Here is a 144,179-nt window from a genome sequence, read left to right on the forward strand (position 1 = left end):
GGGGGAAAAGGAGACATAGGCATACTTACAACAATAAAGAATTTAAACATAAATATAACATGTGTTTGGAGACTCCAACCAAAGGTATAAATTTGAAAATTATGAGCACAAAGATGTTATTTAGTGCCATAAGAATGGCTGAGACCACCAAAGAATGATGTTTGGTACTGAAGAAATCTAAGGACTGAGTTCTGAGTCTCCAAAGTTAATAGATCGGGAAAATGAGCCATTAGTAAGGAAAATAGAGATACAGTGGCCAGTTAGATACAAAGAAGACAAAGGATAGGGGTGTCCTAGGGGCACCTTGAAGAAAGTGTTTCAAGGAGGAAAGAGTGAGCGGTCCATCTGATCCAGTGTGTCCTTTAGAGTCACTGTTTCCTTGTTAATTTGAGAATCTATCCATTGAAGTCACCAGGGTGTTAAAGTTCCCGACTCTGACTGTATCATTTTTTATCTCTCTTGAAATCCTCTAGAAGTGGTTTTATATATTTAGGTGTTCCTAAATAGGTGCATATATGTTTACCAGAGTTATATCATTTTGTTGAATCGATCCCTTCAGTGACCTTATGTAGGTCTGTTTGTGATGGCCTTCATTTTTAAGTCTATTTTGTCATATATGAATATTGCTACCAAGCTTATTTTTCTCTTCCACTTGCATGGAAATTTTTTCCATCCCTCATGCTCAAACTGTGTGAGTCTTGTTTTGAGGTGGGTCTCTTGTAGACAGCATATAGTTGGGTCACATTTTTGTATCCATAGCTACCCTATGTCTTTTGACGGGAGCATTTAATACATTTACATTTAACGTTATTATTGATAGGTAGTTAGATATTGCCATTTTTATGTTGTATGCCCAGGTTTCTCTGACTATTTCTTCTTCTCATTATAGCAATCTCATTAGCATTTCTTGTCATGCTGGCTTGGTGGTGATGACCTCTTCTAGTTTTTTTGTTTTGTTTTGTTTTGTTTTGTTTTTTTGTCCAGGAACCACTTTATTTCATTGTCTATTTTGAACATTAGCCTTGCTGGATATAGTAATCTTGGTGTCAGATCCTTGCTTTCTAATATCTCAGTACTTCATGCCATTCCCTTCTGATCTATAGAGTTTCTGATAAGAAATCAGATGACAGTCTTATGGGAACTCCTTTATAGGTAACAGTTTTCTCTTGCTGCCTTTAAGATTCTCTCTTTGTCTTTAATTTTTGGCACTTTAATTATGATGTGTCTGGGTGTGGGACTATTGGGTTCTTCTTGCTTGGGACTCTCTGTGCCTCCTGAACTTGTATGACTTTTTTCCTTCACCAGGTTAGGGAAGTTTTCTGCCATTATTCCTTCAAACATGCCCTCTATCCCTTGCTCACTTTCTGCCTCTTCTGGCACACCTACTATGCAAATATTGTTACATTTCACAATATTTAAGCTGTCCTCCTGGTTTTTGTTTTTTTCTTTTTCTTTTTGGTTCTCTGGTTGGTGGATTTTTTTCTACCGTGCCTTCTAATTCACTGATCTGATCCTCAGCTTTCCCTAATCTGCTGTGTATTCCTTCCAATGTGGTCTTTATTTGTGCTATGTTATTCTTTAGTTCTGTTTTCATAGTTACTATATCTTTCTCATGCTGTTGAGCGTCTTTACCACCACTATTCTGAAATCTTTATCAGATAAATTTCATATCTCCATTTATTTTATCTCTTTTTCTGGAAAATTCTCTTTTCCTTTCATTTGTAGGTTGTTTCTTTTTAAATATATACATATATATATATATATATATATATATATATATATATATATTGATTTCAGAGAGGAAGGGAAAGGGAGAAAGAAAGATAGAAATATCAATGATGAGAGAGAATCATAGATGGCCACCTTCTGCTTACCCCTCCCCCCCCTCCAGGGATTGAGCCTGCAACCCAGACATGTGTCCTTGATTAGAATTGAACCTGGGACTCTTTAGTCTGCAGGCTGACACTTTATCTATTAAGTCAAACTGGGTAGGGCCAGAATAAATTCTTAATGAGCAAATGCTTTGATAGACAAGTAAGTTGACATTGCATTCACAAGGACTAGTGATTGGTTGGTGAATTTCACATTGGGAGTAGCATCTTATTATTTACACTAGGGGCCCAGTGCATGAATGTGTGCTCCTTGAAAGGAACTGTGGGCCACGAGGCTGTGGTGGGCACAGGGGCGGATCTAGGCCCATCCTCCATGCCCCCGCCTGGCCCCTCCCACCATACTCCTGGTTCCCTGTCTGCCAGCAGCCCCGCTCTCGCAGCTGCCATTCCCATGCACTGACAGCAACAGCCTCACACGCACCCACTGATGGAGCAGAGCTATTGGGGCCAGCACCCTCGGTGGGTGCGAGCCATGACTGCTGCTTTGATTACCCCTCAGAAGCAGGGGGAGGTGGAGAAACCATCAGGGGCAATCGGGGCTTGCTGAAGCTGCCGAGCAATTGAGTCTGGAACCAAGCGCCAGCAGCAGGTGCAAGTGAGATTGTCGCCAGCAGCCCATTTGAAGGCTGGGTGGAACCACAGCACGCAGGAGCAAAAAACTTTCCGTAACTACCAGAGGCTCGCCCCAATGACAGCGACTGGAGCCCTGCTTTGGTATGGTGCCCTGGCTCACCTGCTCCACCATCCCACCAAGGCCGACACCAACCTTGTTTCCCACGTGCCCCCTGGTGATCAGTACATGTCATAGCAACTGGTTGTTCGGTTGTTTGGTTGTTCCACCATTCGGCCTATTTGCATATTAGCCTGTTATTATATAGGATAATTCCATTTAACAGAATTTGGTCAAACCATGTATACTAACTCTAGAATAAAATCCAGATTAAAAGATCTTTAAAATCATATTGCTATTACTAATAAATATTAATTTTTTATCTGTTTCTTTCCTTTCATTCCCAAGTCACCTCTGAGCTCCAGATACATGCTGCTTCATGTTGATAACATTGCTATAATCTTTGAACTTCTCTACCCCCATTGTTAATACTGTGTTCTGATCTATTTCACATACTGCTGCCAAGTTAATCTTTCTAAAGAGCACTGTGACAATCATTCCCTGGCTCCGAAAGCTGCTGAGGCATCTCCATGACTAACAAAGTCTTTCAAGTGGCCCTAATCCACTTCAACTCTACTGATTCTTCTCCTTCCATCATGCCACACCAACACCACTGAGCCTTTGTGCTTGTCACCAATCCTGCCTGTAAAATTGCTCTACATCAGAGATAGGCAAAGCTTTTGTGTTAAAAGTCAGCTAAGTAGTTTAGGCTTTACAAGCCTTACGGTCTTGGTCACAACTACTTGACTCTGCCCTGTTGAGCTGAAACAGCCAACAGTAAATAAATGAGCATGCATGTGTTCCAATGAAATTTGAATTTCCTATAGCTTTCATGTTACCAAATATTATTCTTTTAATTTTTATTCAACATATTAAAACCATTCTTAGCTCGAGGTGCTATACAAAAACAGATGTTGGACAGGCCCTGACTCTTGGACAATATTTAGTTTGCCAGCCTCTGTTATACATGAGTCTAAGTCTTGCTCTTTACTTATAGTTCAATCTACTCCGCAAATGCTTCCAGTTTGTTAGTACTAATTGTGCTTTTTTCCTTATTAAATTTTCTTCTGTTTATATAAAAATATTGACCATACTCTACATCTCTGTATAATCCTAATGCCACATAAAAAATAAACACCTGTTATTTAAGAAACTGTTGTTTGTAGCTTATTTCATCAATCTTAAGATACTTCCTCATCCCCCCCGCCCCCTCTCCTGCCAACACACACACATTTTACATTGATGACATTGGATTTTTTTTTTCTTTATATATCTACTTGGGGCCCAGGGCATGAATTTGTGCACCTTGAAAGGAACTGTGAGCCATGAGGCTGTGGTGGGCACAGGGGTGGGTCTTGACCCATCCTCCATGCCCCTGCCCAGCCCCTCCCACCACAGGCCCCAAACAGCTGCTGGCAGTCCCTCTCCCACCACCACCACTCCCATGCACTGACAGCACTGGCCCCGCTCACAATGGCTGACAGTGCAGAGCGATTGGGGCCAGCGCCAGCGGCAGGTGCAAGCAGGCTGCCACTGTCAGTAGGCGCTAGAGGTGGCTGCTGCCCCAATCGCCCCTCAGGTCTAAGGGGAGGTGGAGAAGCCCACATGGGTGATCAGGGCCGGCAGTCGCCACTTGCACCCACTGATGATGATGCCCAGCAATTGGGAGTGGCACTCAGCAGCAGGTGTGAGCAAGGCTAAGGATTGCAGTGGGTGTGAGCAGGACCATCGCTGGTAGCAGGTGCAAGAGACAGCTGCCAGCCCTGATCACCCTTCAGGAGCAGGAGAAGGTGGAGAAGTCCTGAGGGGTGATGGAGGCTGGTAGCCACCCTTTACACCCACTGATGACACTGAGCAATTGGGGCTGGTGCCAGACGCTGGCAGTGGGTGCGAGTGGGGCCAGTGTCAGCAGCAAGTGTGAGCACTTGTCAGGACTGTGGTGTGCGGGAGCAAAGAATTTTCAGTAACCACCAGACGCTCGCCCTGATGACAATGACTGGCACCCTGACTTGGTCTGGAGCCCCTGCTCACCTGCTCCATCATCCCACCATAGTTGATGCCTCCCCTCCCCCATGTTCTGCAGTCTGCTATCTGCTGCTGATGCCCACCATATTCAGCGAGTGCCCCCTGACGGAGCACGTCATAGCAACCAGTTGTTCAGCTGTTCGGTTGTTCCACCATTTGGTCTATTTGCATATTAGCCTTTTATTATATAGGATTGAGCATAATGATAATTTTTAGCACCAAAAATAATTGAATTAATTATGTAGCTTATAATCAATGAAATTTTGCAATAAAGCAAATCAGAATACTTTATTTCTAATCAGAAAAAAAAAAACTAAACAAATTCAACTTTCTTTTGTTTTGATTTCTGGCTTATGCTATAATGACAACAGTTTCTAAGATCTTGGAATATCATTTTGATTTGAAATGTTCTATAAACTATTGACTTTGTCCTAATTTTACTTTCAGAAAATATTGCTATATATCTAAAGCTGAGTGAAAATAATTTTCTTCCTAAACATTATCTATCTGAGATAATGAACAGAAAGTAAAGTTAAATAATATAAAATCCTGCTTTTCAAATTTGTTTGCTTGCTTATCCCCTGAAAGAACATTTATAAATTTTACCCCCTCACAGATTTTGAGTTGACATCTGAAATATTTCATTACATTACTAGGTAGTTGAAAAAGAGTCATTCCATCTTTTAAAATAAAGTGTTAAATAACTCTTTAAAACATATCAATCTTCACTGAATTCTATTTAAATATTTATAAATAAACTCCTTTTATAGTTATAAATTTTACTTGCAATCCTTCAATTTCTACCTTTATTCCAGTTGTCCCAAAGAATTTTATCCCGTGATATATTTTATGCTTAAAATACTTATAGATTACAATTCTATGCAAGAAAATTTTCATAATTTAAAAATATTCACTACAATGTGCTAAAATTATAACTGGATTGAATTATAATTTTTAGTATTATATAATTTATCAAAACAACAAAACTAGTTCACACATTTTACTGGAAATCTTAATTTAATTTGATAGGTTTATTGCTTGTAAGAGTTCATCATCAATTCTATTCATTTTTTTATATATAAGCATGAGATATCATGCTTACATTAATAAGTAGAGAAAACTAAAATTATAACAACACCCAATATTTTAAACATATACCTAGGTAAGATTTTCATAGTGTATATAAATTTTACATCAAAAGGAAAATAAAATCAGATTTATTTTTAGTGAGTGATCTACCAAATAAAATGTAATTTGCTTTTTCTTTAATTTGTGGAAACTGAATCATTTTAAAGAAAGTTTAGCAGCCACCTGACTTGAAAAACTTTTGTTGAACAGTACTACAGTGATTCCCTTTCACTACACCAACCCAATCACTCAAAATTCTCTGTGTTTAGCACTCAAGAAGTTTTGCCATCACCAGGCATTGCACTACAGTTAGGTTCAGAAGGGGCGAGATTATCTCTTTTGTAAAGTGGGAAAATAGTAACTATAAAAGGAAGGTTAAAAAAATTTTAAGTGTGCTAGACCACAGGCATAGTCAAATTTGTTTAGGAAGAGGAAATGAGATTGGGGATAAGGAAATTGCCGTATGTCTTTATACCAGCTTAAATTTTCATCAGTCTTTAAGTACCCCTACAAGTACAAGTTTTCCAGCTGAAAGTCCACTATATTACAAAGCCAATCGCTGACACGGTTATAAAATACTCAGAGAAAAGTCTTGGCCACCAGATGTCACTAAAATTCCACATTCTGCTTTAAGATGCAAGCTTCTTTCCTTCAAAATAATCAGCTGCAAGCAGCATTTGGGTTCCAACAAGAGGAGGATAGTCTCCTTGATTCCTTCCTAATTTTAAAGTTTTAAAGAAAATGTGATAGGCAAGGTGGTTTTGCAATAGTATGTCAAGCTATTTGGGCCTTCACAAATGTTTCTAGCAATGTGTAGTCCAATAAACATGTTTAAATGAATTAAAATTTAATGTTTTAAAGTAGGCATTCTAAAATGGAACTTGTAAAAGTGTACTTGTTTATTCATGCATTCCCTAAAAGATTTTGTAATTCAAGTTCACTTAGTCTTGAAAAATTAACTATTGCTGTTATTCAAGTGTGGTGAAAATTTATATTATTCACTATACTTTACATACCTTGAGAACTTGTTTATTGGCATGCAACTTTTACTATGGGTAATAAAAGTCTAGCAATAGGGCCAGAAGTATTTTTTTAAAATATATTTTTATTGACTTCAGAGAGGGAGGGAGAAATAGAAACATCAATGATAAGAGTCATCAATGGGCTGCCTCCTGGATGCCCCCTACAGGGAATGAGCCTACAACTTAGGTTTGCACCCTGTGAATCCAACCAAATCAAACTGTTGACCTCTTGGTTCATGGGTTGATGCTCAACCACTGAGCAATACCAGCCAGGCTGGGCGAGATTTTTTTTTTTTTTTTTTTAATATTTTTATTCATTGATTGGCTGCCTCCTGTACACCCCCTCCTAGGGATGGAGCCCGCAACCTAGGCATATGCCATTGACCAGAATCGAACCTGGGACCCTTCAGTCCACAGGCTAGTGCTCAATCCACTGAGCCAAACCAGCTAGGGCCAGATGTATTTTAAAGGTACTTGTGACCAACACTGAGATTTTGCCTAATGTGCCAGTCCAAGAGCTTCAAAAGTGCCAGGCTTACCATGACCAGCCTATGAAAGGAAGGAAGATCATAGTCAGCCAACTGGATATAAGTAAAGAAATATGACATATTTGTGTATTTACTAATTATGATAATGAACAGAAGCTTTCTTTTGGTTAGGAAATGAAAAAGAATATAAAAATTATTTTATGAGACTCCAATACATTGTACAAAACAGGCCCTTGCTCTACATACTTCTAAAAGAAAGACTGTCTACTGATAAGTGACATGTACTTCGTCATGGTAATTCATAGAGTGTGAACAAAGGAAACGCTTTTTAAAAAGTATTTTTCAATCTACTACTGAAAAATGTTTCAAATGAAGCCTTATTTGGGTGGGAGTAAAAGGACAGAGAGAAGTGATCTCTGACGAATTGCCAAAATACGGCATTATAAAAGGACAGAAAATAAGGGCATTGAATGCTTGCTAAATAATGCTGGTGTCGTGGTTCAGTGAAATTGCGTATGTAAAAAGATGATTACTACCAGTACTTTAAGAAAAAAAAAGTCAGGTCAGCATAGGCTTTTAGTGTTCAACTTGTTAAACCTCTCTAAGAATGATATATAAGCAGTTAGTTCCCAACCCCCCTCCGCCCCAGCTCTGTTCAATATTAACATTTTCATATAGAAAGAGGAAGCTTGTCACTGGTATTCTAAAAATAGGCATGCACTTTCACAATAATCTTACCCCCTATCACCAGAAGAAAAATCTACCTGCAGATGGTGTTAAGTGGATCCCCAATCTGTCCTTTGCTTTCAGGTTAGGAAAGTATTCTTTTGTAGTATGTTGCAGTGTTTGGACCTGGTTTTAAATAACTTCCCAAATACAATATATTCATTGTATTTCTGCAGCAAGCCAAGAAAATGAGATTGGGGAGGAACTGGGGAGCGAAGCTCTGGGGAACTGAGCCATTTACACAAGAGTTGTGTAATCTTAAAATTATCTATCTCCTTGACATTACAATTCACATTATGGACCTGGTGGGATGTCTCTTTAAGACTACTTGATATGCCATGTGAGCAAAGCCTCTTACTGACATTAACATCACAAAGAAATATTTTTTAATCTATGCTTTTATCTCAAGATTTCATAGGAACACCTTTCCTCTAAACAGGCAGTATCGGAGAATCAAAACAGCTTTGTAAGTTCCTGCCGAGTTTTTCATACAGCATTGTAAAAATATGGACATAATCTTTAAGACAAAAGATGTTAAGCCCTAACCGGTTTGGCTCAGTGGATAGAGTATCAGCCTGCGGACTCAAGGGTCCCAGGTTTGATTCGGTCAAGGGCATGTACCTTGGTTGCAGGCACATCCCCAGTAGGGAGTGTGCAGAAGGCAGCTGATCGATGTTTCTAATTCTCTATCCCTCTCCCTTCCTCTCTGTAAAAAATCATTAAAATGTTTTTTGTTTTTTTTAAAGACAAGAGATGTTAAAACATCTTAGCGTCCATGTAACTGATCTAAGAGACTGATGTGAAGTGAGGTGGCTCCCTGCCATAAAGTGCTAAGTGTGTGTGCCAAATGTCTGGCCAGAAACTGATGTTTCATATGTGGTTTATTTTAAGGAATGCAACTCTGTATATTTGTAATTTTGGATTCTTCTCCACCTTGTATAACAGATTTTAAATTGAGATATGTTCTGACCAGTGGTAGATTGTAAGCCAAAAAGAATTTCAGATATTTATCACTGTCCTTCCTTATATGGTTTATCTGATGTTTTGAAAATACCACTCAGAATCTCTTGCACAGTGCAAACACCTTCTAATTCTGCATTCACACTGAAGTGCTTTCTACTATTTACATTATGGCATTGAATTAATGGCATATTTATTACTATTTTCATCATTTTTCAGTGAGTCATTTTTGTGATTGGGAATAAAAATGAGTTATCAACCATAAAATGCAAATCTAACCAACATTAAAATTAATAGGAAAATCCATTACTGAAGATGAATACCATGTTACCTTCATGTTGGCTGAGGTAAACTTAGTCCATGACTGCTTAGTCCTTGTCATGTGCATGTGCACCTAATGATTATCTAATGATTATAAAGAACATACTATTGTTAATGAGTTTTTATAAAAATCGTCCTACAAAGTTGCAAGATGTGAATTATGTGCATAGAATTGGCAAAATGTATGTTTTATGTGAAGAAAAAAGTTTCAGTGCATTTATTCCCTCAGAAAGGGCCAAACTATTTATCAAAGATCACCATTCTTTTGGCAGCATTGCTCTAATCCAAAGGTTAGAATTTCACCTATAATTTAAATACCAAAAGATGACAATAGTTAAAATAGTAATAAGGGCATCAATGAGAGATCACAGAGAAGCACTTTTTAATAAAATAAACTCTTTATTAAAAAGTAAGCATTACTTTATATAAGTTAAATGAAGTGAGAAATGCTTAAGAAACTAGAAGATAATGTACCAAATATCTATTAAAATACCAGGTACACGGTAAGTGCTCAATAAATGTTTATCAAATAGAAAGAACATTTAAAACACTGATACATTATTTAAAACCAACTTTTTTACAGTCCTAAACTCTTTTTGCTGCTTAAGGTTGATTTTAGAATTCAGATTATGGCTCATTCTGCAGTTTCTCTTAATTCCTAGTAGTCCATCAAATTTGTCCTAATGATTTTGTGATTGTTCCACTAGTTCCAGCATTAAAGCCCTTGACATGCTTAACAGTTCTATTGCTATCTTGTTTCTGCACTCTAAGCTAATTCTATCATAATCAATCATAATTCTATCAGTATTAATCATAAAGCTGTATTATTCCAGTAAGTGCAGTCAGTACAGCAAAACCTCCTCGCTTGGCTAAATGTTTTGTTAAAATTCCTAGAATTAACTCAATGACCTTATGAGCAGCACCCAGCCAGTGGCATCTTCCTACAAAAAATCCTGTCCAAACCTATCATCTGTCTCCAATATCAGTCTTACATATCTGCAAACTTTATTCTCTCTGAAGAAATCATCTATATTTGATTATTTTAGTAACATCTTTATTTTTACTAGATTACTGTCAGTCTATAATTTAGCCTTCTGTTAACCACTTTGCACTTTTCTTCATTAAAACATGAACATACATTTTGAAGATATGCAACCAAGCAAAAAGGTTTTATAGAACAGTAGTTTCAAACAACTTCAGGATTTCTAGTGATTAGAAAACAGGAAAATATTTTTAAGTTTTATAATTTTTATCCTTTTTTATTCTAGGTTTTCCCTTCCTATATATAGAAGTATACACATTACACACATACATTTAAAATGAATACTTATTAGAAAAAAACAAAAAATGAAGTGTTTTTCAAAGAGTATGATTTATGAGGGATCAAAATAAAAAATTTTCTCAACAAAAATTAACCAAAATTCCTTTAAAAGTAATATCCTTGGATTGCTTAGAAGACATATAATCACAAAACCATGTAACTTCAAAATCAGACTTTAAAAATAATCTTATCTAATTGGTTCATTATGTGTGAAGAAATTGAGGATTAAATTTAAATACTTTCAAAATAAGGTAGTTGTAGTACTCAGACTAAAAATAAAGAGCGAGAAAAAACACAGGCTTTGTAGTTAAAAAATAAAACAAACAAACCAAAAACCCAGGGGAAAATTTCCAAAACAAAATTATGTAAACTTCAGCACAGTAGTTAATTTTGGGGGTGGGCTCAGTTTCTTCACTTTTTACAAAAGTATAAAACTTTAATAATTCTACCCACTAAATTGATTATATTAGAGCTCATGTATCAGTATTCAGGAAGATAATTCTGGCTTTATTGCATCTAATACATATGCTAAGCATTGTCTTTAGGAATACTGGTAAAAAGTAGCATTTGTTCCCTTATTTGTATCTTTAATAAATATTGAATACCTAGTCTCTGTGCAAAGCAGTGGAAACAATGAAAGTGAAACAGTTCCAGTTCTTTCTCTCGGTTTAAAATCTGGTGATTAATAAATCAGTAAATTGGCAGTATTTAAGTGGTAAGACAAACAAACAAGGTGCTCTGGTAAATATTAACAAGAAGGTCCACTTGGTTGGTCTAAGAGGAAACATTTAACCAAACCCTCATAATGAAAATAAAGTAGCCATACAAAAAGCTGGAGAAAGATTATTCCAGATAGATGATGTATCATACACAGAATTCCTAAACAGAAAAAAGCTACTTATTGGCATTTCCAATTGTTAAACTCCATTTTAATCATAATTCTTTTTTCTACAATATATATCAGACTGCAACCACAAAATAAAACTACAATTTTGTTTACTTTCCAATATAACAGGATAAGTGTAATGACTGCACACATTAGATGTTAGATCAAGCAATGTGTGAAAATGAATGGAATCAAACCTAGATAGAGATGAAAACCAAATTACAAAATCTGGTCTTTATTTTGAAGGTAATAAACCATCACTGAAAGTTCTAAGCATGAAAGACATGATAAAAGCTGTACTTAAGGAAATTTTAATGTCACAAACGTAGGAGGCAAAAGTAACTTACATCTGTTTGAGACAATTAAGTGTTGATATTACCCATTAGTATAGAAGATGGGAGATGAAAAAGATTAATGCAAACTTCTGCAACTAAATAGTTCCAGAAAAATGGCTTTCCTAAGTAGATATTTTTTTGTTCAGAAAACATCAGATTAATACAGTTGGCAGTGTGCAGCAGGTCACTGCCTCAGTCCTTAATTCAATTCAAACTTAATTTCACATGAGACTGAGGTTATCTAAAAACTGAAAATGAAAACTGCTAACCAAAGAATCCTCACTTAATGACTCACTAGAAAGGTATATTGACAGTACTGGGAACAGAAGTTAGGAGGTACTAAGTTTTATAAGTAATTCTGGATTTTTTTTAGGTACATTATAACTCACAGCAAATATTACATTCAATTTTAACACTTTTTATTGAAAAACTAGTGGAAAGGTTCACACTAAGAAAAAAATAAGCCTAACAGGATTCAGTGCACTCTGACACAATTCTAAAATAAAAGTGGTCTGTCAGAGTGGTCTATACTCTATATTGATAAAACCTGTATGACTTAGCTAGAAAACTATATAGCTGTTCAAATTTTAAGTTAAAATGTTTTCTGTTGTTCTGACCACAGAAAAGGTTAACACTGAACCCTTTTGCAAAGGGCTTACAATAGTTCCCACTTTAAGACACCTCAACCCAGGGATTGTGATTTGAATTAAACATAAATCTAGGTAAATAACCTAGTACTAAAGTATTTTATCTTTCACTTGATTCAGTGACTTACAAATTGTAGATGTTCAATAAGTAAATGCCAAATAAATGTAGAGAACCCACAACCAGAAAATCCTGTTTCCAGCATTGCAGCTGTGCTATCTGCAAAAATGACTATCTACAAGGCTTATAAATAGGGTTAGGGGAGAGGAAGTGGTGAAAAAATAGATCACATATTTAGACCCTTCAGAAGAAATGTTCATATTTTTTTAAATCCTTCATCAGAATTAGCAATACACAATAATTTTTAAATAAACATCTTAGGATATTTTTTATAAAGGTCTTGAAAAAATATATTTAGAAATATATTTTTCCTTTTCATTTTTATCACTTTCTCCAAAGCATGTTATTGTACATTAAATTTCTATTAAATGAATTCTGATTTTTGTTTTACTTGACAGTATTTCAGTAGGTTTTGCCTTATATCTCACATATTTTGAAAGACAAAATTTACAAGTTTAACAATCATTAACAGACTTCCTAGAGTTCATTTATAAAATTTAGTACTCTAGCTTTGGGACGTGGAAGGGCACAAATTTTCTAAAAATAATTTTAATGTTTAATATAGTAGAAGAGTAGTCTGGGGGGTGAGGAATAAAGCTATAATGGCAGGATTCACAGATGTGCTTTAAGGAAATCCAAGAACTCTGAAATATGCAAAAATTGTAATATTAGGTGCAAATATATTTTTTCTGGGGAGAGGGAACATAGCTTTCATTTTTGCAAAAGGTCGATGACTACCATCCATAACCCAAATTAAAAACCAGTGAAAATGGCATTTAAATGTGTGAAAATAGATAAGAAAAATGTTGAAGTATCATTTTCATTCATTTTTATGATCTACTTAGCCACAAGAGCCATTTTGTTAAAACACAATATTTCAGATTAGCCACTTTAAAAATTAAACCACTATTCTTTAAATCCTTTTCTGGTGTTATCACAATTTCTTACTGGGACCAAGTAACTAGTCTTCCTTCAGGATAAAAATGTTACTTTTCTAAAACTCTGGAACATTTTCTTGACTTGTGTTTGCTATTTGCAGTGGCTTTTTTTCTTTTTTTTTTTTTTTCCTCCTATTTGGTATTGTTAATGAGACACATGAAATACGTGGGCGTTTTTTTGTAAAAATATCCTGATATAACTATTATTTTAGGATTTTTTTATTTTCACCAAAAAAAAGAGTATTTAATGTATACCCTGTTATTAAGTTTCGGCAAATCAGCCTACAATAAATAAAACCCATAAGTTCCCCTGGTTTGATCACTCAGTTACTATAAATTAAGTGTAGAACATTTTATTCTTTATCACTTGCCTCCACAGACTTTCCAAATACCTGCTAAATGTAATAAAGCAAGAGACATATGCTAGGTGGGGGTCTGTCATTCGCTAACAGAGCAATGCGTGGCAGTAATTTACTAGTAATCTGCACTGTGCTTCTAAACCTTCTTACAGGCCAGACCAAGTTTTAAACTTACTGAATAAGTTTCAATTTCTCCCAGTCTTCCTCCTCCAACTGGGAAGTATCCACTTCCCCTCTAACAGTTTCTACGTAGTTTTAGGGCCCTCTTAGTATATCCCACTCTGACCTGGGGCTTCTGAAATTCATCAAATTTAAATGAAAGTTAAAATATTCCCCAAAGCTGAGTTAGTTTGAGGCCTAAGAGTTTCTGTGTATCCACATATACAACTCAAAGAGACAATATGATCACAAAGCTACCACTAATAAAAATCACCAACGATAAGTCTAAACACAGAAGCTTCTTCTGGTCACCCTTTCACCCTTCAGTTCAGCATTAGGTCCTAGGGATGTGCCCAGCTGTGGATTCACAGGAAATATAGCTCTAATCCTCAAGAGATTTGGTCTATCAGGAAGATTTTGAACTTTTAAGGGTGATTAAAACAAACATGCAGAGACTGAAGTTTTACTGGAGCATTATACAAAATCAAAAATATTAAAGATAGAAGCAGTTTCTGTCTATCTTAAGCATCTATAGTTATACTTTTTACAGTATTTTACATCAACAGCACAAAGAAAATGATGAGAATAGTTTTTAATTTATCCTTTACTTAGGATATTTATCGATTACACATTATAATGATACTTCCAACTTATAGAAAAATAAAATTAGCTTTAAATCTAAATAACACACTGTTCTAATAATAGACAAAAGAGATTTCCCTCCTTTTTTAAGTTTTTATTTTAGGACATATCAATTTATACTCCTCCTAAGAGGCATGGCATTAAAAAAACAAGTTTTTCCTCCTGCTTCCAAAATTCTTTTCAGTCACCCTAGATGATCATGAGCAGAGTTAAAGGTAAAAAGTTAACATGTACAATACAACATCACAGCACTTCCCAGTTGACTTTTTCCCCAAATGGCATTTGAAAATTAAAATTACAAATTAAATCCAGTATCAGTAAGTAGCTGCTGGGTGATGAGAAATTTAAATTTTAAAGCAATTATGTAATTAATTTTGCAATTTAACCCAAATAACTCAATCCTAGTAAAACAAGTTACAGGTGGGAAAAAAAATCCTAATAATTTTAATTTGTGATGAGGGAGTATATGCTTACATTATAATTTTTATTTTTTTGATCGCCTCAACCAAGATCAAGCAAGAGGAAAAACAGTAATTTCAATTAAAAGTTAGAAACTGGGCACACCTTCCAAAAATTTCAACAGGATGTTTCCTTAATATGGTGTTACAATCAATGCCCCATAACACTGTTACAGCTTAGATAGTAAAGTCTGATTTGACGACAGCACTTATCATTGCCCAAAATAGTTCAGAAAATGTTGCAGGTTATAAGATATCTAACTTGGACTATAGTAGATAACTTTGAAATTGGTTCCTCAGAATTTAAAAAGGCGAAGTAAATTTTTCCAGGCCTGCTAAATTATTAAACTTGTTGCATATGAATGTCATTGATGCTTTCTAAAAAAAGAACTTTGATTTTACATTAGACATCTCTAAAAGATGCAATTTTTTTAAAGTGCATATTTTTAAAGTATTATAAAATTATCCAGATTGTTTTTAAGAAACTTGAAAAAAGGAAGCCTTGAAAATCATCACTCCTTTTCCACAGGAAATGTATACACATCATCAGAACATTTATACTCAGTAAACTGAAAATATTACCTGGTTTCTAGGGCACAACATTTATAACATCTAAAGTGGGATTTATTTGATGAACTGCATTAAGCCCTCAGAACGTTTGCTGCAGCTCAGGTAGAAAGAGGCAAGTACTCACATATGTTAGTCTGTAGTCAAAAAAGATATTTCAACTAAAATATATCAATGCAGTGTCTGGAATAGTTTTCATACACACAGTGCTCAGTGCTTTAGAGGATTACTTAAACTCAGTTATCTTTTGTTCAACAATGCCTCATTTCCACTGCACAAACCTTGGTCTCCAGTTCCACTACCCGTCTGCCTTACATTACGTTGTACTTCACTGACACCACATAAGATAATTACATTATAAAAGGCCTCTAGATCACTCGGTTCAAATTTAATAGCTGGTTTCATTAAAGCTCCAGGAGCAAGGGAAGCCTCTCCAATAATCCTCAGGTTGACAAATTTGATTTTCCAAGTATTCTCCACAAAAGGGCAGCGGATGAGTCCAAAAATTTGTTCAAAAATGCCCAAACAAGAGTTCTCTCGGTGGACAGTCCCAGCAACTCCAACCATAATCAGACCATGGGGAGAAGAAGCACATTTCAATCCATGGGAATCAAGGTTGGGACTAAGAAAAAGATATTCTTCTTTCACAAGTGACAGCAGACGAAGGCTCACTATTTCTGCTCCGTGGTAGTCTATCACATTTTGTTCAGATGTGTTGTAATAAAACCTAAGCTTGACATCATGCCAGAAGTGCTGTGGCCCCCATTCATCTTTAGGTGGTCCAAAAAAAGGATTCTGAGAATTAAGAAGTTCAAAGAACCAGTGACAGAATGCTTCTCCTAACTGACGGAAATCAACTTTTTCAGTTCTTTCTTCTTTCTCCTGCAGATCAGATAAATACAAATAAAACCAAGGTTAATACTTGTACCTATTTTTCTATCTAGCCTGTTTCAGAGCTAGTTTTTAATACAGTATTAATTATAGCACCAGGGGAACGAACTATATGCAAACTCACTGAACCTATCGTGCATAGTAAATTCTTCCTGCAAAAAGGGGAAAAACCATTTTAGAATTTCCCAGCTCAAACATCCAAAAACCCAGCTAAAAAATTAAGGTTTCACCAAGCCTCTTAAAATATCATCATGGATAATCAATAATAATGATTTAAATAAGCATTTTCTCTTGATTGTGCCAGTGGTTTCACGGGTTATGAAAAAAAAGTATCTCATTTACATGTTATGAAATCTTGTATATACTGAATATGTTGGGCACTGTGGTATGTGCTATTTCCTTTTATCTTCACAAGTCTTATGACATAGATATTATCCTTATGCCCATTTTGTAGATAAAGAAAATAAGGCTCAAAAAGGTAAAGTTATTTGCACAAGTTCACACCTAGTATATGGCAGACCCTAATATGAAATCACATTAGTTATGAATTAAAAGTCCAGGTTCTTTCAGTACATTAAGAAAGACCTTATAAGATCCTTTCCTAATGTGAAAGTAAATAGCTCTCACTGTAAAAGGTCATTAATTCAGTTTGTGGTATGCAGTTTAAAAATCTGCAAATGACATAGAGGTTCATTCAATCAACATTTAAATGTTCACACAATATCTACAATGTACAGTAGAGATATAAAGTAATAGAAACAGCCAATGTCAGCCAGTGGAATTTGCAACAATTTTTTTTCTAGATTAAAAATCAAATGTAAAAAGTAAGTTTCTTTCATGGAATTTCTGAAATTTAATAACCAGAAACCATTTTTAAAATGAGAAAGAGCTTACAATAGCATTCTTTTAAAGTAGAAATGAAGAAAAGCTAAAATTATATTATTATTTTTTTAAATATATTTTATCGATTTTTTTAGAAAGAGGGAGAGGGATAGCTGGGAACATTAAATGAGAGAGAAACATCAATCAGCTGCCTCCTGCACACCCTCCATTGGGGATGTGCCCGCAACCAAGGCACATGCCCTTGACCAGAATCGAACCTGGGACCCTTCAGTCCGCAGGCTGATGCTCTATCCACTGAGCCAAACCGGTTAGGGCATAGAATTATTTTAAAAATCAAAATATTATTAACATTTTACGCCAGATCTAGGTTATCTAAAGAGTTAGAAATAGAATTATGGTTCAGGTTATAACTATAAGATTAATTTTACCTTTTGAAAGTTTCTAATGTCCTGAGAGGTCTTAACTGGCTCTGGTGTTTCCTTCAATTTCAGATGTAATTGCTTTTTCCAGTGATCCTTTGCATGCTGAATAAGATTGTGTTTTTCAGTAGCTGGAGGTATAACAACCCCCTGTGATGCCAAGTACTTAAATATGATATCTCGGTGGACTTTTTTACGCCTCAGAAGTTCTTCTACACTTTGACTGTACACTAAAATTGCACGAATTGCATCTAGAAGGAAATTGTAAATGTTAATAGAAAATCATGAGTCACTTGTAAATTTGTCCAGGATCAGCAGAAACTCCCAAATATCTATATTCTGTCATGACATTTTTGCTTCTGCATGAGATGGTTATCATTTTTAAAAACCAGGAAGTAGGTTGTCAGGTTTGGGACTTTAAAAACAATTTCTTTATGCTTTCAACCTGTCTACCTAAAATTCCCTCTTCCTTTCATTTCTCATTAATATAATAAAATTTAGCATTTCTTAAAAAAAAAAAAAAAAAAGAGCCCTAGCCAGTTTGGCTCGGTGGATAGTCAGTCAGTCTGCAGATGGAAGGGTCCCAGGTCAAGGGCATGTACCTCTATTGCAGGCTCCTCCTTGGCCCAGGCCCTCGACAGGAGGATATTTCTCTATGTCTTTCCCTCCCTCTTCCAAAAAATCAATGGAAAAATATCCTCAAGTGAGGATAAAACAAACAAACAAACAAAAAACAAAACAAAACAAAAAACTAGTGTTATAAGAAAAAATTTAAGCCAAAAAAAAAGTTTTCTAATAAGGTAATGGACCTAAGTTCAGTTATAATTGCTAAAAATGGGCAAAATTGCAGTATTTTAGATGTACAAAAACTTCTAGTTCAATCTTTTCATTCTACATATAATGAAACTTGAGGATATATAAGATATCAATAATTATGCTTCTAAGAATTGGCAGAACCCAGACTTATACTTTTTTAATTTTAAAAATTATATTAAATAACAGACCGAAGATTATTTTTAACATGTGTGAGGTATACAGAATAGCAATAAAATGAACTCCTATGTACATACATGCAATTTGAGACAGGAAATTACTAATACCTTTGAAGCCATAATTTTACCCCTCCCTCCTTAATGCCATTCCCTCTCTCTACCCATCTATCTTACAGGTAGCTACTATCCTAAATGTTTATTATTCCCTTGATTCTTATCCCTAAACAATATAATTTGCTATTTTTTGAATATTCTGTAAATTCAACCCATCAATAGACATCTTCTTAATCAGCTTAATGAGATTAATCTATTAGCAGATTCGTAGCTTTATTTAGTTGAACCTTAGTTAATTATATTACATCACAAAGTAATTTATTTTTGTTTATAGGGTTTTATTGTGTGTGTCCAATGACCAACACTTTCTTTCATACATGTCTCCTAGAGCAGGGGGAAAAGATGAGTGAGCATCACTTAGGAGTTTGCTAAAATGTGGACTTCCTGGGCCCACCCCAAGCTACTGAACCAGAATCTGCATTTTAACAAGATCCCTGAGATTCAAAGGCAAATTCAAGTTTGAGAAACTCAGGTCTAGAAACGTGTGCCTCTGAGTAAGCAAATCTTCCATTTCAGAAGATAATGTCAAACTTTTTTCCCTGAAGTGGTAGCTCCAAAAGTTGTTTCACGTGATCACCAACGTTTTAAGTTTATACATTTAGCTTTTGCCAATTTGGTATATGTGGGGAAAAGATTGTGTGTTTTGGTTTTCATTTCACTTTCTAAAGAGGTTGCCTTTTCATATGTTTAGTGATTACTTTTTCCTCTTTGAGAAACATTTCTTCAAGTCATTTAACATTTTTGTACTGGGAACCAATTAAATCCAGCATTTTTGATGTATGACAATTTTAAATTCACTCACTATGACTTTAGAGGTGATTATGTAAAACACATAAATGCTGAAACCATTAAGTCTAAAACCATTCTCTTTGGAATTTCTTCTTTCAATGTTCACCGTTCAAAGTTTCAAATGACAGATTTTCTCAAGTAATGAAAATATAAATCCAACTTAAGTAGAAAAATACAGTTAAAAAGCAGTCTTTTATAAATAAGTCATTTACTTATTTAAATATTCACACTATATCTACAATGTACAGAGTATTTTATAACTAAGTCATCTCCATATAGGGGGCTGGGATTTTGACATTTTAAAGTAAAATCCAGAAAGTTTAGAATAAAACTGGCCTGGTTTTTAAGCTACTCATTACATTTTTATACACGGACTCGTTACAGTCAGGCTTATGTTTAATAACCCTTGAAGCAAGGTGTTTCTACACAGAATCTCAGAAAAAAATTTGTATCCAAGAACAGACATGAACCCAAACCACCTGCCTTTATTGCAGTAATTTGTTTTACTAGGAAATTGGACAAAATGCCTGATCTCCTCCAAGCTGGAAAATGCCTGAGCGGCTAACAGTTGACTCTCAGTTGATGGAAACAAAATGGCTCTTTGTTATTTATTTTTTTTTTTAAGGACTATTCACGTCCTCTAACGCATTTGCCTGTATTATTCACGGGCCGCAGGCTCCGTGCCTCCGCCTCCCGGGGAACGGTGCGGCGAGGCCGCCGGGGTCCGGGCCGCGGGGCCGGGCACCCCTCCGCCCCCGCCGCCGGGCCGGGGCCGGGAAGGCCGGGGAGAGCCCCGGGCCCCGCTGTGGGGACGGGGTCCAGCCTCACCTTGGCGGTTTTCAGGCTGCACCAGGCGGTTGGTGACGGTGTCGCACAGGGCCATGATATCGTCGGTATCCAGCAGGCCGAGCAGGTGACGGCAGCCCTCTCTCTCCGGGCAGCTGAGCCCCGACATCTCGACCCCCGGGAAAGGGGGAAGAGGGCGACGCCAATGACGTCGCTCCTTTAGGCCCAAGGGGCCGGCGCCTTGGCAACAGGCACCGGAAGTGCCTTCCTGGGTGTTCGCCGCTTAGGCGCCTCGGGTATTCCAAACCCTGGGGCGGAAGTGGCCCCGCCAAGGAGGTCGACCAGGAAGCGGGGCTCCAACTTTTCGTTCCGGGCTGGCCAGGACCGAGCGAGTCCCCTGAATCTCATTTTAGGAAAGCACCGCATTTACACTGGGAACATCGGCCTTCCGTAAGGCAGCTGGCTGCGGAAAGTGATGCCCTGAAAGCCTTAGGAGGCCCTTCTCCAAAAGAGCGCCAGGGAGGGCTGCGCAGCGCAGGTGCGTGAAAGCGGGCGCCGGCCCCGGCGTCGGGCGCACTCCCGTGATGCCCCGGGGCCGGCCAATGGCGGCGCCTCCCCCGCCCGCCGCCCGCCCCCGGCGCGGTTGAAAGTTTGCGGCGGCCACTTCCGAGTTGGGCGCGCCTGCGGTTTTATGTTCTTAAATTGCATGGTACTGTGTTAAGATAATTGGGTTTTAACATCATACTATGGAAAGTTTTTCGGGTGTTTTTTTAAACCACCTGTCACCTGCCACGCCTGCCCGCTGACCTTCCTCCCTGGCGGCTGCGCCGTGGCTCCCTCTCCGGGTCCGATTGGGTCTAGGAGGCGCGGGAGCGCGTGGCAGTGAGGTTAGGGCTGGGAGCCGGAGGCCACGGTGGCCGTGGGCCAGCTCTTTAGACACGTTTGTCCCTCAGCCCACCTCGAAAGGGGTCCAGTTGAGATGCGAACTGCAGGCTTGCTGACGGGGGGGGGGGAGATAAGGAAGAGCAGTGCTGCTCTCAGTTCCACAGCTGTGAGCGCCATCGATACTGTTACACCACAGCAGCCCACGTTCACCCGCAGCAAGTCCCATTAGGAATCATTTAAAACACTTGCCTCTGTTTCTTCCATTGTTAAGTCGTGTTTTAGATTCGTTAACATTTAATTGGTGTATTGCCATTTAGTAGCCGAAATGTATACACATATGCAGATCCCGTGTGCAAATTTAATACTTAAAAAATACACAGCTAAATATCAGTCATAAAATGTACTATAAATACAGTCTTAAGGAGTTCAAATCATCGTTAATCTAATTTGGTGGATGCTATTTGAGTATTATTTTCCTAAAAAGATACAAATTCATTTTTCATTAAGCATTATTGAGTGCCTAGTATGCTAGGTATTGAAGATACAGAAAAATGATACAGACCTTCCTTTGAGGACCTTTTGGGAGTTTGGCAAATAAAGCACGACAAGTTAAGTGCTCATAAAGCTGGCGCGGAACCACATGGATGGCATACCCAACTTTTTCATACTGTTCTGTATGCTTGAAAGAAATGCAAGTCATTTGTGGCTTGCATTCTAGTGAAAGGAAGCTAACAATAAACATACAAGAAATTGTGTATTGTCAGGAATAGTATGGATTAAAAAAACATAAGGTGGGTGATGGAGAGGATGTTGCTATTTTATACAGGCTGTCAAGAAAGGCTTCTCTAGTCACACTGAAGGAAAGACCTGAAGAAAATGAGAGTGTGAACCACAGAGGAGTGCAGGAGGCTGGAGCAGCTTGAGGAAGAAGGCAGTAAGTGAAGTATGGATAGGAGTTGTCGTCACGATTGATCTAGAGCAGGATTTCTCAATTCTGGAGTTTGTGGGTAGGATAATTCTTTATTGTAGATGCTATCATGTGTGTTATAGGATGCTAACAGCATCTCTGGCTTCTACCCACTAGACGCCAGTAGCATCTTCTCCAGTTATGGATACCAAAAATGCCTCCAACTTGCCAAGTTTCCTGGGAGACAAAAAAACATCCTTAGTTGAGGATCACTGATATAGAACCATCTGTCCTGTCCAAAGTGCTTTCTAAGATGATGTGAATGTTCTAGACTGTTTTGTCCAATACAGTAACTATCAGCCACATGTGACTGTTGAACTCCTGTAATGTGGCTAATAGAACCGAGGAACTCAATTTTATGTTTTATTTGAATTTTAATTATATTTTCATAGCCACTTGTGGCTAGTGGCTATTGTATTAGAGCTTTTGCCTGCCATTATAAACTCTGACTTTTATATTTTACCTTTGTTTTCATTTCCAGTTATTCTCACTCTAGTCTCATCACAGTAGTTCCCTTGCTGTTTTAAGATTTTTTAAAAAATTGATCGTGAGGGAAAAACTTTGTTATCAAAGCATAACATCAATTAAGCCTAATTCCTTTTGAAGCGTTGTGTTTCTCTCTGAAATCAATAAAAATATATTTAAAAATAAACCAGCTTAAAAAAATGAACACTTCATTACCAATAAGAACAATGTTTTATTGAACAAATCTATGTACAGTACAAAAACCTTCTTGAAATGAGACACTATTGTTGATTTATTGCAGTTCAATGGCTCAGTTTTAATTTGTACTCTTATAAAATGCAAAGTAAAATAATTTAATGTTCAACAAGGAAGCACAAAATCCTTTCTTGCTGAATCTGTAATATCTTTCACATATTAACAATTCCAAAATGCATATGCAGCATTTAGTCATTCTGAAAAGGTGTTTTACAGTACCAAATAAATTAAAAAATAAACACTATCATCCCTTTTAGGTTTTTCATCCATACAACAGTTTAAACCAAACACAAAAGGAGTACGGCTGAACCTTCAAGTGTGATTTCAGAAGAATCACAAGTTCAATGTTATAAATTATCTACTCACTATATAATTGGTGGTTTTAAAAAAACAAATATGGCTAAAAGCCCAAAGTACCAGTGTCCTTGTCCACGGAGATTCTTTTTTTACCTCTCCCATAATATCTGAGCAGCAAAAATTCAGATTTGCTATTTTCTTGACCTTACTGAAACATAGTAAAAAGTTAGTATTTAATGTTTTGAAGGCATTTTTTAATTTAAAAACATAGAATTGAAACTTGGTCCATGTAAGATAAACTCGTCCTCAAAACAGGAGTAAAAAAGAAAGAGAATAAACTGAGAAAAAAGAAAGCTGCTTCTGGATCCCAAATTAGAATTATTGGAAGTTTATGCATCCTCCAGAAGCAAAATGATTTAAGTTTGTGTTTTATAAAACATACATAAAATGTACACATTCTTTCAATAAGTTATTTGAGAAGTATATAAAGAGTTAGAACAGTGTGTTCAAAAAGAATTTTATAAGACATCCCTTGATTTATGTATAAACCAATTTGATCTGTCTTCAAAAGTTTTCCCTTAGCAACGTAATAGAAATAAAACCTCAAAGACATAAAATAACATATGTAATATATTTAAAAACATCTTGGTATGAATTGAAAAACGAATGAAAATAATTTGTAGACATGATAGTTTCAACTTATAAAAAAATAATTAAAAATGTTAAGTATAATTTTAAACTTCCAGAAAATGAAGCAGAAATTGTATTTCAAAAGTAACTTTATTGTCCAAATGAACTAGTTTCCAAACAGTCTTTTAATTACATGATTATTTTAGACTAAACTGAAATAGATCTCAAGTATTATATTTTTAGTGTCAGGGAATATGGAAAACATTTTAAGTTGACCTTAAAGAATTAAAAAATCTTACTTATTTGTGTTTACTTATGCAATTTAAATGTAAATTCCACAGCCTAATATAGGCTACAATAAAAATAAAAAAACCAAGAAATCTAAATTTTATTGGAATGGACTGTCAATTGTATAGTAGTGAATGCACATGATAACTAAGCTAATAAAATTGGGAAATTTTTTAGATATCAGACCTACCATGATCTATTGTGACTTGGAAATCTTAATTCAATAGTCTGGATGATGCCCTGCAAGAAATGTCCCACTTGCTTGGTAACTTCATTTAAGAAACTTTAATATGCCAAAGTTTAATATTCAAAATATATGGATATAGTAGGCTCTGATCAGGTTATCTGCTTTGAACAAAAATGTGTCAGTTGGAATACTTACTGGACACTGGTACCTTACTAGCCCAGTTTTTGAAGAATTTGCCTTTGCATTTTTGTTCATTTCATCCCTACTATAGATTAACACATTATTAGGTAAAAGGTCTTTAACCTTCCTCTTAGAGAATGTACAAGTAGAACACATCTGAGAGGGTATTTTTAAAAACATTTTTTGTCTTAACAACTTAAGTTAAAATTTTCCTTAGGAAAATTACTGGTCATTAAGGAAAATAAATGCATCAGTATATCTTACTGTGTTCTTGCTGTGCAAATTCTTATGTAAATATTTCCTTTCATATATATATATATATATATATATATATATATATAAAAATTATTTATCAGACCAAATCTATCACTAATAAATAAGAAAGCATGAGTAGTATGGCTTATTTTATAACTAACTCTTCTAAATGAATAAAACCAATGAATTCTTGACCTGATTCTTAGCTTACTTTTTTTTTTTTTTACAGTCAGTTTTTATAGGACTGTACTTAGATAACTCACATTAATGTCTAAAGGACCTTACTATGAATCATCAAGCAATGTCCTAACACTACTCTATATACAAATAAAAATATCCCAGTGTGCTTATACCATTATTCACATTGAGGAATTTGCAATTCAGTGTTTTCCATCAACTAGATAGCCTTTGATGGTCTTAAGATTTCTCCCATCTATCCCCAAAGTTATCTATGGTACTTTTTCGATTGACACTACTGTTTTTATAATTCACTGGTATTACAAAAATGGAAAGTGGAAGGTTCCAACAAAGCACTGTTTTGCCTTTTGTTTTTCTAATTTTAAATACTGGCATGCCATACATTGAACTTTGACCTGTTTATTCAATCATCTGGAAACAGTTATAATCTTTTATGGATAGAATAGTGATAAATCAAGTTATATTTTCATGTATCAGTTTCTAAATTATAATAAACCTAGTAGTGATTCCTTAAGCCATGTTTGATCAGAAGGGAGGTCAAAATCTGATTATATATGACAAGAAAACCATCCCATTTGTAGAATACTTTAAGTTGTTTATTGTAACCCAACCCCTCCCCCTTTTTAAATGGGTTAACTCCCTTTCTGTAAGGCCATAGCTGGTTTCTTTTTCTGACTAGTTGCTTGAACAAGTTTCTCACTTAAGCGAAATTGAACATGCTGCTATTAATCTCAAACTTTTTTTTTTTTAAATGTGGTTTTCTGGAAAACTGGTACTTTGGGAGTTTTGTAATAACCCTTTTGGAATCTGAACTAGCACATCTCTGTGAGTTCATTCTAGACAATGTGCTTTGTCTTTAATCTGAGACCACTCTAAAATTAAGGCCGTCAGGGAAATAGCAAACTGATGATGCATTTTCTTGTAGTGTTTTGTTCACACTACTGCTTGATCGACAGATCTTTCTGAAACATTTTTATCAGGCACCTGTAAAACAAAACGTATCTATTAATTCAAGTTTTATAAATGTTCAACTGGAAATCTAAGTCAGATTCCTGTTTGTTTACACCCTTACACATTCAAAGAATATTGATAGCAGTAAAAAGACAGGCAAGTTCTACTCATTTTTGTTTTTCATTTATTTTCTGATTCTTTCAAATTGTTTTTGTAAAGAGGCTCAGTTTCACTTGGTTTATATTTTAGCATGCAAGTGCAAAATATTTCCATCATATTACTTTGTTTCTAGGACCTTAAGTAAATGAAACCTAGAATGAAGAAATGCTTCAGATACAGAGAAAAATGATCAGAGAGTATGGAAAACCTGTGTACAAGTTCTGGCTCCCACAAGTTCACAAGCCTGCGCCTATACAAATTAACTTTGTGAATTTGAGTTTGATCTATAAAACAGGAATAGTGATAACACCTCATAATGGTTGTATGGACTAAAGGGAATAATGTCTAGTTAGTGCTTTATTATCTGCTAGAGGCCCAGTCCTTAGCCCAGCCCGCACCCTCTCACAGTCCGGGTGTCCTCAGGGGATGTCCTCTGCAGGAGGCGACTGGACAGCCAGTCAGGACAGCACCACCCCCATACCCCTAGCCACTGCCACCAGGCCTCCCTCTGCAGGAGGTGACTGGATGTGAGATCAGGACGGCACTGCCCCCATCACCCTGCCATTATGCTGCTGCTGCCAGGCCGATTAGGGGACAGCGCCACCCCCATCACCCTGTCATAGCTGCCAGCCTCCCTCTGTGAGGAGGCCAGACGTGCCATCAGGGGATGGTGCCAGCCCCCCACATCACTCCTCCACCGCTACTGGTTGCCCTCTACTCCCCATCGCCTTTCCCTCCCTCTGCCCATTAGCACAAGCCTTGGCTGGCCAGGGGCCACCTGTTTGCTGGTCCCACACCCCAAATTCCACCATTCAGTAGATTTGCATATTATTAGCTTTTATTATGTAGGATGCTATACAAATGTTAATTTAACTTTAAAGACCTATGGCATTTTCTATTTCTACAGATCCATCTACCGAGAAGATAGACTTACTTTCATCATCTGAATCAAATCCAAAGAGTGCCTGACATTTCTTTTGTGCACGGTGAGCCTCAAGTGCTTCTGCATTACAGTAGGTGGTCAGGCATTTGCCACATCTTAATCTTTTCACTGATTTTTTACAAATGTTATCTTGATCAGAACAGGCATCTATTCTATCAGTCAGAAATTTTCTGCGTTTTGGCATACTAAGGTACCGTTCATCAAGGTAACTGGGAGGCAATGGTCTGACATATGGCTTTGATAAAATTAAGCCATATGAAGTTTGTTCACTCGTCAGATTTGGTTTGGATGGTGCCTGAGATACGGACAGGGTACTGTGTTCTTGTGGTACAACACTGGGTAAAATGGAACCATTTTCTGTTCTACTTCTATTTGTATCAATTTTCAAAGTAGAACCTGCTGAAACTAAAGGTGTCTGTTCTATTCCACTGTGTCCATTGACTAAATCAAAACTACAATTATTGTCAGAATTTGGCTCTAGGTCAGGCATCTTTTGGTCTATCAAGCTGATATTAGAAACAGTGCTATCAGAATGTTCATTTCCATTCTGAATTAAACTGTCTGTTTTCTTTTCCATACTTTCTATACATGTCTTTGGTTCTGTAGAATCTTTCCTTGATTTGCTAGTAAAAACTGGCAGGCTAATAGCTTGTTTCTCATTACTAGATGAGTCTTTTTCCTGATAACTATTATTTGGGTCTGTACGAACATCCCAAGCAGTTGCTTCTCTTGGTTGTGCAGATGATTCCGGGGTTTTACTTAAATAGTGCTGAGCTTCATGTTCATATAGCAGAGAAAGATCTTCAAAAAGCTCATGGCATTCTGGAAAACTACACTGGGCCTGAAATATCCTGTGACTTTTTGTGTGCTGAGCAAGCTGGAAAGGCAGCTTAAATGACTCATTGCAATTAAAATGCAAACAAAAATACACATTTGGATAGCTGTGTCTATTAAGGTGATCTATAAAATGCTGAGAATCTTCAAACTGCCTTTGACAAAATTTGCATTTTCCTTTGCTCCACTTCATTACTGTTTGCCGCACATTTAAGTCAGTTGGATGTGCAGTCATTGCATGTTTATTGAGAAATCCAATTCTCTTAAATATCCTGACACAACCAAGAGCAGGGCACTTAAAGTTTCCTTTTTGATCTATATCATATATGTCTTTTGGATGGAATAAAGTTCCATTAATTTTATGAAGTGCTGGAGTTTCTTGATTCAGGTCATAATCATCTTCTTCATAATCACCCTCTTCTTCCTCTTCTTCCTCTTCGTCATCCTCACATACAGGTAAAGGTTCCAATACATTATTTATATAAGTGTCAGGACTGCCATTTTCAATATTTTCAATGACATCTTCTGATACACTTATGGGAATTTCAGTGAATTCAGCCACGTGCTGAGGGATGTCTTCATTTCCATCATTGGAAGTATTAATAGTTGGTATTTCCAAATCTTTATTATAAAAGTCCCCATTTTCAAATGAAATTGAAGAATTGGAAAAGTTTATTTCTTCCAAAGCAGGTCTTTCCTGATCCCCCTGTTGAGCTACAGCAATTTGATGTCTTTGTATTTTTTTAACATGATTTTTTAAATGCTTCTGCATAAGTCCTCTGTTTCTAAATTTCCTACCACATATTACACAGGAAAAACTGCCCTTTTTCTGATGAGCCTGGGCATGCCTTACAATGTGACCACCTAGAAATTCCTTATTACATAACATACACCGATGCCTTGGGACACTGTGGTCTACTTTAGAAGCGTTAAAAGCAGTAAGGTTTTTCTTTGTGTTAACATGGCCTTTAGGTTGTACTCCAGATATATCATCAGGATCAAGCTCCCCAGTGCTCTGATCTGTAAAAGAATCAACACCTTCATCTAAACCTTTCTGTTCCACTGTCTTTTTTAGATTATCTATAGAATTTTCCAGTGTATTTTCATTTATAAATTTGATTGCTGATTTATCACTCAGTAATGCTAGACAGTTTTTCTTAATCATTACAAAGTTCCAGAATTCAGGATCAAAAAACAATCCCTTTTTCAAAATAGGAAGTAATTCAAAACGAACACGATTTTGAACACTACTGGTGCCTTCATTATATTCTTCATCTGGACATTTGTAAAGCTCTTCAACAGTGCGATAAGCTTCCAAGGAGCGCTCAAGAAAAAATATTGAGAGTGCACAAATCCTGAGGATTTCCAAATCATTTGGCAAGAAATGTGCTATTGTTTTATAAATTAGACACTTAGTTTTGGGATCATCATGAAGGTCTAGTTGTAGAGCACAACCACATATTTCAACACAAATTTGTAAGCCTTCTTCTTCAACCTATATAAAAAGAAAAAATATATTACTACTAAATATCTTTAAAATATTAAACAAACTAGTTTATCTTTTTAAATTTCAACTCTGAAATAAAAGCTAAATAAACACAGTATTTCAAATGTAAAAATTCCCTTCATGTATAGCCTTAAATCTTTTTAAACTTGAGAATAATTTGGAAAAGATAGCATTTTCACTTCCAATTTATTTAATTTTTAAGTTTGTTAAGATCTATCCTATATAATAAAAGGCTAATATGCAAATCGACCAAACAGCAGAACAACCAGTCGCTATGATGCACACCGACCACCAGGGGGCAGGCACTCAACACAGGAGCTGCCCTCTAGTTGTCAGTGCACTCCCACAGGGGGAGTGCCACTCAACCAGAAGCCGGGCTCACAGCTGGCAAGTGCAATGGTGGTGGTGGGAGCCTCTCCTGCCTCCGTAGCAGTGCTAAGGATCTCCAACTGATGGCCTACAAGGAGTGGGCCTAAGCCATCAGTCAGACATCCACAAGGGTTCCCGGACTGCAAGAAGGTGCAGGCTGGGCTGAGGGTCACCCATCCCCGAGTGTATGAATTTTGTGCACCGGGCCTCTAGTTAATCATAATACAAAATGCTTCATAACCTTATGGTGATTTAAAATACAGAGTGCTTCATAAACTTATGAGGAGTAAAGTTTCTTATAAATCTAGATCCTATTTCTTTTTGGTACTAACCTCACATTCTGTGGCAGAAGGGTTACATTATATGTAAACACATTTATCAAATTTTGATCTTAAAAATAACTAGAAAAATTTTTAAAAAGAACTGCTTATGGAAACTCTTTCATAAAGCTGAACTGGATAATATTACTTCTGTTACTTCTGTTCAAATAAGGGGAGAAGTACAGGCCACATGGAAAGGGCAATTACAATCTTTCCAAATCTAATAAGGTATCAGAATAATGAACCTACTGGAAGTTATCTGCAAATTATTCAAGCTTTGAAATGTTTACTTCTCAAAGATAACTACATCAGCTTTTACTTGGGAATCTGTGTCGGCCCACCCCAATTCAAGATATAAATAACACTGCTAATGATTTAGAGTTATCAAAATGCTTGTTTGAATAGAAAGAAGTACAAAAGTGATATGTCTTTAAAGCTGTTTTTGTATGTGTACATCATACTGCCTGCATATGGTATATTATATATGACAGAGAGGAAGACTCCCTTACCATGCTCACATCCTCTTAATCCTTTAAATGCTATGTAACCCTGCTTAACTACTTACCGTTCCACAAGCAGACCTTAACTTTCACATCATATTCCCACTTTATATAGTTGGTACATTCCTAGCCATGTCCAATTCATTCTTTGAGAATCAGTTCTGCTCTGAAAGGTTTTCTCACCATTCTTTCTGGCCCCTGTCCTGGGGTAGAGTTAAACATTCCCCATTCTTTCCACTGAGAATAACTTATACTTATTTCTAAAAAGCATGTATGTATTATTTCATAACAATTTGTGTGTGCCCATGCCTCTGCCTTTGAATTCTTAAATTCCTAGTAATCGCTTTGAATTCCTAAATAATACAGTATCTCATTTTTTTTTAATATCTTCCTATGGTTAGCATAGAAGTTGGCATATAGTGACCTTTGAGTAAATGTTTCCAGAGTGAATGGGAACAGATCTATTCCACTAAATTTAGTTGTCTCCTATCAATCCATCATTTTCAGTTTGAAATTCTTTTCTGAATTCAAAAAGAATTGCTTTTTGCTAATTGTTTATTACAATTACATATTCCCACCTAGATTTTCTAAATAGAACAAATTCAAAATTCATTGCTTCAAAACAGTGTTCCTCTTCTTTCTTCAAATGAAGTTATAATGTATCCACTGCCTAAGTTTAAAAATTTCATTGTAAAAGGACAAAAGGGATCAGAACACTTCTTTACCCCAAATCCTTTATCAATTCCAATATATTTACAGACTGAAGTTCCAACTTTTAGTGTAGCCTTCAAATCCCTTGAAGATCTCCAGCAAGTCCTCCCCCACCTCCTGCAGTCCCTCTGATTAATTTCATCTTCTACACACTCTCCCCAGGTTTCTCTACTACACTATTAATGTCACTGGACAGTTGTGAGAAACAAATAATAAAATGAGGCAAAAGTGCTCTAAAATACAAACATTAGTATTATCCTCCTTAATCATTCAAAACACAGCGGAAAGCATCTTCCTCTGTGAAGCCTTTCAGATATGCCATCTCTAATGTCTCCTGAACTCATACAGAAGGGTTACATTGTCTGTGCCTCTTTTCATAGCACAGAGGCATGTGAGTGACCTATTCCATTAATAAAAAACTTTTTAGGACAGTGTAAAAAATTAAGCACATTTTTAATACTGATTTCATGTTGGAGAATTTTTCCTCTTACTAGTATAATATATTCTTAGGTTGATCAGACTTGTGAAAATAACAAACCTTTATGATAACTGGCTGAACTTCACCAATATTATAAACTTGCTTTAACAAAGTCTCTTAATATTTTATGCAAATGAGAATCATGTAAAAAAATACAGATACATCTTTATTTTTAGAAATGTTTTACAGGTGACTCTGATGCACTTTACATGTTGGTAAACATTCTATAGCATACTTTTGGGTTTTTTTCCTCCTTGTCGGTAAGGAGAGAGGTTAACTTTAACGATGCGTTTGAATGACATTTCACTATTTAATAGTGAAGCTATTAAAGCCGTTAGAAAAATAAATAGGAAACAAAACAAAAACACACCTCTGATATAATGCTGCCAACTTCATGTCATGGGAATATGATCACTACATGGTTATACATCTAATGAGTGATGTGATAAATGCATAAACATATAAGAAAAATATATATTATTTAATGCAGCGTTTTTCAACCGCTGTTCCGCGGCACACTAGTGCCGCGAGATGTTGCCTGGTGTGCCGTAGGTGCAGACAAGACAAGAATTTTATAATTTTTCACTATTTTGTTTACTTAATATTTCATAATAAAGTAATTATAAAATACTTTCTTTGTGTTTATTTGATTCCTATTCAAGAGAATTACTTTATATATAGTCAATATAGGCACAGAGTTAAATTTTTTAACATTTTCTAATGGTGGTGTGCCTCGTGATTTTTTTCATGAAACAAGTGTGCCTTTGCCCAAAAAAGGTTGAAAAACACTGATTTAATGGATGCCTCCTTATACATTTAAAAGTAACCCACATAAAGATTCAGTTAAAATGTAGGGCAGCCCTGGCCAGTTTGACTCAGTGGCTAGAGCGTTGGCCCGAGGACTGAAGGGTACTGGGTTTGAATGCAGTCAAGGGCATGGTCTCAGTTGCAGGATGGATCGCCAGCCCTGGTCCGGGCATGCACAGGAGGCAACCAATCAATATGTTTCTCCCACATCATTGTTTCTCTCTCTGTCTCTCCCTCTCTCTTCCAGTCTCTCTCAAAATCAATGAAAATCAATCAAAATCACTAATATATCTTTGGGTGAGGATTAACCCCCTCAAAAAAGCTTTATTTTTTCTATTTCTGTATTCAAACTTGTTAATAATAGAAAGGGAAAGTTAAGGGATTTTGCAGGATCTATTTTCATGTCTACATCAGTCATGCAGAATTGTACTCACTTGCAAGTGACCCATCAAAACCTTGCTTCAGAACTATTTTTAAAAACAGATAATGGATTTGTATTCTTACCTAAAATAAGCACTTTAAAAATCTATCCTTAAGTTTCAAAAATGCCTCATATTCATGGTTTCTTTTCACCTAAACACCAGCCTTAAAACTATGAACTATATATATTTTTTTAAATTTTTTATTGATTTTAGAGAGGCAGGGAGAAGGGGAGAGAGATAAAAACATCAATGATGAGAGAAAAGCATTGACTGGCTGCCTCCTGCACGCCCCCTACTGGAGATTGAGCCTGCAACCCAGACATGTGCCCTTGACCGGATTTGAACCAGAACCCTTCAGTCTGCAGGTCAGTGTTCTATCCACTGAGCCTAATTTGCTAGGGCTGAACTGTATTTATAACAGTGAGCTAGTATTGCCTATGGATATGTAAAGTCTGCCTACAAATTAGTTAAAACTCTACAGAAGTGACAAACTTATTTAATTATATCCTCCTCTTCAAATTTATAATCAAATTAATTCTGTCATAAAACATTCAAGATTCAGTGAACTGTCATTTAAATTTCATTTGAAATGAAGGGGTAAATATATCCTATTTACCTCATCTTTAATGATTTTCATGAAAGGAAATATGACTTTCACATTAGTTGCTGTTCTTAAAAGCTGGTAGCATTGATCTACAAAAACTTGTTTTGAAGGATTAGACTTAAGCTGAAGTTTACTCCATATGAAAATCAACTCCCTGTAAATGAAAAAACAAGAGAAATATAAAAAATACAATTTATTAAAATACAGACATTAGTTATCTTTCACTGAGGCTATAGTGCCCTGAGATGTATACAAAGTGGGTACAAATGGATATTATGTTAAGCCCAAAGCTACTTCTACCTAAATGAAATTAATAGAAGCTTGGAGGTGGGTTGGGGGAGGGGCAGAACAGAAACTGATTTTGCAGTGGTAAGGAGTAAGTTCCAATCATATGCTGACAAACCTAAAGTATTTCTAGTACTGGATCAAAACAAATTCTAATTCCAATGTACCAATATTATGATACTAATAATGAAAGAATAAATTTTGGCCATTAATTAATACCCTACTTGCAAATTTAGAAATCAAAGCTATAGACTGTCTGCAAATACATGGTTCTGCAAATACATGGTTCATAATTTTCATTTTCAAACTATTAAGATATCAAAAATACTACAGATCAAAAGTATAAGTATATTATACTACTAATTCTGAAATGTTTTAGATAATCTGCTCTTCCATTAACACATACTACTTTTAATATACACAAGCTATGGACCATTTAAAATGTTTCATAGATAGTCTTGTCTAATATGTGGCCAAGGTTATTAGATGAAGTAGCGGGTTTTGAGGCAAAGGAAATTCTAAGATATAATTCATATATTTGGGTATCACATTTTAACAAATTAGAATTCTTTAAATATATCATTAAAGTTACATAGAGCATCAATATCTAAGAAGTATTAAAATAACTGATGAAAATGTTTTTTAAAGTATGTATTTTGAGCCCAGTATATACAACTATGAAATCTAAAGGCAGCTTGAAGGAGTGCATAGTATACTTAGAGAGACCATACAGAAAACACAAAACAAAATGATGGCAAGCAACACATTAGCAGTAAAACTAAAATTCCACCTCTATTTCATACTAACTATGAGTATTCATAAGTTTTGGTCCACCACTCACATTTTTTTTGCACATGTATTGAGCCTTTGAAAACTCAATAAGTTTCACACCTTGCTCCCAAATCTCTAATTCTAACTTTTTTTTTTTACCAATTCCCATGTCTCAGTATATTTCAATTAAGATTGCTTAACCCATACTATCCCTTAACCTATACTATCCCTGTAAAATAAATGATATTTTCCAAGATCAGTCAGTAACACTAAACATTCCTCTAATCTATTTGTTCTAACCTGTTTATTTTTCAGTCTTTGCAGTTCGATTTCATTTTTTTTTTTTTTTTTTTTGCCTCACAGCCATACCATTTTTTCTTAATGCTACTACCTTAGGCCCTTTAATTGTACACATATACTTCAATAGGGCTGCTAAGCTCATCTGTCTCCACCTTCCAGAGCATTTTATTTAGTGCTTATTCTATATACTGTTTAGGGTCAAGTGCAGTAGAAACATGGGTTTTATAACCAGAAGCACAGGATTTGAATCCTGGACACTCTTCTAGACTGGTCTCCTCACAGTTACTTTGCTTTATTTATTCTCACTTTTGTTTATATTGATTACTCTACTTGGAAAGTATTTATTTCTAAAATGAGCTTATCTTTCTTTTCTTTTCTTTTTTTAAATATTTTATTGATTTTTTTACAGAGAGGAAGGGAGAGCGATAGAGAGCTAGAAACATCAATGAGAGAGAAACATCGACCAGCTGCCTCCTGGACACCCCTGACTGGAGATATTCCCGCAACCAATGCACATTCCCTTGACCGGAATCGAACGTGGGACCTTTCAGTCTGCAGATCGACGCTCTATCCACTGAGCCAAACCGGTTTCCGCATAAAATGAGCTTATCTTTCAACATCTAAATCAAATGCCTCTTTATGAAAGCCTTCATGAAGATTCTAAACTAAAGTGATAATTACTTCACCTATAATAATAGGTCGTATTTCTGCAACTACTAATACATTATAAATCTCCTCAGTGATACACTGTATTAAAGTATTGGCAAAAAAATGTGTGTTTGGAAATAGACCTAAATATTAATAGGGTAATTATATGCTATCTGGCATGGTATTACCCACTTTACAGTGAGCCACCTTTTTCTGGCAATAACCCTAATATACAAGATTGGAACCCCAGTGGCCATGTCTCCTATGTGTCCTTCCTCAATCTCCTTAAGATGTTAATTCAGGAATAGAAAACTGAATTTTCAACTCTGGGATGTTCTCAACTCTAAGCTATGAAGCCTTGAGACTGTTGGCATTTCTTCTAGTCTGCAATAAGAGAGACTGGAACCAAATGGCACAGAAGAGAAACAATTTTTTTTTTTAAACTTAGCAATCTGTGTCCCTGTTAGCACTTCCCTTTTGAGGACCAACTATATCTCTGTTCTTTTTGTGGCTGATGTCATACCCTTATTTATTTCCAATAAATACAGCCATACCTTATTTTTTTGCACTTTGCTTCATTGTAATTGGCAGCTGTTGCCTTTTTCACCAATTGAAGATCCTCCACAAATAAAAGAGTGTGACTTGTTTTTTGCAATGCTCACTGTATTGTGGTGGCTGGAACTGAACCTGCAGTATCTTCGAGGTATGACTATACTATACTATAGTTAGGATGCTATCAGTTGCAGATTGACTAATTTAATTACAACCTCACATTGTTACTAGCTATGCAACTTTCATCTCTTTAATCTACTTTGTGTATAAGTTTTCTTATACATAAAAAGATTTAAGAGATAAGTGAAAACACCTAGGAAATGTGTCTGGTATAATCTAATGTTTAATATTAATAAATCACTAGTTTCCTGTATTCTTTCCTTGTCTTTATAATCTTAATATGCCAAGCAATGAAATTTGTTCACTAAATATTTGTTAGTGATCTGAAGAAGATTGTGTTCCTAAATGTTAAACACATTTACATAAAGACTTTTGAGGAAATATATTAAAGGAAATTTAGACATGGAATGAGATAAAAGATGATGGTGGACATTCCTAGTAAGGGGCATTTTATGAACAGAGGAATATGGATGGATGGAAGTTTTCAAAAGATGTGGTCTATTTATGCAACAGATTTAAAGACAAAAAAAATGATATTTGGAAATTTTGGGAAAGTATTTCATTCAATATTATACAAACGAATGTTTAACATTATAGAAATGTATATATTTATTTTCTAACTTATTTCAAAAATAATTTGAGATTCCTTAGAGAGAGATTCTCAAGGCACAATATTATTTTTTTTCTCTTTTCTGAAGAGAGAGTTCTATTTGTTTTTATTAACTCAGAAGGAAACTTGGTAAACAAAATGTAATACCAAGGTCTTAATAAATTTGCCAGGAGAGAGCTACCAATATGGATTTTTGCTTTCTAGCAGGCAAAGCAGAAATACTAGAATATGGTTATGAAGCTCCATTCTGAATGAATCTACAAAAAGAGTCTCAGATTTTATGTGTACACTGGGTTTTGAAGGAAAACACAAATAAAGAACCAAACATACTAAATAAAAGTCTTTGTGAAGACCAAAGGGAATATTTTAATGAGGCTTACTTTCCCCCTCCTCCCCCCCAAACATAGGGTCCTTTAGAAAACACAGCACCAATTTGGCATTTTTACCAGGTAGCAAGTATTAATAAAATAAATCAAGTTATCTAGTTGGAGAGAATAGATTATAATAGGTTCTACAATCATCCTTATAACATATATTATTTTTTTCATACTTGACTAGTTTATATAAGTAATGTTTACTGGTAGAGGTTGTAAGTCAGGTTACCTGGATTTGTATTCTGGCTTTATTACCTACTACTTGAATGGCTTGGGTATATTATCTACCCCCTAAAGTTATTGAAATAAATGAGATTTACAGCAAAGATTATAGGAAGCATATGGCAACAATTAGCAGCTGCTATTACTATATCATCATCATCATCATCATCATCATCATCATCATCGCCAGTGCACGAATTTGTGCACTGGTGGGGTCTGGCTGGCCCAGCCCCAATCAGGGCACATCAGGGCTGGGTCTTTCAGGAGGAGGCGATGGCGGGAGGTTGGCTGGCCAGCCTGCCCTGATGGAAACCTGATCAGGGCCCGGCTGGCTGGGGGAAGGAGCTGCAGGCGATTGGCTGGTGGGCCCTGTCCCCAATTGGGGTTGCGGGGGCAATTGGGAGCAGGGCCATCCATGGGGAAGGGCGATTAACAGGGGCAGGGCAGTGGGCTGCAGGAAGTTGGCCAGTCAGCCCTGCCCTCTATTGGGGTGGAAGTGTGATCAGGGGTAGGATGGCCAGGGGGAGGGGCTGTGGGCCTATGGTGGTGGGGAGGGCTGATCGTTTGGCCATAAGCCCACTCTTGATCGGAGTGGGAGAGTCGGATCAGTGGCAGGCAAGCAGGGGGGGGGGGGGGGGGGATGCATGAGGTTGGCCAGCCAGCCTCACCCCCTAATTGGGCTAGTTCAATGGCCACATTATAGTAACCAGTTGTTATGGCTGTTATGGTCGCTGGCGCTCGCTCGCGCTCTCCCTCTCTCTCTCTCTCTCTCTCTCTCTCTCTCTCTCTCTCTATATATATATATATATATATATATATGTATATATATTATTATTATTATTATTATTATTCAGTTATGGTAAGAGAAATAGGGTTAGTAGCTTACTCCACTAGCCTGAAATACAACAAAAGTCGACTAAGGATCAGGTTCTTTCCTTAGAGAAAGGAGATAAAGAGTAAGCTAGTTCATAGGAAGGCCAAGATGAAAGAGACAATACAGACTTTATAGGATGGAAAGACTTCTGCTCTTCAAGCTCCAATGAAAATCAACTTTTAGAAGGAAAACGGAGCTCAGCATTAAGAAATATAGAGGAGAGGTAGAAGAAATAAGGAAAGACCCTGAGAACTCAGCCTACTCAGAAGAAAGGACCAAAAAGCAGGCTAAAGATTCCTCTCCAGTTAGGCAGCTGGGAGTTGCATTTCCCAGCTCTATTCTTGGAGGGTGATAATGGCCAAGAGTGGGAAAGAAAGGCACTGTTCTATTTTAAAGTCCCTCTGTAAGAGTAGAAATTAGTTAGCCAAGAAAATAAATGTTTTCCTCTTTGTTGTTGTTTACACATGATTCCAATTTACTTAAGAATATGAAAAGACCGAAGACATCCTGTTTAGATAGATTAATACAGCCAAGGACAAAGAACATGCCTATCCCCGTAGAAATCAATCTTTAATAACAAAAGTGTAATATGCTAACTAGACTGGACAGATGAACGACCTTCCGGACATCCTTCCGGATGACCTTCCAGATGAAACCAGGGTTGTGAGGGCTGAGGCAGCTGCAGCAGCTTCAAGGTCCAAGCCCCTTGCATGAATTTCATGCATTGGTTCTCTAGTCTACTATAATAGTCATTACTATCTTCTGTTTTGGAATACGGTTTATCAAGAAATGACACGTAAGTATATTTGAAATTCCAACTTACCAGGTAAACTTCTGAATAAAAACTTATATAATCTAACTAAAAAGTATTCTCTCCTAGAAGATAACCCACTAGTTTGTAGACCCAGTTCTGTTATTAATGACCTATTTATCTCTTAGTCTGAAGATTTTAATCTACAAAACAAGAATTTTAAATTAGTTTAGCTTAAATCCCCTTTTGAGCTATTATTTTAAATATGTAAAATTCAAAAGCACTGATAAAAATATTTCTAGCCCATATCATTTCAGGTTATTATATTCAGCAAATGAAACCTAGTTTTCCCTTCAAAATTAATGAAATGTCAAAGTGGTAAAGTTTGTGTGTGTATGTATATGTGTGTTGGGGAAGGGGGACAGAAGTTATTAGAATCTCTTACTATAATTATTCATGGTTTCACCTAACAGTACTCTAAGAGTAAGTACTGGAAACACTCATAATACATTCTAAGTTACATATCCTACTAATAATTTCTAAGTAATTCTTAAAATGTGTTTTAAAAAAAAAAAAAACTAATACATAATTCCATTTACATTAGCACTTAAGAAACAAAATATTTAGGTACAAATTAAGTAAATATGCACAACATTTATGAGGCAAACTACAAAACTCGGGTGAATTAAATCACCTAAATAAATGGAGAGATTTTTTTCAGGATAGGAAGACACAATATTGTCAAGATGTTGGTTCTTCCCAGTTTGAGCTCTAGATTTAATGCAATATCTATCAAAATCCCAGCAGGTCATTTTATGGATAATAACAAACTAATTCTAAAGTTTATAGGGAGAGGTAAAGATACAGAATAGCCAAAATAATACTGAAGAAGAGCAAAGTTGGAGGATTAATCAATCTACAAGTTTTACTATAAAGCTAAAGTAATGAGGACACTGTTGTATTGTGAAAGAACAAATAGATCAATGGAACAGAATACAAAACCCTGACATCGGCCCACATAAATATAGTCAGTTGATCTCAAACAAAGGCAATACAATGGAGCAAAGGTAGTCTCTTCAACAGATGATGCTGGAACTGGACATCCACATGAAAAGTAATGAATCTAGACACAGACCTTATAACCTTCATGAAGAGTAACTCAAAATGGACCACAAGACCTAAACATAAAATACAAAATTATAAAACTTCTAGAATATAATATAGTAGGATAATACTGAGATGACTTGGGTATGGTGACACCATTTTGGACAAAACACCAAAAACATGATTCATGAAATAAATATGATTTCACTAAAATTAAAAACCTCTTCTCTGTAAAAGACAATAACAATAATAATAATAATAATAATAATAATAATAATAAAAAAGACATGGACTGGGAGAAAACATTTATAAAAGAAATCTGATAAATTACTATTATCCATAATATACAAAGAACTCTTAAAACTCAACAATAAGAAAACAAGCAACTCGATTGAAAAAATGGGCCAAAATCTTAATGGACAGACATCTCACCAGAAGATATACAGATGGCAAGAAAGCATATGAAAAAGATGCACCACATCATATAACATCAGGGAAATGCAAAATGAAACAAAGAGATGCTACTATACACCTGTTAGCAGGGCCAAAATCTGGAACCCTGACAACAAATACTGGTGAAGATGAGCAAAGGGTACTTTCATAAGTTGCTGGTGGAAATAAGAAATGGTACAGCCATTTTGGAAGACAGTTTGGCAGTTTCTTATACAACTAAACATACTCTTACTATATGTTCCAACAATAGTGCTCCTTGGTATTTTTACCCAAAGGAGTTGCAAACATGTCCACATAAAAACCTGCACACAAATCATTTATAGCAGCTTTGTTCATAATTGACAAAACTTAGAAACAACCAAGATGTCCTCCAGTATGTGAACAGATAAATAAACTGTGGTACATCAGACAAGGGAATATTATTTAGCATTAGTGAGCTATCAAGCTATGAAAAGACATGGACCTTAAATGTATAGTACTAAGGTAAAAATCATTCTGAGAAGGCTACCTATATGATTCCAACTAGGTTATACTCTGAAAAGGCAAAACTATGAAGACAGTAAAAAGATAAGTGCTTTCCAGACATGGGGATCAGAGACAGATGAAGAGTTAGAGCACCGAAGTTTTTAGGGCAGTGATAATACTCTGTCTGATACTATAGTGATATATATGTAATTATATATTTGTTTAACCCATAGAATATATAACACCAAGAGTGAACTGTACGGTAAACTATGAACTTTGTGTTATTATAATGAGTCACTGGTGGTTCATCCTTGATTAAAAAAAAAAAAAAGTACCATTCTGGTGAGTGATATTGATATGTATGTGTGGGAGCAGGGGGTATATGGAAAATGTCTATGCTTCCCTCTCAGTTTTGCTGTTAATGTAAAACTACTCTAAAAAAATTGTCTTAAATTAAAAAACAAACAAGCTAACACTCCAAATTTAATTTAAAACATGATTGTTTCATTGTAACACATACCTTAAATATTTACCTCAATTACTGGTAACTGATCATTTTCTTTTTTAATCTTTAGGCACTATTGCTTCTTATTTAACATTTTCACATAACTTTAAAAAATATAAAGTCCAAACTCTGCTAACCAATTCTTCTGTTAATTTCTATATTAGGAACTTACTTTAATTTCTATATTAGGATCACTTACCAGATACAATACATATCCCCATTCTGGAGCTGTGAAATAAGAAAAGATTCGCAGAGTTGCAAGGCTAACATAGTCTTTCCTTCTTTTTCAGTGTTACAGATGATATCAAGTCCACTTTTACAATCAGTTTTCAATAAATGCTGTAAGAGGAAAAATTAGTTCATGCCATTAAAAATATCTAAAAAGCTAGTTACAGTAATACATTTACAGTATTTAAATGTTTAAATATTCAGAAGAAATTAGATGTTTAGTTTTATTCTACAAAGACAATGAATTGTACAGAAAATTTTTCAGTTTCATAATTTTACTATATAGCACCTATAGTTTACAGTTACTTTTAATCTCATTAATATTTATAACTTATAGCTAAGTAGGGTCCATATTAGGAAGATTCCTTCATCTTGAAAAACAAAATAACAAACATGAAAATTTACATTTTTAATATTTTATTTAAAAGGCAAAATCATAATAATTCTCAGTTTTTAATTGACCTCTGTCACAACAGAAACTCAACATAAATAATGCTTATCACTGTCCTGGCCAGGTGGTTCAGTTGATTTGAAGTATATACCGAAAGGTTGTGGGTTCAATTCGTGGTCAGGGCACATACCTAGCTTATGGTTTCGATCACTAGTTGGGGCATGAATGGAAGGCAACTGATCCATGTTTTTCACTCACATCAGTGTTTTCTCTCTACCCTTCCTCTCTCTCTAAAAATCAATAAATATATACCTGGGTGAGGATTAAAATAAGTAAATAAAATGAAGCTTATTAATGTTTTATTAATTTCATCATTTGTTAATATCAGATTTTATCTAACTTAAATGAGCTTAAAAAATGGTGTTATTAAAGAGAATACATCTAAATAATTTAATCTGAAAACTCTTGGTATTACTATAAAAAGAATTTAACAGGATTCTGCTACATTTCCCCCATTTTTTATTATAAGTTTAAAATGATGATAGACAAACAAAATCTTAAACAATACCTCCCGGAATAGCTGTTCTTCTACAGGTGACATAAATAGACATGTGAAGAGTGCTTGATGGAAATATAAATCTTTGCTGATTTCTGGATGATTTATACAAGATTTAATAAGAGCCATTGCTTCTGGAATGCGTTCACAAGCAATTAGGTATCTGGCACGTAGTTCAAAGAATAGTGGATTTTCCGAACTTAAGTATTTGTTCACTGTATTTAAAAAGAAAATAGACTCATATTACTCTCAAGAAAGGATGCTCTCAAACTTCTGATTGCTGTTTGAAACTTTATCACTAATGTGCAGCATTTAATTAGATTAACTAGTTAATTAAATAGCATTTTCTTAGTAAGTTTATTTGTGAAAAAATATATATAATTATATGATTGGAAAAATGGAAATAAAAGTGACAACAAAACAGTGCTTAAGAAATAGTTGTTGATTGGTAAGATATGTACACATAATACCTTAATAAAAAAAAATTTTAAAAAAATAAAACTGGAAAAAGAAAAGAAACATCTGTTGATTTCTTCTCAGTCTAAAAAGTAAAAACCCTAAAATATTTATTTTTCAGTTCACTAATATGTTAAAATGTTTCAAATAACATGGGGAATGCAATTTCTACTCTAAGATTATGCCCTCTGATCTTAGTATTCAATATTTTCATTACTGATGAATTAATGAAAAAGTTAAATTATAAAAGAAATATATTTTATTGCTTGTGAACAAAATATTAAGCCAAAAGGAATGCTTATTAATATGTGCTCATGTATCACAAAGAATATTTACTAACAAATACTTGGTTTTACACAATTAAAAAATATACAAATACCTTTATCTACTAAGTTTACTTAAACCTAACAACAACCTTATGACAGTTATCATAGTATTTGTTTTACAGATAACAAAACTGAGTCTCAAGAAAGGTCAAATGACTTGCCCAAAGAAAAAATTAAGTGGCAAAGCAGGAACTAGAATATATAAATCATTCTGGACTCCAAGTATTTTAATTAGTTATATGTTTAATCATTAGCTTTTAAAATACTTATGAGTGATGTTTTATTTGGGTGCCAATATTTGCCTTGCAATTCTGTTTCCAACATATGATAAATAGACATAGATCTGTACAGTTAATGCAAAGATAAACCTCAAACTAGTCTTCACCCTAACGATCACCAACCAGAGAAGTCATTCATATTAATGAGGTTCTAGAGCAGCTTTCCCCAGAGTGAGGTGTGTCAATGTAAGTAAGAAAGAACTATTTGTGCACAACTATATATACATAAATTAAGGCCATCAGCACTCACAGCAACTCAATATGTTTGTTCTAGCTCCTACTCAGAGAAGCCTAAAAGCGCTCCTAAAAGTCCTAACTTTTCACTCCTTTGGAAGCTTTTTTATCTACCTCCTACCCCCTCTTTCCTCATTCCCCAGTCTCCTCAGTTTCCTTCAGCCTGTCACCCTTACCTTACATATATTTGACTCTACCTTTCCTCAGCCATCCAACTCTTCCTCCTCAGTTCCAGCTGCTTCACTTCTTTTATTCCTCCTCCAAACCCTCATATCAAGTTTATCTCATTTGCATCCTTTGGGCATATACTACTGTCACATATATACTTCAGCCTTTTCCTCCTATTTTGTCCTATCTCCCATCTCATCCCACTGCTTTGCACTATTTCTTCTGGCCTTATCTTTCATCATCTCTCACATCTCTGTTGTTGGCCTCCACATTTATATCTGGGTTGGCTTTCTCTTAAGCCCAAGAATCACAGCTCCTTTTCCACTCAACTGTATCCTCAACCCATGCCTATCCTGGGACAAATGGACAGATCCTAACCCCCTGAGCACCATCTGTAGTATGAAGTCTTTTTCACCAGACCAAGGTCTGAATGGCTCCAGAGTTGGAAATTCTCTTTTCCTTTTGGCAATCTTATAATTGTACTCCTTAGGCTCTATCCATGCATTCAAATGTTTTTTCACAGTTTTGTGCTTATTCAGCTATACATTCTAAGCTTTGGTGATCAAAAATGTTCTGTGGCTTAGGAATAATATGTGAGAAGCAGTTGACAGAGCCTCCTTCCTCAAAGGAAAATTCTGGCCCACGGGAACCACTGTACATCTAGGTTTAAGAGGAGGTGATGTCAAAGAAGTATGCAGGCGGTAAAGGAATGAGAAAAAATTTAACTTCTATTAATGGATGAAGTTTGGGCAATACTGCTCTCCAGTATTTGGAATTGAAATTTACTTTAGTCACTCATTCACTTACACAGTCATCGTGTGGTCATTCATTCAGTCAACATGTACTTATATTAAGCAACTACTCTCTACCAGGCACTGGGCTAGGTGTGAGATATACAGTAGTAGTGACAAAAATCGGATGAGTTATAGCCCTCACAGCTGCTTCTGTATAAGGGAGATCTTATGCACTTAAGCAGAGTATTTTGTTTTGTTTTGTCTTGTTTTAAAAGAGTTTGGCAACTTAAATAGATATTTAAACTATAATTGCAGTGACAAAAGCAAAGGAATTCTCTGTAAATAACATCTGGACAAAAATGTGTTAATTCCCATTAGAATGGGAAATTACTAGAAATAAAATGTATCCAAGTCTAATGTCAAAAGTCACTCTTAGGGCAGGTTAATACAACAAATTAAACACACTTAATGTAAAAACACATAACTCCTACTCAATATTATAAAATAAAGAAAAATCACTACGACTGCTCTACTGAGAAAATAAAATTGTGTTTGCTTCTCACAAATGTTGGTTTTGATTTTGAGTTTCCTGAAGTACCTATCTCTTGAGATGCTGGCTGGGCTTTAAGGACAGCTTGCAACACTGGATCTTCCCATGGGCCACCATCTCTAATGATTCGAGTCACCAGTTCTAGATTCACATTTCCATATCTGCGGAGGTGATTCTGGCATTCCTAGGAGAGAAAAATCATTTTGGCTTTATGAATTTAAAGGGGTTAAAATTAATAATAACTTGATCATTATTGTCAATAAAATGACTGATGGCCAATGAGACAGCTATTAAATTATAAAAGAGAAGGGTTGTTAAAGTACCCTATGTAGGGTGTCAAAACCCATTAGTACACAAGTTGACTTTAATGCCAAAGGTTACACAGTTTTTACATAACTGGACTTAAGAAATCCCATTATAATAGGGATGAAGTGTAACCTAAGGAAAAAACTTAAGGAATGAATTATTTCTAAAATATAAGAAAAAAAACTTAATGGATGCATCATTTCTAGGAAAAGCACCAGGTTGCAAAAATCAAAAGGAAACACTTATAGGATGCATCATTTCTAAGAAAAGAACCAGGTTGCAAAAATGTAAAACTTAAAATGCTTACTTAAATTTACGTGAGGACTCACAAGGTTTCTGTTAACAAGGGCAAGCAAAAGCCTGCCTAAGAAAGAGGTAGAAGGGTCCAATGCAGACTATGGTTGACAAGTACATGTAGGTGCCCTGCCCAGTCCCAAATGTATTATTCTAGTTGTGGTACAAGGCTGAAAGATGAAAATTCTATTCTACTTTATTGTGCAAGTACATTGTAGTCCTGGGATAAAAATGACAAGCTTAAGGAGTGATTCCTACCTATAACATGAAGACTGTGCATTTGGTTTAAGATACAAACATATTGGTAAGTTAGGAATTAGCTGATAATTTGTCTATTCTGGTGGTTGTTTTTTTTTGTTTTTTTAAAGATATATTAGAAATGTTTTTAGAGAATCCATTACCTCAGACTTGTGATTAAAATATAAACTAGAGGCCCCGTGCACGAATTTCGTGTGTATCCCTCAGCCCACCCTGCACCCTCTTCAATCTGGGACCACTCAAGAAATGTCTGATTGCCCGCTTAGGCCCAGGCCCTATCCTGGTAGGATTGGGCTTAAACGGGCAGTCGGACATCCCTCTCACAATCCAGGACTGCTGGCTCCCAACTGCTCACCTGCCTGCCTTCCTGATCACTCCCTAACTACTCCCCTGCCAGCCTGATTGATGCCTAACTGCTACCCTGACAGCCAGTTTGTCCCTAACTGCCCTCCCGTGCAGGTCTGGTCCCCCACAACTGTTCTCCCCTGCTGGCCTGGATACCCTCCAACTGCCCTTCTCTGCAGGCCTGGTCACCCCCAACTTCCCTCCTCTGCCAGCCTGGTAACCCCTAACTGCCCTCCCCTGCAGGTTTGATCACCCCCAACAGCCCTCCCTTGCTGGTTTGGTCCCTCCCAACTGTCCTCCACTAATGGCCATCTTGTGGTGGCCATCTTGTGTCCACATGGAGACAGCCATCTTTTGTGTTTTGGAGTGATGGTCAATTTGCATATTTCTCTTATATTAGATTATTAAATAGGATAGAGGCCTGGTGCATGGGTGAGGGCCAAATGGTTTGCCCTGAAGGGTGTCTCAGATCAGGTTGGGGATTCCCTTGGGGCATGGGGCGGCCTGGGCAAAGAGCTTGTGGTGGTATTCAGGCCAGCCACAACCCCCAGTGACCTAAGCAGAGGCCCTGGTATCTGAGATTTATTTACCTCCTATAATTAAAACTTTGTAACCTTGAGGAGCCAAGCCTCTTGCTTGCACCATGGCCACAGACATTTTTGTTGGGCTTTTAAGTATCTTTTATAATTGAAACTTTATAGCCTTAAGTGGAGACCAAGGCAGGCCAGGGTGTGCGGAAAACTTGGGTTCCTCCATTGCCAGGGAAACGCAAGCCTCCTGCTCACTTCATGGCCACAGCCATCTTGGTTGGGTTAATTTGCATACTTGTTCCTTATTGGTTGGTGGGCATGGCTTATGGGTGTAGTGGAGTGATGGTTAATTTGCATATTACTATTATTAGATAGGATTACATAACAAGTTAAGTTAGTAAGCAGTGTTCAATATTTAGGAGAACTTGGTTTACTGAATTTATAAATTTGATTTATTAGATTGACAATATTTAATTGTTTGATGCTTTCCGATTTACTTTGTTCATTGTGTTTTAAAATGTTTCAGGGTTTTTCATTTGGTAATTTAAAGATGTTAACTGAAGCATAATGGAGTTAATAAATTTATTTTTAAATGCATAAATTGAGCTTAAAGCATTAAGAAAAAACTAGATGTTAAAACTGGCAATGTTGCCGAAACTGATTTGGCTCAGTGGATAGAGCGTCAGTCTGAGGACTGAAAGGTCCCAGGTTCGATTCCGGTCAAGGACATGTACATTGGTTGCAGGAACATCCCCAGTAGGGGGTGTGCAGGAGGCAGCTGGTTGATGTTTCTCTCTCATCGACGTGTCTAGCTCTCTATCCTTCTCCTTTCCTCTCTGTAAAAAAAAATCAATAGAAGATATTAAAAAAATAAAAAAATAATAAAACTGGCAATGTTAAAAATTTTAATAAATTGTGTATCAATTGAAACAAATAATTGCCAGAATTTCTTTCTATGCTCAAAAATATAAAAATCCCCAGACTAAAAAATTTAGTAACAATTAAAAAAAAAAAAAAAAGCTTCAGGATAAAACAATATCCAGGGGTGGACAATAGTAGCTTTATAGTTGTTGAATATGTGAAACACAGATTTTATTGTTGTTTTATTATTATTGTGTTACTTATTTGTATTATAACTGTAAATCTACTTTTGCTCACCCCTTTATGTATAGTCATAGATATTACTTCCCAGATAAATCACTAAATTACATTCTCAACGTAACATTAAACACTTTCCTTTTATTAAATTGTCATATTCTTTCATCATTTGAATGTTCCAAAGTGATATCTATATGTTACTTCACATTCCTTGTTAAAATATATAAGAGGTTTTTATTTTATAAGAGAATGAGGCAATAGAAGAAATCAAATTTCAAGGTAAATAATAATTCAGTCAAAGAAGTCAAAGAAAATAAGTTCACCTAAAAGTAATTTAGGACATTCCCAATTTAAAATGAGCAAACAATGGACAAGTTACTTTTACTTAACCTCTCTGTGCTATTTCAATTAACTCTTCTGCAAAAAGAATACTAAGAACACCACCTTCATAGGATTGTTGTGAGGATTAAATGATAAACTATATTGAAAAGTGCTTGGCATAGTACCTGGCATACAGTGGCACACCTAAAAACTGCTAGCTATTTTTTTCTATATTTTTTAACATTTTGAATAAATATTTTATTTTAGGACACACAATTGCCTCAGCATAAAATTTATTTCTAAATTTCCATGTGTCGGCATGTTATAGTGCGTGCACACTCTCTAGAGGCCCAGTGCATGAAATTTGTGCACGGTGTTTGTGTGTGTGTGTGTGTGTGTGTGTCCCTCAGCTGGCCTGCACTCTCTCCAATCTGGGACCCCTCTCACAACCCAGGACTGCTGGTTCCCCACCACTCACCTGCCTGCCTACTGATTGCTCCTAATCACTTCTGTCTTCCAGCCTGATCATCCCCTAACCACACCCCTGCCAACCTGATCGACACCTAACTGTTCCCTTGCCGGCCTGGTTGCCCCTCACTGCCCTTCCCTGCTGGCCTTTTTGCCCCCAATTACCCTCCCCTGCTGGCCCAGACACCCCAACTGTCCTCCATTGCCATCCTGGTCACCCCTAACTACCCTCTCCTGCTGGCCTGGTCGCCCCCTAACAGCCCTCTTCTGCAGGCCTGGTCACTCCTAACTGTCCTCCTCCCTTGCAGGCCTGGTTGCCTACAATTGCCCACCCCTGCTGGCCTGGTCGCCCACTAACTACCCTCCCCTGCAGGCCCGGTCACTCTTAATTGTCCACCCCTGCAGGCCTGGTTGCCCCTAAATGCCGACATGGTCACTCTTAACTGCCCTCCTCTGCTGGTCTGGTCGCCCACAACTACCCTCTTCTGCCAGCCATCTTTGACCACATGTGGGTGGCCATTTTGTGTGTTGGATTGATGGTCAATTTGCATATTACCTCTTTATTAAATAGGATATGCTTTTTTTTTAACCCCTGGAAGATAATAATTACCTGTGGCAGCAGCTTCATGGTTGAAAACAATTATCAATTTCAAACATCAAAATTCTAAATTACAAAATCCTAAATTAGACTAGACACACTTATAGGGGCCCCTAAAATTCAAGCTGGTTTTTGGTCCAATCAAAGCACAAGAAATAAGGTGAGCTGTAGATTTTCTGCTAAGCCCTTGGACAACCCATCTTTCTAGCTGTGTTAGTGTAAGTGAGGCACCAATCATACAGCCATTAATATTTGAACTGGACTTATGCCAAAGTCAAGATATGGGGAAGCAGGTCCACTGCTAATTTCCTAAACTTGGCTGAAAATAAGAAACACTTGGAGAGGTCTTGTTAAGTCACAGACTCCCAGGCCCCAGTTGAAACCTACTGAGTCGAAATTTCTAGGGAAAAGCCCTGATGATCTATCTGTAAATCTAACAACCATTATCCCAGTCATTTCGGGCACACTTTTTTATTGCACCTCCTACAATTAGTGTTTACTTTCATAAATATTCATACTATAAATTATATACTTATATTCCAATCAACTCTTCTATTAAAAATTAGGTAATTAGCTTATGTTCATTTTCCTAAGATAAAAATTATAAATACAAGGTTGGTTTTTTTTGTGTGTGTGTGTGTATTTCTTGAATCAATTACACTTTTATGAGAAATAGCTCAGGATAGGCAATAAAGATTAAATAAACATTTTATTCTATTTAAAAAGGCACAGGCCTGGCCCTAGCCAGTTTGGCTGAGTGAATAGAGCATTGGCCTACAGACTGAAGGGTCCTGGGTTTGATTCCAGTCAAGGGCATGTACCTCAGTTGCAGGCTCCTGGTCAGGAATGGGGGGAAGGCATGCAGGAGGCAACCAATTGATGTATCTCTCACATCGATGTTTCTTCTGATCCACTCTCTCTAAAAAAAAAAAAAATCAATAGGAAAAATATCCTCAGTTGAGGATTTAAAAAGACAGGCATGGAAGAAGGGAAGGTGCGGGGGGGGGGGGGGGGGGGGGGTGTCAAGTGGGGTGGAAAAGGTCAAGGGGGGTGGAAAGGGGACATCTATAATACTTTCAAGAATGAAGATAAATTTAAAAATATAAAATGAATCATTTTTGCTTCAAATATTTAAATAAGATACAGGATGAAAAAAAGAACAAGTAAGCTTATTAGTACGTTTTGGCTCCTGCTTCCTTAAATAATATGGTGGCTTTTTTAGATCGTATTCAGTCTAAAAGCCTTCAAAGTGAAAAAGGAAGCACCAAAGTCACTACAGAATTCACAACTTCCCTTTCCTAATATAGTGGTGTGTTTTTTAGAAGGTTTACTTAATTAAAAATTTAGACCTGTATATTAAGCTAATCCTTTACTAAGTCATCTGTCTACTGTCATTAATACCACTGCACTGTCCTAAATACAGGGTGGGAAAAAGTAGATTTTTTTTCCACCCCTGTGAAAAAAGACAATAATTAATAAATAATTCAAGAATAAACTATCTCATGAACTCATATCTGTAGACCTACTTTTTGTCCACCCCATATAAGTCCCTCAAAAACTTTTATTCAACCTTACGATATAGCCAAAATTAGAGAGAAAACCCAACTCCTTCCCTCTTTTGGAATCTATGTGGTGTAGGCTTAATGTTTTATTTGAGAAGATTTTTCTTCCATGAACTCATACCCACTTTGCTGAACTCTAGTTGGCCACTAGAACATATCTGTGAAGTTGCAGATCAGTGTGCTGGCTATTCTGCATACTTGATCTGAACTCTTCACCAACTTACCACAAGATGAAAGTCTTAATGCTCCAACTTCATGACCTCTGGACTCACCTACTTTCTCATTCATTACACATGAAATATTTTCTCTAGTCTGGTCTCTCTTTCATGTCTCCCAAATTCATCTTGTACTTTCTTGCCTATGCTTTTTCTCCTAGCACATTCTTTCTCCTACAACTTCCTATGAACCTACCTAAATCCTTTCCTAACTATCTTTGCACAATCCCACCTACATGGGTAAGATACCACAAGTCTGGAAATTCCTGGTTTTAGGTATTACTTGTATTTATATTTGTGTTTGGAATCAAATATAAAACTCAACTTCTTCTCTTGATCCTAATGTCATGTCAGTTTTCTTTTAACATCTCCTGGTCTGCGTCCTCCTTGCCACTTCTACAGGCTTATGCTCTTTTCTGGGCCTTCATCTGCATTCACTCAGATAACCACATTAAATGTTCTCCCTCTCCCCAAAAGGCAGTTTTGAGAAGGTTTTAAAGAATTCTGTATTAAGTATAGGTCCTTGTTCTACTTCTAGAAACCTCAACTCCATTGGAGCTTAATTTTCTGTTATGTAAAGTAAGGATTTATTGTATTAAACAATTTCTAAGGTGATTCCCAGTCTTGAAATTATAAAATTCCATAAGTACCTAGCAATTAGACATATTTGATTTAGAATCATGTACTTATTGAACTATTTAACATATCCTTTATAGGAGTTGAAAAAAATATTTAAGGTATGTAATTGCTTACCTGTTTAATAAACATAATTACATTTTTACATATTTTTTTTAAATTTAGGTAAAAAATGTGAATGTTACTTAAATTTGTAATAAGTTTTATCTTAGGGGAAACTCTACAAATATTGTAAAACCATCAACTGAGAACATAGTCAGATTTCAAAATTAATTTGTAGTTGCCATTCTAATGAAAGCACATGCATCCATTAACATTTTAAAATAAGTAATGAAATCATATGACCAGAGAAGTTCTATTGTTATAGTTTTAACCTGTAAGACAAACTTGAAGCAGAATTAAGGTATAGTATGCAAGGTTTGAGCAAAGATTCCTACACCAAGAAATAAATACAAAATCTGATTCAGCAGAAAGAGCAAAAGAGTCAGACAGGAGGACAGATCACAGTACTGGCTATGCCACAAATTGGGCTAGTTACTTAATCTCCAATAAATGTTGATAAATAGATAAACAAATGAATCTCTCTGGTCCTTGGTTTCATCATTTATTTAAAAATTAGATTGGACTTACTGCCCTCTACAGTTTTTTAAAGCTAAATGTTTTATGACCTAACATTTTATCTGGTGAAGTATAAACTATTCCAAGCATAACCACGTAGTTACGTATTGGGACACTCTACAAAACCAGCTTTCAGTAATTGGTGAATGTTCCACTAATCCATACGTGCTTTCAGAGATAGTTTCAAACTGTTAATCCTACCATTGATTTTGATGGCAATTACATGCCTGCTCTTGACAATACAAGACTTTGCAAGGCATTCATCTTTATGATTGGACACTATGATATGAACAACTATTAATGCACACTGTGTGTATTTTTACTGCTACAAAGTATTCCATGGTGTAAATGTACCACTAGTATTCTCTTTTAGATGACTGCTAATCCGTTTATCAGGGTACATTGACCTTTCCAGAAACATATAACTTATTGATGCTGACAATCCTATCTTTTGGAGGCTTGCGCTTGTTCCTTAAGCTTAAATGTCTCGTTTGTCTCTTTGTTTGTATATTTATTTACTTTAAATATTTAAAGTATTTCATGTTTCTACTTTTCCCCCCCATTGGACTCCCAACCCCAATACTGCCTACCCCACTCCCCCCATCAGGCCTTTACCACCCTTGTGTCTGTGTCCATGGGTTATGCATATATGCATACAAAATCTTTGGTAGATTACCTCCCACCCACCTTCCCACCCTGCTTTCCCTCCAAGATTCTTCACTCTGTTCCATCTTCCTTGTCTATGAATCTATTTTGGTCATCAGTTTATTTTGTTCATTAGTTTCCACATATGAGTAAGATCATGTGATACTTGTTTTTCTCTGACTTATTTCACTTTCATGATACTCTCCAGGTCCCTCCATGCTGTCACAAAGGGTAAGAGATTCTTTATTTTTACTGCTACAAAGAATTCCATGGTGTAAATGTACCACAATTTTTTTATCCATTCATCTGCTGATGGGCTCTTGGGCTGTTTCCAATTTACTATTGTAAATTGTGCTACTATGAACACAGGGGTGCATATATTTTTTCTGATTAATGTTTCAGGTTTCTTAGAACTTATTCCTAGAAGTGTGATCCCTGGGTCAAATGGAAGTTCCATTTAAAATTTTTTGAGATAACTCCATACTGTTTTCCATAATGACTGCACTAGTCTGCATTCCCGCCAACACATCCTCCACATCCTCACCAGCACTTTTCATAGCCATTCTGACAGGTGTGAGGTGATACCTCATTGTCATTTTAATTTTCATCTGTCTGATGATCAATGACTTTGAGCAATTTTTCATGTCTCTTGGCCATCTGTATGTCCACTCTGAAGAAGTGTCTTTTTGGATCCTTTTACCACTGTTAAATTAGATTGTTTGTCTTCCTTTAAGTTATATGAGGTCCTTATATATATTTTAGATATAGACCCTTTATCAGATGTATCATTGCCAAATATGTTCTTCCATACACAGGGCTCCCTTTTTGTTTTATTGGTTTCTTTTGCTGTCCAGATCTTTATTTTGAGGTAGTTTTATTTTAACTTACTTATTTTTCTCCTTAGTTTCCTTTACCTTAGGAGGTGTATCTATAAACATACTGCCACAGAGATGTCTGAGATTTTGCTGCCTATGCTTTTTTCTAAGACTTTTATGGTTTCAGGATTTACATTTAAGTCTTTTATCCATTTTGAGTTTACTCTTGTGTGTGGTGTAAGTTGGTGGTCTAGTTTCATTTTATTTTTTTGCATGTATCTGTCCAATTTTTCCAACACAATTTATTGAAGAGACTGTCTTCACTCCATTGTATGCTTTTTCCTCCTTTGTCAAATATTAATAGAGCATAATGGCTCGGGTTCTCTATTCTGTCCTATTGTTCTAGAGCAGTGGTTGGCAAACTCATTAGAAATAGAGCCAAATATCAACAGTACAATGATTGAAATTTCTTTTGAGAGGCATATTTTTTAAACTTACACTTCTTTTATCACCACTTCTTCAAAATAGACTCGCCTAGGCTGTGGTATTTTGTGGAAGAGCTACACTTAAGGGGCCAAAGAGCCGCAGTTTGCCAAAGAAACTACAAGGAGGCTCTAATTAAAATGTAAGCTCCATAACAACAAGTATTTTTACCTTTTTTGCTAAATAGAAGAATGGATAAAGTAAAATGTTCAATATAATGGTCCTAATTTCACTGATTTTTAACATGCATTTTTTCATATTTGTACAGCTCTAAAATCAGAACATTATATATTAAATGATATCTTAGAATCCGTGCCAACCTGGTAATGGTCGTGATATAGTTGTATTTAATGGACATTCAAAGACAGCATGGACACTTGCAAAAGGGAATATTGGTGACTCAAAATAAATCCTGAGTACTTTATTAACTCTTGGGAACCAAAGATGTGGGATGGCCGTAGAGTAATTAATCCAACTTAAAACAATCCTAAATCAGGAGTCAAAAATTGGCTAAACAGGACCATAAAGCCAGCTTAAGCTTTTTAAACCCAAGTATCAATGACTTATTAGTTATTTTATTATTTTAGGAGATGCCACATCATCGACACTTTTCATGTGACTGAAGACAAAATGGCATAGAAAAAACAGACATTGATACTTGGGTAGAAAAGCAAATCTAGACTCAGATTCTGAATGTGAAGATGTTTTAGATATGCCTTAGCCAATTAAGTTTGCTTATAATTTTCATGTTTTGTATATATACCAGAGTGATTGTTCATAAAAATCTATTCAACCTAAAACCTTGTTTTCAATAAATATGAAATAAAAATTCTGGATGAAATACAGTCTCATATGATTCTTCTGTTACTCTGTGGATCTCCTTTCTAAAGGTGGATATGAATACTCAACTTTTGTTGTTAAACCTCAGGAATAAATTTAAGATACTTTGTTTGAACACTTTACCCCTAGGGGGAGCTCAAAGCACATCTTCCTTTATTCCACCCCAGGGAAGTGCTGATGAGATAATGCAAAGGGCACATTAGTGAGTCACAGTGCTAGATTACTTCTTCCTAACTAAATGGTAATAAGATCAAATGTTCTTGCCATCTACAGGAAAGTTCTTGTGTATTTTTTTAGTCTCTTCTCCCATAGAGAATGCAAAAAACATCTGCCTCCTATATTGGGGAGACTATTGAGAAAATAAATGATGTGCTTAAGAATCTACAGGGTGGTGGCAATAGGCTCTGGTATAGCAAATGTAGGATTGGAATCCTATCTACAGACTACTTACTTACAAATACAGCTAGTTTAACAGGCTTTTAGAGATTGCCACCTTAGTAAATTTAAAAACTTAACAAGTGATAAGTAACCAATATACTACTTTTAGGTTGAGAATAAAGGCCTGTTTTATATATAGACAAAATATGAAATAGGAAATTGTTTTACCTGGAATGATCCAAGAATATCCTTTAAAGGCTCTTCATAAAACTCATCTCTTCCAAAGAAAAGCAGCAACTCAAAGAAACTCCTAGGAAGAATAAATGAATGTTAACTTTCATTGCTTCTTTGACTTTTGCCCCAATTTAAAAATATCTCAAAAGATAACAGCTATGTAATCAGATATCTAGTTTTAAATAGTTGGTTTTGAAAAATAATATAGGTCATTTAGAATTCATTTTATGTTTGCAATAAAGCTTTAATATAAGTATCTTCAAGGAAAATACAAAGAAATACACTGAAATTCTAGAACTACAGAATGAACTCATGCCTACTAGTGTTCACACTGCAAAAAAATGCAACCGGATACCAGGTGGTAAAATGTAACTATACATGTGAAGATTATCTAAAATGGGCACATATTCCTAGTACAATGGGCAGCAGAAAAAATTCAGAAGTTAATTTTTTTCAGAAGGATATAAGGGATGGATAGAAATAAAAACATGAATTTTTCAACCAGCATTTATATTATAGCAGTATCACCAATTATGTATCAAATTAATGACACATGGACCCTCAAACTCCACGCTTCTGTTATCATTATTCTACCCATGAAAGATTGCCCAAAATCATTTCAAATAAATTATTTAGAAAATAGTTATTAAATAGTTTACCTGCCTTTAGTAATTCATTAGCTCATGCCAAAGAAATATGACTTATTTCCTAATCATGAGCATGGAAAACTATAAAATTATAATATATTATTTAGCAATCCTAAATGACAAATCCCACAAACTTTAAAAAATATATATATATATATATATATTTTGGAGAGGAAGGGAGAGATAGAAACATCAATGATGAGAGAGAATCATTGATCAGCTACCTCCTGCACTGCGCCTACTGGGTATTGAGCCCACAATCCAGGCATATGCCCTGACCGGGAATGAAACTGTGACCTCTAGGTTCATAGGTCGACACTCAACCATTAAGCCATGCCAGCTGGGCACTCCCACAAAGTTTTTAAATTTTGTCATGACCTTCATTTTGAAGTCTATTTTGTCAGATATGAGTATTGCTACCCCAGCTTTTTTCTTTTCCATCCTTTCATTCTCATCCTGTGTATGTCTTTTGCTCTGAAATGAGTCTCTTGACAGCTTATAATTGGATTATGTTTTTGTATGCATTCAGCTACCCTTGTCTTTTGATTAGAGCATGTAATCCATTTACATGTATAGTTATTATTGTAAGGTATTTATTTGCAATTTTAATTCTGTATGCCTGTTTCTCTATTCCTCTCATTACAGCAGTCCCTTTAGCATTTATTGCAGTGCTGGTCTGGTGATGATAAACTCCTTTAGCCTTTTCTGATGGGAAGTTCTTTATTTTAACATCTATTTTGAATGATAGCCTTGCTAGATATAATAATCTTGGCTTCAAGTTCTTGCTTTCCATTACCTTGAATACTTCATGCCATTCCCTTCTGGCTTGTAGAATTTCTAATAAGCTCCTTTGTAAGTAACAAATTGCTTTTCTCTTGCTGCCTTTAAGATTCTCTCTTTGTCTTTAATTTTTCGCACTTTAATTATGATGTGTCTGGGCATGGGCCTGTTTAGTTTCTTTTTGCTTGGTACTCTCTGTGCCTCCTGAACGTGTATGACTTTTTCCTTCACCCCATTAGGAAAATTTTCTGTCATTATATCTTCAAACATGTTCTCCTTTCCTTGCTCACTTTCTTCCCCTTATGGCACACCTATTATGTAAATATTTTTATGTTTCATATTGTTCCATAGTTCCCTTAAACTGTCCTCCTGTTTTTTAAATTGCCCCCCCCCACCCCCCGCCATCTGGTTGAGTGATTTTTTTTTTTAATTTTTATTTTATCCTGTCATCTATTTAATTCACTGATCTGATCCTTGGCTATTCCTAATCTGCTCTGTATTTTTTCCACTGTTTTTGATTAGTGCTATGTCATTCTTCATAAGATACTATATCTTTTCTCATGCTGTTGAGCATCTTTGCTATCCTTATTCTGTATTGTATATCTGTTAAACTTCTCCATTTCATTTATCTCTTTTTCTGGAGAATTCTCTTGATCTTTCATTTCAAGTTTGTTTGTTTTTATCTCCCCATCTTGGCTGCCTGTTTGTATTTGTGCCTGTGTATTATGTAAATCTGCTGTGAGTCCCCATCTCTCATGCAGGACAATATCAGATGCTGTTTGTGACTAGAGCTATGAGCAATCCAAAGCTTGTAACTCTCTCTGCTGTGGTTGGGTGCCTTTGAAAAGGACCAAAATGTGCACCAGAGACTGCTTTTCCCAGTCCCTGGCCCAGAAGGGGATCAAGCAGAAAACAAAATCTTTAAATTTTATGTCATGTAAAAGATAAAGTTGTATTTTTATAAACAGTTTCCCTTTTATCAAAATTAATCACTAATAAAGATCAAAATTTTTAAATACAAACATAACCATGAAAATGTCTCGTTTTAAAAATTATGAGACTTAAGCCTTACACCAGAGGTTCCCAAACTTGTTTGTGCCGTAGACCCCTTGCCATGTTTTTCGGTTTTGGGTAGACCCCCTACTTACCTGATATTGATTTTTTTGTAAATTTCTAACTGTAGTGAAGTTTAGTGTTAAAATTTAATAAAAAATAATGTACCTACTTTTCTCCGGCATTCTCAAACAAAATAACACTGATTCACTATAATTTGTATGATAAACTACCAGTTTATATTTTTTTAAATATTTTCTCAGCACTTTCCTATTCAAGATTCAGGAAATGAATGAACGTATTTTTCTCACATTCATATTTATAGAGTGACGAATTGAACAAGTTGGTGCAAGTTCGCGAAGCTTTGAGACAAAAATTGGCAAGAATGTTTACTGCGCGTATGCTTGTAACAAGATGATACTGGTATATCATTATGTGCAGGTTTTTATCCTACAACTTACACAATTTTATAAACATATATAATAAATTTTTTACTTCATAGGTACTTTTATAAATAATTTATATGTTTTTATATTATAAGATAATATGATGTAAGTAAATAGGTACTATCAGTGTATGTTGAGATCCACTATCGTGGACCCCCATTTTCATTTCATGGACCCCCAAATTATTTTTTCGCTGACGTAGACCCCTTGCAGGTTGTCATAGACCCCTGGGGGTCGATATAGACCACTTTGGGAATCATTGCCTTACACAATACAATAACCATTGAAAATATAGCATAGCAACTATTATACCCTATTAACAAATAATTTTATTAATTTGACTACTTGAAAATTTTAAATGCCAACAGAACAAAAAGTGTAAAAGCAGTCAAAAGCAAAGTGATAAACCAAGAATTTTTGCTGATTTCCTTAATTAAAAAGCATATACAAATAATTTTTTAAAAAGTCAACAACCAGGCGTGAAGCCGACGCGCACCCGACTCGGAGGAGAAGGAACACCACATAGCCAGACATCCTGAAAAGAGAGACCATGGGGAGATAGAGAAATAGCCCACACATGAAAGAAAAGCAGGCATCACCAGAAAAGGAAGTAAACGAGTCAGAGGCATGCAGCTTACCAGAGCAAGAATTCAGAGTAACGATCAGAGGATGGCTAAAAAGAATGGAAGAGAAATTTGTCAATAACCAAGAAGAAATGAGGAAGAACCAAGAGGAATTGAAGAAGAACCAAGAAGAAATGAAAAATGAAATCACGACCATGAAGAACTCAATAGAAAGCATCAAGAGTAGACTAGATGAAGCAGAGGACCGCATCAGTGAGCTAGAAGACAAGATGGAAAAAAATACCCAATTAGAGCAGCTTCTAGAAAAAAAAATTAAAAAGCAGGAGGAGAGCCTACGGGAGCTTTGGGACAAAACAAAACTATATTCGAATAATAGGGGTTCCAGAAGGAAAGGAAACTGAGGTAGACATGGAAAAAGTATTTCAAGAAATGATGACAGAAAACTTTCCTGAGATAGAGAAGAAAAAACCCCACACAAATCCAAGATGCTAGCAGAGTCCCAAACAAAATAAATCCCAGAAGACAGATGCCAAGGCACAATATAATTAAGTTGGCAAACAACAACGACAAAGTAAGAATCTTAAAAGCAGCCAGAGAGAGACAGAAAGTTACATACAAAGGAACCCCCATCAGACTAGCAACTTATTTCTCAACAGAAACATATCAGGCCAGAAGGGAATGGGATAAAATATACAAAGTCATGCAAAGGAAGGGTCTGAATCCAAGAATACTGTACCCAGCAAGGCTATCAATCAAAATTGAAGGGGAAATCAGGAGCTTCACAGACAAAAAAAGACTAAAAGAATTTATCTCCACCAAACCAGCAATGCAAGAAATGCTAAAGGGTCTACTGTAAAAATAAAGAAATAGGAAGTGAAGAAGGAACACGGGTATAGAATAAAAATGGCGTCAAATGAATCAAAAGACATAGGGTGTCAGATTGGATGAGAAAACAAGACCCATACATCTGTTGTCTACAAGAAACCCACCTCACAAAAAAAGATGCACACAGACTGAGGGTGAAGGGATGGAAAAAAGTTTTCCAGGCAAATGGAAATGAAAAAAAAGCTGGGGTAGCAATAATTATATCTGACAAATTAGATCTCAGAGTGAAGGACATAACCAAAGATAATGAAGGCCACTTCATAATACTAAAGGGAACAATCCAACAAAAAGAAATAACCCTGGTAAATATATATGCACCCAATAGAGGAGCACCCAAATACATTAAAAAAAAAACTGCTGGAGGACATTAAGGGAGAGATTAATAGCAATACAATCATAGTAGGAGATTTTAATACCCCACTGTCACCCTTCGACAAATCATCTACACAAAAAATCAGCAAAGAAATATCAATCCTAAATGACTCACTAGACCAGATGGAATTAATTGACATCTTCAGAACATTCCACCCCAAAGCCACAGAATATAAATTCTTCTCAAGTGCACATGAGACATTCTCAAAGATAGACCACATTTTGGGACATAGGCAAAGTCTCTTCAAATTCAAGAAGATAGAAATCATATCAAGCATCTTCTCAGATCATAATGGCATAAAACTGGAAATTAACTACAATAAAAATAATCCAAAGAAATCAAACACATGGAGACTAAACAGCATGCTATTAAACAAGGACTGGGTTACCAGAGAAATCAAGGAAGAAATTAAAAACATCCTGGAAACAAATGACAATGAAAACACAACAATCCAAAATCTATGGGACACAGCAAAAGCAGTTTTGAGAGGGAAGTTCATATCCTTACAAGCCTATTGCAAAAAACTAGAAAAAAGGGTAACAAATGATCTAATTCTACAACTCAAATAGAAAAAGAGCAACAAGAAAAGCCCAGTGTAAGCAGAAGGAAGGAAATAACAAAAATCAGAGCACAGATAAACGACATAGAGACCAAAGAAACAATACATAAGATCGACAAAACCAAGAGCTGGTTCTTTGAAAGGATAAACAAGATAGATGGACCTCTAGCCAGGCTAACCAAGAAACAAAGAGAGAGGACTCAAATAAACAAAATCAGAAATGAAAGAGGTGAAATAACAACAGACCCCACCGAAATACAATGGATTGTTACAAAATACTACGGGAAACGAAGATAAGGGACTGAAAGGAAGCAGGCAGTATGTGCTATTCCAGTCCCTAGCACCTGATGGCAGATTCAAGAATTCCTGGGAATTTTGTTGAATTTGATCTCAGGGTTTTCAGACCTAGCTAGGCCTCTCTATGAAGCTTTAAAATGAGGATTAAACACCCATGAACTGGGGTTCTGAGCAGAAAAAGGCCTTCAGCACCATAAAGGCAAAACTTACTGAGGCCCCAGCACTAGGGCTACCAAATGTGTGATAAGAAACTTCAACATCTTCATTCATGAGAGCAATGGGGTAGCCCTAGGAGTTCTAACCCAGGAGTTTGGACCGCGGCAAAGACCAGTAGCTTATATCTCCAAGCAGATTGACCTGGTTGCCTCCGGGTGGCCCCCATGTCTCAGGGCCCTTGCAGCCATGGTATTATTAGTCAAAGAACTGAATAACCTTATCCTGGGACAAAACTTAAATGCAAAAGTATCTCATGATGTTATCACCCTAATGGAAGATAGGGGGTAGCACTGGCTAACTCATACTGGAATGACTCAATACCAAAGGCTTCTATGTGAAAATCTGGGAGTACGATTAGAAGCAGAGAGAATTCTTAATCCTACCACCTTCTTACCCATCGCTGAGGGAGCCCTGAGCATGACTGCCTAGAAGTTCTAGAAGAGGTTTACTCTAGCTGGCCAGATCTAACAGACCAGACTCTGCAGAATCCAGACCTAATATTTTATATGAATGGGAGCAGTTTTCTAGATGAATGGAAAAGACAAGCCAGATATGCAGTAGTAACAGACTTTGAGACAGTAGCAGCACAGGCTCTGCCCAACGGATGGTCAGTGCAGTGAGCAGAACTTTGGGATCTGGCCAGAGCCTTAGAACTCAGAAAGGAAAAGCACACTAACATTTACACCAACTCATACTACGTCTTTGCCACCCTGCACATCCATGGGGTTATACACAAGAAAAGAGGATTTCTGAGCACTGAAGAGAAAGGAATAAAAAACCAGAATGAAATCCTAAAATTACTAGAAGCAGTCTGGGAGCCCAAGAAAGTAGCCATATCCACTGGGAAGCCGTCAACAAAAAGGAAAGGATTCCGTGTCAGAAGGAAACCGTCGTGCAGACACAGCAACCAAGCTGGCTGCTAAAGAACAAGTGGCCTCGTCACAGATCATGTTGGCCCCTGAATTACCTGAAACTCTGAAATATACTCCTCCGGAGAGAAATGGGCCCAGTAAGAAGGGGGCAAGAGAACAATGGAAGGCTGTTGGATACTCCCAGATCATAGGGTCTATGTCCCAGAACAGTTAGCCCATAAGGTAGTCCTCCAGCAACATGAACTTATCTACTTTGTTAAGCAGACACTAATTGCCTGTTTTCCCTCCTATGTGCCTCAGTCTCTCAGTGCTGCCTCTCTGTGCACAAAACAGTACCAAACAGGGTACTCTAGGACCGATGGGAGTTAAGCACTGCAGGCAAGCTCCCTTTGAGGACTTAGAGGTCGATTTTACAGAAATAGGGCCTTGTAGATGGAATAAGTATCTCCTAGTTTTTATCTGCACTTTTTCAGGCTGGGTCGAGGCGTATCTTACTCACACAGAGAGGGCAAGAGAAGTTACTAAGGCATTGCTGAAGGACATAATTCCATGGTATGGAATGCCTCTTACTATAGGGTCTGATAATGGCCTCACCTATGTAGCTGAAATAGTATAAGTAGCTAAGGCCTTAGTAATTAAATGGAACTTACATGCAGCTTACAGGCTCCAGAGCTCAGGGAAAGTAGAGCGCATGAACCAAACTCTCAAGCAGGCTATGGCTAAGCTATGTCAAGAGACAACCTTATCCTGGACAGATATCTTGCCTCTTGTACTCATGTGGGTATGCTGTGCCCCAAGAGCCAGGGTACGCTTCTCTCCCTTTGAAATTCTATATGGCAAACTCCTCCCTTAATTTGGCCAAAGGGAGATTTGGGGGGAAAGGGAAACTTAGAAGTTCAGAAGCAATTACAAGGTCTTGGGAAAACCATCTTTGAAGTCTACAGTTGGGTTATTGACCGATGATTGCCCACCTCGTTAGGAACAGCTGTGCACCCTCATAAACCTGGAGACCAGATTTTGGTAAAGGATTAGAAAAAGGTGCCCCTTAAGCCAACTTAAAAGGGACCCTATCCAATCATACTAACCCCCCCCACAGCTCTCAAGGTTGCAGGACTGAACACCTGGATCCACCACTCACGGTGAAAACAGCCCACCAGCTGAGTGATGCCCATCCTTAGTAGAAGGTACCCTCTGACCAGAAACACCCCCTGTGGATCACTCTCAAGAAAACAGTGGACTTGGCTGACCAACCTGTTCCAAGGAATTCAGATAACACCCTGCTGAATTCTTCCTTACACTAGTATTTCTTTTTTATCTACTCCTAAAAGTAATAATGTCATAGTAATATATAGGAATGTTTAAAAATGCTTTAAAAATTGTGCATATATATATATATATATATATATATATATATTTAATAGCCAGATTATTATGATCTCTGAACACATAATAATCTGACCACTCAGTGTATACCTTATATAATAAAAGGCTAATATGCAAATTGTCCCCTTAACCAGGAGTTCAACCCGCAGGCAGGCTGGCCAAACACCCATGTCCCCTCCCCCTGGCCAGGCTGGCTGGACCCCACCCATGCACAAATTCATGCACTGGGCCTCTAATTCTCTCTCTCTCTCTCTGATTGGCCAGATTATTATGTGTTCAGAGATCATAGTAATCTGGCCACTCAATGTATATATATTAACCATATCAGACCTGAGGCCCTGAACCTAACTGTCCCCTATACCTGGGTTCCTGAGCATTAAAGAGAAAAAATAAACATGATATAGAAAAATGTTACATGCAAACAAGTAGTTAGAATAAAATGGAACTTGGAGACATTGTCGAAAATAGGTCTACCTTTCACCTAGCGCCAATATTCCACCTTTGTGTGCCAATCCACCCCGCAGGATGAGCCTTGTTTCACATAGAAGTACTTCTTGCAAAGTGAGCACCAGATGTTGCTCTTCACCTTCTTGCATGGATTGTCTTTGTAAGACACTCCAGGATTTTGCTTGTTGTATCTGGAGTGCTCTTCCATACACACAACACAGATATGATTAGACAATGTCCTAGGGGGAATCTCTGGAAAATGATTGCCTGGGGTCATCCACTGAGGGCAGGGTTCCTTTAGTGGGTGGTGTTGGGCTGATGTCCTGTAAATACCAATAAGTTGCACATTTTTTGAATATATCTGGTGAAATAACTCACTTTTTTGAAGCAGCTTGCTGCTTTGAAGCATACAAGATATAAGGATTATAACTAGCCCACATAAAAAATGTTATGAAAAGTCACCAGGGCCAGCAGTAATGATGACAAGACCGGTGAAGGTGGGTAATCTGGTCATTTTTGTCATAGCCATCCATATATTTATTATAGTCCTTCACCAGCTGTGGCATCTGTATTTCTTACACACTGCCATCTTTATTTCTTCTGTTTATTACTACATTTCTTCTGTTTATTACTACATTTTGGATCAAGGTAGTTCAAAATAAATGTGATGGGTTTTCTATCCTGCCCAACTAAACATGTTACACTTTCTTGACTGTCACCCCTAGCATGTTTTCTTACACTTTTCAGTGCCTTAGGAAACTGCTTCCTGTTTTGCTGTAGGATTCCCACAATTCCTGTGTGTAACTCTGACAGTGCATATTTAGGAAGGGTTACAACCGGTCCATGACAAGCACATGAGATTTATTTTCCATTGCACATGAGGTCAGGAGATATAGTTTGGTGGTAATGAACTCCTTTACCTTTTTCTGATCTGAGAAGCTCTTTATCTGGCCTTCAATTCTGAATGATAACTTTGCTGGGTAGAGTAATCTTGGTTGTAGGTTCTTGCTGTTCATCACTTTGAATGTTTCTTGCCACTCCCATCTGGTCTGCATAGTTTCTGTTGAGAAATCAGCTGACAGTCGTATGGGTACTCTCTTGTAGGTAACTAACTGTTTTTCTCTTGCTGCTTGTAAAATTCTCTTTGTCTTTTGCTCTTGACATTTTAATTATGATGTGTCTTGGTGTGGTCCTCTTTGGATTCCTTTTGTTTGGGTTTCTATGTGCTTCCTGGACTTGTAAGTCTAATTCTTTCTTCAGGTGGGGGAAGTTTTTTGTCATTATTTCTTCAAATAAGTTCTCTCTCTTCTGGCACCCCCATAATTCTGATGTTGGTATGCTTGAAGTTGTCCCAGAGGCTTCTTACACTATCTTCAACTTTCTGGATTCTCTTCTCTTCTTGCTTTTCTGGAAGAGTGTCCTTTGCCTCTTTGTATTCCAAATATTTGACTAGATTCTTGTGTTCCTCTAGTCTGCTGTTGGGTCTCTGCATAATATATGTGTGTGTGTGTGTGTGTATATATATATATATATATATATATATATATATATATATATATGCACACACACACATATGTATATATGTATATATATATACATATATAGAGACATATATATATTTTATTCCAGTCAGTGTATGTTTAATTTCTAGTTGGTCCTTTTACATATTCTCGAGGGTCTCATTAAATTTATCGGCCTTTTCTAGGAAATTCTTGAAAAACCTTATAACCGTGGTTTTGAACTCTATGTCCAGTGGTTTGTTCTCCTCCATTTATTTGTTTGTGTTCTGTTTCCTTGTCTCCTATTTTGGCTGCTTCCCTGAGTTGGTAGGGTAGCTTTGTGTGCTGGGTGTCCTGAGGTGGACACTCTAGGTGTACCCCTTTGTGGACTGTGTGTACAGCCTTGTTGTAGTTAAATCTTGATTGTTGTTGGTCTCACTGGGAGGAATTGACCTCCAGGCCAATTGGCTGTGGGGACCTGCTGTGTCTATAATGGAAGAATTGCTGTGCTGGAGACACGTTTATGGGGCAGGACTTGTTCCAGTAGGGCTTTGGTGCTCACTGAGTCTGCCTCTTGAATGTGTCCATTATGAGAGTAGTTGAAATCTGGTGTCATCCCACACCCACCACTAGATACACTAGTTTCTATATCTCCAAAGAGATGCAGGTCAGCTACTGTCTAAACTTTAGACTCTAAAGCCACCCAGCAGAAGCTACAGCAAGAGTTTTCTCCTCTTTGCTTGGGATTTGTCAGTTTTGGAGCAATCTGACTAGAGCTGCAGTTTATTTTGTTAAGCTGACACAGGGCAAGCCATTTATATGCAAAATTTATATGCAAAAGCCACTATGTGGAGCCGGGGCAGGGCCTCAGGGCAGGGCGAGGAATCAGAGTTCGCTCCAGCTAGTCTTCAGATGATTAGTCAGGATTTTTTTTTTTTTTTTTTTGTATTTTAGTTTGGTCCTGGGAGTGTGTCTGTGTAGCATCTACTTATGTCATCACCATTTCTTATCTGTTCTTTCTCAATATTACCTTATGCATTCAGGATCTTTTGTAGTCCCATATAAATTTTAGAAATTGTTCTAATTATGTTAAAATGCCATTATTTTTTATAGTGATGGCATTGAATCTGTAGTTTGCTTTGGTACCATTCTAATAATAATAATTCATCAAACTTATGAACAAGTTTTGTTTTTCATTTATATTAATCTTTAATTTCTTTCATCAATGTCATAGTTTTTAGTTTATAAATCTTTCATTTCCTTGGTGAAATTTATTTCTAGGTATTTTATTGTTTTTGATGAAACAGTGAATAGAACAGTTTTCTTAATTCCTCTGACAGATAGTAGTAGTTGAAATGCCAAAGATTTTATACATTGATTTTGTACGCTGCAAGTTTACTGAATTACTTTATTAGTTCTAACAGTTTTCATATAATATCATGTCTTGTACAAACAGAAAATTTGACTTCCACCAGAGAATACAGTAACATATGTTTAACATATAACAATATTACAAATTAGGTTAATCCTTTAGCTCACATATGACTTTTAGTACAAGTGATATATAAATTAATATAATAATACATTACATATGTCATAAACAAGAATGCTACAAACAGATATGAATTATAATGAAATCTATTAATATCCTGACATCATGTCCAGCCACTTTGAACATTGTTTGCCACCCTGGGAGGGTCTTATGCTCTTTCATCTAATTTATTGCTATCATTCCTTTAGAGCTCAACTCAGGTTTTAGCTCACCCAGCAAATTTTCCCTGACTTCCTAGACTAAGTCAAGTCCATTGTTATACTTTCTCATCATACCATGTAATTCTTCATGGTTACAATTCCATAACAATGTGTCTTTTCAGTATCTTTTAGTTCTGTAAAATCTCTGATAACAAGGGCTTAACTATCTTATTTTCTATTTTATTCCTAAAACCAAGCTCGGAGGTTTACAGAATGAATAAATGATTATGAAATAATTATTAGGATTTTCTGGCTTATCTACACTAATAAAAGAGAAACATGCAAATTGACCATCACTTCGCTACACCCACCAGTCAATCAGGAGTGAGTATGCAAATTAACCCAACAAAGATGGCAGTGGCCCCACCTCCCACCCCCAGCCGCTTTAGGCCTTTGAGCAGCATGCATGCAGGCACAGAGTGGCCAGGCAGAGCAGGACGCCTGCTATGAGGGGGAGGGCTGGGGGCAGAAGGCGGAGGGAGCTATAGGAGCTAGAGCAAAGACTGAAGATGGCGGCCAGAGAGAAGGCCTGGGTCCCTGGTGCTAGAGGAAAACCGGTGCCAGCAGCCAGGGGATGGAAGGCCTGTTTCACAAATCTCTTCATGCAATAGGCCTCTAATTTATTTAAGTAAAATAGAATCGCCGACTTACTCTTTTAAGACCACCATGTTGCTATTTACTAATTTTTCTTATGGTATTTAAAATACAATTAACTTTTCTGTTAAGGTAAGTTAAAATAATGCAGAAAATTCTAAATATAAAAGACTAATGTGCAAAGTGTCCCCTTGGAGTTCAATGGGGAGTTTGATCACTTGCTATGACATGCACTGATCACCAGGGGGTGGTGCAGATTGAAGGAAGGCCCTGGTTATCAGCTGGAAGGCCCCAATTGGCCCTGATCTCTGGCCATGCCTAGGGACCTACCCATGCACAAATTTCATGCACCAGGTCTCTACTTTCTTTATCTTTATAAGAAACATTATTATTTGGCAAGCCAATAGGAAAACTTACTTTCTTTTGCCTAACAGTGTCCATTTTAAATAAGATTTGCTTCTGCTTAATACAATATTCCTTTCATGATCAGTAGTAAAGAAACTAGCAAGCAATGAAATAGAATAAATTTTTTTTAAAAGTACTTTAATAAGCCTTAAAAGCATTTTCACAGTATAACACTAAAAAGTTAATAAATATTATATAGAAGAAAAGGGGGTGGAGGGAATTCCACATGGGCAATGAAACAAGAATAATACGTTTTGCTTGCAAATAACATTTCTATTAGTAATACTTTATTTTCTTCACAAATCAATAGAGAATAATGGAAACTATTTTGGTAGCTTTTCAAAGAAACATAGAAATATTCCTTAAAGTCTGCCTAGCTCTGTTTTATACTATCTCACTCACCTCTTGAGAGAACTGCTTATCCCTCCAACATTTCTATGGTTCTGATGGGGCTGCTATTGTGGTATCCTCATTTCCATTTGACAGACAAAAATTTTATCATATTCTCCTCAATACAGTGGGCACACATAATCTTAGATGGGGATTAGAGATGGGAGGAGGGGGTTTCTTCTCCCATTAATATATATAAAAGAATAAGCAACTGTTTGACCAGTAGCTAAGACACACACTGACCACCAGTGGGCAGATACTCAACGAACAGGCATGGACACATGGAACAGACTGATGAATCTCAGAAGGAAGGGGAAGGAGGGAGGGCAGGATAAGATTAACCAAAGATCTTATATGCATACCAGAGGCCCAGTGCATGGATTCATGCACCGGTGGGGTCCGTTGGCCTAGACTGCACTCCCTCAAAATACGGGACTCCTCACAGGATGTTGGACTGCTGGTTTCAGCCCAATTCCCGCAGGCCAGGCCGAGGGACCCCCACTGGTTCACGAATCCCTGCACCGGGCTTCTAGTGGTTCATAAACTAAGCTTGATCCCAGAATTGTCAGCAAGCAAAAGAGAATGACATCCAAGGGGAAAGATGGAATGACAAAGAACAATTCTTGGTGATATTTTCTTCTCTAGATTCAGAAAAATCTAGAAACTACTTCTAGTCCTTGCTGTACCATGGTTTAGTCATCTAATAAGTCCCTCCCTACCCCCCCCCTTTTTTTTTTTTGCTTAAACTAGCTTAAGATTTGTCAGTTATGACCCAAATTCCCAATACATTTCCTTTACTCATTTAGGCTTTATAAACAAAATATAAAAATCATAGTGTGTTTTGTTTTGTTTTTTTAACTGCCTTGTTCTTAAAAATCTAAGTAATGTTATATCCCAAATGCTCCTTCTCTCCTGCAATTGTTTTTCAGTTTTATTCAGGTATAATTGACCAATAGAGGTTGTATATATTTAAGGTGTACAACTTGATTTTTAAATACATAAGATGGTGAAAGATCATCACAATTAAGCTGGTTAACATATCCATCATCTCAGAGTGCCCTCCTCCCCCATACAATTTTAAATATATACAAGTAAACCTTTAAATAAGCATAAAGTATATGTATTAGTTTAAGTTATTATATGTAAATAGAACAAAAATATATAGTTCATATATATGAAAATGACACAACTTGAAGATTTAAAAATGCTACATTATTGTAGATATAAACACTGTATACTTAGGATACTCTAAATTTACAAAAAAAAATGTTTTTCTTTCTAGTAATAATAAATTAACCTTAGTTTACTGTATTACTTTTACTTTACCATATAAACTTTTAAATTTTATAATAACTGCTTAAAACACAAACGCATTGTACAGTTTACAAAAATATTTTATATTCTTATTCTGGTTTTTCCATTTTTAATTTTTTTATTTATTTTTAACGTATAGATTTTTTTATTAAAACTTAAGACACAAGCATACACATTAGCCTAGGCCTAAACAGGGTCAGGATCATCAATATCACTGTCTTCTACCTTCATATCTTGTCCCCCTGAAGTAACATGGATGGAATTGTATTCTGTGATAACAATTATTTCTTCTGGACTATTTCCTGAATGATCTGCCTGAGTCTCTTCTTGAGGTCTCACTCTTTTCAGAAATAGGTCCACAGTGGTTTATTTTTTTTTTTCTTTATTTTTTTTTTTTCTCATAGATTTGCTTATAAGCAGATAATGTACAATGAAGATTCCTTTCTATTCATGAAAACCTTTTGGTGTTAAGAGTTCAGATTTTCAGCCGGGACCGGTTTGGCTCAGTGGATAGAGCGTCGGCCTGCGGACTGAAGGGTCCCGGGTTCAATTCCAGTCAAGGGCATGTACATTGGTTGCGGGCGCATCCCCAGTGGGGGGTGTGCAAGAGGCAGCTGATCGATGGTTCTCTCTCATCGATGTTTCTAACTCTCTATCCCTCTCTCTTCCTCTCTGTGAAAAATCAATAAAATATATTAAAAAGAAAAAAAAAAAAGTTCAGATTTTCAAACTTTTTAAGAAGCTTGATGAGGTCTTCAAAAGTTTCTATTACATCCTGCACTTGTTTCACCTGCAATTTCCTTTTCTCTTTCCTCTTCTTCATCTATACATTCCTGTTCCAGTTCCAGCTATTTCTAATTAATCAATTCTTCAGGAACCACCTCTAGGAATTCCTCAATGTCATTCTCATCCACATCCTGTTAAACCTTGGAGATTTTTGCAACTTCTGCAATAAGTTACTAGGCAACAGTAAATTTTAGCTCTATTATAATATTATGGGACCACCATCATACATGTGCTCTGTCAATGACCAAAACATCATTATGTGATGCATGACTGTACATAAAAACAAATATACAAAACAGTAAGAGTTTCACAAAATGGTACCTATTCTAGGTGAAGTACTCATTTTTTCTATTTTGTTTTATAATGTTGATAAATATTTCAAAACCCACCCTTGTGATGTAGTGCAATTTGAGGCACACAAAAAGCAAATTAAGTTGTGACTTTTCTACCATGTTTCAATGACCACTCATCTATCTGTTTTCTGCCCCTCAAACAATTGTTGAAATCTTTCATTCACTGATGAGTCTCCCCTCTTTTCCTTTCACTATATATTTCTCTCTTTTTACTTCTTTACTATAATTTTAGTAGGATCTAGAAGGGTAAAAACAATAAACACAAGGTCTCCGTCTGATCTTTAACTCAAAGCCCTCTACAAGTATTTTTTAAAAACGTGAGTTTCCTAACCTCTTTCTGACTGATTTAAGGTCCCTCTGCTAATTATGATGGCCTTAATTGTTGTATTCCTGGAGTTACCATTACAGCTTCCCAAGACAATCTACGGAATTAAAAAGGAAAGGGGAAGAAAAAGGAAAGTGCTGATACCAATAGTAAGAATCTATATAACAATTCCATTTAACTGTAAAACTAAATGTAAAATTGTGGTTAATTATTCGAAATTAAACATAAATATTTTGGAAAAGGAAATTTCTTTTTGAAGGAAAACTTCTGGAAAGGTGCCTTCCACAAAGAAAATAATCAAAAAACAATTTTCAAATACATCATGATAAGTAATATTTTTATAAGTAATAAAGAGTACTTACAAGGCAAGGCTACTCAAAACATATTGTACGTGCTCACATTCATCTGGGAATGATGCACTAGCGGATGTAAAACAGGAAAGTGCAGTCTGAAGAACTTGAAGTTGGGGCAAAGGGACTTGCCATCTTCCAGCATAATCTTCAACCACCTGATAGGGGAAAAAGTATATTATATAAAATGTCCTCAACTTCCCCAGTTTAAAAATTTGAATAAAACTAGTTATGGAACTACCAAGACATTTTAAATTTGAATAAAATCAGTTATGCCTGAACATAAATGATTGGGGGGAGGGGTATTATATTTATTTTTTATTTTTTAAAAAAAATATATTTTATTGATTTTTCACAGAGAGGAAGGGAGAAAGAGAGTTAGAATAATAGATGACAGAGTCATCGATCAGCTGCCTCTTGCACACCCCCTACTGGGGATATGCCCGCAACCAAGGTACATGCCCTTGACCGGAATCGAACCCAGGACCCTTCAGTCTGCAAGCTGACGCTCTAGTCTATCTATTGAGCCAAACCGGTTTCGGCATATTATTTATTTTCATTGTGTATAATCTAAAAATAAAATTAACTATTTTCTTTGAAAATTTGGAAAAGAAATCTATAAATATAAAAGCCTAAGCGACCATCGCAACCAAAACAACAGAACAGATGACCAAACAGGCTTAGTGAGGGACAACCAAAGAACTGAACAGCAGGCTGCATGGGGTAACCAGGCCAGCAGGGGGAGGCAGTGAGGGGCAACCAGGCCAGCAGAGGCGGGCAGTGACAGGCAAACAGGCTGACTGGGGGAGGGGGGCAGTCAGGGCAACCAGGCCTGCAGGTTAGGCAGTGAGGGGCAACCAAATGACCAAATAGCGGCTGCATAGGATGATCAGGCTGGTAGGGGAGGCAGTAAGGGGTGACCAGACCGGCAGGGGTCGGCAGTGAGGTATAACCAGGTTGGTTACCAGGCTGGTTGTGGGGAGGGTAGTTGGGGCCAACCAGACCGGAGGGGGAAAGGGGAAAGTTAGGGACAACCAGGCCTTCAGGGGGGAGCCACTGGGGTGACCAGGTCAGCAGATTGGGTCGTTGGGGGTTACCAGGCCATTGGGGGAGGGGGGCAGTTATGGGAAATCAGGCAGGCAGGCAGGTGAGCAGTTAGGAGCCATTGGTCCCAGATTATGAGAGGATGTCTGACTTCAGGATGTCCACAGGGATCGGGCCTAAACCGGCAGTTGGACAGGACATTACCCAAGGGTCCCGGATTGCAGAGGGTGCTGCTGGGCTGAGGGGACCTCTCCTCATGCACAAATTTCATACACCAGGCTTCTAGTATCCTATCTAATAAAAGTAATATGCAAATTAACCATCACTCTGCTACACCCACAAGCCACGCCCATCAGCCCATCAGGAGTGAATATGCAAATAAACCAAACCAAGATAGCTACAGCCACGGAGAGCAGGGGGGAGGCTTGGGTTTCCCCAGAAATGGAGGAAGCCAAGCTTTCTGCACACCCTGGCCTGCCGTGGCCTCTGCTATAGGCTACAAAGTTTCAATTGTAAAAGATAAATAAATCCCAGATACCAGGGCCTCTGCTTGGGTCACCAGAGGGCGTGGCCAGCCTGCAAACCACCATATGCCCCTCACCTAGGCCACCCCACGCCCCAAGGGAACCACCACCCTGATCTGGAAAATCCCTCAGGGCAAACCAGCTGGTGCCCACCCATGCAACAGGCCTCTATCCTATCTAATAAAAGAGTAATATGCAGATTGACCATCACTCCAACACACAAGATGGCTGCCCCATATGGTCAAAGATCCTGCCCCCATCTGGACATAAGATGGACTCTACAAGATGGCCAGCAGGGGAGGGTAGTTGGGAGGGAAAGAGTAATATGCAGATTGACCATCACTCCAACACGTAAGATGGCTTCCCCCATACAGTCAAAAATCCTGCCCCCATGTGGACACAACATGGTCACCACAAGATGGCCAGCAGGGGAGTGCAGTAGGGAGGGACTCAAGCCTGCAGGGTAAAGCAGTTGGGAGGCACCAGGCCTGCAGGGAAGGGCAGTTAGGTGCAAACAGACTGGCAGGGGAGTGGTTAGGGGCTGATCAGGCTGGCAGGCAGAATCGGTTAAGGGCAATCAAGAAGGCAGGCAGGTGAGCAGCTGGGAGCCAGCAGTCCTAGATTGTGAGAAGGATGTCCGACTGCTTGTTTAGGCCCAATCCTACCGGGCAGTCAGACATTTTTTGAGGGGGTCCCAGATTGGAGAGGGTGCAGACTAGGTTGAGGGACAACCCTCCTGTGCATGAATTTCATGCACCGGGCCTCTAATATTATATGAATGACTGTACCATTCAGCTCACAAATATTCACCAAACTTTGTAACACATACTCTTTACCTCCTATGTTTAGCTTTTGTCAAAATACCAATTAATATTAAAATAGCTAGACAGCAGAAAATAGTTTTAGAGTAGTGTAAAAGTTAGTATATATTATTATTATCTTTATTTATAGAACTACACTCTAAGCCTTCTGACAACAAATGAGTATTAAAGACATAGTGGCATGATGCTCTAATTATGAAAGTTAAAACTGTACCATATTATGGAGAAAAGAGTGCAGAATATAATCAGGTTTGGCTCTGTCATTGGGTAACTCATCTTCATTCTCTATACATCACTTTTCCCACCATAAAATGGAACTAATGCTTGTCTTGCATGTTTACTCTAAAGTTGAGATAATGTATGTAAAAATACTTTAGAATGATCAATCACTATATTGATATATATTATGTACTCCTATAAATCTATATACTAGTAAAATTATTCACATGCAAGACTGCTGCTATATTAAAACAATGTATTATATAAAATGGATCGACCAACAGGGCCTGAAAACCAAATTTGTCATGCAACCTGCTTTTTGAATAACCCACAAACTAAGAATGGATGTTATGTTTTTAGGTGATATAAAAAAAATATTTTGTGATGTATGAAAATCATATGAAATTCAAATTTCAATGTCCATAAAGTTTTATAGAAACATATCCAGATTCATTTATATATTACCTATGGCTATTTTCCTGATACCAGAACCAAGTTGAATAGTTGTGACAGAATTGCCTTATAAATGCTAAAATATTTATTATATGCCCCTTTACAGAAAGTTTTCCAACTCAATTTAAAAGGTGGAAAAACTAGTGCAGGGTATACACACCAAGAACATTCACAGCTCAAGGACTTTTCATACTAATCACTTCCTTTGGGGAGACAATTTTCCACTGGTTTCTTATACTTCTATAGTTTTTCAAAAAGAGGTTCTGTTAGCCTTTATCTTATAAATATATTTATCAGAAATGACCTTAAAAAATACATAATGTCTCCCTCCAGACCAGTGAGCCTGTTTACTGTCCGTATAATCATGATGTCATCTCTCTCTAGAGCAGACCATGGTATTTTGTGGAAGAGCCACACTCAAGGGGCCAAAGAGCCACGTGTGGCTCACGAACCGCAGTTTGCCAACCACAGTTCTAGAGCAAAGGTCAGACAGATAGATATGCTTCACACCCCTATAAAAGAGAAGGGTTCTCTAAACTTGGAGTCCTCAGCTGTGATGAAAACCTACTTTGAGTGCAGGATCCACTTGAGACACTCGCACCATCTTTGTGAGACTAAGGGCCAAGGAGAACCAACATAAACATGAAGCTCATGCTGCCTGCTGTGCAATCCTATCTAATAAAAGAGTGATATGCAAATTAACCATCACATGGCTATACCCACAAGCCATGCCAACCAGTGAATAAGAAGCAAGTATTCAAATTAATCCAATCAAGATGGCTGTGGCCATGGAGAGAGTAGGAGGGAGGCTTGCGTTTCCTGGCGATGGAGGTAGCCAAGCTTTTGGCACATCCTGACTGGCTGAGGCCTCTGCCTTAAGGCTACAAAGTTTCAATTATAGAAGATAAATAAATCCCAGATACCAGGGCTGGGTGGCGTGACTGATCTGCAAACCACCACAGGCCCCTCACCCAGGCTGCCCCATGCCCCAAAGGAACTACCACCCTGATCCAGGACACCCTTCAGGGCAAACCAGCTGGTGCCCACCCATGCACCTAATAAAAGAGTAATAAAAGAGTAATATGCAGATTGACCACCACTCCAACACACAAGATGGCTGCCCACATGTGGTCAAAGATCCTGCCCTCATGTGAACACAAAATGGCCACCACAAGATAGCCAGCAGAGGAGGGCAGTTGAGAGGGACCAGGCAAGCAGGGGAGGGCAGTTGAGGGTAATCAGGCCTGCAGGGGAGGGCAGTCAGGAGTGACCAGGCCAGCAGAGGAGGGAAGTTGGTGGCAAACAGGCTGGCAGGGGAGCAGTTAGACATCAATCAGACTGGCAGAGCAATGGCTAGGGGGTGATCAGGCTGGCTGGCAGAAGCGGTTAGGGGCAATCAGGAAAGCAGGCAGGCAAGCAGTTGAGAGCCAGCAGTCCTGGATTGTGAGAGGGATGTCACAGATTGGAGAGGATACAGGCTGGACTGAGGGACACTCCCCACACCCCCCGTGCACAAATTTTATGCACCAGGCCACTAGTGAGTAATAAAGTCTTTTATCTCTTATCCAGAAGTTTGTCTTCTGTCAAGATCCATGAAAAAGTGGCAGGCTTAGATAAACTCTCAAACCTTTTACCTTTCTTTGACAATTCCAAATTGCAATACCAGGTAGCTAGCACAGGTCTCCAGTGTTTATAGGTCCATGTTCCGGTTAAAAAAAAAAAAAAAGCTAGAGGGTATTTGCCAGAAACTGAAACCTAATATTGTCACTGGTAATAAAATGTAAAAAGAGCTAGCCAGGCTTGATAGCTCTGAATGGTCAGAGCTATTAACTCATTTTCTCGTTGAGATAGTGGTGGTTGAGGAAACTTTAATTTGTTAATCATATGTAAATTCTTGTTGATTTTCTGTTGTTGGAACTTCCTGCCTAAGAGATGTCTTTGTCTCAGAATCTCAATAAAAGGAATGGTAAAAGGCCAGAGCAGGGGTTAGTCTTCCCACTAGAGGTGGACTTCCTGCCTGGCCCTCATTTTCCCAAACTAACTCTTTTCCAGTCTTTTCATTTTAGTGTGGGCCTTCTCCAGAAACCGAACCCTGAGTGGGCCCTGAACCACGCGGGTCATGTTAAGGAATCCCACAGGTATTATCTCTGTTATCTAATATCCCTTCCAAATCTTGTATTTCTTACTACCTGAAAACAAAAACTACTACTAACTATGTGATCCCAAGTTGGTAGACTTTTCTAAACCACCTTAGGCCAAAAAAGATAAACAATGGTTCCCTGGCTTTAAATTTTCTCTTCACTAGAGGATTTGATCAGCTTTATTGTCTCTTTTTTGCCACTACCACACCATTTTTGTATGACATAAAAAATATGCAATTGATAGTCTCAGTTTTCCTGTTCTCGGTCCCAAATAGTTTATCCTAATCCATATCTACTTACAACCTTATTCACTTTTCTTTTATGGGCTGGGTTTATCTCCTTAGAAGGGAAGCTTTCTACTTTTTCAATTTCTATTCTCATTATAACTTCCCTCATTCACCAATATTTAGCTACTAGTACCCTGCCTGATCTAGCTGAGCCCAAATCTAATACAATAAAAGTCCTTGGGGAACACCTCCAATGTTTGCCACAATACCCTTGAAGAGACATAAACAAAACTGGCTAAATTCATATATCTTTTTACACTGTTTAATGTCATGCCAGATGCGGCTATTAACATAATACTGTAACACCATTTTTCTTGCATATATTTTCCTTAAATATTTAATACTGTAAACATTGCATTGACCTTTTACTTTGAATATTTTCTTCTTTGCTCTATGTGCTATCATAAGCACTCAGCTATAGATACAGACAGTAGGGTGGTGAAGGCCTGGGATAGGGCAGGAACACTAGTAGAGGGTGGTAATGGGAGTAAAAGGGGGATATCTGTAATACTTTCAACAATAAAGATTTTTTGAAAACTACAACAAAGAGAAAGTAGCTTTAAAAGTAAAGAAAACCAAACTTAACCAACCATCAAGGTAAATATGGCCAGCAAGTAATAAAACATCCCTACCTAATAAAAGAATAATAGCAAATTAACCATCACCCTGCTACACTCACAAGCCACGCCCACCAGCCACATCCACCAGCCAATCAGAGCAAGTATGCAAATAAACACAACCAAGATGGCTACAGCCACAGAGAGCAGGAGGGAGGCTTGGGTTTCCCAGGCAACGGAAGAAGCCAAGCTTTCCGCCTGCCCTTGCTGACCTAAGCCTCCACTCAAGGCTACAAAGTTTCAATTATAGAAGGTAAACAAATGCAAACAGAAATGGCTGCCTCCACAGAGCGAGAAAGGGGCTTGGCTTCGATCCAGGCTACAAAGTTTCAATTGTAGAAGATAAATAAATTCCAGATACCAGGGCCTTCCCTTGGGTCACCAAGGGGCGTGACTGGCTTGCAAACCACCACAGGCCCCTCGCTCAGGCCACCCCACACCCCAAGGGAACCCCCACCCTGATCCAGAACACCCTTCAGGGCAAACCAGCAGGTGCCCACCCATGCAACAGGCCTCTATCCTATCTAATAAAAGAGTAATATGCAGATTGACCATGACTCCAACACACAAGATGGCTGCCCTCGTGTGGTCAAAGATCCTGTCCCCATGTGGACACAAGATGGCCAGCAGAAGAGGGCAGTTGGGAGGCACCAGACCTGCAAGGGAGGGCAGTTGGAGGCAATCAACCCTGCAGGGGAGGGCAGTTAGGAGTGACCAGGCCAGCAGAGGAGGGAAGTTGGTGGCAAACAGGCTGGCAGGGGAGCAGTTAGATATCAATCAGGCTGGCATGGGTGTGGTAAGTGGGTGATCAGGCTGGCAGAACTGGTTGGGGGCAATCAGGAAGGCAGGTAGGTGAGCAGTTGGGAGCCAGCAGTCCTGGATTGTGAGAGGGGTCCCAGATTGGATTGGGTGCAGGCTGAGCTGAGGGACACCCCCTCTCCATGCACAAATTTCGTGCACCGGGCCTCTAGTACTATCATAATTCTCTTGATAGGATAAACCAAGAAACAATAGCATTTTTGTGGTACTTTTGCCAACGATGCATAACCTCATTCCAATCATGAGAAATCATAAGACAAACTCGAATGATATTCTATAAAAAAAAAAATTGATCAGTACTCTTCAAACATGTCAAAACCATGAACAATAAGGAACAACTGAAGAACTATTACAGATTAGAAGAGACTAAAGAGAAATAACAGCTAAATATAATGTCAGATTAAAAATAACCTGGAACAGAGAGAATCCAAGATGGCTGCTCGGGTAGGCAACTAGCCGCAGCCGCACACAACAATTTTAATAAAATACAACTAAAATATAAAATGGACATTACCCAGAACTACAGGAAAGTCGACTGACTGGAAATCCTACAACAAGAAGCAAGGAGAAAACCAGAAGGAAGCACGGAGGAGCTGTAAAAGCCCAAGGTACGGAGACACGCGGCGCGCGCGGAGAGGACGGAGCCGGAGAGGAGGGAGGCCGAGTGCCTGGCGGGCGTTCCCTAGCGGAAAGGAGATAAAACTCCGACTGTGCTGGGCCCCCAACTGCTCTGAACCCCAGTTCTGGGCCAGACCCCGGGGACTTAGGCTCAGCCATAGGGAGCTGGGCTGTAAGTCGGAACCCCGGGGAAGCGGAGAAAGGAGGTCCCGGAGGCGCGCACACTGCCCCCAGAGAAGGGACGGTCGGCTGTGCCGCGGGATTGCCCTGGCCGGAAGGAGACTGGGGCTCCAGACTGCTGTGAACGCCACCTCCAACTCCACTTCCAACTGAACTGAACCCCAATACCGGGCTCATTGGGGGAGAGCATAGACTGTTTGGCAGCAGGCGAAAATCGAGGGCACCTTTCTCTCAGAGGCGCAGGCAGCGAGCACTGAAGGACCCGCATAGGGCGGGGCTGACGGAAGCCAAAGCTGCAGGCTTCACCCTGAAACCCCGTCCCATCTGTAACTGCGAAATTCGACAACAAAATAGATCACAAACGAAAGAAATGGAGGACAAAAAGCGTCTGGATATAGAGTTCAAATCTACGCTTATAAGGTTTTTCAAGAATTTCCTAGAAAAGATGGATAAGGCCTATGAGGATATGAAAAGAGATCAACTAGAATTAATAAGGAGTCAACAAGAAATGATAAGGGATCAACAAGAAATAAAGAATACATTGTCTGAAATAAAAAATATACTACAGAGTCCTAAAAACAGAAGGGAAGATTGCAAGAATCAAGTCAAAGATTTGGAACATAAAGAGCCAGAAGACACTCCTCCACAGAAGCTAGAAGGCAAGAGAATCCAGAAAATTGAAGATAATGTAAGAAACCTCTGGGACAACTTCAAGCGAACCAACATCAGAATTATGGGGGTTCCAGAAGATGAGAGAGAGCAAGATATCGAAAACATACTGAAAGAAATAGTGACAGAAAACTTCCCCCACCTGGTGAAAGAATTTGACTTACAAGTCCAGGAAGCGCACAGAACTCCAAACAAAAGGAATCCAAAGAGGACCACACCGAGACACATCATTATTAAAATTCCAAGAGCAAAAGATAAAGAGAGAATATTAAAAGAAGCAAGAGCAAAGAAGGTAGTAACTTATAAAGGAGCACCTATACGATTGTCAGCTGACTTCTCAACAGAAACCATGCAGGCCAGAAGGGAATGGCAAGAAATATTCAAGGTGATGAATAGCAAGAACCTACAGCCAAAAATAAGCTACCCAGCAAAGCTATCACTCAGAATCGAAGGCCAGATAAAGAGCTTCACTAATAAAAAAAAGCTAAAGGAGTTCATCACCACCAAACCAGAATTATATGAATTGCTGAAGGGGGTTCTTTCAGAAGAGAAAGTAAACAAAGATAAAAATTATGAACAACAAATACGTAATTATCAACAAGTGAATCTAAAAACCAAGGAAATTAAAAAAATCTGATGAACAATATTAACTGTTGAATATAATAGAATCAGAGGTATGGAAGGGGAGTGAACTGACGATTCTTGGGGAAAAGGGGAGAGGGGGGCGTGGGAAGAGACTGAACATAAACTGTGCACCTATGGATGAGGACAATGGGGAGAGGGGAAAGGGCAGAGGGTGGGGTGGGAACCTGGTGGAGGAGAGCAATGGTGCGGGGGGGGGGGGGGGGGGAAGGAACATTTGTAATAATATGAAAAATAAAAACTTATTAAAAAAATAAAAAATAAAAAAATAAAAAATAAATTAAAAAAAAAAAAAAAAAAAAAAAAAAAAATAACCTGGAACAGAAAATCATTAGTAAAAAAACTGGTAAATTCCTAATAGGGTCTATAATTTAATATAATGAATATCACACCAATATTATTTTCCTATTCTGATAACTGTACTATTTCCTATTAAATATAAAGTTAGCTCAATTTTTAAAAGTTGTTTAAAAACAATTTTGTTCCAATCCTTTACCTCAAATTTCAATAATCTCATTTATTTTATGGAGGCTTTTTTATAATATAAGCACAATTCTTCGCATATTTTCCCTACTTTGTTTCCTGACTACACATCAAGATTTACCCTTGCCTATGGGTATTTTTTAAGTCAGGTAGATAAATAAAGCAGGTAGGTTGACAGTATTGTGGAAAGAGTATAGGTTTTGGAATCAAACAGCCCTGACTTTGTCACTTACTTAACAGTTGTGTAATATTAACAGAATTATTCTTCTCAGTCTAAGTTTCCTATTTAACATCACTTTAATCACAGAGCTACTGAAGAACTAAATAAGATATATATTAAAATCTAGGGTAATTCCTGGCACATAAGAAACAAGTATACCAATATACCTTGTTTTAAGAAAATGGCAAGAATAAGCTTACTTTAGTGACTCTTTCATCACATCAGTCTGAACTGTTTATTTGTCTTCAAGGATGAGTAATTACAAAAATTTTACTTACTTTTGGCAAGCAGATTGGCAACACCCAAACACAATCTATTCAAAAGGTATAGCTGTGTTTCAACTGTTAGTTCAATATTAATTGAAAAATGAAGCATATCCTGGACACAGCAATACAAACAAAATGCTTCATGCCTGAACAGATAACTGAGGATTCTTTCGCTGCCTTCCCCCAATCCTTCCACACCCAGTTTTCAATTGAGAATCAATATGACAAAGAAAAGCTCTATTCAAAAAAAGAAGAGTCATTTATCATTTGACTTTTTTCTATCAGGATAATCATGTAAAGAAAGTTTAAAATTAAAGTCTTATTTAAAAACCTCAGAAAAATGATTTATAAGTAGATTCTAGTAAGTTAAAGTTGTTTGAAATTTGCAAGGGGCTAATATTTGGTAGCAAGGAATCTAAAACCCAATTCTTTTGGGAGCCCAATAAAGCATATTGTTTTCAACTCATTACTCAAGATAATATTTATATATAATATTATAGTCTTTAATAGGTTCTGTAAATGTAATTAAGACTAAACATTTAACAAAATGGAAAATGGAGTAAGTATCTCCAAATCTTAATATACCCTGGAATCTTCATGATGATCTAGTCAAAACTACAAACCTTAGAAGAAATATCACTCCCAGAAGGCTCTAAACTCCTTCTTGAGTTCTCTGTATCCATATTGTGACTCGTCCAAAGGATTCTATAGTCACTTTCATAATATGATCTCAAGTAGTTTCTGGGATTTGGACATAAATCTAATCAAAGCTGCAGATATCAAGATTTTATCTGAATTCAACGACAACAGCTAGTGCATTTTATCAAGTAAACAGATAATGAAGGGCATATTATTATATAGGTCATAAATCAGTTTTTTGTGCCAAAGGAAAACTCAATAAATTATTATAAATCCAAAGACCAAAAAGAAAGTTTAAAAGCCCTATGCCTGAAACACTAACTTTAGGTATCAGGTTTGCTCAGCCATAAGAACTAAACTTGTTTTTATTTTTATTTAAACTAATAAATCTTTATTGTTCAGATTATTACAATTGTTACTCTTTTTCCCCCCATAGCTCCCCTCCACCTGGTTCCCATCCCACACTATGCTCTTACCTTCCCCGGTCACTGTTCCCCCTCCCCCCATAAGATTTTCTGATCCAGCACCACCCACCCACACCCTTCCCCCTCTCCCCCCGAGAATTCAGTCCACTCCCTTTCTATGCCCCTGATTCTATTATATTCACCAGTTTATACTGTTCATCAGATTTTTTATTCACTTGATTTTTAGATTCACTTAGATAGACATGTATTTGTTGTTCATAATTTTTATCTTTACCTTTTTCTCTTCTTCCTCTTCTTAAAGAATACCTTTCAACATTTCATATAATACTGGTTTGGTGGTGGTGAACTCCTTTAGCTTTAACTTATCTGTGATGCTCTTTATCTGACCTTCCATTCTGAATGATAACTTTGCTAGGTAGAGTAATCTTGGTTGTAGGTTCTTGCTGTTTATCACTTTGAATATTTCTTGCCACTCCTGTCTGGCCTGCATAGTTTCTGTTGAGAAATCAGCTGGAAATCATTTGGGTGCTCCCTTGTAGGTAATTGTTTTCCTCTTTCTGCTTTTAATATTCTCTGTCTTTTGTTCTTGGCATTTTGATTATGATGTGTCTTGGTGTGGTCCTTTTTGGATTCCTTGTGTTTGGGGTTCTGTGCGCTTCTGGACTTGTAAGTCTATTTCTTTCACCAAAGTGGAGAAAGTTTTCAGTCATTATTGCTTCAAATAGATTTTCAGTATCTTGCTCTCTCTCTTCTTCTGGCACCCCCATAATCCAAATGGTGGTACTCTTGAGGTTATTTCAGAGAGATTCCTTACACTATCTTCAAATTTTTGGATTCTTTTTTCTTTTCCAGTTGAGTGTTTTTTGCTTCTTTGTATTTCACATCTTTGACTTGATTCTTGTGGTCCTCTAGTCTGCTGATAGGTCACTGTATATTTTTATTTTATTTTAGTCAGTGTATGTTTAATTTCTAGTTGGTCCTTTTTAATATCCTTGACGGTCTCACTAAATTTATCGGCCTTTTCTAGGAAATTCTTGAAAAACCTTGTAACTGTGGTTTTGAACTCTATATACTGTCTTTTCTCAAAATTGACTTTGTATCATTTTCTGTGCATCCATCTTCCCTCTGATATCACTAAATCCTACTGGCGATAGTAATGTGAGTTAACTGTATTATGTACTAAATTCAAGGAATTACTAGTATTTCTAAATTTAATGGGTACTAGGCTGATAGAGTAATAAATGTTTATCCTACTGACCTTCCTAATTCTTAAAAAAAAAAAAAAAAAAAAGTAAGCTACAGAAGAGATTAGGGGTCAAATAATTATTCTTTAGAGGTACAAGAACAACAACGACAAAAAATAAAAACACACACACACACACACAAAAAAAAAAAAACCCACCACATTCACAATCAGAGGAAAACAACCCAAGCTACAGCTCCTGGAAAATCCCCAACTCTAACCATATGAGAAACCCACTGGCTTTGATTTAGCAATACTCTAGAAAGGGAGGAATTTGGGAACTTAACCTTTTTTGGATTCTAGATTTTAATTTCTCATTATGAGCTTGATCAAATGACAGACAATTCCTTTAATCAAATTAGATAGGCTATTACTTTTATGGATATTTGGTCCCCTCCCCCAAATTAAAACCTGAAAGGATATTTTTAAAAATATATTTTTATTGACTTCAGAGAGGAAGGAAGAGAGAGGGAGAGACAGAAACATCAGTGATGACAGAGTAATTGATTGGCTGCCTCCCCCATACTGGAGATCAAGCCCATGTGTGCCTTGACTGGAATCCAACCATGACCTCTGATTCATAGATTGACACTCAACCACTGAATTCAAGGAAACTCAGCAGGGCTGAGAGGACATTTTAAACTTAAAAACTATCATAGGGCCCCAGCCAGTTTGGCTCAGTGGATAGAGTGTCAGCCTACAAACTAAAGACTCCCAGATTTGATTCCGGTCAAAGGGATATACCTCAGTTGCTGGAGCTCAATCGCAGCCCTGTTTGGAGCCTGTGGGGGAGGCAACCAATTGATGTGTCTATCTCACATCAATGTTTCTCTCAAGTCTGTTTCTTTCTTTAAAAATCAATGGAGCCGAAACCGGTTTGGCTCAGTGGTAGAGTGTCGGTCTGTGGATTGAAAGGTCCCAGGTTCTATTCCGGTCAGGGGCATGTACATTGGTTGTGGGCACATCCCCGGTAGGGGGGCGTGCAGGAGGTAGCTGGTCGATGTTTCTCTCTCATCGACATTTCTACCTCTCTATCCCTCTCTCCACCTCTCTGTAAAAAATCAATAAAATATATTTTTTTTAAAATCAATGGAAAAATACCCTCAGATGAGTGTTAACCAAAATAAAAAACTAACAAAGGTAAACTAACTTTCAAACTCAGAAGCATCTATTAAAAAGCCTTATGCTAAGTACTGAAATATTTCTAAATAAAGGAAAAAATTTTTTGAATTCTATATTTCGATAAACTTTATCATTGGTTACGTGAAAATGCATTGTTATTAAATGGGGATGAACATCCTCAATATTAATAAAAATGCTTATTGTGGCTAATGATTAGAAATTTCTATTCTTTTTTTTTTTTTAGAATGCATTAATTCTTCAAATCCAATAGTCAAAACTTCACTGTTCCTTTAGATCCCTTAACTGTCCTCCTTTTACCATTTACTGTTAATATTACCACCATATTCCCAGACATTTACAATACAAACCCAATGCAATTTCACAAAATTATTTGTACCTTGTTTCCACATTCAACCAGATGCTAATTACTTCGTTTCCATATTTCTTGAAACTATTTTTCTATCTCCATTTTCATTGCCACTACCCAGTCAGGCCCTCAATTGCTCATTTTCTGAAATATTCCAATCTCTTCCTTTTTTTGTTTCAGTTTTCATTCTTTATTTCCTTTACTCTGTCTTAAAACATGTAAGATTACAGTAATGATGTCACTGATTTGCCCTTTAACCTACAGGTCTTCTTACAAAATTCAAACTCCTAAGCCAAGATCTGGATAGGGCAGTCCATTTTTTTAAATATTAATACCCACAAATACTTTTCTGAATACATGTTCTAGTTCAGTGGTCCTCTACCTTTATAATGCATCAGAATCATCTGGAAAGCTTATGAAAAACACAGATTACTGAGCCCAAAGTGTCAGATTCTGCAGATCTGGGGTGGAGCCAATAAATTACATTGCTAATGGTGTTTAGGTGATGCTCCAGCTGGTCAGGGAAATCACACTTTTAAGAATCACAACTCTAGGTAATTAACTACCCCCATTCATAAATATACCATGCCATTTACCTTTTCACAAATTATCTGCTCTAATTTATGTCCTCCTACTCTCACCTCTTTCTTTTTCATGCCTACATTTTAACACTAACAATTCTTTAAGAGTCAGTTCAAATGTTATCTCATCCTCTAAAACTTTCCTAAATCATTTCTATTAGAAGTACTGTAGTTTCTCCAGGTGAACTTTCAGAGGACTTAATATACATTGTTTTAGAGCACATGTGTCAAACACAAGGCCCGCGGGCCAAATCCAGCCCGCCAGGCCATGCAATGTGGCCCGCACCGCGCTGTCATCACTGCACTCCGCTGTCAGTTTATGACATTGTCAGTTTATGACTGTTCAGTAAACCATTCGGCCCGCGATTTAGGCTGGATTTTAGATTTTGGCCCCTTCTCTGATTGAGTTCGACACCCCTATTTTAGAGGCATTGATTGCCATTTTTTTGTTTTAAGGTTTATTTATATTTACTCATTTATTTATTCAAACCTTATGAAGTGCTCACTATATACACATACCTTGACACTTTCAATCTGAAGAAAAATAGGTACAGATATTAGATAGAGTACAATTAGGAAAACAGTACAACTCAAGATACCATATTTTCTGGCGTATAAGACGACTTTTGAAACGAAAAAATGTCAACCGAAAATTGGGGGCAAAAGACCAAAATTGCACAAAAATTACCTGCAGATCTTGACGGCAAAGTAAGTCTTTTCTTTGAAGTGGGGGGGGTGGGGGGGTAGGTGGGGGTAGTCTTATACAGCGAATATAGGCCTAAACCTATTTTAAACTGTAAAATTAGTGGGTCGTCTTATATGCCAGAAAATACAGGTAAGGGGAAAAGAGAATGCAGGAGGTGGGATGCTACTTTATCTATAGTGTTCAGAGGTCTCCATCTCTCTTATTTCTCTTATAAAGGATACCTGAACAGGGCAGAGAAAACCATACAGATATCCAAATGAAAAGTGTTCCTGGCAGATAAGCAAAAGTCAAATGCAAAGGTCAAGAGGCAGGAGCTTACTCGAAAGGGGAAAATGCTACTGTAACTGAAGGTAAGAACGTACTGGAGGCAAAGAGTAATAGGAGACAAGTCAAAGAGCTAGACAGAAGCTGGATCAAAAAGTCCTGTAGTCCATTTTAAGGATTTGAGCTTTGAACTGAAGATAGAAAAGCACAAAAGGTTTAGAACAGATTTCACTCACATCTTTTAATGGATCACTTTGGCTGTGTGGAGAATAAACTGAGAAAACGTGGAAGCAGGGAGATAAAATAATCCAGGGTAAAGATGACTGTGGTTTGGATCAAGGTCATAACAGTAAATGCAGTAATCAGATATGCCTTTTCTCCTTAACCAGATGATTCAACTCCTTGAGGGCAGGGATTGTTATCTATTCCATCTAAATCCCCCCATAATCATTAGGACAAATTTTTCTTTTGGGAGTACCTTAAACAACACTTTTGTCACACTTTATCTAGATCTATGCCTAAAATAATTAAGGATAATTCACTTCATTGATAGTAAGAAAAAATAAATTACATACTATCAGACAGACATATATGAACATTTTATAAGCACCTATTAAGTTAGCAGTTAATAGTGTTGAATTTAACTTCAAAATATATAAGAGGACAAACAATCTCAAGAGTTAAAGGACAAAATGATTTCAGTTAACATTGAAAGTTTTAAAGACACTGTACTTTTTTTTTTTTTTTTTCATAAAATCAAGAGTTAAGAAGGCACTGCATAATAAGTTAAGTGCCAACAAGGGAAGCAAAATCTTCATATCCATTCTAAGTTTATAAAAACAGATAATGTGATAGGAAAGCAAAATAAGAAAGCATGAATGTTATGATTCTCACAATTCAGACCTATTTTTTTACAACTCTCTCACCTCTTGGTTTATATTATGCACACTCGCTATAATAAATTTTTTAAATATATTTTATTGATTTTTTACAGAGAGGAAGAAAGAGGGATAGAGAGTTAGAAACATCAGTGAGAAAGAATCATCGATCAGCTGCCTCTTGCACACCCCCTACTGGAGTTGTGCCCGCAACCAGGGTAACATGCCCTTGACCAGAATCGAACCTGGGACCTTTAAGGCTGCAGGCTGACGCTCTATCCACTGACCCAAACCGGTTTCGGCTAAATTTTAATAACATATGAAAAAAATCACCTATCGTTTTATTGCCCTCATATAATCGCTATTATCATCTTGGTGTATTTCCCTTTTCTAGCTGTGTGACTTGGTGTTAGTTGTCTAACCTCTCTGAGTCTCAGAAACATCTTTCATGAAATGAAGATAAAAATAGTACCTATCTCACAGGGTTGTTATAAAGAATAAATGAAAATCTAGGACAGGGGCTGACATACTTTTTCTTAAAGGGCCAGAAAGCAACTTAAGACCATACATTCTCCATCCTAACTACTGAGCCCTACTGTATCATGAAAGTAGCTATAGAAATTATAAAAATTAATGGGCACATGCCAATAAAGTTTTATTTGCAAAAACAGTCAGTGCTACTTGTGTCTCAATGGCTTACGACATAGGTCCATAATTTTTTGGTGTTTCAATTGTTGTTGGGTTGTTTGTTCAGGAAGTTTTGAAATTCTTAAGGAAAATCTGTTAAAAACAAACAAACCTTAGACCTGCTCACCAGAAATGCAAATGTAACTTCTTGCAAAATTTCAGAAAATTCATAGACTTCCCAAGTATACAAATGGCTCCTAAGGATTCTCATCTAGAAATCCTGTTTCTAGAGAAGAAGCTCTAAAATCCCCATGTGAGTGAAGTGGGAATGGACCAGCCTAAATTCAAATTGTATAATCCTGCTACAAATTTTCCCACCTAATTTTTTTTTATATTACTAGAGGCCCAGTGCACAAATTCATGCATGGGTGGGGTCCACTGACCCTGCCCCAATCAGGGCAGATTGGAGCTGGACCTGTTGGGAGAAGGAGGCAGCAGGAGGTTGGCCCACCCCAAATGGGGCCCAATCAGGGTTGGGAGACTGGGAGAGGAGCTGAGGGCAATTGACAGGCAGACCGCACCCCTGATTGGGGGCAGGGCGAGCCATGGGAAGGGCTGTGAGTGGTAGGCCGGCCTTCCCCACACTCAAATGGGGTAGTGAGGGCTGATCAGGGATCAGCGGTCAGGGAAGGGGCCATGGGAGGTTGGCCACCCAGCCCCACCACAGAATGGTGTGGGGTGGCCAATCGGGGGCAGAACTGCTAGGGGGAGGGGCCATAGGCCGATCAGGGTGGTGGGGGCTCACCAAGAACAGGGCCGAACTGGGGGAGGGGCCACAGGTGTTGGCTGGCTGGCCCTGCCCCTGATTGGGATGGGGAGCCCAATTTAGGGTGGGGCCTGGCAGGAGGAGGGGTTGCAGGAGGTTGGCTGGCCAGCCCTACTCTCTATTGGGGTAGGGAAGGCAACCAGGGGTAGAACCAGCCTGGGAGGGGAGAAGCTGCAGAATGATTGGGGTGATGGGGGCCTTTCAGGAATGGGGCTAGCCAGGGGAGGGGCTGCAGGAGGTTGGCTGGCCAGACCGGTGTCCCCTACTGGGGTGAGATCAGGGGCAGGGCCAGCTGGGAGGAGGGGCCATGAGGTTGGGCGATTGGCCCCACCCTCTGATCGGGCCAGTTTGGTCACCATAGTAGGTGGCACAGCAACAGTAGCTGGCTTTTTATAGATACAGACCTTTACCTAGGTCACTATATAGTCACTGAAAACATCATTTTTAAAGCTAAATAACATTTTAGTTCATAATGGTTGAGAAGTTTTAAACTGTTTCAGATGTTCTGGTTGCTTTTTCATTTTTATTTCATTCCTTTCATTAATTATATTAATGTGATATATACATATTTATGTCCAAATTTATTATTTCCTTAGAAATTAATGTATAAAGAAAATTACTAAGTATAAAGGTTCAAATTTATTTTTAACATTTCTAATATATTTTGATGGATTATGGTCCAGAAAAGTTGCGGCGATTTTACTCCTAACAGATGGAAATCAGATATACATTTCACCATTCCTGTGAGCACAGAATATAAATTTTAGACTTTACTAATGAATTCCATAACCTAAGAGATCATTGGCAAGATTCTCAAAGCATAGTGAAAGAATAGATAATAAAGTCTAAAAATGCATATCCTCTGCACTCTGGATTAGTAAGACTTCCAGATATTGAAGGTTAAATCTAAGAACTATAGAGACTGAAACTTTTTTTTTTAATATATATTTTATTGATTTTGTACAGAGAGAAAGGGAGAGAGATAGAGAGTTAGAAACATCGATGAGAGAGAGTCATCAATCAGCTGCCTCTTGCACACCCACCACTGGAGATATGCCTGCAACCAAGGTACATGCCCTTGACCGAAATCGAACCCGGGACCCTTCAGTCCCCAAGCCAAAGCTCTATCCATTGAGCCAAACCGGTTTCGGCGAGACTGAAACTTTAAAAGATGATTTAAGATAATCATCTAAAAGATACACAAAACTCTCCTTCAAGAGCACAAGATAAATAACATAAAATAACTTCTACTAGTTTGTAATTATCATAATTCTAGCATTTTAAGAATAACCACCTATATAGCCAAGCCGGTGTGGTTCAGTGGTTAAACATCGGCCTAAGAATCAGGAAGTCATGGTTCAATTCCCAGACAGGGCAAATGCCCAGGTTGTGGGCTCAATACCTAGTGTAGAAAATGCAAGAAACAGCTGATCAATGATTTCACATCACTGATGTTTCTATCTCTCTCTCCCTCTCCCTCTTCTCTAATATCAATGAAAAATATATTTAAAAGTAAAGAATAATCACTATAATGAGACACTGCTTCTGAGAGAAGTATGTATATCACATTCAAGTGGATTTGGGGTGGTGAAGGGTTAAGATTCACTTCTTATTGGGAACTTCTGATGGCTTATGTTTGATTTTTTTTCTCTCTTTTACATTCACCAACATCTTTAGCTTTTGCTGCCTTGAATCTTTTTAATCATGTGTACTCCGTCAATAACTGCTTTAGTATATGTCAAATAGATATTCATAGACACTCTAATAGATACCAAATGCATTCTCCTAGATATAAAATGATATGTGTCTATATCATAATAGCTAAGTACACGGGCTCTTGACAGTCATATTGGCCAGACTCCAGTCTGACTATCAAATACTAGCTATGTTTACTTAATTAAATTATTTAATCTCTTTCATCTTAGTTTCCTGATCTGTAAAATGAGAACAATGGCACATATCCTGTCGGGTAGTAGATTAAATGAGATAAAACAGGTAAAGGACTTATCACATATCTGATATGTGGAAAACAGTCGAAATATGAGTTATATACATCTAGAGCACTCTAATAAAATCATCTTCCAGATATCAAAAACATATAAAACACACACACACACACAAAATGAATCACTGGCAACAATGATTAATGAGCATTTTGATCATTTCGATTTTGGGGTAACCAAACATAGTTAATTTTAATAAACTCCATTTATAAAATGTATATTAATAAACTTTGTACATGATTTATTGAGACCATATATACATATACATAGACCAATGTTATGCACTTATTTATTAGTATGTACTGATAGAACCACTTCTTTTCCTTCTCTATCTTTTCTCCTTTTATTTCACTGTATTGTACTATGTTATACCACAAATGGAGCCACAAAATGAGCCTGCCTTCTTCTTTCTCAAAGTTAATTAACTGGTCAATTATAGTATATTGTTCAACCATAAGTAACTGTAACTTATTATGTTGTTCTCCATGCCTTCTCCTACACAGATAAACTCTGCTAAACAAAAGAAAAGACTAGTGGTCATCCTACATTCATAATCAGCACATTCAAATGGTTCTGTAAGTCAATTCAATCCACCTCTCTAAGAAGCTACCATTTTATACCTCCACCTTAAATTTCCAACCACCCCAGATACTTTCAACAGATAACTCTCCTCCAACCTCAAAGCTCCTATATAAAGCAACCTTCTCCATTTCCTTCCCTTTTCAGAAACTTATCGTATACTTTAACCCTTCTTTCTTTTGTAGATTTACCTCTTCCTTTCAAAGGAATCAGTCTCATCAGGTTTTAACCATATCAAATTCTCACCAATTTTGTTTTAAATCCTCACCTTCAATCCACAACCTCTTCAGCTCCCACCTATATCTTTCCTTCTGCTTTATAAGTTATCTTTACTTACTGTATTTCTTTGCTTCCCAATCTTTAAACTACTTCAGTCCAATTCCTGTTATCACTACATCAGAATAGCTCTGCTTAGTCACCAAGGACTTCCATGTAACTCAATGGTTCGATCTCAATGGTTTTTTATGCCAGTTACCATTCACTATATCCTAAAACATTCCCATCCTGTGTCTTATTTAATACACAGTTCCTTGATTTTCTCATTTGAAGACTCAACTTTTCCTACAAAGCCATTTATTTAACTGTGGATTTCCTGAAGCTTCACTTCTAGGTCTTTCCCCACCCTATATTATCTCTCTATGTAAGCGCATTCAATGACCATCCATACAGCTTTGATAACCAGCCTCGCTTCTGAGTTCTAGATTCTGCAAATCCAGCTTTAAGATCTCTCCTTGGATAAGGAAAGTTACCTTAAATTCTTTGGTTTAGTTTTAAACCAAATAATATTAGCAGAATTCAACTTGCCTAAGAATTCCAAAACAGGCAAGACTTTTATTTGCCCCCCATTGTATATTACAGTAGTACCTCCCCAATCCCACCCCCACAATCTCACTTTCTGAAATTTTAGTTACCTACAGTCAATTGTGGTCCAAAAATATTAAATGAAAAATTCCAGAAATAATTCATAAGTTTTAAATTGCAGGCCATTCTATGTAGCATGATGAAATCTTGTGCAGTCTTGTGCATTCCCACCCATACATGGACCATCCCTTTGTGCAGTAAATCTACTTTACTTCATCTCATCACATAGACACTGTATCATCTCATCTCATCACAAGGGGGAGTACAATACAATAAGAATATTTTAGAGACAGACCACATAATTTTTATTATATTATACTGTTACTAAAGGGAGGAGGGTTCCTCAGCCCAGCCTGCACCCACTCACAATTTGGGATCCCTCAGAGGATGTCCAACTGCCGGTTTATGCCTGATCCCACAGGGACTGCTGGCTCTTAACAGCTCACCCGCCTGCATGATCACCCCTAATCACTCACCTGCCTCCCTGATGGCCCTTAACCACCTCTGCCTGAAGCCCCTAACTGCCTCTGCCTCAGCCCCCACCGCCATGGCTTCATCGGAAGACTTCCAGAATGACATCCAGAAGGTCGTTTGGCTGTCTGGTCTAATTAGCATATTATGCTTTTATTATAGATCATTATTCTATTTCATTATTAGTTATTGTTATGACTTTCTTACTGTGCCTAATCTATAAATTAAACGTTATCAGGGTCTGTATATAATAAAAAACACACAGTATATGTAGGTTTGGGTATCATTCATGGTATCAGGCACCCACTGGGGATCTTAGAATGTATCCCCCATGGGTAAGGGGGGACTACTGTAATGTACACCTTTTCTTTGTAGACTTATCAAAGTTATAACTATATACAAAAATGGGGACAATGCAGTTTGCTCACAACTACAATATGTCCAATGCCTTATATAACCAAAAAACCTCAACCCTAGTTACAAATGACATCTTTTTCTACTACTTACATGAGTTTTTGAGCAATTTTCATATTCACCACTGCTTAGGAGTTAAGAGTACTGAGTTTCTGGTACAGAATGTCAGCGTAATGGACGTTAGGACCCTATGTCACACATTATATAGATTGACCTCTCAGATTTAGTTTGCCACCAGTTTTCCACCATGGGTCTAGCTAAATGACAACACTTGGGTCTCATCCTGGAGAGCAGATTCATACTGAACAGGGTGTATTGCTGAAATGATTAACTGATCTGTGAAAGAAATAGGGAGCCAAGAAATCGATGTAATATATATTATATGAAAACTAAAGTTATCTTAGATTTACTAGAAATTACAAAACTTAAAAATACTTGCCGGGACCGGTTTGGCTCAGTGGATAGAGCGTCGGCTTGGGGACTGAGGGGTCCCGGGTTCGATTCCGGTCAGGGGCATGTGCCTTGGTTGCGGGCATATCCCCAGTGGGGGGTGTGCAGGAGGCAGCTGATCGAGGACTCTCTCTCATCGATGTTTCTAACTCTCTATCTCTCTCCCTTCCTCTCTGTATAAAATCAATAAAATATGTTTTTTAAAAGAAAACAAAAAAAAAACTTAAAAATACTTAAACTAGGCACTATTATATAGATTTATAATATAACTAAAGTTAATATTCAGTTAAATAAATTACCCTAGATTTTAAATGGTCTAATATCCTTACTACTATATATTAATATACATTTAAAATGGCATATCAATTGACCATATTTTACTGACCATAGTTTATTTTTCAAATACCTTATCAGATACATATTTTATCAAAGCTTTCTAAAACTTAATTTTCTCTTTTTTGCTTTTGTTTGTAATTGTTAAGGTTTAGCATATTTTGGCAGAAAATAAAAAAGATTTAGTGCCAGCAATAATAGTACAACTGGTGCCTGACTTCTATTTGGCAGAACTACAAAATGATAGTATCATTAAAAAATATACCAGCAGTGAACTTCATTTAAAAATATTTTGCCTCCTATTTTATCTACAAAATTAAAATTGAGATAGATTTTTTTATAGCCAGTGTATGAGTGGTACAGAAAGCAATAATGGACATATATCTAATGCAAGATTGTTTATAAATAAGTGACTTAAGTTTAGGATCTCATTGGTGAACCTAAAAATGACTTTCATAAGTTCACTTAACCAAAATGCATTTCACATATTTAAAAAAAAACAGTGTAGATAAAATTTCATCATACTCCAGATAATCTCACATTTATTAACAGAAAGTAAGCAATATCTAAAGTAGGAAGAGAAAAATAAATAAGTTTTTTAGCTTTATTTTTAGTCTCATTATAAAGACCGTAGGTTTAATCTAGAAAATATAAAAAAATAAGTATAAAGACCAAAATAAAATTTAGCTATAAACATACCACTAAGAAGTTATCCATTGTTAACAGTTTGGAATAAATCTTTTCAGACTATTTTATTTACAAAAATGAAATTAACCATCTCATGTCTTTTAAGTAGCTATACCATGAACAGATTCCCATATGAATAAATATTCTTTATAATCATGATTGTCAGGAGAGCATAGGATCCCATTACAGGGAACAACTTTCCAATTTTGGTCACTGAGGTTATTTTCAATGATTTGCTATTACAAATAGTATATCACTATAAACAATTGGTATAATTCACTTCTGAAAGTCAACCTAAAAAAATCATTAAACAACAAGAAAGCAGTTAGCTCCCTAAATATAGCTATCAAGATCTAAGGTTCATTTTGTTCTGTTTTTCCTAATTATAACAAATAGTTAACATCTTTCCATGGACTTCACCTTGCATGAACACTGGAAATATATCAAATATGTCAAATTTTGAAAACAACTTTAAAAAATAAAATTTTAATTTGTAATTTAGTAATAAAAATAACTTCACCAAAAGAAATACATAAACTCATGAAATTAAATTATTTCTAGCTCAAAATATTCATTACAGAGTAAGTCAGGAAATAGGATACTCTTTTTTCAAAAGTAAATAAATCATTATAAATTAATTTCAATACTTTTCATTGTCTTTCATATGTACTGTTCTTTTGTTTGTTTGTTTTGTTGATCCTTACCCAAGGATATTTTTCCATTGATTTTTAAAGAGTGGAAGGGAGGAGGAGAGATAGAGAGAGAAACATCGATATGAGACAAACACATGGATTGGTTGTCTTTCACAAGCACCTGACCTGGGGCAGGGGTTTGAGCCTGCAACTGAAGTACAGGCCCTTGACCAGAATCAAACCCGCAACCCTGCAGTCTGCGGACGCACACTCTATCCACTGAGCGAAACCCGCTAGGGCTGTACTCTTCTTTATTGAGTTAAAAACTGATTTGAGACTTCTAGTTAATTATGGCACATTGAACACACATTTACTTCTGCACCCTCTCAAAAACTCACCCAAGATAACAGTAAAAAATGTTTTTATTTTAAAAGACCTATACCCATTAAAGAGGAAAACAATGAAAAAGGAGAAACGACAGACAATATTTAGGTAGCTATTATTTAGGTAGGAAGGGGGGAGTTCGGGAACAAGCTGATTTATGCTGAACCCCAGAAAAATTTCAGGAACCTGAAACACCATAGGTTTCTAAAAGTGGAGGTAAAAATAGAGTCAAAAACAGAAAGATCAGTTGAAAATCTCCCTCAGATCCCCTTCCCTATTTATCGGGGGGGGGAATACCAAATATATATATATAAAATATTCTTTTCAGATGGGGATAGTTAATAAGATTTAGGACAGATGTTTTTTTTGCTTACCCCAAAAAAACTCTGATCTACTACTTTGAACTCAGATGTGATGGCTGGGACGCCAACAACTGTTTTGGATGATGAGACAAACTTGAGATAAGAAGGCAAGGATGACTGATAAGAAAGCAAATGATGGTACAATGATGAAGCCACCATAAAATCCCCATACTACCTGCTCAAGATTTTTAACATGAATATAAATCAGATCTCAATTAACAGCAAAATGCAATTCCTAATATGTTGTCTTATATGACTTTTTAAACTAAGTATACATAAAACATTTACAAAAATTAAAAGTAAAGTTTAGCCCTACCTGGTTTGGCTCAGTGGATAGAGCTTTGGCCTGTGGACTAACAGGTCCCAAGTCTGATTCTAATTAAAGGGTAAGGCAGCCGAAACCGGTTTGGCTCAGTGATAGAGCGTAGGCCTGTGGACTGAGGGGTCCCAGGTTCGATTCCAGTCAAGGGCATGTACATTGGTTGCGGTCACATCCCCGGTAGGGGGTGTGCAAGAGGCAGCTGGTCGATGTTTCTCTCTCATCAATGTTTCTAGCTCTCTATCTCTCTCCCTTCCTCTCTGTAAAAAATCAATAAAAATATATTTTTTTAAAAATTTAAAGGGTAAGGCAGTTTATGTCGGTTGCAGGCTCAATTCCCTGCTCTGATTGAGGAGACAACCAATCAATGTAAGACACATCAATGCTTCTCTGTCTCTCTCCCCCTCTCTTCCATTCTCTCTAAAAAGCAATGAAAAAATATCCTTTAAAAAAGTGAATTTTAAAATAATTCTAATTAGTAGCAATTGTTAAAAATTAACGTAAATAATTCCAGAAGGCTATTCAAGAAGCAATTTGTTGGTAAACCTAATCATTTTTCCCATTAGAAATAATGTAAATTGAACTAATCCGTTCCAGACTCCCAAATGATGCCCTATTTTAACCTTTCTCAAGTGATAGTTGTTTCATGAGCAATGTCACACTTTAGCAATATCAGTACTCTTGATGGCCTCTCTGTATTTTAAAATTGTGCTAATCATCTATTTAACCAAGCCATACTCCATAGCTAGATCAGATACATAAACACCGCTATCATACTTTGTAATCATTTCTTTTTTATTTCTATCATTGTTCTCACAACTTCTTTTTCACTTTGCTGCTATCAATATCCTTGTTAGAATCCATGGTGACTTGTATCCATGTATTTAATAATAATAAACAATAGCATAAGCAAAAAAAAAAAAAAAAAAAAACACACACACACACAAAATATTCACAGCACATTTCCTGAGATGTTAACAAAACAAGGTTTAACAGTAAACTGGCTCATACTCAGGCATTCTCTCCTTTGTCTGTCACATAAGGGACACATGACTGATCATAGAGTATAAGCATGAAAGGATTGTCAGGTCAAGAGCCTAAGCTTTATTAGATAACTGGGACTTTTTTCCGTGAACAACATGGTAGAGAACTGAATTGCTCGAGATGGGAGACGTAGAAGAACCAAGGCTTGGCTCTATGTTCAACACCATCCCTGTCTTCTACCGACTAGATGCCAATAGCAACCTATCCCAAATAGGACAATCAAAATTTTCTCCAGACATTACCAAATGTCCCCTGCAGGAAACATAATCTGAGAAAATGTAGCTACTATTGCAAATCATTTAAGGGCTTTATCGGAGCATTCAGCTTTTCTAGATTAAGTAACAGAATTTTAGATTTGTAACATTTCTAAATTTATTGTGGGATACAAACTACCATGTTTCCCCGAAAATAAAACATCTTCTGAAAATAAGACCTACTTACAGGTTTCCTTCTGAGTGAAATATAAGCATCCCCCGAAAATAAGGCCCCCCTAGGCTCTGTCTCAGAATGAAAATAATTTACCTTAAACTGGTCGCTAGGGCCGCCCCGACTGGCGTCTAGCAACCAGTGACTTTACGTGGAGTCCTGACATCACTGCTGTGTGGAGGCAGAGCGGAGGTCAGAGTGAGTGGTGAGCGCAGGGCGGGAGACAGGAGGAGACTTTCACAGATGCGAGTAGAAGAACAGGAGGATTAGAGCTGACAGGACTCGGCGAAGGTGGTGAGTGCTGGTCTGTCTCTGGTGACACTACCTGATGCTTGTGGCCGCCCTCATGATGACTGAAGGTTCTCAATCAGTGGCAGGCCCTGCTACAGCCCATATCCAGGCCCCAGCAAGCCCAGTTACAGTCCCCAGGCAGGCCCCAGGGGGTAAATGTCTGATAAAGGAATAGGGGGGATGTTTGGTGAAGGTGTTCAGTGGCACAAGGGTGGGGGGAGGGGGATCACTTAAAATGACACAGGGGGATCAGAGGGGGCAATCAAAATGACACAGGAGGATCAAAAGGGGTTACTAAAATGGTAATCCCCCCTCTGATTCTCCTGTGCCATTTTGATTGCCCCCTCTAATCCCCCGTGTCATTTTAAGTGATCCCCCTCCCCCCACCTTGATACCCGAATTCCTATTTCTTACCCCTAGAAATGAGCGCAAAAAGAAAAAGCTACTCCGTGGAGTACAAGAAAAGAATCATGGAACTCTTGGGGCCAAAATCTTACTGCTTTCTGCAAAGAGAAGATGTTGAGTATCCGATTGGCCCGAAAATGGCGAGCAGAGTATGGTAACTTCATTGAACAAGTGGACAAGGGAAATGCTAAAAAGCACAAGTGCGGATCAGGTCAGCAACCATTATTTTCCAAGCTGGAAGACCTGACCTGTGAATGGGTTGTTGACAGGAGAGCAGAGGCTTTGGTTGTGAATAGGGCTCAGATTCAAGAATTTGCCCTTGCAATGGCACCACAGTTTGGCATAGCCCCCAAAGACTTCAAAGCATCACAACACTGGCTAGATAATTTCCTTCAGCGAAGTGAACTGTCTTTAAGAAGATCTACAACAATGTTTAGGTTGGAAGATACTCAAGTTATTAAGCGAGCACTTGCATTCAAGTCCTTTATTGATGATGCTGACTTCTCTAAATACAATCTTTCCAACATGATTGCTATGGATGAAACTGCAGTGTTTATGGGCCAATCATCTCAAACAACAATTGAACAGCGGGGTGCCTCCTTAGTGTACATTCCCTCCACTGCTTACAAAAGTGCACGTGTTTCCTGTATTTTGTCAATTCGTCTGGATGGCACTAAAATCCCACCTTTAATCATTTCTAAGGGCAAGAAGGAAAAGATTGAACGTGTTTTGGGCGTTTTTATTCTTGAAACTGAAACAGCCTAGGCCACACAAGCAGTTATAAGGAAGTGGGTCGATTTAATGCTGCCACTTGTTATGTGAGGGAGCCAAAGAGGTCTGCTAGTCTGGGATGCAGCCAGCACTCACTGCACTAAAGACATGAAGACATTTCTTCATGAAAGAAAAATAGATCAGATAATGATTCCCGCAGGAATGACGGCCTATCTCCAGACTCTTGATATTGCAATAAACAAGCCATTCAAAGACAATTTGCGCATGGAAATTAATGACTACAGTGAAAATAGAATGGAGAGAAATCAGCGTGGAAACTTTGTGAAACCTAAACTGCAAGAAGTTGTGACTTGGGTGAAGAAGTCATGGGAGAAAATCACTGACAGTTGCATTGCAAATGCACTGCGAGCAGGCTACCTTGACAAGAAGTTCTCATTTAAAGACAGTGCTATTGCTGAACATGAGAGATTTGGTCCACTGATTCTGAAAAAAAATGGAGTCACAAGAAATTCACCAGGAAATTCAGAAATTGGATTGTTATGATGATGTTCCAGAAAATGATGACATGATTGTCATTGAATAAATGAGTAAATTCTTGATACTGTAGGATTCACAGTTTGTCTGGTTTGTGTTGACAACTACCGTACTACCGTACCATATATAGGTAATAAATTTCCTTTATTTTCATTTAACAATAAATGTGTACCGTATTCTTCTTCATGGAAAAATAAGACATCCCCTGAAAATAAGACCTAGGGCATCTTTGGGAGCAAAAATTAATATAAGACACTCTTATTTTCGGGGAAACAGCATAAAGTAACTTTCAGATTGGATTATCTCTAATGTCCCTCTTAAACCTTCAAAGAATTCTACATGAGAAATATTAACAGCCTCTAATTATGCCTATCTCCATGCTAGATATACTTCTGAACATTCATTCTCTCCTTTTATACTCATTACATCCTCATGGAATGACTATTAACCCCATTTTAGTCAGAAACAATTTTAAAGTATTTTAATCAACATATCAAAGTATTTCCAGAAATATTTATCTTCACTGTAGTTATTCTAGCACTGAGATACTTAGTTTACAATCAATTTATGATCAAAGCATTTCAATACATCTAGCAAAAAAATAAGTTGAATTATTATAATCTTCATGAATAGGGTAAATGTTCATAGCAACTCAGAGAATAATAATCAGATTTTTTTTTTTCAAATACTGTCCTGTTTTACTAGGCAGGTTTTTTAAAAAATATATTTTGTTGAATTTTTTTACAAAGAAGGAAGAGGGATAGAGAGTTAAAAACATCGATGAGAGAGAAACATTGATTAGCTGCCTCCTGCACACCCCTATTGGGGATGTGCCCGAAACTAAGGTATGTGCCCTTGACCAGAATCGAACCTGGTACCCTTCAGTCGCCAGGCCAACGCTCTATCCACTGAGCCAAACTGGTCAGAGCAATCAGCCTGTTTCTTGAAATATTTTTAACACTATGGCCAATGAAAGACTACCTTTTCATCCATGATTCTGAGTACATCCAGTTACTATTTTTCCCCTTTGTATAACTTTTAGACTTTTTCATCCATGATTCTGAGTACATCCAGTTAGTATTTTTACCCTTTGCACAACTTTTCATAAACAATTCACTTTATAATTATTTGCCAATTTATTTGTAATTCTAATCTGCCTTTCAGTAGAAATTGAAATCTGGATTCAAATCACAGTTGGTCTACCTACCAGAAATGAAGACAAGTTCAACAATGAGACTTGCATAACAGGATCTATCTGAAGGCCTAAGACTTAGTAGGCCCCTCAATAAAAATTAATTTCCCCTTCCTTTCATCCTCAGAGTAAATTAAATATAGATTAAGAGCCAATTTAAGCATTTGTTGAGAGTGTACTAATAAGAGTTAAGGGAGGATGTGACAGGGGCAGTTAGTGGACATTAATTACACCACGTAACTATTTGGATATTAACACAATCTCCCAAATCCATCATCACACAAATCAGTTTAAGCTGAAAGGACTATTTATTCCCTTAGTCTGAGATCTTATAATTCTAGTTCTGGTACTGTTCCTTAAGTAGAGAAGTATATCCTCAAATGCATTGAATGGATGCATAATTTATCACTTATATTACCTATTGTATTCTGTTTTATTTTCCCTTGTGGTAAAAGATACAGAACCTCCCCTTCACCCATACAGCTAACTGCCCAAGACATTTTTATTCAGATTTCTTTCTAAAAGGAGAAATATAAATTGGAGCCTTTCTTTTCATTGTACAAGACTGTGAGTATAAATCATATATTTCATTAACTGTCACCCACTCAAGTGCATATTATCCATTTTATGGATTACTCACAATTAAGTCATTCACTAATGAGTTCAAGTTACTTAATATTACCTTACCCTTAGTAAATATTAGGAAACCAAATTTTAAAAAGAAAAAAAAACAACAATCTTTGGGCTTTAGATTACATAATCAATTTCTTCTCTTGGTAGCATATAAAACAGAACTACTATACTGTTAGAATTTATTAATCAATGCATAAAATTAAACTTAACATAGGTAATCTTTTATTCTAAAAAAAAAAAAAAACCTTCACAAAGCTCACCTGCAGGGTGGATCCAAGACAGGAGCCTAAGAACAGATCTATTGCTAATCTAGAATATTATAAACTATGTAAGGTTTCATGTAAAAATTGGTAGCATAAAAGTATGTCAGCATAACTTAACTCATAATTTAGCATTGTAAAAAACAAAGTTTAAGTTCTTCCTGTTTAGTTTTATTTCCTTGTATATTTAGTTGGTATTGGAGTTTTTTTAAATAGCCAACTTCATTTGTACCTAAAATAATTTAATCTCACTGTACAGACACTGTATTTCACAGGCTAAATTTATTCATCTGTTCTTAAAACTGATTTCAAGAAATATAATAAGAGTAGTTAGAAATTCTCCAAAAAGGTTCTGACCCTCAAATAAAATTTCAATGCAATTTCAGCAATTAAGGGTTATTTGATCAAGCAAATTAAAGCTAAAGGTAACCAAACCAACTTGCTTATTAATGATACCAAAAGGAAAGCAGGCCCAGCCGGTGCTGCACAGTGGTTGAGCACTGACTGTGAACCTGGAAGTCACTGCTGGATTCCTGGTCAGGCACATGCCTCGGTTGCAAGCTTTCTCCCTAGTGTGAGGCATGCAGGAGGCAGCTGATCAATGATTCTCATCACTGATGTTTCTATCACTCTCTTCCTCTCCCTTTCTCTCTGAAATCAATAAAAATATATTTTTTAAAAGAGCAAAACAGAAAATAAAAAGATTTTCAGCCTATGAATATAATAAAAATATCAATCATAACCTAATTTTCAGAAGTTTAAAATTCCTGTAGATACAAAGTCTACCGATAACATGGTTTCCAGATGTAAAACATATAGAAAATAGGTACTGAAAAGACACCAAACCTCTAAATCCAGTGCATGCCAATACCAAAATAAAATAAATAAAATACATTTTCAAGAAAGTCACTAAACAGAGCAATGCCAAAGAAAACACACACACCCTTTATACCAAGGCAGTTTCCACCTTCTTATTTATAAGGAGTGAAATAAAAATCAAAAGACAATTTAAAGCATTAAAAACTTGCCTGAAAATTTCAATTTCATCCTTTCCTTTCAATGCTTAGAAAGGCAGAAAATCAAATTTCAGCAAATATGATACTTGCTTCCTATTAACTTTATTTTCTACTTGTTACCAGAATGAAATAGCTAACTTTAATTAATATGTAAAGTATCCAAACCCTTTACCTATTTACTCTTTTAATTACTATCCTTATTTGTTAGAAGAAAAAAGTATGGAATAGAGATTAGTAACTTGACCAAGGTAACAACTAGGAAGTGGTGGAACCATGATTTGAACTGTATACATCTAAGATAATGAGCAAATTAAAAAAAAAAAAAAAAAAAATGAGTAAAACTTTCTGCCAAAACAGTTTGCAAAACAAGATTGTTGTGAATGAGAACAAAATGCTTATAAGTGTATGTAGATGTGAACGTAGATTACACAACTTTATCCCAGTAGACAAATACTTCGGTGCTATCACATTTGATTATGGTCAAACACTTTAAACTACATCACACCATGGTGACAGTCCACCGAGTAAATAATTTGTTGCCACTGTTCTGTTCGGTCGAGGAAAGGGGATAAGAAAGGAAAAGATGACAATCACACTGTCTTAGCCCCATCTCCCTCCCCCCAAAAAGTAAATCCCCGCGGGTGGCTGCGCGCCTAAGCCCACAGGGCTGGCTGCCCGGGAGGGTCTCCGGGAGGGATGACAGGACCGGGCAGAGGGGGAGGGGTGGCGGTGACAGGAGAGGGGGCGGCAGGGACCAGGCGAGCCCGGATCTCCGAAAACGGGGGCCTCAGGGGGGGGAACAAGGGAAGGCAGGAAATGTTGCCAGGGATTCCAAAAGAAGTGAGAAGGAACTGGGTAGGAAACACAAGAAGGCGGGACCCTCGGGCAGAAAGGGGTCTGTTTGGGGAAGGGGAGGCATGTCAGGACCGCAGAGCGCTCCTGCCAGCGGCCCCTCCGCCCCGGCCCCTCCACCCCCGACAAACTCTCACTTTTCCGCCCCCCCACCCCCAGCCGCGGGTCATGCCGTCTCCTCCCCGCCCCCCACCCCGAGCCGGGGAGGCGGCGGGGGAGCTTCCCCCTCACTCTCCTTGTCGGGCTGGTGCAGCGAGCAACGGGCACAGCCCCGATCCCAGGACGAGGAGGCCGGGAGGCGCAGGGAGGCCCAGGACCCGGTGACAAGTCCGAGCGGCCGGGGGGGCCTCACCTGACAGAAGCGGCGGCAGTAATCCCGGCTGCTGATCCCGACGACGCCGCCGCCGCAGCTGCTGTCGCCGGTGCCGTCGTTGCCGTCGCCCGCAACTCTCAGCCCCGCAGGGCCCGGCGGGGACTCCACAATGGCCACGAGCTCTTCTCCGAGGCGTTCGGCCTCTTGATCGCTCTCTTCCTCCGCCATGAGGCTCTCGCCGCCCAGCGCGTACCAGCCCCTGCGCCGCCGCCGCCGCCGCCGTAGCAGCCTCGGCTAACCTCCTCCTCTTCTAGTTCCCTCCCCTTCTCCCCGCCTCTGGTGGACGGAGGCCTCGCGTCTGGCTCTACTTCCGGCTCCGCCCACCCACGCCCCCAGTCCTCAATGGAGAAATCTGGCCGCCAATCATGCGCACGCCCGCCTTTCTACTACCATTGGTCAGGGCAGCCGTCTGTTCGATAGGTCCGCTGCCGATTGGTCGCCGCTGCTCGGCGGTTGCTGGGGACCGCCTACGAGTTTTGCCCATAGGCGGTGCAGGAGGACGGGGCGCGGTGGGGGACACGGCGGCCGCCGCGGGGCTCGACCGGGCTACGGCGGCGGCGGCGGCGGCGGCGGCAACGGCGAGAAGTGCTTTTCTCCCCTCACCCCCTTGCTCCGTCTTCTCTTCCTCCTCCTCCTCTTTCCGGCCGGCTTTCGTGCACTTCCCCTAGAGGCCGCCCGGATCCTACGGTAACGAGAGGCTGGGGAGGCCGAGGGCGGGCCCGGCCGTTGGTGCAGGCTGTGGGCCCGGGGCCTGCCTTCCCGAACGGGGAGCCGGGGGCGGAGCCGGGGCTCGTCGTCTGCGGATGGAAGGGGGAGGAGACGGGAAGCCTGACAGCGGCCGCCCCGTCAGGCCCCACCGCCTCCTCCCCGGAGACCGCCGCCAACTAGGCTGTCTGTCTGGTGGCGGGGCCCGGGCCGGCCGCTGGGGCTCGGCCCTGCCCAGCTAGCGGGGCCGGCGGCGGGCGCCGGCGCGGGAGGAGGGCGTCTAGACGGCGAGAACGCCCCGCGCCGCCTCGCCCTCGGCCTCCGGAGCCGGGGCCCGGGGCGCGCGGAGGGGCCCGAGCGGGCGGGCCGCGGGGCGGAGAGCGGCGGAGGGGCGCTCGGGTAAACGTCGGGATCGGGGTCTGGGGGGCAGAGTTTCCTAAAGAGAAAGGTTGCAAAGATGCCTGCATGGTGGCAGTGGATGTTCCTGTTCACATTTTCACCCACCCTTCTTTTTCTCCCGACCCCTGTTTTTCCTCCCCGTTTGTTTCGTGTGTTACAGTGAAGGCATGACTTCCCCGCATCTCAGGGAGAGCAGGGTGCGAGCCCAGAAACTATTTTCCCACCACCACTTGTTGAAAAACTGATTTTGAAAGCAGTCTCGGGTTTGAAGCAACGGAAAGTGCCAGGATTTCATGCATCCCTGGTTTTGCGCTGGGACCCCTCACTACTAAGTATCAAGACAAAAAAAAACTGGCAACTAATCAGGTAAACATTGAGATTTGAAAACGACTTTTATTTTGCTCTACTAAGTGATTTGCTGCTTTTGTTTTGTTAGCTTAACCCCTGCTCTTCTTACTTCCGCGTTTAAAATATCTTTACCTTCTTTTGAAAAACACTTTTGTTCTTCAGGTCTGAAACTCAGGAATCTTCTGTTGGGTAGATGTTTGCTTTTGCAGTAACATAAACAAATTTTGGAAGAAAGATTTAGGCATTACTGGGCACAGATATTTAATGTTTTTAATAAATAATTTAGAGCCATTAATAATTGGAACTGATTTGCTATAGGTGTATAAAATATAAATCATTAACAAAGTACACACGTATAATGGTAATTCACTGTTTGTTGGGCAGGAATCATATCTGCCTTATCTGCCATTGAAAACCTTTAGCCAGCACAATATTTGGCACATGAAAGCTATACATTAAACACATTTTAATAGAAAATTTGCATTAACCCTATTAAAACCTAAATTTTATCATGCTTTCCAGAATTTCTGTGAAACATTAAGGCCTTCTCTGGTGTCTAATACCTTGGCGATTTAAAGTTATTTTGAGATAGCTTTCATATTATTCAGCTATGAGTTCTCTAGCATGGATTAACACTATTATTTCTGATTACACTTATAAAGAAAGCATAGTTCTTATCATATTTCTATAGAACAGAATTCTATCTTCAGTTCTATCAAGTTCATTTGAGTTTCTTATATCTAGGGTTAATGTAATCGCTTAACCCACAGGCATATGGCCTCAGGAAACAGTCTCCACCAATAATATTTGTTCAGTGTCTCAAGGTTTCAGTGCCACTGCTTTTGGCAATGATCATAAAGGTTTGTAATTAGGATAGGTTTAGAAATTATTAAGCTGCTTCTGAGATTAGAGTTGAAAAAATAGTAAACGTAATCATTTACTTATTCCATCAACAAGTTGTGATTGAATATCTATCATGTACTAGGCACTGGTAACGATTTTTTGGTTTTGTTCTAGCTGACTAATAAATGAAATAAATATTAATAGATGTAAATATTAGTCTTTAATGGAAAAACGGTGAAAAATGTTAGAAAAAGCACTTTTTATATATCTTGTTCATCACCTTTTGGAATTAATACATTAATTCTTTGAATTCTATTTTTGCTTTAAAATTTAATATTGTTTCTGATATTACTTGTGTTTGGTCTGCTTTTTTAACTTATGGTATACTTTTTTTTCTTTGCGTAGTTGTGGAAACTATATTTATCTTCATATACAATTACGCCAGTTATATCCCCCTGTTTGAACACACTTTGTTTACAATTCCCAATGGTTGGTTCTTAAAATCAGTTGCCCCAGACTGTTGAAGGAAAAGAAGCTCTTTTAAACTTAAATACATATCTAAATTGGATGAAATTAATATAATACCCTAAATATTGACCTGTGATTAGGTTTTTCTGAAAGATAGTGACAAAATATACTTACTAAAAAAAAAGAAAAGAAAAAAAAAGCCGAAACCGGCATTGGTCTGCGGACTGAAGAGTCCCAGGTTTGATTCCGGTCAAGGGCATGTACATTGGTTGCGGGCACATCCCCAGTAGGGGGTGTGCAGGAGGCAGCTGGTCAATGTTTCTCTTTCGTCGATGTTTCTAGTTTTCTATCCCTCTCCCTTCCTCTCTGTGGAAAATCAATAAAATATATTTTAAAAAATAAATAATTAAATAAAAATAGAAGATAGTGACATCTGAGATAGGTGTAATTCTTTTTCATAGTTTAAATTTATTTGTATTTCATCAAATTCCAAGAATGGATGTAGTTGTTACTAGTAATGGGTACACAATCTATTAATTTAAGTTTTCTGAAATCTATAATCGTAAAGTTTATGTTTTTCTTGTTAACTCTTCCCAAATGAACTGTTGTTATAACATGTATGTTTTTTCTTGTCTTGAAAGAACGTTATTCAAAGTCAAAATGGAAAGATTTGTAGTGACATCACCACCTGCTCGAAACCGTTCTAAGACTGCGTTGTATGTGACTCCCCTGGATCGAGTCACTGAGTTTGGAGGTGAGCTTCACGAAGATGGAGGAAAACTCTTCTGCACTTCTTGCAATGTGGTTCTGAATCATGTTCGCAAGTCTGCCATTAGTGACCACCTCAAGTCAAAGACTCATACCAAGAGGAAGGCAGAATTTGAAGAGCAGAATGTGAGAAAGAAGCAAAGGCCTCTAACTGCATCTCTTCAGTGCAACAGTACTGCACAAACAGAGAAAGTCAGTGTTATCCAGGACTTTGTGAAAATGTGCCTGGAAGCCAACATCCCACTTGAGAAGGCTGATCACCCAGCCGTCCGTGCTTTCCTGTCTCGCCATGTGAAGAATGGAGGCTCCATACCTAAGTCAGACCAGCTGAGGAGAGCATATCTGCCTGACGGATATGAGAATGAGAATCAGCTCCTCAACTCACAAGATTGTTGACCAGAAGGTTACCATCATTGTGATCAAGATTAAATAATGTGGAGTGTTAAAGTTATGTATTGATTATATGGTTCATTTTTATATTTATTTCCTTTAAAAATCATGTGATGCAGAATAGTTTTTCAATGTGTATATAGTTGCAAGCAAAAACAAAACGAAAATTTCACCATAAAACTTTTAATTTTAGTCACCAATGGTGTAAAACAAAGCTTAAGGTTTAGAGTGTGCTAGAATACCATAAACCTGATGGCTATCTTTCAAGTTGAAGGTTTTTCTCCTGAAATAGTTGTGTGTGGAAGAACTGCCCTGCTTTTTTACGCTATCGCCATGTATGATTATTCCTTGTGAGAGTTCTTACTTGGATTGAAGACTAGCCTAGGAAATTGAAGCTGCTGCCAGGCAACACCACTCATAGTAACGTAAAGGAACTCTTTCTGATTAGAGGATCCTCCTCAAAATGGAAGCAATGGTGGTAAACTGTTCTTGTATATTCAGATCCCTAGCAGAAAATGACTGTTTATTTCAAACTACGCTTTATTTTGTATATGATGTAGTTACCTTAGCTATCCTTCAGTTCCTCACTGTTTTTCCCCCTTTTTAAAGGCTTATTGTTATATTTAGTAACAGCTTCAAGTGACCAAAAGACTAAAATCTTTTAATGTCAGTGCCAAAAGCCATAGGGAATTTTGCAGTGACACAGTTTTAGTCTCTTAACATAAACACAACATTTTTGAACCATCTTGACTTTGTTTGTAAGCTTTTTTTTTTTTTTTTTTTTTTTTTATCTTGGTGCTAAAGACACCAAGATTGTCATTTTAATTTTAACAGGTAGACACTTTATTATTGAGTTTTCTGTTTTTACAGAAAACTAGTAATTTTTTGCTGACAGATCAGAAAACAAGGAAATTACTTTCTATACATTAATTTTTCCATATGGTTTTATAAGAGTTTAGTTGGGATAAGTAGACAAGAAACAAATTTACTTTCACTTTTATGTGCTTTGCCTCTGGTGATAAAAGGTTTTTAAATGGATGGTAAACATTGTCTAAAAATACAAGATTTTTGTGTATCCTATACAACTCTTTGGGTGACAAAATAATCAGTTCTGTTAGAGGTCAACCACGTTCAGGAAATGATCTCTATCTGAACCTCACTATCTTTTAAGGTTATCAGAGACCCAAATTATATTTTTTAAAAACTAAACAGTTGAAAACTTGGAGTATAGCTTTAAAAAAAAATCTTAAATTCTTTGAAAGCATTCAAGTTAAAATACTTATAAAATATATTTCTATTACAAAGCACTGACAAATGATCCCTATGTTAACTGCAATTATTATATTTAAGGTTATTTTATCACAAATCTTTATTTAAAAAAGAAAAGCCAAAGTGAGTAAAAACAAGGTTTTAGACTATATTTTTCAGAAACAGCTTGCCATGTCTAAATTTCTTTTACAGACTTAAATTCCTAGTTTAGGTTGTCAAAGTATCCATCTGATTTTAGATTTGATGTGGATTTTGTTTTGTTTTTTTATTTTAAAATAAGCCTGCCACCAAAAAAAAAAGTCGCCTGTCAAAATTTGAATACCGATTTCCCTCATGTTCAGTTATATTAAAGTAGCACAATAAATTCCTAGAGAAGTGCTCTCATTGATAAAGCACATACATGAGAAGACCATCAGCAAAACATAATCAAAATGTACTTTGTTTTTACTTCCTCTAGTAAAGAATTTGCAGGCAACCATGTTTAATTTGAATTATCTATAATAGTAAAAAGTCTTAAGAAGCTGGAAAATAATTGAGTTTTATAATACTATCTTCAGAATACAAAAATGAGGTTAGATATGCAATCATTCTAATATTTCAAAATTCCATGATTCAGACTGCTTCCTATTGTTTTGGGTATTAATTTGCACTTAGATCAAATCTATAGTGGCAGAACAGCTATAAGTAGCCATAAACTATAAACTGGATTACATTCCACTGGAAAAAACACCAATAATTCACATTTGAGTTTCTAGTAGTTACTACAGATTTGATGATCATTTAGGTAGCATATAAATGTATTTCACCAGGCTCCAAACTATTCCCACACACATATCTAGGGGCATAATCCATCCTTCTGCTATGATTATATCATGTCCTTAGGAGCGTTTTTCATCTTTTTGTGGAGGTTTCATTGTTTCTTGATTATAAAACTTCATTCCCTGAGTCTGGTTAGCCTTGTCTCATAGTTAAATAGATAAAGCAGAATGATTGTTTTAACCTGCTGAAACATAGAATTCTGTGAAACCATGGTTGGCATATGTTAACAAATGAGAATATCTAAGAGGCATATACTGCTGTCAAGGTGTAGTGGACGTGTGTTCTGAAATTTTAAATCTTAACTATATAGTGTTAGTGTGATACTATACTATTTGGGGAAATAGCATTTTCTATTTTATAAGTTGTATGCATAAACATAAGATATGTAATATTTCATTTATAAACTGCCTTCAACACATGCTTACCTGTTAATAGTATTTTCTTAAAATATAGTAGTATGTCTTCCAAAATTTCACTTTATGCTTACAGTAAATAGTTCCTAGCTAGTTAAAATGTTAACTTCCTTGTTGGTTTCTTTTGATTCTATGGGGCATATAGCAAGCCTGAAGGACATTGTAATCATTTCTTACAGGGTGAAAATCTAGAAAGATTGTGTATGAGAGCCTAAATAGTTACTTTAATCATTATCATCTTTGGGTTAGACTTTTTTCTTTTTCTTTTTAAACAAATGCTACTTCCAGGTAAATGCATTTGGCCCTACTGAATTTTCAGGGAACAAAAACTTTAAAGAAAAAGTTCTGTATCTTAGAATTGTAACCAATTAAGTATTGGCTTGGGATTATTCTGAAGTATTTATTGCTTAAAAACTATTGAAAGTAACAGTTGGCAAGAACTCTAAGCAGAAAGTTCCATGTTAAAACTTTTGCCTGAAAGAATTTGTATGTGAGAGTTAATAGAAAGTACATTTAAACAAAATAAATTTAAAGTGGCTATAAAAGGAAGCCACAGAAAATCATTTGGTGCTTAGTCTTTGTAAGGGCTCTACCTGGTTTGAGTTGCCCCAATTGCTTTTAAATGAGTGCTTATCATCATTAAATAGAAGATTCATTCTATAATTTCATTGAAAATACTCGCTGAAAATAAATTGCTTTAGCATCTGGTCAGCACTGATTAAAATGTGAATAGTGAAGTGGCTATCTTAAACCCTGGTTTATCTGAATCCATATTGTCATAGACTTCTGAGGTAAATACAATTCTTACCTAGTGGTATTCTACTTGTATCCAGAATACTGTATTCATTAAAATTTACTATGTTCATTTTTGTATCCCTGTGCTTTTTTTTTTTTCTCCTTTATGCATGTATTGGTATAAATGTCGCTTTTAAAGTTTTGTCTCTGTGACTTTTAGAAATAAATTTCAAAGAATTTGTTTCAGAAATTTTTGAAAGCACAATTTTTTTGAGTGAATAACATTTAATAATTCCAAAAGATGAACAGAATTTTACTAAATGAGTTTTATCTTTGTAGGATTATTCATTCTTATGCCTAATATAAAAGCATATATTCTGTCAAGCAATTACATTATAAATATAAAGAAATTACATAGGTAATCTACACTAATAAAAGAGAAACATGAAAATTGACCATCCTGCTATACCCACCAACTAATCAGGAGTGAGTATGCAAATTAACACAAGATGGTGGTGGCCACAGCTGGAGGGAGGGAGTAGGAGGCTTGTGGCTTGTGTTCCCAATGATGGGAGAAGCCAAGCTTCCTACCCAGCCTTCCCTGGCCTCTGGTCAAGGAGGGGCTGGGGGTCTGTAGCCAGGGGGCTTGGCTAGCCTGAAAACCCATCAGCCCCTCACCAGGCTGGCCAGGCCCCCCAGTGGGAACCACCACCTTGAAGGGGGTGTGGCCAGCTCGAAAAAAAGCCATCAGCCCCTCACCAAGGCTAGCCAAGTCCCCCCACACACACACACCCCCAGTGTGGACCCTCACTCCATGAGGCCATGGCCAGCCTGAACACCACAGGCCCATCATCCAGGCCACCGCATGCCCCAAGGCACCCTTCAGGGCAAACCAGCCAGCCCCCACCCGTGCACCAGGCCTCTATCTATACTAATAAAAAGGTAATATGCTAATTAGACTGAAGACTTTCCAGGAGATCTTCCAGACATTCTTCTGGACAAAGCCATGGTGGTGGGGTTGAGGTAGAGGTGGTTAGAGGCCAAGAAGGGAGGGCAGTTGTTGATCAGGCCGGTGTGAGGGGAGGGGGGGCAGTTAGGGGTGAGCAGACCAGCCAGGGAGCCAGTTAGGGACAAGGAGGTAGTGGAGGTCAGTTGGAGGTGATCAGGACGGGGGTGGGGGGTGGGGGGGACACAGTTTGGAGTGAGCAGGCCAGCGGAGGGAGGGGGGGGGAGATTTGAGGGCAAGCAGGCTGGCGGCAGGAGGCAGTTGGGGGTGAGCAGGCTGACAGGCAGAGTGGTTAGGGGCAATCAGGCAGGCAGGCATTTGAGCAGTTAGGAGCCAGTGGTCCCAGGTTGCGAGAAGTATGTCTGACTGCCGGTTTAGGCCCGATTCCTGTAAACCGCAGTCGGACATCCTTTAAGGGGTCCCAGATTGGAGAGAGTCAGGCCGGGCTGAGGGACAACCCCCTCCCCCCCCAATGCAAGAGTTTTGTGCACCAGCCACTAGTATTTAAATAAGCTTAATCATACGTTTTATTGGCTTTCAGAAAGATTTGCTATATCATTATTTGACAATAAGTGCAAAAAAGTATTGAAAATTGCCTTGCATTTTAGTAACATGTAGTTTCAGGGCTATCTACTTTCATTTATCAATTTAGCTTCTATTTACCTCTATTTGGGGAAAAAAACTAATATATATATTATATTATATATATAATAATATATATATAATATGCAAGGTGTCCCCTTGGGAGTTCGACCAGGAGACTGGAAGTTTGGTCACTTACTATGACTGAAGTTTGTTCACTTACTGACCTCCAGGGGGTGGTGCAGAATAAAGGAAGGCCCCTGCTTGCAGCTGGAAGGCCTGAATCAGCTTTGATTGTCGGCCAGGCCTAAGGATGCTGCCTATGCATGAATTTCATGCACCAGGCTTCTAGTAAATATATAAAGTGATTAACTTATTTTTTTCCTGGAATCAAAATGGTAGAAAGGACCTTAAATGACTGTTTCCAAGTTAACATCTCTAAACCATTAGACCTGTCTTCATTTTTTCTAAAGAATCTCAGAATCTTTGTTACATGTAAACCAATTGAATGTATGTGCCTCTGGGTCTCATAACAGTTCCTTTTTTTTTTTTTTTCCTGTGTAAATTGAGTTGTGTATACACCTGTAATATGGTATATTATGTTGCAAAGATGCTTCTGGGATGAGAATAGCTAACAGCCCTGTGAGATCTAAAACTGAAAAATAGATTAGGACTGACTTATGACATATATTTGATATGTATGGCATGACTTTCATCAGATTGCCCTTCCAGTAAGTTACATGATTTAAATTGTTTTATATGCATACTATTTAGAGTGAATGCTGCTTAGTTCTTGTTTAAGGGTTGGAATCATACTTTAAAAGCCCTTGTATTTGACCTCTTGGTTAAATTTGAATAATATGCAATCAACTAGTGTTTATTGAGTGCCTGTTATGTCCCCACTCTAGCCAGTGGGAACATAATGCCGGTGGTCTTGATACAGCATCTAGAAGGGTTCAGGAAACCTGGAGAAGAGGGTGTGCATAAATTAAATAAGAGTTCAGAAATGAAACATAATTTTGGAAAGCATTTGGGGTCAGGGGAGCCTGGCTAAAGAAACTAAGTCCTCTAGCCTCAGGACCCCTTTCTTTTTGTTGACACAATTTGTCCTAAGGCAAGGTGGAGATATACACATCAAAGAGTAGGGTTAGTACAGAATCCATTGTCAGATGGAAGAATTACATCCAGCTGTTCAGGTGTTTGGCCAGTCAGAGGCAATAACATGTAGATTAAGATGCCCTCAGCTGTCTGGCAGCAAACAATTAATGCATCCTTTTCAGGTTTGGGGAAATGCCGTTAGCCATTCCCAACAGGCAATAACATATGTGACTCAGCCCTTGTTGAGTCCCCAAGTTCCACCAACCTTTCAATGAAACTCGAAATTATGACATTCTGGAATTGGCTTCCAGCAGGGACACATCACAGAAAATTTAAAAATCCCTTTAATTCTAGTGATGGTTCATTGTCATTTAAGATGGAGGAAGAGGTGCACTTCTTTTTACTAAGCAACTTCTTAAGCATTCCTCCTGAGTTGTCACAGGTTTAATCTGGCTTCTCAAAGTCTTGAAAAAAAAAAAAAAAAAAAAAAAAAAGAGCAACAAGATTGAAAATATGCAGATTAAGTGGTCCACATATTGCAGTCTATGCAATCCATAAAATATCAATTTCCAGTCCTAGCTCAGGCCTTCAGATGTAGGAGTCCCAGGTTCAATTTTTGTTAGGGGCACATGTCTGAGTTATGGGCTCAATCCCCAGTGTAAGGTGTGTAGGAGGCTTTCTCATCACTGATGTTTCTATCTCTTCTTCTCCCTCTCTGAAATCAAAAATATTTCTTGCCCTAACCAGTTTGGCTCAGGTGATAGAGCATCAGCCTTCGAACTGAAGGGTCCCAGGTTTAATTCTGGTCAAGGGCTTGTACCTTGGATGCCGGCACATCTCCAGTAGGGGGTATGTAGGAGGCAACTGATTGATATTTCTTTCTCATTGATATTTCTTTCAAAAAAAAAAAAAATATATATATATATATATATATATATATATATATATATATATATATAATTATTGATTTTTTTACAGAGAGGAAGAGTGAGAGATAGAGAGCTAGAAACATCGATGACAGAGAAACATAGACCAGCTGCCTCTTGCACACCCCCTACTGGGGATGTGCCCGCAACCAAGGTACATGCCCCTGACCAGAATCGAACCTGGGACCTTTCAGTCCACAGACCGACGCTCTACCGCTGAGCCAAACCGGTTTCAGCTCTCATTGATATTTCTAACTCTCTATCTCTCTCCCTTCATTTCTGTAAAAAAATCAATAAAAATATTTAGTAAATAAATAAATAAAAATAAAAAATATTTCTTTAAAAAATATACCAATTACCAGATTAAAACCTATTAATCAATGAGTTTAATCAATTTAAAGTCCTATAAAATAAGAACTTTCTACACATTTTAATTCCATATCCATGGCGAAGGAAGAGTTTAAATATTGTCTACTACTTAACCATACATTAGCTAATGATTATCATATTCCAATCTCCTGAGCTATTTATGTATATATTAGGTGACAGACTCCTCAAACTTTTCTGTTTATTTAAGCACTAGAGCAGCGTTTTTCAACCGCTGTTCCGCGGCACACTAGTGTGCCGCAAGATGTTGCCTGGTGTGCCGTAGGTGCAGACAAGACAAGAATTTTATAATTTTTCACTATTTTGTTTACTTAATATTTCATAATAAAGTAATTATAAAATACTTTCTTTGTGTTTATTTGATTCCTATTCAAGAGAATTACTTTATATATAGTCAATATAGGCACAGAGTTAAATTTTTTAACATTTTCTAATGGTGGTGTGCCTCGTGATTTTTTTCATGAAACAAGTGTGCCTTTGCCCAAAAAAGGTTGAAAAACACTGCACTAGAGACCCGTTGCATGAAGATTCATGCAAGAATAGTCCTTCCTTCCCCTGGCTGCCAGCACTGGTTTTCCTCTGGCACCAGGGACCCAGGCCTTCGCTCTGGCCAGAGCCTTCAGTCTTTGCTCCGGCCCGAGCACTGCTCCTGTAGTTCTCTCCACCCCCCTGCTATCTCACTCATAGCAAATGTCCTGCCCCACCCGGCCACTCAGTGCCTGAGTATGCAAATTAACCCACCAGCTTTGTTGTGTTAATTTGCATACTCACATCTGATTGGCTGGTGGATGTTCTGGAGGTATGGTCAATTTGCATCTCTCTCTCTCTCTCTCTCTCTCTCTCTCTCTCTCTCTCTCTTTTTTTTTTTTTTTTTTTTTTTTTTTTTTTTTTTTTTAGTGTAGATTCCAAGCAGAAGAAAATGGAAACAAAATATAATGGAAAATGCCCTGCTAACTTCCCATTGGTTGGTCAAAAAATTCAACCCTAGCAATATCCATACATTTTAAACTCCAGGGTTCCTTCTCATCCCCAAGCCTCTTGTGTGTCCAAACCATGATCAGGGCCCTTTTTTCTGGAGAATTAACATGGGATATGTTGTGTCTGATGAACTGGTTCCTGATCAGGCCTGCAGGGTTCAGCTGCACCTCCCCTTTACATTTCTCTCCTCATAGTCCCCTCCCTAACTGCCTACCTGCTTCTGAAGGCTCTAACTACTTCCGGCTGGTCAGGGCATTGTTGATGGCCACAGTCGTTAGGGCTTCGTTAGAGCTTGGTGTTTTAGGGGACCACAAAAGATAGGAACTCTCATTCAGGGTTCCACTTCCATGACCATTTGTAGCTTGATTGCCTCTATCCTGGTTGAAACAAAATGCAGGAGTAAATTCAAAAGGCAAGGTCCAAATAGTAGTACTACCATAATCATAATAAGGGGGGACAAAAAGGTAATAGCCATGACCACAAGGAATTCTTGAATTGAAGTAAGAATGACAGGAGCCTGCTGGGGCCTGTCCTGTTTATGCATTCAAGTTGTCCATGAGTTTGATGTTCCTTTTTACAATGTCAAGATTTCCCTCCAGTTGCGAAGACATAGTAACCCACATGCAGCAGGTTTCGTTTATTAAATGGAGGCCTTGGACCAATCTCCACACCCCTCTGGGCTTTTGAAATTCCAAAATGATAGCATTGCATGGGCTATTACAAGGCTTTAGTAGACCCGATGCCTTAAAATTGTTTATTGTGTCTGCAATTCCCTCTGGCCTCCTGGTTCAGTGGGTATTGTTTCTGATGTGGGAAGGAGGCTGAATCTCTGAGGTGTATGATCAGGAGTTGTCCCAACTGCTCTGTCGACTTTCCCTTGGGTGGCCCATACCTAAAGGCCAACCTCAGTCTCCACCAAGGGGAAACAGAGTCCTCATTCCAGCACCATACATATGGTAGTCCCAAAGTGTGCTAAGATGTCTTGCCCTAGTAAGGGAGTTGGGCTTTCTGTCATGATCAGGAAGGCATTTGAGAAAATCAAGCTGTCCCAATTGCAACTTAAATTGCAACTTTAAGCTTACCAGACACACCTCTTACGATTATGCTATTGGGGGCGGGGGTGGGGGTGGGGGGTCGAGAGAGAGAGAGAGAGAGAGAGAGAGAGAGAGAGAGAGAGAGAGAGAGAGAGAGAGTGAGAAGCAGGGATTGGAGAAGAGGATGGAGAAGGTGGCTCCAGTGTCGAGGAGGAAATTAATTTCCTTGTCCTCAATAGTCCGGATTCCCCGGGGCTCCGGGGTGGGAATGACAGTCCGTGTGGGAGCCGGGTAGGAAGGCTCCCAGGCCCGTCAATCCTGCTGCGGAGCCACTTGGGATGCCGGATCAGCCCGGGGAGGCCTTCGCCCCTTGGGAAGTCTGACTTCCAATGGTCCCCCTTGCAGATAGGACAGGCCGGGGTGGCCTCCTCTTTCCTCACGGGCACTCCCTTCAATGTGCCTGGGTGGCCACATTCCTAACAAGTGGCTGTGAGGGCTCCATGTCCCCAGGTCCCTCAGTTATTATATTGGCCTCTTGAAGTGCCACAACCAGAGCGATGGCCATCTTTCTTTCTGCACCTTCCTCTCTCAGCCTCCTCCTGACCCCTATTGTGAAAGACAGAAGTGGCTGCTTTTAGGAGGTTACCTAACGTACTTTTGGGGCCAATTGCCAATTTTTGCAGCTTCCTCCTAATATCTGGTGCCAACTGAGTAACAAATTTGCCTTTCAAAATGAGTTGGCCCTCTAAAGGAACCTGGAGACATGGAGGTGTATTTCATCAGTGCCTTCCTGGTCTGTTCATAAAGGCTGAGGGGATTTTTGTCCTTCCCTTGAGTTATAGATGATAGTTTATTATTTTTACTAGAAGCCTGGTGCACAAAATTTGTGCATGAAAAGGAGGGGGGGAGGGAGATTCCCTCAACCTGGCCTGCACCCTCTCCTATTTGGGACCCCTCGGGGGATGTCCGACTGGCAGTTGGACATCCCTCTCATAATCTGAGACCACTGGCTCCTAAACACTTGCCTGCCTGCCTGCCTGCCTGATCACCCCAACCACTCTGCCTGCCTGCCTGCCTGATTGTCCCTAACTGCCTCTGCCTGCCTGCCTTATCACCCCTAACTGTTCTCCCCCTGCCAGCCTGGTTGACCCTAACTGCTCCCCTGCCTGCCTGGTTGCCCCTAATGACCCTCCCCTGCAGGTTTGGTCACTCCTAACTGCCTCTGCCTCGGCCCCCACCACTGTGGCTTTGTCCAGAAGGACACCTGGATAGAGGTCCGGTCTCATAGCATATTACTTTTTTATTAGTATAGATTGCTAGAGGACCGGAGCATGAATTTGTGCATGGGTGGAGTCCCTCAGGGTGGCCTGCAGAGATTGGGTGGAAACCTGCAGTACAAAGCCACCTGCCACTCCTGCCTGCTGCTCCCACTCATCCCAGCCCTACTGCCCCTGCTGCAGGACCATGGCAATTCTTGCCCCTTTGTCAGTTATGCAGTGTGGAACAGTTGGCTGTGGTTGTTAGAGGAGCAAGTAGAATTAAGAGAACCTGCAGACGTGTGTGGAGTAGCAGCAGCAACGCAGTAAGAATCAAGTTGTTGGCTGGCTGCCTCCAGACTTGTGCCATAATATAACCACTAATGTTGAGGTCCAGAAGTGATGAAATGGAAAGTGTTATACCAGCACAAAACCTGTAGATATGATGATGCTAGGATACTTATAGGTGTGTGGAAGGTATGGTTGGCCCTACCTCCCAGCGAATTGATTGAGATAGCGTACCTAGGGATAGACCTATTTCTCCGGGTGAATCCTTAAGACTTTAGAAGAGATTCCCCATAAGTGGGACTAAGTATACCACCAGTGGTATCATGTTAAATGGACTTCCTGGTGATTTTTACCCCTTAGCAGTATTCCTTCCTGCAGGAGGAGTGATTAAGGAAGAATTAGAAGTTAGAGCCTTAGCAGAGCATACAGCTAAAGCCTTGAATCAGACCCGGCAAGCCCTTACCCTAATGATGGATGAAATAACGCAAATGTGCAAAGCGGTTCTATAGAATAGAATGACACTAGATTTGTTAACTGTTGCTCAGGAGGGCATTTGTGCCATCCTATCTGTAGAATGCTATACATATGTGCCTGATAATCAAGAAAATGTAACCAGTGCCCTGCAAGAGATAGACAAGGAAGTGTAGGACATACAAGCCCTTTCCCATAACCCCTTTTGACACAAGTAGGATGGACTGTCAGGAGCATGGTGCTGGACATTTGTAAGTTTTGTAACTGGGGCCAGAGTACTGGTCATAACATGTGGTAGTTTGTATTTGCTGTTGTAGATTCTGTGCTCAAGGAGCTGACTATGGGCCAGAGTACCCTGTAGAAACCATCCAGCAAAAGGGACAGAGGATAGGGGTCCTGGGCAGAGTATACCAGAGGTTCAAGGACATGCACACGCAAGGGGAATGATTCAGCAGTAGCACTATACATATTGCAAAAGCACACCCTTATATAACCTGTTTATGTTTATGTGGCACGAGCATCACTCATTGGCAGAGGCCTCTTCTGTTTCAGCTTGTATGTGTATAAGTTGTCACTGACCAGGCAGTCAGTGTTCGGCTACTTTGCCTGTAATAAAGCATGTCCCACCTACCTGCTATTGCTATCTTGTCAAAGTGAGGAATGAGTTCACAGATAACCTTGTGTTCTTCTAATTGTCTGCATCCAGAGGAACTTGACCCAAACAGTCTCAAAATTTCTCTGCTGACTATTTTGGTACAGTTTAATTCCATTTATATATTTATTTATTTATTTATTTATTTGTTTGTTTATTTATTCATTTATTTATTTATTTTGTTGTGGCCTTCCCAGAATTCCTGAGAAGCACCTGGCAACTTCATCTTGCCAATCCTTGAGACTGCTGGCTTCTCTGCTTAGGGAGTAAAACTGCCCCCTTTTCCTTTCCCCTTCCTCTGCCCTTCCTGTATTCTCTCATTAGGGATGTTTTTGTTTTGTTTTGTTTTGTTTTTTAACCATTTGTTCTCATATCCGTGGAGAGGAAAGATAATGATTTGTTAGTTACAAGCTGGCTACACATCACTCACACTGTTTGGCCTTGTTTTAACTTCCCTGTCTCAGTTTCCCTATTCTTCCTACCCTGGAATCCTGTAACAATACCGAGCCGGTAGACAGGGCTCAATAGAGTCATTTGAGAACAACAATGGGAAAAATGCTGAAATGCCTGTAACAGATACTGTCTCGGAAGGGAGTTGCAGATACATTGACCTGGGGAGTGATAATGAAATGGAACTAGTCCTCCCTCTGTGGAAAAAAACAAAACACTAAGGGGGCACCAAAGACAAAGGAGCAGAGGGAATATAGAAAGGCTTTCTGGTACTGAGAAAACATGGAGGATGCTTAGGAGAATGCTGATGGGGTTGGGGCCCAGGAGGTAAGTGTCAAAGGAGAGGATCCACTGCTCACATTCAGCCAGTCATCACAGGAGGGGGATTCTGAAGCCATCGAATCAACTGAGCTGTGTCGGGACCCGGGGAACTCTGGACTTCATCCTGCTGTCAGTTTCAGGCAAGACCATCAGAAAGAGAAGAATAGGAAAACTGGCATAACGTTCTCCCTGGGAGGGAGGGATTAGGCCAGTTGTTCCCCAGGGAACCTGTCTCCTGAGTCTTAAGTCTAGCTCAGCGTGGTTCAAGTATCTTTAATTTAGTAAAGTATTATGAGAGAAGGGAGATAAAAACATGTCAATAGATGATTTTTAACCATAAATCCTTTGCTTCTTGTTCTCAAGATGTTACACTTGCACGTCAAAGCCACAGAATGAATAGATGTGACAGGCCTAAGACATGTACTTGCTTTCCTTTATGCCTAAAATTTCTGAAAATTAGAAGAAATTCATAGTAGCACTATCAAATAAGAAAGGTGTCCATGAACAGATAAAATATCTTGGAGAACTTTTGGATATTGCAAAGATTAATTGTATTGGACAATTAGTTGTGTGGATTATGCAAAATAGATTGCTTAGATTGGCTGAGAGCATGAGAAAAACAAAGGCCAGATGCTTTGAAGAAAACCACATCCTGAAGAAAACCACTTCCGAATTTAGGGCAAATCCAGAAAAACAGCAAGCTCAAAGTGAACAAACATGAAGAGCAGGAGTGCTGTCTCTGAATGATCACAAGGTAAACAGTAATAAGGCTAACTGAACAGCAATGCCTTGTAGGGCTAGGGCCAGGCTCTTCAAGGTGGTACATACTCAGAATCAGCACCCAGGTACAGTGCTGTTTCTCCCATGACCAGTGCAATATTAAGTAACCCACTAGTAAGATTTTTGCTTCTTGTTCCCACAATCTTATATTCTGAGGAGATTAATTCTGACTACCAAGAGGAAATTGACTACTACTTTGCAGTGGAGGTGTGGAATATAAAGATCCTTTAGGATATCGCTTAGTATTACCATAACCTGTATTGAAGGTCAATGGAAAACTACAACAACTTGATCCAGGAAGGCCCAGGCCTTTTGGAAATGAAGTTTTGTGTCACCATACCAAGTACAGAACCAGGGGCAACTGAGTTGCTTGCTGAAGGCAAAAGGCACACAGACTTGTGAGAGAGGGTAGTAATAAATATCAGCTATGGACCCTTGACCAGTTATACTAGTAAACATGAACACAGCAATTATCATTAAGTTATTTCCACTTTGTTTTGTTTTGAATACATTTGTATATTTACATATATCTATCTATCTTTATTTTTATCTTTGTCTTCATTCCTCAGAATGAAGTTTCTTTATTATGTAACTTAAGGAAACTGGCTTTATATTATAGTACTAGAGGTGGGTGCACAAATTTGTGCACTGGTGGGATCTGGCTGGCCCACCAGGATTGAGGCCCAACAGAGCTGGCTGGCTCAGGGGAGGGGCTGAAGAGGTTGTCTGGCCAGCCCCACCCCCATTGGGCCAGTTGGCCAGCTGCAGTGAGTATCATAGCAACCAGTCATTCCAGTTGTTTCAGCTGATCTGGTCACTTGGCTTTTATATACATAGATTTAATTATTATTAATTTTACATCATAATAATTGATAGGATATCAAAGAGAAAAATAAACCTCAATCAAAGATTTTATCTCCTCTTCTAGGGAAGGGTGAGTACATTTCAGTTGTACACAGGATAGTTGTATCAGTTAGGTGGAATTATGGCCTTATTTTTTGTCTTTATTTGATGATTAAGTGTGGTTTAGTGTGGTGCATATGGGTGCCAAATTGACAAGGGGTAAACCTGGGATGATCAGTTTTATATCTCAACTTAACTGGGCACAGAATGTACAGATATCTGGTCAACATTATTCTGGATATGTCTGTGAGGGCGTTTTAGGAGGAGATTAACTTTTGAGTCAGTAGATAGAATAAAACAGATTGTCCTCCCATCCAGTCAGTTGAGGGCCTTAATAACACAAAAAGGCTAACACTCTCTCAAGGGAGGAAAAGTCTCCTCTCGCCTGACTGCCTTGAGCTGGGACATAAGTTTTGCTTGGATCTCAAGCCTGTAAATATCTACATTGGAGCTATAACATTGGCTCTCTTGGGTCTCCAGCTTGCTAACTGCAGTTCTTGGGACTTGTCAGATTCCATCACTGTGAGCCAATTCCTTAGTAAATCTCTTCACATAAACAGGGCATCCCCAAAACATATAAACATGCTTTAACAGCTGATAGCTCAATTGATGTATTTCTTTCTTTTTTTCTTTTTAAAAAAATATATTTTATTGATTTTTTACAGAGAGGAAGAGAGAGGGATAGAGAGTTAGAAACATCGATTGGAGAGAATTATCTATCAGCTGCCTCTTGCACATCCCCTACTGGGGATGTGCCTGCAACCAAGGTACATGCCCTTGACCGGAATCAAACCTGGGACCTTTCAGTCTGCAGGCTGACACTCTACCCACTAAGCCAAACCAGTTTTGGCTGATGTATTTCTTTTTAGCCAGACTAAGCTTTGAACAAAGGAAATGCATCCTAAAATGCTACTGGAAGTTTGAAAATGCAGTTGAAATACAAAAACTGCCTTTATAATTATTTAAAGTGTATATGCATTTTGGGGGGGACATAGAGTATACCACAAAAGTGTATATACATTTTAATAGCTGATAACTCACTTGATTTTCACTCATTTTCAGGTTTAACTGATTTGAAATAATGGGTGAAGCCAGACTAAGCTTTGAACAAAATGTTGTTCACTAGACTTTTTAATGGGGATACATAAGAGATAAAGCTTATGGTACAAAACTGGTAATAGTTGATGAATTGAGGGTACATAATTTGGAACAAAATTATTCATGATGTTTGCAATTCCATTGCTTTGCAGCATTATCAGCAGTGTCTGGACTAGAATAGTCATCAGTTTAGAAAACAGGTGTTGACAGAAAAAAATTATTCATTTTTGTAGGTCCTTTCAAATTTTGAAAATAAATCATATGTTAATAAACATTGACTTTATAATCACTCAAAATATCTATACATTTTTGAGAGATATGTATGTGTGTGTGTGGTGTGTGTGTGTGTGTGGTGTGTGTGTGTGTGTGTTTGTGTGTGTGTGTATAAATATATACTACTGGTTCTGTTTTTCTGGAGGACTCTGACTAATCAACCAAGTAAAAGTCAAAAGTCTTCCTTCTTCTGGCAGATAAAGGGGGATTCTCTAGTCCTTCACTACATATGCTTTCAGGGACCAACTCACTTATATAGCTCCTCCATTCAAGGGAGAAGATTGTGAGGAAAAGGAGCCACAAACAAAACCAAGAAATCCACCTGTATCTGTTTCCTAGGGCTGCTGTAATGGAGTATCACAAACTGGGTGGCTAAAATAACAGAAATGTATCCTCTCACAGTCTGGAAGCTATACATTTTAAATTGAGCTTGTCTGCTAAGCCCAAATCCTAAAACCTGTAGAGGGGTATCCTTCCCTGCCTCTTCCAGCTTGCATGCAACTTATGAATTTTAGCTACCGCAATTCTATCTCTGCCTCCGTAGTCTCAGTCTGGCATTCTCTCAGTGTGCCCATATCCAAATTCTGCTATTGTTTGAACACCAGTCTTATTGGACTCAATTCCATCTGCAAAGACCTTATTTCCAAATAAAGTCACATCCACAGGTACTGCAGTTAGAACTTCAACATGTCTTTTTGGAGGACACACAATAATACCACCTTAATTCATCCACTTAATGCATTAGTCAAAAAGTTCACCAGTTATTTGACAAAAGCAAGTATTGACAGAGTATTGGTCCTCAAGTATTGACTAAGAGGACCAATGAAATGTTCCAAGGAACCAATAGAAACATTTCAAAAATGAATGAACTATCTTCACATTGGATATCATACAAGAGAATACTCTACCCACAAAATAAGTACAGATTGTAACAAAAGGGTTGTGATCAGAGAAAAGCATAGTTCCTACACTTTAAAAATAACAACACTTAATCAATGCATAATCAGTACCAAATGATTAATTTGGAAGATAAAGTTATAGAACTCTTCAAAATCTTAGAGCAATAGACAGAGATAGTTACTTCGAGGAAATAAAGGAACATAAAGAAATAATTCAGCAAGTATGTTGTCTATCAAAGGTTCCAAAAACACAGAATAAAAGAAAACCAATGGGGAAAATAATCAAATATGTAAGTGAAGAAAATTTCCCCTAATGCTCAAAACCACAAATGTGATTTACAAGAGTGCTCTGTAAAAATTAATAAACAGAAATCTTATTTAAAATAAAGTCAGAAGGGGGAGCTATCATATCCCACATAGATCCCAGACCCTAATAGGAACAACTTTGTTTATAACAGCTCTCTAAAATTCCTCTCTTCTGTAAAAGAGGGACTTCTGCATGTAGTTCCTCATTAGACAGGATGCCCTGAATTGCAATGCCTTATTGTTTAAAAATATAAACTCATTTTCCTGTAGAAATATCTGGCTGTCTATTTAAGGTCAATAGCTTGAAATAGTAAGACAATCAAAGTTTTGCCTTGCACAATTATTTGTGAAATTTCAGAACTCTTAGGGCTCAGAGAAATTGCTAAAAGCTTCTCAAAAGGAAAAATACTATCCATACAGGAACTAATGCATTGCCAACCATGCACATGGAATTCCGTAGCATTGTTTTCCACGGTGAGAAATGCCTCCAGAAACTGGTTGTGCTGTTATATTATAGGACTAGTGGCCCAGTGCACACATTCCTGCACATTGAAAGAAAATTAATTAGAAGAAATACTTTAATATTGCTATTCACCCTTTCTCTATAATAGAAGTGTCAACAAAATTCACGATCGACAGTGACACATGGAAGCACATGTGTGCAATTGGTGCCAGTAAAAAGTTTATATGTATCATGCATGCGTGAATCAACTTAGCCTTTCATATGTATAGAATAAACTTGCTTAATTGGACCTGCTTTCTGATGTAGCTAATCTTTTTACAGCCCAGTGAAGCACCCCAACTTCTCTTTCAGGTAATTGTGAGCAACACAGCAGTAAATATCAACATGAAGCAGATTATTATTGTAGATCACACAGGGAGAACAAAGGGTAAAATATTTCATTATAGCAGTGTTTGACTATATTTTGTGCAGTGAGAAAAACTGAAGTCATTTTCAAGGTCCACCATTTCTTCTTTTCAGTTGAGTCAAGTTTCTAAGCTTTCTAAATCTCTTTTTTCTGGCTAATGAAAAGAAAAAGGATTCCACCGAGTCTCCTATCTATCTACTCCAGGACTTCTGTGCGGATCAAATGAGATGAGGCATGGGAATATGCTTTCAGACATTTGGTTAAAGTAAAAAATGTTTCCACCTGGCTATACTAGTAAAGCAAGTCATGATTCTGAACTGAAGAAACTGCAAGGAGGCTAGTCGTTGCTAGGGAGAGAAAGCCAGGCATTGCTATGTTGAAGCATCCATCTTATATAAAAACTGCTGTTTGAAATTTTAACCCAGCTACTTGGCTTCTGTAAATGCTTGCTTACTTAAATAATAAGGAAAATAAGACTACTCCCACTTCAGAGTGGTCATTAAACTTCCCAGGATGAAATTATCAGTGCAGGCACCAGGCCAGGCCTTTGGTTTAGGTCTCAAGGCCCCAGCACATAGGGGCTCTTAAAGAACTTGCAAAGGGGACCTGAAACACCCCATATCTGGGAGACAAAGAAAGTAAAAACATATAAATAGGGAAAATTCCTCCATATTGGGGCTCAGAATTTGAGAGACATTTTCCTCTGGACCCGCGAGTAATAAATGTAACTCCATCTCTCTAAGTATTGCTTGGTTCTTCCCCGGTTTTCTGTAACAATGTGTCGTCATTACCCGGCACTCACAGCCATCATTTCCTGTGCTGGGTTGTGGGCCACATTTTGTGCCATTGGGGTCTCAGCAGAAGGTCATCAAAGCCACAGGTGCCTAGCTGTGGACACTCAATTGTAGGGTGAGACCTTGCCCCCAGAATGACTTTTCCTCTCCACCATAACACTGGTCAACCAGTTTGGACCCCCTGACCTTTCCTCCCTGGTGATAATGTCTATGCCTCAGCAGTATTTCAGCTCCAGGCTCAGATAAGCAACAAAACCAGCCACAGCTTCAGTGAACAATGGCCCCCTGTCCTGGTGCCAGCCCATCAATCAGTGGAGACCACAACCCTGAAAGGACACACCTGGAAAACTGCTCAATATTTTATTAAGATCTTTCCCTGGGACCTGCCCTAAAATCTCCACCTTAATCCTTTAGGACAGCGGACCCAGTGCTCATTCCCTCAGGGGAGCACCCCTGGGCTTTTCCCTTCCTTCACCGGGTACCCCCATGGCTCCAGGAACATTAGCTCCCTCACTCCCAAGGGCCCTTCCTTTACCTCCATAACTTGTTTCCTAAGCCCATTTCTTCAGGAATTACTTTTTCTATCTCTGTAATTTACCCAATAAATGTTCTCTTATATAGGTTGGGTCTTGGCTCTGAATTCTTTTCTAGCCAGAACCCTAGTTCTGAGGTTGCTGAACCCAGGTTTGGTCTGACCCCAACAGTCAGACATGTGCCATTCCCTACACCTAAAACAATAAGATAATTTTTTTAATTATTTCTAAAAATATATATTTTATTAATTTTTTTTTTTTTTTTTTTTTTTTTTTTTTTTTTTTTTTACAGAGAAGAAGGGAGAGGGATAGAGAGCTAGAAACATCGATGAGAAATATTCATCAGCTGCTTCCTGCACACCTCCCACTAGGGACGTGCCCACAACCAAGGCACACACCCTTAACAGGAATCAAACCTGTGATTTTTCTATCCACTGAGACAAACCAGTTTCAGCTACAACAATAAGATAATTTAAATGAATCAATGTATTAACTACAAACTTTGGTATTTTAACCTTATCTACTTAGTAGCTATTTATCATCTGTATCTTAAAAAAAATATTTTATTGATTTATTACAGAGAGGAAGGGAGAGAGATAGAGAGTTAGAAACATCGATGAGAGGGAAACATCAATCAACTGCCTCCTGCATATGCAGTGCTGCGGATATGCCTGCAGCCAAGGTACATGCCCTCAACTGGAATCAAACCCGGGATCTTTCAGTCCACAGGCCGATGCTCTATCCACTGAGCCAAACCAGTTTCGGCTATCATCTGTATCTTTGATAACCAAGCCAAGTGATACCGAATTTTTGCACCAGAACCCGGATTCTTTGTCTTGCAAAGGGGACCTGAAACACACCATATTTGGGAGACTACCGGATCGAAGAATAGTTTGCCGGAATCGGAGAATGAATCCATGGATAGAAAGTGGTATAGCAAAGGTGGAGATTTATTGAAGAACAAGTGCAAACTCCCACATAGGAAGGGGGAACAGTCCTACTGAATGGACTCCCATGTGGGGAGGGGCAAGAGTCACACTGAGTTCCTTTTCCCTAGGGCTTATAAAGGCTGCAGATCCTGGTGCCTTGATATCCTCTCTGATTGGTCACTATTCCCTTAGACTGGTTACCATAGTAACTCCTGGTCTCAAAGGTTGAACCTCACAGGGCACAGGTGAGGGTCTCCCCCCTCCTTCCTTATTGTTTCCCTATTCCCTTTGGGCTTTCTTCCTCTCCTTCTGGATGAAGAGCTTCCTTCTCTTTATTTTGTAAATACAGACCTTTTGCTGTTTCCAGCTTCCTCATTCTATGGAAATGTACCTGTTGCAGCTCCTCAGCTTCCCCCATTCTATGGAAATATACCTCTCCCAGTCTGTGGCTCTGTGTTTTTTTCCATTGACCCCAATTCTAAAAAAATCCCTGAGCCTGCCTCTGTTCCCCCAAAATTCCTGCTTTCACAAGCAGCCTGATGAAGTTCAGGAAAACTATGTTCACCAATAGTTAAGATGAAATCTGAAGTTCATGTAACGTTTATAGGTTTTCTACTGGGTATCTGATAAAGAGACTAATATGTTAGCAAAGTCCTATGGAATTAAAAGGCATTATTTTCAACAGAAATTATATTGTAAACAATTAAGAGCCAGTGGTCCCAGTATGCTAAAGTGACCAGAACTATTTTGGATACAGGTGAGAAGGAAACCCCTATTAGTAACAAAGTGCTGTTTGGAATTTTCTGCTGTTATTTTTAGATAAAATGTTGCTTTCTAGTCTGCTTTAGTCTGTTTGAAGAATGATGATAATAAACTTAGCTGCATGACCTTATAGGCCGGAGACTAGATATGCCCATAATCTTAATGCTATGCTAGGTGCATTTTTTAATTGGATAGAATTGTATTGTTTTCAAGGCCAACATCGAGATAACCACTAAATGCACATAGGGATGGCTCTTTAATAAAAAAGGGAAGTTCTGCTTATAGCTTTGCTTAGAATTTGAATTCATTTTCTCGAAGTCCATCGCTCGATGAATAAAGTAAGCCTCTCCAAACTAACCTCCTGCGTTGATTGTTTGGGAACTCTGCAACACAGGAAGAACTAAGAGAGGAGCAAATAGAAAGCCAGAGGACTAGAAAGATGCCCTTGAAGAAGAAGACAGGGCTTAGTAAGAGGCATGAGTACAATTTAGACTGAGCCATAACACAGTTAAAAATTAATATCTTGGTTATGTTTTCTAGAAATTCAGTAGCTTCTATGATTTGGTACTGTAGATTTGCTTAATTTGGCATTTTTAAAAATAGCTTCTCCTTTTTAGTTTCCTAATAAAATTCCTTTTGAAAAAAAAATAGCAGGACAAAATACATATGACATCAGTACAACCGAGGATCCATGAGCTCCAGATATAAATTCTGTCTGACTTATAAAGTATTTGCATGAGAACTGAACCTCATGTACAAAACTGTGTTTGGCTTAGGACAAAGCTATTATCAGTATCCAAAACAATAGAAAATGCATGAATTTGATTAAGTTCTGGTAGTGTTGAAAACAGATAACTTAATATCTGTTAAAGATTTTTATAGTTTTGAATGCATACTTTAAATATAATGCATATTTCATAACACAAATAAATTAATATTTACAACTGACCTAAAAATGTCTTAAGGTACAATGACTTAAAATCATTATGAAAGGAACAGTGCCTCTGCCAGCGCTTCTGTCTGGGGGAAAGCTGTCCCTCCAGCTCTCACCCTCTCAATCTGCTGACCCAGCGTTAGAGCTCAGAGGGAGTGAGTCTGGACTTTCAGAGGAATCTTCATCCCTCAGCACTGGCAAATATCCATAAAATCTACCACACCCTTAATAAGCTAAACCTAACAGAAGGTGTGGGCCAAGATGATCATCAAACTGGAAGCTTGTGGTCTTCTACGCCTTTGACCTTCTTTTTAGTAAAGTGATGCTGCCCAGGAAAAAGAGATCTGTCTCTGGAGTTGACTTACCTGCCAAGAAAGGTAGATATGATAAGTATGGTGCAGAGACAGTAGATCAAGATTGATGACCTAAGTGTCAAAGAGGCTCGTTACTGCCTAATCCGTTACGGGTCTTCTAAATGTACCAGTGCCAACTGGAACATTGCTTTGGTTCTGCAAGGCAAACTTTCAAAGTGTAATTATTTCATGGCACTTTTTTATGTGTGGGTTTATAAAACATGAGTACATTAGGTAATTTGAGTTCTTAACAATTAAAATTTTATCTTACTTAGTACACCGATCTATCAAAAAATTAAAATAAATAAAAATCATTGAAATATTTTCAAGTATAAAAAGGAACTGAGCCCTGGCCAGTTTGGCTCAGTGGATAGAGCGTCAGTCAGCCTGCGGACTGGAGGGTCTCTGGTTTGATTCTGGTCACTGGCACATGCCTGGGCTGCGGGCTTGATTTTCAGTGGGGGACATGCAGGATGCAGCCAATCACTGATTCTCTTTCATCATTGATGTTTCGATCTCTCCCTCTCCTTTCCTTTCTGAAATCAGTAAAAATATTTTTTTAAAAGGAATTGGAACATTAGAAATGTAGATCTAAAACTAGGACTTTAAGATCAGATAATATATTTTATTTTTTTTAGGATATTTTCATAATACACAGAGCTTTAAGTTTCATAAATATTTCAATTTATTAGAGACTTGGAATATTATGGGCAAAGTCTGTTCACAGAAAAAGCATAATAAAGCCTAAGAGAAACCTGAATCAAAAATTAAACCTCAAAATCTTTCAAAGATTCATGTCTTGGTTCTGTGAAAGATGTGATTTCTACATTATATAAAATTCAATTTCCATGTCATGCAACTATCTGATAATATATATATTAAACTTCAGGTACAAATAGTTTGGTCAATAACTGAGATTTATTCTAGTGAAATTTCCAAGTGTGTTTTATTATATGTGAGACCATTCCATACTAAATGTTTTTTATTTATGATACACTATCATTAACACATCCCTTCTCCTGTTTGATTTTGTCATATTTAATTTTATTATATTTCCTCTTCAGATCCTATTCCAACTTATATCTGCCTCCAATCCCCTACAGTCTATGCGAATGTGTTTTATTTCCTAGAAAATGTCTATATTGCTAAAACTCTCAGTTCCTTTTGTATTCAGGTGTTTTTAATTTACACAAATGATATTGCACTATGTATTTTTTTTCTTACTTGGCATGTTTTCAAGAGCTATCCATGTAGCTTTGATTACATCTAGTTCATTATTTCTGCCTACTTCATAGCATTCTATAATATGCATCGTCATATTTTATCTATCCATTCTCTCAGGGATGGACAACTGCGGTGCCTCCAAATGCTTATCTTCACAAATAGTGCTGAGATGAACTTATCTTTTATCTTTTCCTCTATGGGCCTGAGCAAGATTATCTCTGGGCATATTACCAGGACTGGGGTTTCTGAGTCATATATTATATACATATTTATTTGTGTATCTTATTTGTCTTTCCAAAGAACCAGCTCTTGATTTTATTGATCTCTCCCTTTTGACTTATTTATTTATTCATTCGTTCATTCATTCATTCACTTATTGTCATTCTCGGTTTTACTGAGTCTGCCTCTATCTTTATTATTTTCTTCTTTCTCTCCCCCTTCCTCCCCCAGCTTCACTCAATTGTTTCTTCTCTATCTTGTTGGCTTGAACTCCCAGCTCGTTTGTTTTTAATTGCTCTAGTTTTATAACTAACATATTCAAAACAGTAATGTTTCCATTAAACATTTCTTTACTAATGTTTACATTGATTTTTAGTTCTAAGTATTTTACAAGTTTCCCTCGTGTTTTTTTTCTGGCTAAGCAAAGATCATTAGTAATATGCTATTTCAAATATATATGGGATTTTTTTTTTAATCAATCTTTATTGTTCATATTATTACAAAGGTTCCTCATTTCTTCCCCCCTCCACCAGGTTCCCACCCCACCCTCCGCCCCCTCCCCATCCCCCATTGTCCTCATCCATAGGTGCACAGTGTATGTTCAGTCTCTTCCTCCCTCCCTTTCCCCGATAGTAAATCCCTTTTCAGATAGTAAATCAGTTACTTAGCATTTTCTCATATCAATAATACCTCCACATGCCTAATGATACACTTCACACAAGACATTTCCAAATAGGTCAACCAGCCTCATCCAGGCCCCACCCAAGGCACTCACAGATCAACACCCCAGCGCGATACTAACTCAACACATCCAGATCTAAGCCTTCATCACTTGATTCAGCAGACCCTCAAGTTTCCACAAAAGTTTCCAGCCATGTCTGAGAGGCAGCCGTGGGGCAGGGGCAGGCGAGGAGCGAGCTGTTCCGGGCCTGGCTGCTCCGGGCCTGGCCTCTGTTGCTCTGGTTCGTTCCACAACCAGCTGCTCCGGGTCTGGTCACCGCCGCTCCCGACCTAGTTGCTCTGGACTTGGCTGCTGCTGCTCTGGGCCTGGCTGCACCCGACCCGGCTGCTCTGGGCCTGGCCGCTCCCAGCCTGGCAGCCGCTGCTCCGGGCCTGGCCGCTCCCAGCCTAGCAGCTGCTGCTCCGGGTCTGGCCGCACCTGTATATATGGGATTTTAAAAGGCATTCTGGTATACTGTTTCTCTGTACATGAGTTGGCTAAATGTGTTGGAGTGAGCTAAAAATAAACAGATGCTACACTATCTGTGGACTTACTCCAGGTGGTCCTGATAATCAATAATGAAGGGCAGTTGGACATCCCTCTCACAATCCAGGACTGCTGCCTTTCAACTGCTCACCTGCCTGCCTGCCTTATTGCCCCTAACCGCTTCTGCCTACAAGCCTAATCACCCCTAAACACTCCCCTGCCAGCCTGATCAAGGCCTACCTGCTCCCCTGCCGGCCTGATTGCTGGTAACTGCCCTCCTCTGCAGGCCTGGTCACCCCTAACTGACCTACCCTGCAGGGTTGATTGCCCCCAACTTCCTCCCCTGCAGGCCATCTTGTGGTGGCCATCTTGTGTCCACATGGGGGCAGCCATCTTTGACTACATGGGGGAAGCTATCTTGTCTGTTGGAGTAATGGTCAATCTGCATATTACTCTTTTATTAGATAGGATTGTGGTCAGTCAGTAAATTGAAGAATAATGACTAAATATGGAGAATTTAATGTGGGGCATACGTAGATCTGTGTAGTACAAGATGTGGGCTACAGCAGTTGATGTTAGTGCCTAACTCATATCCCCTGTGCAATTATGTTTTGTATACATATACCAATATCTTCTTATTCCAGGCACTGTGACCTTTAGCCAGAGTGTTTCCTGGGTCTTAAGAGGGTTCTTGACCATATGTGGGGAAGATTAGAACCTATAGGGAGCTAATGCTCATGAGAACAGTCCTTAACCAGTGAGGATATAAGTGGGTGGGTAAACAACCTAGCCTTTTTTGCAACTTGAATGGGACAAATTTGAGGCATGTTCTACTTTCTCTGAGTGTCCAAGTGGTATTTACTCTTATTGTCTACTTGATAACCTACTCCTTAACATATTCTGTATTAGGCTCTCTCCCTTTCCTGATTCTTTTCTGCATTTTCCTATTGGTGTCACCACCACGACCAACAAAAAAAAATATTTGCACTCAAATCCTTGGCTCAGGAGCTAATCCTGGGAAAATCCAGCCTAAAACAATATTTTCATGTTCTCTTCAAAGAAGATTTATATTTTGGTTTTCTTTCAACTCCCACCAGTCTAACATCCTCCAACCAGAACTTTTATTGATGCATCCTTTTCCTTTTTTCTGTCTTTTTTCTTGGTCTCTCACTCTCCTTTTTTGGGGGGTGTAGGGTAATGATTATATTAAAAACAGTAAATTTTATTCATTGTACATCTCTCTTCTTTCTGGAATGTTTCTTCCAAAAGTATTTTCAATAAAGACTATGTGTGATAAAATGTCTAAGACCTTATATGCTTGAGGACCTCTCTATCTTATTCTCACATTAAAAGATCACCTCGATATAAAATTCTAATTCATAATTCCTTCACCACTTTCAAATGAGTTCTGTCTTTTCCCCTTGCTTCTGCTGTTGCTGTTAATAAGTCTGATGTCATTTTTAATTCTTGTTCAATTAGAGATGTCTTGGTGCATCTCCCTGAAATCTTTTAGTATATTTTCCCCTTGGACACATCTTATTTTCCCAATAATTGAAAGATTAAGTAGTCCATATGACATTTTTTTTAAGATAGCACATATTATATTTGGCATTTTAAAATAATCTACCTTATTACTAAAGAGAAAGAAAGCCATGTGGATCACGATAACTTGAACAGGAGATGTGGCAGACATGAAGGTGTGCCACTTAGATCTGCCCTCAAGAGAGAAGCTGCCAGGAGGAACCCATTGAGCAACAGCCTCCAACTGCAGTGCCTTCAGGAACTGTCCCAGTGTTCAAATCAAGGCCAGGCTCTCTCTAAGCGGCTCCCTGGAGAGACTAAGCACAGCATGGGCACTAGAGCATGGCAATTTCCTCCCAATTCGAAACTCCCTTGTGAGCCATCTTTGCACCAGTGGTGCCCACTGGGTTGAGACTTTCTCTGAGCTGCATCAGAGTCTGAGGCTCTTGCAGCCCAGTCTTTCATTTCTCGCTTTCACTTTCACAAGTATCAATTTGCATTGTAGGCTTTCTCTGCCCGAGTTTGCTCCCTCTGCTTTTTACCTTGCATAAATGTTACCTCTGCATTTTTAACTCCACCTTAGTGTCTGCTTTCAGGAGGACCCAGACTCACAGGAAAAATTGAGTGTCTATGTGTGTTATTTATTTAAGTGGAGGGCCCACCTCAGAAGACTTGCAATCTGATCATTTTCCATATGCTGCCATGGGAGTTGTACTACTATTACCCAGCCTGCTCTGCATTTTCTTTTCCTTATTCCATTAAGGCTTACAGAAAAATGAATTTAAGGTTATCAAAAATACATTTTTATTATAAATAAATCGATTATTTTTTTTATAGCCTTCCCTGGCTTGACATGAGACCCTATATAATAAAAGGCTAATATGCAAATAGACTGAATGGTGGAGCAACCAAACAACTGGTCGCTATGATGTGTGCTGACCACCAGGGGGGCACACGTGGAACATGGCAGGAATTGGCAGAAGGTGGCAGAGTGCAGAACATGGCAGGTGTGGGCCACAGTGAGATGGTAAAGCAGATGAGCAGGGGCGCCAGACCAAGGAGAGACACCAATCACTGTCATTGGGGCAAGCCTCTGGTGGTTACTGAAAAATCTTAGCTCTCATGTGTCATGGTTCTGCCCTGCTTGCACCTGCTGCCAGTCCCCAAAGCCGGCCCCGATTGCTCAGTGACCTCCGTGGGTGTGAGTAGTGGCTGCCAGCCCCGATTGCCCCTGAGGACTTCTCCCCCTGTCAGCAGGTGCTAGCTGGGCTGGCGCCCTCAGTGTGTGAGAGCAGTGGCAGTTGGAATGGGGCTGTAGGCAGACAGGGGACCAGAGGCTTCAGTGGGAGGGGCTGGGTGGAGGCACAGAGGATGGGCCAAGACCTGCCCTGTGCCTACCACAGCCTTGTGGTCCACAGTTCCTTTCAAGGTGCATGAATTTGTGCACTGGGCCCCTAGTATTTTATATTTATAGAATAGAAAAAGAGTACAAATACTTACTATTATCTCTTTAAACCATTCACAGTTTACCAAACAGACTCCTTTTGCCATAGTCAATCAAAACTTGGATATTGGTGTGGCAGTACTGATTAGCCTATTCCTGTTTACATTTTTTGGCTTTAAGAAATCTGTGAGTAGTTTCTGACTCATTAAGAGTTAATATTTCCCATATTCAGTGTGTTCCTACTTTATAAAAACTCTAAAATTGAAGTATTCAGATACCAATAATTAAATATATATTTGTGGATTGTACCAGAAAATTTATAAAGAAGACTAAAGAATGCATATTTAAAATATAAAAATAATTTTTTTTTTAAAACCAGATGTATTTTGGTAACAATTTTTACAAATACAATTTCAATATGTTTGTTTTTATATTAAAATATATTGTTTTAGTAAAACTTTAATAAAGGGTCTTTCTGGGTACACTCTTTCAGTTTAGCTGTAGTAATTAGGATTTGTTAAAACACCAAAAGATTTCTAGCTACTCCTCTAAATTAAACAATTCAAATCATGGAAGTTTATAGTAGAACCATCATATTTCTTTGGTCTAAAGCCTTTCTCCAATTACAGGTACTCAGCTTGCCAATAAGAAAATTGGAGACATTTATGAAAACTATGTGGTTTGTGGTGTGATTATGATCATTTACATTTCACGTTTTACAATGTATTAATCTGCATACTGACTTTTGCGTTTTGTGGTTAACATCAGATATTTGTCATCAGTACTCATATAAAATAGACTACTGTGGTGATACTTTTCTGAGTTCATTATTTTTTGTGTGTGTGTCAACAGAAACCACAAAGCTACTAGGTGTCACCTAACAGCTGAGTTGCAGCAAATTTTTGTTGACAGTTGCACTTACTTTGGCCTTGGTCTAGTGGATTTTTAGTATATACTAGTAGCTCTGTGCATGAATCCCTGTGCCAGTAGCTCGCTGCCACCCTCCAGCAGCTGTCTGTCTGCTACCCTGCTCTCCTGTAGCTCCTCTACCCCTCCACCCCCTCCTCAGAGCCTGCTGCCCTGCCCCCTCCTGTAGCTCTCAGCAGCCTGCTTGCAGCTCACTGCTCCACCCTCCTTCTGAACTGTGATCCAGTTGTTATGTGGTTGGTCATTATGCTTCATGGTGTAATGACCATTTGCATATTACATCTTTATTATATAGGATATTCCAAGGCTAGTTCCTGGAAGAAAAATGCCCGGTGTATCACAGGCTCTTTTTCTGAGCACCTTTTTTTGAAGTTGTAAATGTTGATTTTCATTTCAGTTAATAAAGACAAAAACAAAAACACAGGAACTGTCACCTTGCATACATAGGAATTTTAACATAAAAGAGTTATATTTATTTACTTTGTTAACATTTTATTTAATGCATATAACTTTAATAAAATACAAGACATCAGAAATCTGATATATATATTTTATATATATTTTATATAAGTAAGCATATTTCTATTGGAGGAGTTAATTCTGCATCCCAAAGTATTAGTAAGTAAACAGAAATTTAAGAAATTCCTGGATAAGAATGAGGAAATAAAGAATGTTAGCTAGAAATGTACTAGAGCTACAGTAGGAAACATAGCAAAGTCATTACTCACACTGGACTTACATTCTAGTGGAGGAGACAGTGAGCAATAAATATATGATTTCATGTCAGAGAGTGAGAGGAGCTATTATTAATAAGTTATGTACAGTACTCAGGCAGAGAGGAAGTATTTCAAATGCCAAGTAAAACAAAGTAAAACAAAAGACAGGATGCTTCTGAAGAAATGTCTGATTCCAGCTCTTAGGCGGTAATAGTACAGACTAATACTTTCTTATACCAGAAGGGGAGTTATCAAAAACTGCACAATGCTATAGCAAAATGACTCTGGATCCAACTTGAAGAAACTCTTTATCAGCCCAGATTCAAACAAAAGAGACACAACAAAAGTTATTGGAATAAACAGGCTTATTATGAGACTGAATTTACATGAGTGTGGAAAAGCTGGAAAAGAAGCCAGAGGATTATTTCACTAATGTCTTCAGTCTGAAGCTTGAAATGGCTTGAAAGGTAAGAATTCTAAGTGTTTGAGAAGCTGTCAATCATGTCTATGAAGCAACTGAATCTGGTCACAGCAAACTCCTGAGAATAATGGCTCTTGCTTCTACTACTTCCAATTTTCAAATTTTCAAGTTCCTGTCATTAATAAACTGACCCAAAACCACATAGGAAAGGCAATTATGGAATAGGTAGTTTTCAGACTTAGAAGATGTGGCACAGAGTTCTGTGTCTTGCAAATTATTGTTTCATATATTTTGTATTTTAAGCATAAAGGTAATTTGGTCTTTGTTTCTCCCTCTTGTCCACAAGCAAAAATACTTTATTGTATTAAACTATCGAATCTGTAAGGTAAGGTGTAGAGCATGTTACTCAATAATAACTACCTGAGATACATCTGGGTACCTCTTTCAGTATGCTAGTGAACTCATTATTTTAAAATTTAATTTGTAAAAGGGGAGCAAATCAAGCATTTATCCTGGTTTTCCAATATAAACTGTATTTCTGAGTAACCAAAATATCGATGAGCAGACATTTCTCTCTCTCTTTTTTAATCTTTATTGTCGAGAATATTACAGATGTCCACTTTTTCCCCTCCATTGTCACCCTCCACCCAGTTTCCACATACCCCAGGCCTTCCCCACCCTACTGCCTGTGTCCATAGGTAAGATCTTTAGTTGATATCTTCTCACCTTCTCTATCCTCTCTTTCCTCTGAGATTCGTCAGTCTATTCCACATGTGTCAAACACAAGGCCCGCGGGCCAAATCCAGCCCGCCAGGCCTTGCAATGTGGCCCGCACCGCGCTGTCATCACTGCACTCCGCTGTCAGTTTATGACATTGTCAGTTTATGACTGTTCAGTAAACCATTCGGCCCGCGATTTAGGCTGGATTTTAGATTTTGGCCCCTTCTCTGATTGAGTTCGACACCCCTAGTCTATTCCATGTTTCCATGCCTCTGATTCTATTTTACTCACCAGTTTATTTTGTTAATTAGATTTCTCGCTTATTTATTTTTATTTTTATATGTAATTGTTGATAGATATGTATTTATCGCCACGTTATTGTTTATATTTTTTTTTCTTCTCCTTCTTCTTCTTCTTCTTCTTCTTCTTCTTCTTCTTCTTCTTCTTCTTCTTCTTCTTCTTCTTCTTCTTCTTCTTCAAGAATACCCTTCAACATTTCATGTAATACAGGTTTTGCAGTGATGAACACCTTTAGCTTTTTTTTGTCTGCAAAGCTCTTTATCTGACCCTCAGTTCTAAATAAGAGCTTTGTTGGGTTGAGTAACCTTGGTTGTAGGTCCTTGTTATTCATCACTTTGAATATTTTTTGCTGCTCCCTTCTGGCCTGAAAAGTTTCTGTTGAGAAATCAGCTGATAGTTGTAGGTGCACTCTCTTGTAGAAAATTAACTGCTTTAACCTTTCTACTTTTAAGATTCTCTCTTTGTCTTTAACCTTTGGCATTTTAATTATGATGTGTTTTGGGATGATCTTCTTTGGGTTCCTTTTCTGAGCTTCCTGGACTTTTATGTGTATTTCTTTCACCATGTAGGGGAAGTTTTCTGTCAATATTTCTTCATATAGGTTTTCAATATCTTGCCTTCTCTCTTCTTCTGGCACCCCATAATGCAAATGTTGGCATGCTTAAAGTTGTTTCATAGTCTCCTTACAAATCTTCATATTTTTAGATTATTATTATTATTTTTGCTCTTCTGATTGGGTGTTTATTGCTTCTTCATATTCCAAATTGTTGATTTTATTTTCAGAATCCTCTACTCTACTGTTGAATCCCTGTCAATTATTCTTTATTTCAGTTAGTGTATGCTTAATTTATAACTGGTCCTTTTTCATGTCTTTCAAATTCTCACTAAGATACTTGAAAGTCTCACTAAGTCCCTTGAATCTCTCCTTAAGATCTTTGAACAATCTTATAACCATTGTTTTGAACTCTATTCAGTAGTTTGTTTGCTTCCATTTTTTTTTTTCTTCATTTGTGACATGTTTCTTTGTCTCTGCATTTCGGCTGCTTCCTTGTGTTTATTTTTATGTATTAGGTAGAGCTGCTATGTCTCCTGGAATTGGTAAAGTGGCCTTGTGTAGTAGGTGTCCTGTAGGATCCAGTGGCTCAGCTTCCCCAGTCACCTGAACTGGGCATTCTAGGTGAACCCCTATGTGGACTGTGTGCACAGTCTTGTAGTTGAGCCTTGATTGCTGTTGGCATCACATTAAAACAGCTTCAAATAGCTTGGGTGGGTCTTTAAATTGGATGTGGTGGCATCTCAGGGTGTAGCAAACAGTATGTTCCAGGCTTATGGAGATTCAATTATAATTGTCCATCAGCCCTACAATAGGGGAGGAATTGCCCTCCAGGCCAATTGGCTGTGAGGACCAGTTGTAACTACAGTGGGAGAGCTGCTGTGCATGAAACACCCCTATGGAGCAGGACTTGCTTCAGTGGGGCTTTGGTGCTCACTGAGTCTGCCCTTCAGTGTGTCACTCATGGATCTGGCATGGTCTGAAACTGTCCACTGGGTGTACTGGCACTAAGGCCTACAAGTTGGTGCAAAGTCAGCCACTGCCCAGGGCCACCTGGCAGGAGCTACAGAGCAATCTGCAGAAGGCAGCTATTTGCATTGGGCTTGGAGGTGCCCAGGCCAGGTCCATTTGTGAAGTGAGGCAGGCTGGTGCTAGTGTTGGATCTTGGGCCTTTTTAAAAAATATATATTTAATTGATTTTTTACAGAGGAAGGGAGAAGGATATAGAGTTAGAAATATCAATCTGCTGCCTTCTGCACAGTCCCTACTTGGGATGTGCCTGCAACCAAGGTACATGCCCTTGACCAGAATCAAACCTGGGACCCTTCAATCTGCAGGCTGATACTCTATCCACTGAGCCAAACTGGTTAGGCAGGTCTTGGGCCTTTTATTGATAGGTTTGGGGTAGGCAGACTCCAGTTGCTGCTTGTTTGAGAGATTTTAGGAAAGTCTGTAGCCTGGTCCAGGACAGGCCATTTATATGGAAAAACACTTCAAATAGCTTGGGTGGGTCTTTAAATTGGATGTGGTGGCATCTCAGGGTGTAGCAAACAGTATGTTCCAGGCTTATGGAGATTCAATTATAATTGTCCATCAGCCCTACAATAGGGGAGGTTTTAGCCCAGGAACAATGACCCCTGTAAGCACCCCCATCTGGGAGAAAGCTGCCCCCAAGTTCATGCCATGATGTCAGATAATCCAGTTCCTACTCATATGTGTCTGGGTCCTCCAAAGCTTTTCAGTGCTGGCTTAGAGGGATCAAGTGTGAGTAAGTTCATATATCAGCCATTTAGAAGGAACACCTGGGTCCCCAGTAGTTTCTCTATCACTCAGCCACAATCCCTGCTGGTTTTTTATAGCCAGTAGTTATAGGGATTTCTTTTTGAAGCTCTAAAACCCTGTGCTGGAGGGTTTGGGACCCCTAGCTCCTCACGGGTGGCTTCTGCAGAGCCGCTCTCCCTCCCAATTAAATAACAGCACACGTGGGTGTTGATCAGCCCATTCAGTGCCTCCACCCCTCCTTCCACTCTCAATGTACTTTCTTCTTTACTTCTGTAGTTGTAGGACTTCCATTAAGCCAAACTTCAGGCTGTTATGAATGATGGTTGTTCTGTATTTTAGTTGTAATTTTAGTTGATGTGGTTTTGGGAGGTGGCATGCACCGTCGTTTACCTATGCTGCCATCTTGGTTCTTCTCAAGCATATTTCTCTTTATATATATACTTCAGTAAATAAATTAAGATAGTACACTAGAGTTGGAATTTATTATTTTGCAACTCCTTATGGGTCTAGGCCATACATACTCAGGTCTGCCTACATCCCAAAAGCAGTTAATATACTTTCTTTTGAAAGAACAGCACATTCTTTGTGAAGCAGTTTCAACAAGAAAACCTCATATAAAAAAATTACAAAAGATAAAAAAAAAAAAAGAGAGAAAACCTCATATAATTCAACCATTACTTCACAGGAAATGCAAAGACAGGAATAAAGTAGTAATAAAACTCACTAGCAAAATCTAAACTATAGGAATCTCTATGGACAAATAATGAAGCTATTTTCAATAAAGAGATTGCAGGGGGCATATAGGAGGACAGTGAAAGAGAAAAAACTTTTAGATTAAAAGAGAAGTAAGAAATTTATCAAACAGTTATACATCTTATTTCAATATTGATTTAAACTTAGAAGAAATGACATTCATAAATAAATAGGTAATTTAAATCCTGACTGGATATGTGCTATATTAACAAAATTTTGCTTTTTCTTTCCCAGTGACAATGGTTTTATAACCAAAGAAGTATTTATCTTGAAAAGGTATGTATGGAATATTTATGGATGAGGAGATATATATTGGAAACACTTCAAAATAGTATGGGAGGGGGAAAATAGGTGTGGATCTAGATTAAAAAAAAAACTTTGCCCATGAGTTTAGTAACTGTAGAAGTTGTTTTGTATACTTACCTATATCTGATATTTTCTATAATAAAATTAGAAAGAGGATTACATCGGGAAAGTGACAGTGTAATAATGAGTACTGTTTTATTAGAGGTATCTTAGCAGGAGATTATTGAGAAAAGGCTTGATGGAAATTACGGTACATAATAGCCGAAACTGGTTTGGCTCAGTGGATAGAGTGTCGGCCTGTGGACTGAAGGGTCACAGGTTCAATACCGGTCAAGGGCATGTACCTTGGTTGCAGGCACATCCCCAGTGGGGGGTGTGCAAGAGGCAGCTGATTGATGTTTCTCTCTCATCGATGTTTCTAACTCTCTATCCCTCTCTCTTCCTCTCTGTAAAAAATCAATAAAATATATTTTTAAGAAAAAATTAAATAACAAAG

At 38.1% G+C, this 144,179-nt stretch overlaps 3 protein-coding genes across 5 annotated transcripts; 1 reads left to right on the top strand and 2 right to left on the bottom strand.

Annotated features, from left to right (window-relative positions):
• Positions 1-14,572: 14,572 nt before the first annotated feature.
• On the bottom strand, positions 14,573-21,074 carry LOC311618170 (uncharacterized protein C3orf38 homolog). Its single transcript, XM_084875502.1, has 3 exons — positions 20,539-21,074; positions 17,825-18,066; positions 14,573-16,544 (listed from the first exon to the last, which is right to left on the bottom strand). Exons 1-3 carry the CDS (start codon positions 20,663-20,665, stop codon positions 15,903-15,905), a joined length of 1,011 nt encoding a protein of 336 aa, XP_084731628.1. The 5' UTR covers positions 20,666-21,074; the 3' UTR covers positions 14,573-15,902.
• Positions 21,075-23,025: 1,951 nt separating this feature from the next.
• ZNF654 (zinc finger protein 654) lies at positions 23,026-105,818 on the bottom strand. Of its 2 annotated transcripts, XM_084875439.1 has the most exons (9): positions 105,531-105,818; positions 72,630-72,775; positions 56,302-56,383; positions 45,712-45,847; positions 42,930-43,132; positions 41,942-42,081; positions 33,721-33,862; positions 27,148-29,485; positions 23,026-26,087 (listed from the first exon to the last, which is right to left on the bottom strand). In XM_084875439.1, the coding sequence occupies exons 1-9, from the start codon at positions 105,717-105,719 to the stop codon at positions 26,080-26,082; spliced, it is 3,384 nt and encodes a 1,127-aa protein (XP_084731565.1). In that variant the 5' UTR covers positions 105,720-105,818; the 3' UTR covers positions 23,026-26,079. The 2 variants fall into 2 exon arrangements, with proteins under 2 accessions (XP_084731565.1, XP_084731566.1); XM_084875440.1 differs by lacking the exons at positions 45,712-45,847; positions 105,531-105,818 and having other exon boundaries at positions 72,630-72,695.
• A 216-nt stretch (positions 105,819-106,034) lies between these two features.
• Positions 106,035-112,958, top strand: CGGBP1 (CGG triplet repeat binding protein 1). 2 transcript variants are annotated; one of them, XM_084875534.1, is made up of 3 exons: positions 106,035-106,238; positions 106,816-107,021; positions 108,956-112,958. In XM_084875534.1, exon 3 carries the CDS (start codon positions 108,975-108,977, stop codon positions 109,476-109,478), a length of 504 nt encoding a protein of 167 aa, XP_084731660.1. In that variant the 5' UTR covers positions 106,035-106,238; positions 106,816-107,021; positions 108,956-108,974; the 3' UTR covers positions 109,479-112,958. The 2 variants fall into 2 exon arrangements, with proteins under 2 accessions (XP_084731660.1, XP_084731661.1); XM_084875535.1 differs by lacking the exon at positions 106,035-106,238 and adding an exon at positions 106,342-106,655.
• Positions 112,959-144,179: the final 31,221 nt, after the last annotated feature.

Source organism: Pipistrellus hanaki, assembly GCF_964339955.1.
Source record: "Pipistrellus hanaki genome assembly, chromosome: 2".
Taxonomy (NCBI): Eukaryota; Metazoa; Chordata; class Mammalia; order Chiroptera; family Vespertilionidae; genus Pipistrellus; species Pipistrellus hanaki.

Excerpts from the sequence above, each read along its gene's own strand:
- LOC311618170 (XM_084875502.1), bottom strand. The coding sequence starts at position 20,665 with ATGTCGGGGCTCAGCTGCCCGGAGAGAGAGGGCTGCCGTCACCTGCTC. Across the intron at positions 18,067-20,538 it reads GCAGCCTGAAAACCGCCAAG|ATGCAATTCGTGCAATTTTA; the intron begins GTGAGGCTGGAC and ends ATTTCCTTCTAG. Across the intron at positions 16,545-17,824 it reads ACATTAGAAACTTTCAAAAG|GAGAAAGAAGAAAGAACTGA; the intron begins GTAAAATTAATC and ends TCTGATCTGCAG.
- ZNF654 (XM_084875439.1), bottom strand. The coding sequence starts at position 105,719 with ATGGCGGAGGAAGAGAGCGATCAAGAGGCCGAACGCCTCGGAGAAGAG. Across the intron at positions 42,082-42,929 it reads AAGAACAGCTATTCCGGGAG|CATTTATTGAAAACTGATTG; the intron begins GTATTGTTTAAG and ends TTCCTCTTACAG. Across the intron at positions 29,486-33,720 it reads TGAAAATCATTAAAGATGAG|GTTGAAGAAGAAGGCTTACA; the intron begins GTAAATAGGATA and ends CTTTTTATATAG.
- CGGBP1 (XM_084875534.1), top strand. The coding sequence starts at position 108,975 with ATGGAAAGATTTGTAGTGACATCACCACCTGCTCGAAACCGTTCTAAG.